The following is a 103,099-nucleotide window of genomic DNA, read 5'->3' as shown; positions in this document are numbered from 1 at the left end:
CTCGAGAAAAAGGAGTGATATATACATGGAGCTATGGACCTCATTCAGAGTCTGTCGTTGCGGCCGCACGGTCGTAAGGTAAAAGGGGCCGGATATGCAAATTAAGTGCTCGCAAGTTGCATCGTTAAGATGGGATCGTTAGCTGGACGAGCGAGGGGAGGATGCGGCTGTAAGACTAAAAATACGCCCCCTTCTCGTTCGCATTACACGTCATCTCCGGGCATATAAGGATTAATCGAGACCATCGGAGCTGCTCGTAGAGCTTAAGGTGGACCATACCCTCTCTTAAGCACTACGATCTAGTCAGTGTAAAAACCTCCCATGTCACATGTGCCATGACACTACTTAGTTAATTATGCATTCCCATAAAACGCCGTTTGCATAGTCAGGCACGCCTGCGTTCGGATCTCCACTCCCCCGTTCACAAGCAACTTCCCCTGTTATCACCTACAAACGGTTCATTCTGTCACTCAAACTAACGACCTGGCTGTGTTCAAGGAGAGAGCAATTTCTGATCGTAATAGCTAGTTTGCGCACGCGCAATGCACATTTTACGCATGCGCAGTTTAGCGAACATCGGTGGCATACATCCGAGCGGCCGCAATGACCGACTCTGAATGAGGTCCTATGTTCTAATATACTGCATTTAGTTATTGGAGAAATCTGTTATTGGTCCATAGACTGATTATCTGGGAAGGTTCCTTACATACAATTGGATTCTGATTCCTAAACAGAACTTTCAAACTTCTTATTTGCTTTCCTTCCTCCTTGTGTTTTCTGAGAATAAAAGAGACACATTTTGCCCTTATTGTGCTAGCACAGAGACACAGGGACTGATTCAGAGGTAGACAGTATTGCAAAGCCGCACAGAAGTGCCTGTACAATGCCATCCAACAAAATGAAATGTAGCAGGAGATGTCTGTATGAAATAGACACCTCCTTGCTGCATTTGCGATCCGAGTGCGGCGTTCATAGACGCTGCCTTTGATCACCATTGCGATCAATGGTCGCGATGGTTGCTCCATTTGCCAGGCTACAGAAACTGAAGCATATCTCAGCCTGATCGGTGCCTGGTCACTTGCGAGGCCAGGAATCTGCGTCCAACGAGGCAGACCCTGGCCTCTTCCCTTCCGGAAAACGGCAACATGCCCCCTTTTCCGGAAATGGTGGGCTGCCATGTCCCCGCTACACTCCCAAATGCCGTACCATGTCAATCATGTTGCAGCTAGGGTGGATTGTGAGCAAGATCGCAGGACCCCTTTTGCACATGCACAGAACTGGTACTGCACCGACACCTAACCATTAGAGATCTACGCTAACCATCGGGTTAGCATGCATCTATGAATCAGGCCACAATACACAGCTGCCTGCAATATCTAGTACAGTGATATCTGACAGCTGCCTGCAATATCCAGTACAGTAATATCTGACAGCTGCCGGAAATATCCAGTACAGTGATATCTGACAGCTGCCGGAAATATCCAGTACAGTGATATCTGACAGCTGCCTGCAATATCCAGTACAGTGATATCTGACAGCTGCCGGAAATATCCAGTACAGTGATATCTGACAGCTGCCGGAAATATTGAGAGCAGCAATATACTACAGCTACTAAACGCTTTATATGTATGTTTATTTTGACTTTTGATGTTTATGTGAGACAACAGTGTCCATCCTCCTTGTATATATGGGATGATTTGACCCTCTTACCTGTATATGATATAATTGTGCTCTACATTTTAATTATAAACTGAATAAAAGTTATATTTTATTTGACAATTTACAAGTGAGCCTCCAAAAAGAGTTCCTGATGAAGTCCAAAGCAAAATAGATGGACAAAACGTGTTGAGGCTGTTCTTTCCCGTTGGACCTGGCTTCTCCTCTGGCCGTTTTTGGGGTCCATATTAATACAGATAAGCTCTTATTGCACTTTCTGAATGTGCATCTTTTTAATGTACGGCTAATACTTATTGATTTTATTGTGTGTAATAATGTTTTAAAACATATCACACTGTATGTCACCACTTTGTTTTTTTGAGCTATTTATAATGAGTGCAGAGTGTGCGGTGCACACGGGCCTCTGGGTCCAGCGGGGAATGCACGCGGTGAAAGAGTACTCTGGCTGCGGCATTATACCTCAGCTAGTTTGACTCCGGTGCTGGTTTTAAAAATACGGGGGCCCCCATGCCATTTTTCCCCCGTATTTTTAAAACCAGGACTGTTATTTATTTTATTTTTTTTATAACAACCCTTTAATTCATTGTTTAGTACACACAGGCAGCCTGCACGTATCTCACTGATATATGTGCAGGCTGCTTCTTCAGGAGTGTTGGGCTAGGGAAACACAGGGATGAAACATGTGTAGGAACGATAGCATACACCATCGGAAAACATAATCCTGACAAACAGGAGAGCTTAGCAAATTCCCGAATTTCTTAAAGAAAAAAAAAAAGTGTCTGATCATTCCTGCCCGTGTTTAAATTACGGGCAAAACACAGAGCTTAGTAAATGTACTCACTGATGTGAATCATCCTGGATAAAGGACACACTTAAGGCATGCTATTCTAATTTATATGGTACGTCTCATTTAATTACTACGCTAGAAGGTGCTGAATACAAGTTCTATTTTTATTGGCAAAATGAGCCCCCAAAAAGAGTTTGTTTTTTGCTCTCTTGCAAAAAAACTCTTTCTTGTATACACTATACTCCTACATATAAGTAATTGAAAGATGCATATTTTGTCTAATTCATTCAATTTCGAAAAAAGTAAATTGTGAGTAGAATAACAAAAGAGGACAGTTTAAAGTGCTCAAAACATGTTTGTCAATGTGTACATTCTCTTTTTATACATACGACTTTTCTCTTTTAGTGATGGACCGGAAGATGTTTTCCTGTTTACAGTGGGTTTTATTCATGCTGTTAAAAATACATACAGGTAATTTGTACTTCATATTTTTAAAGTGATATGAATGTGTTTTAATTAGTTATATTTGCTAGGCCACTCTCTAGAGCCTGATCATTGTGCGTTTTTTTTTACTTTCTTGTATCAACACAGTTACTAAAGAACACAAAGTTTCCCTCTCAAACAACATTTATTTCTCAGATTTGTTATTATATATACTGTAGCGCGCACATATTACACAGCGCTTTACAGAGAATATTTAGTCATCAACCAATTAACCCTACCAAAAGATTTTCTAAAGATCCACCAAGTGGCATTTCAGCATCTTACAACACTTTAAAGTGGGCGTCTCAGTACTTGCACATTCAGGTGCACGTTTGTACACCAGGGAAGAGCTACTAGCGGCATTTGCATAAAGTCGCAGAACGGCGAACGGCAATAGACAGACACCACTGCGTCCCACTCAGAATCAGCGTCATTATGTCTTAATAGTTTGGAATAAATAAGCGCTTTAGTTTTTCTATAAAATTGCACTTTTATATCAGGAGGCATTTATAAATAGTGGTGCACTGAAAAAGGGGCTTAAGCTGAGTACACACTACACAATATAGTTAACTATTTGGCCGTTTCCGATGCATCGGAATGACATATCGTCAATATTGTGCAGTGTGTATGCACTACATCGTGTAGTGTGCGCTCCCGTGGGGTCGTCGGATGCATCATCTGATCTTTTGTACATGCAGTAAAATCAGGCGATGCGGCTGACTATCCCATGCAGCGCTATGCGGCGGGGGGCAGCATATCGGGCGGTCGGACACCCGATCGCCCAGTGTGTATGGACTGCTCGATTTGTCGGCCCTTCGGAGCTGGGGTTTTGGGTTGCATCACTGTGTACCCAGCTTTATTGTATTTTCTATTACATCTTTCAAAATAAATTCCGAAGGTAAGTACTGGGGTTAGGGGGAGTGTAAGGGTTGGGGACTAGGGGGCGAGTTAGGATTAGGCTGCTTGGGAGGGGAGGTTAGGTTTAGGGTGTGGGGAGGGAGGGTTAGATTTAGGCACTAGGGGGGAGGTTAGGTTTAGGCACCGAGAAGAGAAGAGAAGGGTAGGGTTAGGTTTTAGGTTAAGAGTGCTTATCTTTAGGCATCGGCACTGTAACCTGGTCGGGATTGTGACAGTCAGGATCCCGAGTGCCAGCATCCCGTACCCAACTCCAGCTTACTTCCTTTAGGTGTCACTGTTGAATTTGAAAAAAAAAATATTGAAAAACCATGCAAGTTTTGTTAATACATAAGAATAAAATGATGTCTTGATTAGAGAAGGTAGCAGAAATTAACCAGCATACAGAATAAAGTATGTAGATTGGCTATTGTGACTACAGAAGCAGCTTTCAGGTTTTGAGCACCATTGACTGTTTAGGTGCTCAGTAGAACTAGTTGGCTAATGCACAGTTAGAAGTAAATCAGGTGGTTGTTGCTCCAGAGAAAATGTGAATATTCACCCGTATGCAACAGCATCTGCCCATAAGTGGAAAACTGGTTTGCTACTAGTCTTAATCAACAGTGCACGCGTACACCTTCAGTACCTGTGTGTTCGCTGGTTGACCCCGGGCCTCAAAGTATTGGTTGTTTAGTGCATTGTCACAGAAGTAACGACAATAGATGATTCAAATATCTGACCTGCTTGTAACGCTCCAAGTTATCGGACAAGAGATGCAAGTTGGACCGGATTAATAATGGGGCGGGTGGAGCTGCAGCTCCAAGCCCACCATGAAAATAGGCCCTCAGGAGACACTGCAGCGCAGACAGTGTTGACAGGAAATAAAAAAAATACCTCTAAACCAGGGATGGGGAACCTCAGGCCCCCCGGAATTGTTTGACATGGCCCTCTGAGCTTTTTTCCATTAGCCTCATCTGGCTAGCAGTGTGCCTAGAATGGCATCCTGCAGCCAGAATCTATGCAGCAGTGCCACCTGGAGTGTCCTTAGGACGCTTCAGATGGTCACAACGGTGCCCTTACAGCTCCCCAGAGCATCCTCAGGATGCTCCCGGCATTGCTGTAATCACCAGCAATTGTGGCCCTGCCCCGTGTGATGTCACACGGAGGGTCGTGGCCTGCACCAGGCCTGCGAATACTGTTATTTATATCAAAATGGCCCTCGGCAGAAAAAAGGATTCCCACCCCTGCTCTAAACACTGCAGTGGATCCTACAACACTATCTGCAGTCTGCAGTGAAAGGATCCAAAGTACGACTATCACCTCCCCTCACAGTCCCCACATCGATCGGCTGCCCGAACCACCGCCCCCACACCTGTCTGAAGCTCCGCCCCTTGGTCATCCGATTAGCCTCTAGTCTACATGCTGACCGTAGCTCCGCCCCCAGGTCATGCTAATGTTCCCCTTCGGCCACCGGCAGTCCCCAGGGTCACCAGAAGCTCCGGTCCTGGGGTTATCTGTAGCCCGCCCATTCTCCACCCCCACTCGCCTCCCAAGGCAACTGAGTTGACAGCTGAGCCAGAAGTTATGATACAAGTTAGCACTGCATTTGGAGCACAGAGACTGAGCCATCTTGCACAGGAGGAGGAGAAACCTGCATGCCAAAGTACCTTCCCACAGGTCAGTGGGAAGGTACTTTGTCTGCCCCCTATTTACAGTGTGCGTGTGTATATGTGTATATATATATATATATATATATATATAATGTGTGTGTATATGTATATGTGTTCCAAACGGCAGCACTCCATGCAGGGGCTGGCTGGCAACTTTCAGCCTGGGGGGCAACACAGGCAAGTGGCCCAGGCTTTCTCCCCCCCCCAAAAAAAATCAACCTGTGAAAATATTTTTTATATATAATTTCAACGACCAGCACTCCACCAAAACATGTGTAAAGGAACTACATTGCCTTGGTGCCCTCCCCGAGGATGTAGTCTCACGGTGCAATATCGGCAAACAATAGGTCATCTTAATACCAACGATTGAATCTCCTTTATTTATTAATTTATTATTTAGGGTCCCTGAGGAAGATCTCCATTAAAGGAGATCGAAATGTTGGCATTAAGATGACCTAGTGTAACTTTATTGTATGGATTGGAGTTCTGTGAGTGCTGCCATCTGTTTGCTTATATAAAAGCAAAGCATATAAATACCCGTCCACTACCACTTTGGCTGTCCTTTTAAAAAAAAAAAAAAAAAATAGTTTCAATAGTCTAGTAAGTTGATCCTCCACAACACGTCAGGAATTATAGCACTCAGGAGCTCATTCAGACCCTCTCGCTATGATGCGAATGCTTGTAGATGACCGATCACATTGCGTATGCGCGAACCACAGCAAGAGATCAGGAAGCGTACTCTCGCCCAGCATAGACAGCCCAGTGGGTGGTGACAGGGGCAGGCCACTAGAAACGGGGGGGGGGAGGTGCGAACGCAGGCATGCCTGAGTGTCCCAACGTCGTTACAGAGGCGTGCATAAATTACAGGCAGTGTCATTGTATACGTCACCTGGTTGAAATTAGAGATGAGCGGTTCGGATTCTGTGGAATCCGAACCGCTTCGAACATTGGGGATCCGAGTCCACCCGAACCCTGTTCGGGTGTTCACTGCCTGACTCAGATCCCCGTTCGGGGCCGAACGGCGGCCGCCTGATGTCGGATTCTCACTAGAGAATCCGACATCAGGTCTCCTCGCGTGTAGGGCAGAGCGCTGCCCTACACAGATACAAACACACAGCCGCCAGCGGCAGCTGTGTGTTTGTTACAGCAGCCAATGAGAGTTACACAGACTCTCATTGGCTGCTGCACGGAGGGAGCCGGCTGGAGCTCACACATGAGCTCCGTCTTCCGGCTCCCTCCTCAGCGTGTGACAGAGCGGACGGCGCGGGAGCGGGGATACAGGTAAGTTTTTATTTTTTAATTTGTGCAAGGGCCGGGGGCGCTACTGGGGGGTGCCCATACTACTGGGGGGGGTCTGCACTACTGGGGGGGGGTCTGCTACTGGGGGGGGCTATACTACTGGGGGGGCCATACTACAGAGGGGCCTGCTACTGGGGGGGGCTATACTACTCGGGGGGGTCTGCTACTGGGGGGGCCATACTACTGAGGGGCCTGCTACTGGGGGGGGGCCATACTACTGGGGGGCTTACTACTACTGGGGGGGGGCCTGCTACTGGGGCAGCCTACTACAGGAGGGGCCCATACTACAGGGGGGGCTACTACTGGGGCAGCCTACTACTGGGGGGGGCCTGCTACTGGGGCAGCCTACTACTGGGGGGGCCATACTACTGGGGGGGCATACTACTGGGTGGCATGCTAATGGGGGGCATACTACTGGGGGGGCCTGCTAATGGGGGGCATACTACTGGGTGGCATGCTAATGGGGGGCATACTACTGGGGGGGCCTGCTAATGGGGGGCATACTACTGGGGGGCATTCTACTGGGGGCACTGCATAGTGGACCCTACTACTAAGGGGACTGCATAGGGGGCACCACTGCTGGGGGACATTGTGTAAGGGACACCGCTACTGTGGGCATTGTGTAAAAGGGTCACTACTGTGGGCATTGTGTAAAAGGGGCACCACTGTGTGTCGTAACATAAATAAGAGACACTACTTTATGGTGTAATGTGAATCAGGCCCTATGTGTGGTGTAATGCGAATAAGATTGTGCACTGTGACTCCTAGGGCCGTAGCCCACTTTGTAAACAAGTACTGTGACTCTGCTGGCCGTACCCCACTGGATGGGTGCACTACTTTTCATTTCTGCCACTGCTGTATGGCAATGTGTCATAGATGTGCTTTATACTGTGGTGTCTGTGTCGTTGTGCCGCTGCTTTGTCGCTTAGTAACCAGTCAGCTCACTGCAACCTTTGGCCAATAATGTTGAAAACAATATTATAAGCTGTGATATGGTCTAAATTTACTGGAAATTAATGTTATTGAGGTTAATAATACTCTAGGAAGAAAAAAAAGAACAATTTATGTGATTTTAGCTTTTTTTGTCAATTTTTGTAAAAAAATCCAAATCCAAAGCCAGTCACCGCAGTTTGGCAAATCCAAATCCAAAGCCGGACGACGAATTAGAACCAAATCCAAATCCGGCAAAAATGGTCCGGCGCACATCCCTAGTTGAAATACACACTGAAGTGATCGCAATGCTGGCGGCAGGGTATGGTCAACCTTAATCGCTGCGATCGCATCCGATGGTGCTCGATGTACCAATGGTTTCAAGCACTTCCAGGAGATGACGTGTGCAAGTGGGCGTCTTATGAATGGTTGGTGGGTGTCTGCATACACACAGTGATCGCACGCCAAGACATAGTGGGCATGCGAATGTCTTGACGTGCGATGACCTGCCTTGCTGGGCGTGCGCTGGATTTGCATACGCATCGAGCGAGCGTTCGCATCTAGCGAGAGGGTCTGAATGAGCTCCTCAGATCCTTAATTGTGGACCGCAGCTCCCCTATTTGGACCCGGGATTCACAAGACATAAAGTATCTGTAAATATGAAAAAGAAGAAAAGGGGGCGCTCTATCGTGCATGAAGCAATTTTATTCATAGGGCATAAAAAATGTCTCCAAGTATCGAGATAATATGCTTGTACCAGATTAATTAACACTGTGGGCTGGATACCACATGACATTTCCTGCACCCCACACTGGCAATGCTCCACCTTGGCTGTTTTTCTCCCGGGAGAAGCACACTGCACCGTAAGTCAGCTCACCAGCCACGACACGTTGGGACACTAGGACTCCACGCCACGAAGAAGACACCAAGGGCTGTACACACTGCATCGGTCAGACCACACCCTAATGCTTATTTCACACTGACGAAGGGGGGGTCCTGAGGTGTCGGGAGGGGGCTGCCCTAATGATGGTGGGAGGGTAATAAGTGGTGGCTGCAGTGTTCCCAGTTAGGGAGACAGTGAGCTAGATGTGGGGGTAAAAACTGGGGGGGGAGTGATATATGAGGGTGACACTGGGCTGGATGGGGGACAGTGTGATGAGAGAGGCACTAGGCTGTAGAAGGGGAATGGGAATGACTGGAATGGCTGGAGTGTTCTAGATGAGAAGGGGGCAGTGGGCTGGTTGGGAAGGGGAGGAGACACTGGGATGGTTAGGTGGCATACACTGGCATTTGGGAGATCAGTTATAGATGGTAAGGGACACTGGGCTGGACAAGGGGAAGACAGTAGGGTCAGTGAGATGGGGTATTACTGGGCTGAAAGCACTAACCTGGACTTGCTGCTGTTCCACTAGACAGCATGTCTGGTCCTAAAAACCCTCTCCAGCACCGCACACGCTGTCTGCTGCCTCCTGTGCAGCCCCGTCTTAGTCTCCATCTCGCTGCTGTGGTTGCTGCTGGGATTAGGAAGGGGACGCTGCCTCACTTTATGTCCAGTGTCTGTGGAACTTTTCTGGACCGTAGGTGAGGGGGAGGGGGTCCGCGATGGGGGGGGGGTCAGGCCGGCTTGGCTGGAAGATAGATAATAGACTTTGTTATGCCGCGCCAGCCCAGGAGTGCATCCAGCCAGCCACAGTCAGAGGTAGAGCTGTGAGGAGTCACTGAAGACGGGGCCTCCCTCCAGCTCTCTCTCTTTCTAGTTGTCATCACTGAGGGTCGGCTCACGATAAGCACTGCCCGGGGCACATGTTTAAGAAAAATAAAATAAAACAAAACTGTCCGGCTCGCCAGAATCTGCCCTTGGCCAGGAGACATGCAGAGGATGCTCCCCGGCTGCTCAGTTTGTTACACGAGCTTCAAAAACGGCCGCTTTACACAAACTGAGTGGCCGGGAACAGGGCCGCCATCAGGGGGGGACTGCCGGAACTATAGTCCCGGGCCCGGACTGAAAGGGTAGCAGCGGAAGCAGTGTAGTGGACATGTGCCGGCGGTATTTTCAATTTGGAGCTTTCCGCTAGCTGATCGGAGCTCGAGGACCGGCAGCCAATCAGGAGTGGCTGCAGCTGCAGCTCCTGTTTGGCTGCCGGTCTGCAAGCTCTGATTGGCTTGCGACCAGTGCTATATTCAAAATGTGTTGCCTGCCCCCCGGGTCCCTCTCTCTCTGTCCGGGTAAATGTACGCGGCATGGCTGGAGCAGGAGGAGCAGGGAGAGGCTGTGCAAGGAAGACAGCAGCCGGGGAGAGAGGGAGCAGCAGCTGTGGGCGGAGATGCTATTTACAGCCGCCGCGTGTGGTGCAGAGGAAGGACGGCAGGAGCAGGAGAGGCTGGAGACTGATCAGGTACATAGACTCCAGCTCTCACACCCTGCTCTCACTCTCACACCCTCCCCCTGCTATCACACCCTCAACCTGCTCTCACACACTCACCCTCACCCTGCTCTCACACTCACACCCTGCTTTCACACCCTCAACCTGCTCTCACACACTCACCCTCACCCTGCTCTCACACTCATACCCTGCTCTCACACTCACACCCTCACCCTGCTCTCACACTCACACCCTGCTCTCACACCCTCACCCTGCTCTCACAGCCTCACCCTGTTCTCACACTCACTCACCCTGCTCTCACACTCACCCTGCTCTCACACTCACACCCTCACCCTGCTCTCACACCCTCACCCTGCTCTCACACTAACACCCTCACCCTGCTCTCACACTCACACCCTGCTCTCACACCCTCACCCTGCTCTCACACTCACACCCTCACCCTGCTCTCACACTCACACCCTCACACTACTCTCACACCCTCACCCTGCTCTCACACTCACACCCTCACCCTGCTCTCACACTCACACCCTCACCCTGCTCTCACACTCACACCTTCACCCTGCTCTCACACTCACACCCTCACCCTGCTCTCACACTCACACCCTGCTCTCACACCCTCACCCAGCTCTCGCACCCTCACCCTGCTCTCACACTCACACCCTCACCCTGCTCTCACACTCACCCTGCTCTCACACTCACACCCTCACACCCTCACCCTGCTCTCACACTCACACCCTCACCCTGCTCTCACACCCTCACCCTGCTCTCGCTCTCACACGCTCACCCTGCTCTCACACGTTCACCCTGCTCTCACACTCACACGCTCACCCTGCTCTCACACCGTCACCCTGCTCTCACACTCACACCCTCACACTGCTCTCACACCCTCTACCTGCTCTCACACACTCACCCGCACCCTGCTTTCACACTCACACCCTGCTCTCACACTCACACCCTCAACCTGTTCTCGCTCTCACACCCTCACCCTGCTCTCACACCCTCACCCTGCTCTCACACCTTTACCCTCACCATCATGCTGTTCACCCACATTATCCACAGTGACGCCCACCTCTGACAAACTGCCCCCCCCCACCTAAGGGGAGGGGCCCTGCTTATTTTGTCAGTCCCGGGCCTCATCAATACTGATGGCAGCCCTGGCCGGGAAGCATCCACAGCATGTCTCCCCGGTGCCAGTGTGTATGGAGCATAAGGCAACTGGCGGCCCCATAAAACTGAAATCATACCGGCCCGGGGGGCAGATGGCACCCTGCCGCCCGGCCCAGTCCGCCACTGACTCCATGGATTTAAAGCAACTTAACAAGTCCTTAAAGAATCATGCAACATTTCAGGTTTATTTAAAATCTTTTGTCAAGCCAAGTAAACAAAGTAAGTCTTACCTTAAATACTTTAAACACCCAAGTGTGCAGAGCGCCGGGCGGGCATCCCTCCCACTCTGTCGGCGTGCGGCATAATATCACATGCCCCGCGTCCGACGATGGGTTAGGTGGGCGCCTGTTGCCATAACAAAAAGTGCATATAACAACCACCACCATAAGTAACCAAAACTAATCATCTATATGATAGCACAGGTTTGCCTTAGCGCAATTGTATAACCGTTATGTGTTTACAAAGTAGCCTAATTTCTCTCTTTAACAAATGGAGTCTAGAATATAATTTACTAGAGAAACGCAGCCCATTGCCATTGGTATATTTTCACATAGCAGACAAAATTATTACAGTGATGTCTGCATATACAAAACAGGAATTGACTAAAAACAAAAGAACAAAGGTACACTAAATCTTACAAAAAGCAAGATAGGTTCAGCTGTTCGTTAAGGCCCAATGGTGACACCGTATTTAAACGATGTATCCAGGATGCTTCTAGTCTCAATAAGTTTTTGGCATCACCCCACACTGATTGAGGTACTGTATATGATCTATTAATTTATATCTAAGGGTAGCTAGGCTATGTTTAGCCAATACAAAATGTTTAGCGACCGGCTGGTCACTCTCTCTACCCTCTAAGGCCAGGCTAATGGAGGACCTGTGTTGTGCCGCACATTCTTTAAATGTACATGTGGTCTTACCCACATAGGCCAGACCACAGGGACACTTAATGAGATAGATAATAAACCTGCTGGTACATGATAATACGTGTTTAATCAGAATTTTCGTACCCAAATGTGGGTGTGTAGAATATGGGCCTGTCTCGAGATAACGGCACGTAGTACATCCCGTGCAATGATAGGATCCTGGTTTCTTTGAGAGAAAATGTATCGACTGACTCTGCTTGTTAGTAACATCATTTTTAACTAACCAGTCCTTTACATTTCTGCCTCTTTTAAAACAAGTAAGCAGGCGTGTTTCTAAAAGTAAAACAAAACAGAAATCTATAACCAATGGCGCTGAAAAGTGGAACACCCGCGCGTGGATTCCCCATTAATTGAATCCCAACCTACGCGATAATTAGCTGCGGAGTAAACCCTGCGGTTAATTGGATATGCCCCTAAGAATGCTTGATGTTGTTGATAGGTGTCTACACGCAGCTGTTTATGGTTGCAAACCAAAAGGAAACACAAAAAACCGTAAACAACTGTGTTGTGTACAGGTTGAGTCTCCCATATCCAAATATTCCGAAATCCGGAATAATTTTGGCATGACAGAGATAATGAAACCTTTGATTTATGATGGTTCAATGTACACAAACTTTGTATAAGGCACAAATTATTAAAAACAATTGTATAAAATTACCTGCAGGCTATGTGAATAAGGTGTATATGAAACATAAATGAATGATGTGTGTATATTGGGGTCCCATTCCCAAGATATTTCATTATGATATGCAAATATTCCAAAATATGGAATATTCCGTTATCCAAAATACCCCTGGTCCCAAGCATTTTGGATATGGGAGACTCAACCTGTTCCACTTATAGTCTACATTAAAAATAAAAATGAAAAATAAAATGCAATACAAAAATTGTGCCAGAAATAAAAAATATTCATGTTAAATAATAAATCATGAAAGATACTTGAATAAAAATACAAATTTAATAATATGAAACATACATCATTGGCCAATGCAACAAATGTACATATACATATCAGAAAATGTGTCTAAAAACACTAAACATCAAAAAAGAGCCAATAAATACTGTAAGAAATGATAACTAGTGACATAAATCTGGATCACCATATACACCTAGCAGCTGTGGTTATAGGTGCTAAATGTATGGGTAGAGATTGTTATGGCTCCATGCATACAAGGCTGAAATCTGTTAAAGTTCCACAATAGAAAGTAAGGTGACTTTCAAAGAAATTGTCTTATCCGGGTAGATGATATAACAAATTTAAAGCATAATTCCCAGACTGTGTCCTGCTGACCACTGATGCCCACTGTCCAGAAATGTGTTTTTAGGAATTTAGAACAATTTTCAACTAGCAATTTCAGTGCAGGTTTTATGGAGTTAATGTCCCACAGTGAGTGTAATATGTGCAATGTCCAACGCACCTCATACTCCATCTGTCTCATAGCCAGGTCTGCGATTCATACCTCATAATAGAGACAACTTAACAGTCTGCAAACTCTGTCCGTCTCGTAACAAAAGGACATGCACTTTTCTTGTGCTGATTTGCGGTAGATGACGCACTATTGTTCAGTCGCCAGATGACAGTGTGGCGGTCTGTCGGCTCCGTCCGTCTTGTGGCAAAGGAACATGCACTTTCATCGTGTTAGACTGTGGTTGGTGACACACTAATGCTCAGCCACCAAATGGCGTCCTCTGTGCTGCCGTCTACGCTATTTTGCAGCGATGGACTAGCAGGTCTGTGTTGTTCCGTGAATCAAGCAAGGAGCAATCTCTACACAATGCTGCGGCAGATGACGCAATGGACAAACTTTTGGATGGTGTCTGCTGTGCTGCTGCCTGCGGTGTCTCGCAGCAGTGAGTTGGCAGATAGAGATGTCTCTGTGGGTCAGGCTCTGTCCAGCCCTGCTCCGTGCAGTTAGCCAAATGGCAGACTTTGACTCCTCCACTGCGTGCGCCCTTGTAGAGATAAGTGTCGCAAGACCAGGACTTGTGGTGGTGACAAAAAAAAAGGCACTAGTTAGAGTCCCTGTGTTTCTTTCAGTGAAGGGATCAGATTGAATTAATGGCCAAAATCTTTTAGACGTTTGATTCACTACCTTTCTGGTATTCGAAAATTGCGTGATTAATGGGAAAAAAATTTTTGAAAACCTATTTTTCTTCATTAGACTATCATTCCGAGTGATGCCAGAACTTTTTTCTTGCTCCTTCCAAGTCTCTGGCTGAATACCCACTAGCCAGGAATTTGTTAAATATCAGATCCATCTGGATCTTAGTATCCTCCTCACTGCTTGCAGTGCTCCTCAGTCTAAGGAACTGTGAGAAGGGAAGACACTTCTTTAATGCTGGTGGATGACAGCTGGAGGCATGTAACAAAGTATTTCTATCTGAATTCTTCGTGTATAGGTCAGTCATCAGCCCTACATTAGTTTTACATATCTTCACATCTAAATAATTTACAGATAAAGGATCACATAAAAAGGTAAATTTGATGGTTTCATCCATCTGATTGATCTCATTCTTAACTTGATGAAACTCATTAATTTCACCCGCCCATAGGACAAAACTGTCATCTATGTAGCAGGTGAAAAAAAGTATTTTGGATGAAAAACTAGGGTTAGACAAAAACAATCGATTGTCCACCTGAAACATATAAGTATTTGCAAAGGCAGGGGCCATGTTTGAGCCCATGGCACATCCCTGCCTCTGCAAATAAAAGGATCCATCAATATAAAAAAAGTTCCAAGTAAAAGTTTTCTCCAATAAGATTAGAAAAAATCCAGATCTGGGCTATCATAGAGGGGATTGTCTAGTAGTAAAGCATGTACTGCCTCCAAGCCTTTGTCATGAGGTATCTTAGTGTACAGGCTAACTACGTATATACAGCAATATTCCTCTGGTAAGTCCGTCAAATTCTGTAACTTAAGAAAATCGGTTGTATCCTTTAAGAACATGTCCTCTATTTGAACAATTGGCTGTAAATAATAATCCAGGTACTTTGCAATGGTAGAAAAAAATAGAGATACGTGCCGAGATTGTTGGTCGAGCCTTATGAATCATGGGCAATGAGTATAACAGGGGCACCAATGGAAAATCTAAACTCAATGCCTTTTTAGTGGTTAGATCTATGATAGAGTCCTCACAGGCTTATAGTAGGATCAGATCGATCTTGGCTTTGTACTCATCCGTTGGATCTCTTGGTAATTTTTCATAGACCGTCACATCACCCAACTGGCTGTAAAGTTCTTGTTTATATTTATCTTTATCCTGTAGAACTTTAGCTCCTCCTTTATCCACCGGGTAGCTGACCACCGAGTCATGTTCACTAAGATTTTTCAAAGCAGCATATTCATCTTTCGATAAATTTGGACGAGACCAATTAGTTGTTTTTGAAGCCTTAATGACTTCATGATCCAGTATTCTGGTATACTTTTTAATAGAGATGTTGAATGATGGGGGCTCAAATGTTGAAGGAGCTTTCACTGGATGATAAATAGAGCCAGAATTAATAGTAGATGGAGTGTTGTCAAAATATTCCTTCAATCTGAGGCTTCCATTGTGTCTCCACGTATCCTTTTTCCATTCAAACTCATTAAAATTATGAGTTGGAACAAAGGATAAGCCTTTGTTCAATAGTGTGGTTTCTGCCTCAGTCAGTGTATGATAGGAAAGGTTAATCACTAGGTCTTCAGTTTGTTTGTGCGTTTTGCTCTGCCTCTGACCACCTCGCCGTGTACTCATTCTCTTTCTTCCGCTCCATATGCGTGGGTAACAACTCCCTAAGGGGGCTTGTAAAAAGAGGGGCCAGGTATACAATCACTGTCACTTGCCGACTGACTGTTGTTAGATGAGTCATCTGGTAATGGCTGAGTTTCTTTGCCCCGTCTATACCTAAAGTTTCTAGGTCTATTCAGTGGCTGCTTGCCTGTAGCCCAGGAATATACCATTTGTTCTTGGTAGTCTCAATTGACAATGGATAATTTGTTCTTTTTAAAACTAATCAATTCCTTTTTATATGTTTCAACGTTGGTATTGAGTTTATCTTGCCAATTCACGGAGACGTCTTTTGATAATGTTCTTTGTAGAGGTTTCCAATTCACTGATCTTTTTTTCTGATATCAGTCAACTCACGTGTCGACTCTTCCACTACAAATAGGATGAGATCAAAGGAGCATTTGTTGAGTACTGCTACCCAACGGCGGCAGAACTCAACATTATTTCTCCCTATAGTTGGAACATTTTTTATGCGGAAACTCCTGGGGATCTTACGATCTCTGTGATAGTCAGACAAAGTAATGCCATGAAAATAAAAGTCCAACTCCCTTTTCTTTAATTTTTGCAGGGAATTATATATTTCTTCAGGAGTATCTGTCCCTGTCGCATCCTTGAACATGTTTTTGATTAGTACTGAGTCTGCATCTGAGTCAGAGAAACTCAGTATCTCTCCTAAGGGTAAGGAATTTGGAATAAATCCTCCTGAGTCAATATTTCCTGTACTTTGAGACATGTTCACCTTATTATCAACTGTTAGTCTCACAAGAATGCAAAATACCAATAATATTGAATAAAGGGAGAAACCGCCTAATCAAGGTCTTGTAATATTAGAAATGACTGATTTAGAAAAAATGAGGAAATATCATACCATACACATAGTCCAATACTTTAGAATATTGGACCTCATTCAGAGTTGGTCGTTGCGGCCGCACGGTCGTAGGGGAAAGGGGCCGGATATGCAAATTAAGCGACCACAAGTTGCGGTCCTAAGATGAGATCGTTAGCTGAACGACCGAGAGTAAGAAGCGTCCATAAGACTAAATAACACCCCCTTCTCGATCACAACACACGTCATCTCCTGGGATATAAGAATTAATCGCGAGCATCGGGAACTATCGGAGCTGGTCGTAGAGCTTAAGGTTGACCATACCCTCTCTTAAGCACTACGATCAAGTCAGTGTAAAAACCTCCCATGTCACATGTGCCATGACGCTACTTTGTTAATTATGCACTCCCATTAAACGCCGTTTGCATAATTAGGCACGCCTGTGTTCGGATCTCAACTCCCCCGTTTTCAAGCACCTTCCCCTGTTACAAACGGTTCATTCTGTCACTCAAACTAACGACCTGACTGTGTTCAAGGAGAGAGAAATTTCTGATCGTAAGAGCTAGTTTGCGCACGCGCATTGCAAACTTTACGCATGCGCAGTTTAGCGAACATCGGTGGCGTATGATCGCGCAGCCGCAACGACCGACTCTGAATGAGGTCCATATTCTTTTCTCCAAGAGAAGAGGCAAATCAAGTCCAAATATGCATAGGCAAACGCAGGGGGGGTTTCCATCTGCCTGGAAACCCCCCTCCCCAGCCCACACCATTACCACAATACAAATCGTAATATAATAGAATTTTACTAGTGCTGCATGTTCTTGGAATGGTGCCCACATCTAAAATAAAAACATTCAGCTCAGGCAGGATGGACCTAGTGCCACACCTAATGGCTTACTGTGATCGCTGGTTCTGTATATGCTGGAATTATGACACACAATACACTTTGTATGACACATATAATGGGTACTGTGATCGCTGGTCCTGTATCTGCTGGAATTATGACACACAATACACTTTGTATGACGCATATTAAAGCTGGTTAACTGCTAATTATGCCCTCTTCATGGACTGGCCACACTCACTCTAAAATCGAGCATTTGCAAACCCCCCTCTAGAAATCCTGCGTTTGCCACTGATATGAGCATCAGATTGGAAAAATGCTACAATGTTTATAAAGTGAACAATATGCTGCAGAGGTATTTCAGTTAAAGTGCATTGAATTTAAAAAGGTCACCATATGAAAAACTGAAAAAAATGAAACAAGTAAAAAATCAAACCGACACCAACGCTATGACGCTCAGATATCTGAAACGCAGGGTGCCTTGTCAAGTAACCTTGATGGATCACTCATTGTAGTAGATTTCGAGACAGAGAGTGCCGGTCCCGACATCTACTAATATATATATATATATATATATATATATAATATATGTGTGTGTGTGTGTGTGTATTTGTGTATAAGTACCATATAATGTGTGTGTGTGTATGTATATATATATATATATATATATATGTAATTATTGAATTCTTCAAGCGCCAGTGATTGTGATTTACTGTGAGAAATTTCCAGATAAATAAAAAATAATAGAATAAATAAATAAATAATCTCCTAAGGGCACCAGTAATACACAAGAAAGGTACCTCAAAAAGATGTGTGTTTAACATACAGGTTCAAAAACACAAAACATGCACTCCCCAACCGGTACGTGGTGTCAGCTCAATCCAATAGAAATAACAGGGTGGTAAGCCCCTGGAATATGTATAAAAAACACAGAACTGGATCAGAGCGCCTAAAAAGTGCCTCAGAGTATAATAGTGTGTACAAAGTGCAAGTGCTTTTTAAAATACACATACATATATAGCAGGTAAATGTAAAAAAAGGGGTTTATACAAATATAAACGTGCCACGTGACTAATTTTAAGAAGACTGGATAATGCAAGTGGATAAATGACCATATAAAATTAATTTATTAATACTACATAGATGTAGGATACAAACATCATACAGACATATTTAAAAAACACATAACGAAATCAGACAATAAAATAATAAAAACATGAATAAGAACAATCGCAAAAAAGTGTTATAGAATCATAAATATCTTATCTGATTCCTTGAGAGGAAAATATCAATGTAGTACAGGCCCCCAACGCGTTTCGTCTCTAAATTGACTTCTTCAAGGGGATAATTTGCCTTAGAACTGTCCAGGTATTTATACCCTATTATGGGGGTGAAAGTCCCGCATTTTTTTGGTACAGCGTAATGTCACTTCCTGTGACTCACTTCCTGTTTATTCGGAGTAGAGGTATAGGGATAAAGCTTATTAAAAATGAGGTTACTTGGATAGTGTTAACTATAAAACATTATTGCAGTTGATATGGGCAGCGATAAAGTATTAAAAAACGCTGCCTTGTTTTCGCGATACACGGATATTCCTTCCGTCACTTCCGGTGGAGTAGGTCATACTGTTTCAGCCCGTAGTTATTCACGTGACCGTTAGACGTCACTTCCGGTCCGGCTGGTGTCGAGCGAGTCAATCAGCTGTTTCCGCCCCACGTCAGTGCCCATGTATCCAAAGGTGCGGCTCTTCCGGTTACAGCTAGGCGTGCATTGCCGGATGTAGATCTCATTTTTATTGCACTCCTGGCAGGCCCATACTCCTCCATTGCGCATGTGTGGTATTTTGCAGCCATCTTTTTGGTGGGTACTGGAGACAGAATTCTACGATCTTTTAGCCAAGTTTTCTTCAAGAACTTATATTGTGCCATTGCCAATTTATAGATTTTCATCCATTAAAAGGAAACTGCAGAAAAATATCAATAGTAAAATAAAGTATTAACACATCAATTGTGCTGTTTGTGTTTTTAATTGTATCCTATGGGAAATGTTTTCCCCACTGGATGTCGCTAAACATTTCTAATTTGAATATCAGATTATAAGATAAATAATGCAAATCAAGGGAACATGGTGTCCTACCAGACAGTTTGTGATTTACTAAGAAAACACCTAGGAAATGTTTATGGTAATCTATTCATATGAAAAAATAAAATGAATGATGATAGATAAGTAAGAATTATAAATGCGAATAAATACGAATAAATAATGAATATAAAATGTTGGTAATGAGGGATGGTTGGATAGGTTGAACATGGATGTAAGTATGCCACAATTTTTGAGAAACATATATTTATTTTTCAGGCATTATTGCCCAAAAAACACATAATAATTTTAAAAGTAACTCATAATTATCTAGCACCATTGTACATTCCTATGTGCTCCAAATTTGTTCTATGTATTTCCGTGATCAAATAACGGTATATTCATGGAGGTACTGAATGAAAGTCTACATGGTATAGAGAATCATGGACATAGGCGGAACGGTCATGATGGAATATATTTTCTGAGGCAGGCAGGATCTCACTTAATTGGAGTACTGACAAAGTGGAAGGTACATCTACTGTAAGCATTCTTTTTTATTTGTCCATTGAATATTTCATTCTAGGTGAAGCACTCTTCTTCAAGTCTTGGTCTCAGGATGGTATCTTCAAAGCCTGGCTGGTTATCCCCTAAGGGCATGGAAGATGTGAGGTGTCAGTACTTAGGATGGAAGAGATCTACAGCACCTGATATTCTCTGTTGGTCTCCCAACTAGATACTTGTCAGGCTCACACTTTATAGCTTCCAAGATCAGACGAGATTGGGCATATTCAGTGTGATATGGCTGTAGATCAAAATACCATTTTACCCCTCAGACTCGCTCACGTCATTCAAGTAGTTTATATGAAGGGGGCAATCTCATAGTTGTCGTTGAAGCCTTGAGGGTATAGCGTGTCTAGCTCAAAAATCCAGAACATCTGTCTTCTGGATAATTTGTTGGCGAGATCTCCTCCTCTCTCTCCTATGGTGACATGTTCTAGAGCTTTGAAAGTCATCTCTTCAGGATTAGAGGCGTGATGTTCCCTATAATGCACAAGAAAAAAAGATTAAAGCCTCTCTTAATAAACATTGGCATATACTTAAAATGGACCCCATTTTAAAAGATTCCCTACCCCCAAAACCACCCATTGTTTTTAAAAAAGCCAGGAATTTAAAAGATATCCTAGCTCCCAGTATGCTACACAACAATACAAGTCAACAAGTTAATGTATTTTCTAAATACCCTGGGTGCTACAAGTGTGGAAGATGCAACATATGCAGGTACTTACATCCCCAAAGGAAGATCTTTAAGAACTGTAATGATTCCAAGGAATATAAAATTAAACAACATATTAACTGCAATTCCACATCTATTATTTATCTACTAGAGTGCACATGTGGTCTCAAGTATGTGGGAAAAACCAAAAGAATACTCAAACTGAGAATCCAAGAGCATGTGCGCAACATAAAGAATAAAGTGGAAGGACATATGATATACAAGCATTTCACGGAACATCACGCCTCTAATACTGAAGAGATGACTTTCAAAGCTCTAGAACATGTCGCCATAGGAGAGAGAGGAGGAGATCTCTCCAACAAATTATCCAGAAGAGGAATGTTCTGGATTTTTGAGCTAGACACGCTATACCCTCAAGGCTTCAATGACAACTATGAGATTGCCCCCTTCATATAAGCTACTTGAATGACGTGAGCGAGTCTGAGGTGTACTTTGGTAAAATGGTATTTTGATCTACAGCCATATCACACTGAATATGCCCAATCTCGTCTGATCTTGGAAGCTATAAAGTGTGAGCCTGACAAGTATCTAGTTGGGAGAACAACAGAGAATATCAGGTGCTGTAGATCTCTTCCATCCTAAGTACTGAGACCTCATGTCTTCCATGCCCTTAGGGGATAACCAGCCAGGCTTTGAAGATACCATCCTGAGACCAAGACTTGAAGAAGAGTGCTTCACCTAGAATTAAATATTCAATGGACAAATAAAAAAGAATGCTAACAGTAGATGTACCTTCCACCTTGTCAGTACTCCAATTAAGTTAGATCCTGCCTGCCTCAGAAAATATATTCCATCATGACCGTTCCACCTATGTCCATGATTCTCTATACCATGTAGACTTTCATTCAGTACCTCCATGAATATACCGTTATTTGATCACGTAAATACATAGAACAAATTTGGAGCACATAGGAATGTACAATGTTGCTAGATAATTATGAGTTACTTTCAAAATTATTATGTGTTTTTTGGGCAATAATGCCTGAAAAATAAATATATGTTTCTCAAAAATTGTGGCATACTTACATCCATGTTCAACCTATCCAACCATCCCTCATTACCAACATTTTATATTAATTATTTATTCGTATTTATTCGCATTTATAATTCTTATCTATCATCATTCATTTTATTTTTTCGTATGAATAGATTACCATAAACATTTCCTAGGTTTTTTCTTAGTAAATCACAAACTGTCTGGTAGGACACCATGTTCCCTTGATTTGCATTATTTATCTTATAATCTGATATTCAAATTAGAAATGTTTAGCGACATCCAGTGGGGAAAACATTTCCCATAGGATACAATTAAAAACACAAACAGCACAATTGATGTGTTAATACTTTATTTTACTATTGATATTTTTCTGCAGTTTCCTTTTAATGTATGAAAATCTATAAATTGGCAATGGCACAATACAAGTTCTTGAAGAAAACTTGGCTAAAAGATCATGGTATTCTGTCTCCAGTACCCACCAAAAAGATGGCTGCAAAATACCACACATGTGCAATGGAGGAGTATGGGCCTGCCAGGAGTGCAATAAAAACGAGATCTACATCCGGCAATGCACGCCTAGCCGTAACCGGAAGAGCCGCACCTTTGGATACATGGGTACTGGCGTGGGGCGGAAACAGCTGATTGACTCGCTCGACACCAGCCGGACCGGAAGTGACGTCTAGCGGTCACGTGAATAACTACGGGCTGAAACAGTATGACCTACTCCACCGGAAGTGACGGAAGGAATATCCATGTATCGCGAAAACAAGGCAGCGTTTTTTAATACTTTATCGCTGCCCATATCAACTGCAATAATGTTTTATAGTTAACACTATCCCAGTAACCTCATTTATAATAAGCTTTATCCCTATACCTCTACTCCGAATAAACAGGAAGTGAGTCACAGGAAGTGACAACATGCTGTATCGAAAAAATGCGGGACTTTCACCCCCATAATTAGGTATAAATACCTGGACAGTTCTAAGGCAAATTATCCCCTTGAAGAAGTCAATTTAGAGACGAAACGCGTTGGGAGCCTGTACTACTTTGATATTTTCCTCTCAAGGAATCAGATAAGATATTTATGATTCTATAACACTTTTTTGCGATTGTTCTTATTCATGTTTTTATTATTTTATTGTCTGATTTCGTTATGTGTTTTTTAAATATGTCTGTATGATGTTTGTATCCTACATCTATGTAGTATTAATAAATTAATTTTATATGGTCATTTATCCACTTGCATTATCCAGTCTTCTTAAAATTAGTCACGTGGCACGTTTATATTTGTATAAACCCCTTTTTTACATTTACCTGCTATATATGTATGTGTATTTTAAAAAGCACTTGCACTTTGTACACACTATTATACTCTGAGGCACTTTCTAGGCGCTCTGATCCAGTTCTGTGTTTTATATATATATATACATATATATATATATAATATATATATATATATATACAAAATGCAAAAAGCCGGCACTCCACTGCTATATAATGTTATACTTGCTTCCGGTGAACAGAGAACTATGAAAGAAACATGCTGGGCGGCACTCAGGACGGCTGTAATAATGACACAAATACCGCTAGATATGAATCGACGTTTCAATGTTCAACACATTTGTGTATCCTGAAGAAAATGTGTTCAACATTGAAACGTCGATTCATATCTAGCGGTGTTTGTGTCATTATTACAGCCGTCCTGAGTGCCGCCCAGCATGTTTCTTCTATCTATATATATATATATACACACACATACACACACACATATATATATATATAGCTGCAGCAGCTGGATCAGTGAATGGTGATGATGATCAATAATCACCACCATTCAGTAGTGTTGCAGGTCAGACTACAACTGTGTTGGCCTCCTGCCTCAGCTCTGCTTCACTATAATGCAGCCACAAGCTCCGTGTGTCGGCGGCAGAAGTGAAGGATGGAGGAGTTAGGTGGGCGCGGGGCTGTGCTGTATTATAGATGTAGATCTGCAAGCTGCTTGCTTATCTGACTTATTCCATTTCAGGGGCTGTAGTGTGTGGCTGTGATGTCCTCTTGTGGTCATTGGAGTTCTCTGTATTGGATGCTTAATGTATTATATGGCGAGCACTGATGCTCTATTATATGGCACTCACTGCGACGCTCTCTGTATTATATGGCGGCCACTGTAATGCTTTCCGTATTATATGGTGGAGACTGCAATGTTCTCTGCATTATATGGCGGTCACTGTAATGCTCTCTGTATTATACAGTGGTCACAGCAATGATCTTTGCATTATTTGGTGGTCACTGTGATGTTCTCTGTATTATATGGTGGTCACTGTAATGCTCTCTGTATTATACGGTGGTCACTGCGATGTTCTTTGTATTATCTGGTAGTCACTGTGATGTCCTCTGTATTATGTGGCAGTCACTGTATTGCCCTCTATATTATATGGAGGTCACTGTAACACACTCTGTTATATATACATATATAAAGAACAAAATAGTGTTTCTGTGAAGCGCCTGGCTTCTCCAATTTAATATAGCTCACTTTCCACTTGGAAAGTGAGCTATATTAGATTGGGGAAACCAAAATCTTTTTATTTCTGACCGTTATTCAACAGGAGAATCAGGATTTCATATGTTATATATTTATTCAGATCTTTATTTCACAGATAACATTGTATCCCTAAGTGTGGACACCAACTGCAGAGGGATTACAGTCCAGTACTGGGAGATGCTGTGTATATGTGTGTGTGTGTATATATATATATACACACACACACACACACACACACACACACACACACACACACACGTGGTTGTTAAGATCTATATAGACGGTTATATATATTTTTTCCGTAGCCTGTCCTGATCAATTTTATTATATATTTATCTTATTTTTCAGATTTTATACATTTATTGAGTGTGATATTTTGATGTACTAAATTTACACTGTCCATTAAGCGCTCTTTTTGAATTAGTTAATTTCATTATTGTTTTTTTTTTAGTACCATTGAGTATTTATTTACTAAACATGATTTAGTGATTAAGCATCTGAGTCCATAACCACTCCTGCATCGTGCCAGAGACACTCCCATAGCCTACCCATAACCTACCCATAAGACGGAAGATCTGTGTGTATCTGTTTAGCCACTACCCAGTAACCGCCCAAAACATTGCAGAGTCAGTACGGCTCAATTGGCCCTGCGTCTCTGTGCGCACACATACCATGGAACACATGAGCTGTGAGACTTTTTCAGGATTAAAACACAGTCATAAAAGAATCCCCAACTTACGTGAATATCAACTTGCGTCTGACTCGGATCATATATCCGCAATGTGTGTATTTAATATCTTATTGATTTTGTGTTTTGTTTCCATTCCTAGCTTCAGGATCTTCAATCGGTGGTAAAATATTCCCAAGTGTACAGTATGTTAAAAAAGGAACAAATATCACGATTTTCTGTAAGCTGAACAACAGCAACTTGACAAGTTATTCGTTTTGGAGTTTGAAACCAGACATAACTTCTGTACAGTATGATAGGATGAATGAGACTGTCATCCGTATAACCATTCACAATCTGATGACCCCATCTGTTAGAGTGACATGTTGTCTCTACGCACCTAATGAACAGAATCTGGATTCAATTACCATTAAGACTGGATGTAAGTACTGATGAAATAAGGCCATATTTCCATACAATAAGCTATTGTCACTGTACCTGTTACTATGCCCATCCAGGTACTTTTGTTGGCTCTTCTTACAATGGCTCTGTTTGAAGATTGTTGTGATGGGCTAGATGTTAAACTATTCCTGTTATGCAGCAAGTCATAGAGTTATTATTGAGTGTTTGATGACGTGGAGTCCTTCATTTCCATCTCCTTTCCCTTTGTAACTCTCTCACATGATGTAGGTGACAGGAAAACAGTGTTCCCCTGATATTACCAAAGGAAAGTATGTTTTATGTGATTTATGAATGATCTCCCACTGCTGCACACACAGGGCCTGATTCAGAGACGGACGCTCTGAACGAGCGCTTGCTCTGAATCAGGGCGTTTTCTTTTTTTTTTGTGCGGCCTCCTGGCCGCTCACATAGCTGTGGGTGACCACCCACAGCTGTTGCGAGCGGCCAGGATGATGGTCGCGATGGTCAAGACCATTGCGGCCATCGGGGCTTGCGACGAGATCCTTGCGGTAGGGTCTCGTGGCCGCAAGCCCCAGAGAGCTTCTGGCTCTAATAGAGCCGGAAGCTCTCCCACTGACATCACTGGTGATGTCAGTGGGGCCGCGCACAAATGGCAGGCGTTCGCATGGGAACGCCTCCGTTTGTGAAGCCACCCCCGCGCCACGCCTACAAAACAGGTCGAGCTGTCAATCAACATCGACAGCCACCCCTTTTGTGGTGAGCCATGGAGCAATAGAATTTCTCTCTCGCTCCGGGGCTTGCGCATGCGCAGTGCGGCCGCCGCGCGTGCGCAGAGCACACCATCGACCCGCTTGCGAGCGGGTCTGAGTCAGGCCCACAATCCACCTCAACCCAACCCCATACTCCTACCTCCTATGAGCAGGATCTTGCTGATTAATGAGTGGAGGCTAAGTTGAGATTGATGCCATAAGGCATGCCACTTTGTAATTGAACGCATTAATCAAGATTTAAAAGTGTTGTTTCATCCGAGAACATGTATGCTAGAGACTGATCACCGATACCTAAAGTACAAGCACGTGCTAAAATAATATTCTTATGCAGGTTAAATTGACTCCCGACCAGTCACCGAGTCTGACTATAACAGCAGTGAACCCCAAATGCATTTTGAAGCTCCTTTTTTATTATCTTGGTGCGGATTATGCTACTTTCCTGCACTTGACCCCCATTCTGTAAGGAACACCCTGATCCATCCACCTACTCCCACTGGAAGAATGAAATGTTATTCCCCGCTACCTTGATGTGATAAGCCATAAGAATATAAATGGATATTGCAAATATAAGGGTCTGGTCAAGAAAAGCTGAAATTGTACTGCAGAGTCACCGACTTGCATCTTTGTAATCGAGGGAGACAGACCCTGGGTCCCTACTATTATATATCTATTTCATACTCCACTTGTCACCTCAAAAATGATATTTCCGGTCATGGAATTATAATTTTCGTTTTTGACAGTATATTATCTAACTTGCCTTCTATTTTAGGTGACAATGTTTGACACATCATTCTAAAATTGTACACAATGCAGATGATTCCATGTATGGGAGTCATATATACCACTTACGGTTTAAGAAGCACCTATGTCTGCTCAAATACAGTGTCTATTGAAATTTAGGAATGCTATGAACTAATATTCTTTTGATATTTATGTTTGTGACACTCATCTTTTTCACAACTGGTTTCATATTATTGAGAGGAGTTTCTTGTGTAAGAGTCCTTTTCAGACTAACATTTCCTCTGTGGAACATTGATATTCTGTACCTCTAAGTAAATTAGCCGTGCTGAGGAGCATTGCCTTAGACTGGATACCGATTATATTGATTCATATACTTGCTGCCATGTTATACATTGAATCTTAGTATTCCCTCTATATCTGTAATTTATTAAGGGATTTCTAAACTGTATTAATACAAATCTTGAAGGGATTCATCATCTTTAATATTCGCCTTCATCCAGATCGTACTTTTGGTTTTCCCTCTTTTTTTGGGTAACCATTATTAATGCCTATGTTTATATGTTGTTTTCAATACCCCTTGTTTGTGTGAAAACTTATTTTACTCTACTACTATTAAAAGTTACATTTTAAATATTTTAATATACAAACATTGAGTGCCCCCAAAAAGAGTCCTCTTTTCTCCATACCTGCATATCTTTGTAATCGACCCCTAATTTGTGCTTCAGAGTTCTATGATTTAATATATTTACAGATCCACCAGAAATTCCTCAAAATATATCCTGCATTTACTACCACAGACAAAATATCACTTGTTCCTGGAAGTCAGGAAATGCCGCACTAATTCCCACAGCTTTCACAGTGACTACAGAAACGTAAGTGTGTTCTCTCTCTTTACCATAACGTGCAGCTGGAATTGCAGGGCTTCTCTACAGGTATTTATTTTCTCATTGGCAGACCAGATAGTGAACTACTCTGCAATACAAGCAACAATTACTGCTCCTTCTTCTACGACAAGGATATATTTCGTCATGAATATCAGATAGAAGTGAAGGCTGAGAATGCACTTGACAGCGCTGCCAGCCAGCCGATATCAGTGAACACCAGCAGATTAGGTAATGCATCAGAATTCTTATTTTTGTAATATTTTCAGAAACTATACACCCCCCCTCCCCCACTATATACACATGCAAAGGAACTGTCACAAATTGGGGTCTTAGCATCCCTTTCAGACTCATTTCAGTTTCCAAGACATCCCAGGAGTCTGGGTGCTCACCTGGTCAGCTAGACCAATGGCTTTTGACCACCTCCTATTTAAACCAGTTCCTGTGAGCAACCTTTTGCCTGAACAACGTGTTCCTACCCTGGATATTTCAAGCACACTTGCCTACTTTTGAAAAAGCATTTCAGGGAGATTGTGAGCACAGCTATGAGCATGGCAGTAAAGTGGGCGTGTACTGGTACATCTGAGAGGCGTGTCATAATAACATTGACTTACATTCAAATGTAAATAAGCCCCGAAAGCAGTCGGTAAGATCTATTTGCTGAGGAAAACACACTGCTACTGTAGATGTGTTGTATTTCAGATAAGACTCATGGGCTCAGGAGTGCAGCATAACCATTTACTTACAATAACATCAGTAACTGAACTGAGCACAAACAGGAACTCCCTCCCAGCATGCATAGCCCCAAGGAAAGTCTCATCCTGCTGGGTCCTTGCAGGATACATATCTACATCCCTCCCTTCATAAAGATGATAGAGAATAACGAATGGAGAGAGAATGGGTGTGGAAGATTGTGACATAATCCCGGAATCGGAAATTGGGCCTGCATACGCGTCCTGACTTGGTGGTATACATGTTCGGAATGGGAGCCTGGTCATTGCAAGGGATATCTGTTGGTGCCATTGAGTCAGATGGCGGTTCATTATCAATTGAGGAAGCCACAGGTTCTGACAACCCCGGGCTTGGTGTGATGTGAGAGGGGTTTGTGCCGTCCATTGTTACATTGGTCGCCAGTAATAGTCTCTTCAGGTACACTCAGGAGGTGGCGACGATTACACTCATACACAGCTCCATCTGCTTGAACAACATAGCTGTTGGGCCAGTGCTTCCTTTAGATCAGTAGCAAGTTAGTCATATCCTCGAGCGGTCTGTAGTCGAACAGCTTGTCCTGGGACTGAGGGAGAGCGTGTGCTGTACGGTCATAACTCCTTTTATTATACATACGCTTAGCAGCCAGTGCTGCCTGCACTTGTGTCTGTAACTGTTGTTTGGTAATTGGGATTTGGGTTCTGGTGCGACGTGATAACAACTGCTGGGCAGGGGATGGTAATCCAACTCACGGTATGTTATGTAGGTTAAGGAAGGCCAGACAAACGTCGGTCTGGTCTCGTGTGCATTTCTCTAACAGATGCTTGGCGGAAATAACAGCTCTTTCTGCGAATCCATAGGATTGGGGATATAGTGGACTGCTGGTGATGTGTGTGAAATCCCAAGTACAAACAAACAGCTTGAACTCATTGCTCATGAACTGTGTGGCATTGTCTGTAATGAGTTTCTGTGGTATTCCATGTGTGGCAAAGTGCTGGTGCTGGTAACAGTGGTTAAGTGATCGATTTCAAACCATCCTGAGTAAGAGTCTATAAGAACTAGGTACTCCTTACCCCTCTGTACAAAAACATCAGCAGCAGTGACAGACCAGGGAAGATCTGATATGTCATGCGGATGCAGTGGCTCTTTAGGTTGGTGTACATGAAGGGCCGCTAACAGAGATCTCCTTCTCTAGATCATGAAACATGGTAGACCAATAGAGCAGTTCCCTGGCCCTGCGCTTCATGGCCTCCAGACCAGGGTGGCCTTGGTGCAGTTGCTTGGTGTAGTACTTTTGCAATGTGTAGGGTATAACAAATCTCTGACCTCGCAAAACAATCCCATCTGATAGTGATAACTCATCTCACATGGCAAAGAATGGGCGTAATGACTTGGGGTAGCTCCCTGGAAGACTGTGGCCAGCCTCGCAGGATAACCTGAGAGAGGCGGTGATATAACTCATCCGCCAAAGATTCTGTACGCAGCTCCTCCATTCGGGCAGAGGACAGGAATTGCACAGTCATTACATCATAGTCATCATCAACCTGAGGTGGAGCAGGATGGGGTAGGAACGCTCTGGAGAGGGCATCAGCCACGAACATTTCTTTGCCACTCTTGTAGACGACGTCTAGGTGGTACCTCTGTAATTTGAGCATCATCTTTTGAATACGGGCAGATCCATTGTGCAGGGACTTTTGCAGGATGGTAATGAGCGGTTGGTGGTCAGTTTCGACGGTGACCGGCCGCCAGTAGATGAAATCATGGAATTTGTGGCAAGCAAACACCAACAGCTCTTTTTTGATCTGTGCGTAACGTGATTCTGTGTCCGTCAGAGACCTGGAATGAAAAGCAATTGGGCAATTGTTCTGGAGGCAAACTGCACCCAGCCCGTGTTGTGAGGCGTCAGCTGAGATCACCACCGGTAAGTGTACATTGAAGTATTGCAGAATAGGAGGGCTGGTGAGTATACATTTATGTTTTGACACCGCGGCCTGGTGGTGTTCCAACCAACACCACTGTATCTTGGTGCAAAAGATGCCACAGGGGTGCAGTGATCTCACTGTAAGTGGGGATGAATTTTGACAGGTAGTTAGTCATCCCTAAGAAGCGTTGGAGGCTAAGTTTGTCCACAGGCAAAGGTATGTGCTGGATGGCTGCCGTTTTGTGAGGGTCGGGTTTAACACCATGGTTAGTTAGGAGGTGACCCACGTATGGGGCTTCAGCCACTCTGAATCTGCGCTTATCTGGGTTTAGCTTTAAGTCGATAGCATGTACTCTGTCCAATACCTGGCGTAGAAGCTCGTCATGCTCTTGCATAGTACGGCCCCAGACAAGGATATCATCGACTATAATCTCACAGGGGTATACAGCAAACAGTTGCACACCATTGGAACACTTCACTGCCAGTAGTCAATCCATATGGCATGCGTAGAAAGACATATCTCCCAGCTGGTGTCATAAAAGCAGTGAGGAGTGACGATTCTTTGTCTAATGGGATTTGCCAAAACCCACATTTGGCATATAATGTGCTGAAGACCTTGGCTTCTGGCATGTCTGCAATGACTTGTTCTACTGTTCTCAATGAGTGGCGGGGTCGTAGCAGCGCTTTATTGAGGTGTACAGGGTCTATGCAAATCCTGACAGTCCCATCTTTTTTTATAGCAGCAACCATTGCAGATACCCACTGAGTCGCCTCTTCAATAGGGGCTATGACACCAAGCACAGTCATGCGCTCTAACTCAGCTAGGACCTTATCCTTCATGGCGATTGGAACCCTCCGGGGTGCACACACTGTAGGGATGACAGATTCATCTAAACGCATGTGGTATATGACGGGTAGTTTGCCGCTGGTGTCGCATGTAAATAAATCCTTGAAGTCGTGGAACTCTGGGGTGTCTTGTTGTATCATGTGTACTTCAGGCCCCAAATGTATCAACCCAAGGCGCACGCTGTCAGGCAGTCCAAGCAATGGCCTAACGTCACTATCTACTATGTGGAATAGCAATGGTGCACCCGTATATTCGATGGTGGTGGTGCCCACAGTCTTGATAATATGACCCCCATATGCAACTAAGTTTACAGTGTCTGTGTGATCTATTGTTGCCTGCGGGCTGGTTTTGTGTAGCAGAGTTTTGGATATCACGTTGCATTTGGCACCAGTGTAAATTTTAATCTTCAATGTATCACCACTCTCTTTATCACATAAGTTAGTGAAAATCTCTCCTTGGTTTGCAATTAGATTGACACTTTCACAATATATTGTCTCATCGGTATGCGTTGTTGACTCCGTGCCCACGTGGTTGACTTTATGCATCTGTCTGTCTACCTGTGTTACTTGTGGTTCACTGTGTGTCACGGTTTGTCTGGATCTGCAACACTTTGCAAAGTGGTTAAGCTTATTGCAGTGGTTGCAGCGTTTGTTAAAGGCAGGACACATCTCCCGCGCAAATGCATGGCGTCCCCCACAGTTGTAGCATGGCCTGTATTGCATTTGTGTGCGCTGTACACTGCATATTTCAGCCTCCCTCCGTAACTCTTTTGTGCCCTGTTCTGATGGCTCGTGCAGCATGTAGATGTGAATGGCGGAGTCTAAGGTCAGATCCTTTTCTCGTAGTAAGTGTGCACGTACTGTATCACTACGGGTACCACATACGATACGGTCTATGATCAGCTCATCAGTTATTGCTCCAAAGTTACATTTGCTTGCCAATAGTTTCAGGGTAGACACCTATGACTGTATATTTTCCCCAGTGTTCTGGTTCGTGGAGTTGAATGTGTGCCTGTCCATTATGAAATTTTTTACAGGCATACAAATCTCATCAAACTTTGCAATTAATACATCTGGGTCTTCTTTGTTTTCCCCCTCTGCATATGTGAATGTGTCTGCTTTAGTGACTGCCTCTGCACCAGCCAGATTAAGCAATGTGTATGCTTGTACCTGCTTTGATTTTTCGGACAGTCCAGCCATGCAGTACACAGCCCATTCTCTCCTGAACTGCACCCGTCTGTCAGTGATAGTTTCATCAAACACAAGGGGGTTGATGCGGCAGAGTCCTTGAGCCATGGTATCCCGCTTAAGTCACCATGTAGATGTGTTGTATTTCAGATAAGACTCATGGAGTCAGGAGTTCAGCATAACCATTTACTTACAATAACATCAGTTACTGAACTGAGCACAAACAAGAACTCCCTCCCAGCATGCATAGCCCCAAGGAAAGTCTCATCCTGCTGGGTCCTAGCAGGATACATATCTACAGCTACTTTTTAAGAAAATGCATGTAGCCATGGGGATCATTGTGCCTCATAACCAATGTGGGGAAATGATACTAATGATCCCATTTCAATGTTTATATCTGGTATGTGTGTGTATATATGTGTATATGTATATATAATATATTCTTCATATTGGGGGTAAGGAGCAATCTGGGAGTTTGATAGACTCTACAAGAGTCAGGGAGATTGCTACTATTTCATGGAGAGTTGGCAAGTATGGTTCCAGGCTTACTCCTGTATCCTGTGTTCGTGTCCTCTGTGACTCTATCTGCTACTTTGTGGGTTCTCACTATTTACCATCTACGCTGAGTATTGTTCGCCTGCCGGCATCGCAGCTTTCATTCTGCATACAGACCTGTGTTTCATCTGCCACTGTGTTCCATTACCTGTCAGTGCCGCAGCGTCCACGCTGCATACAGAGCTGTGTTTCATCTGCCGCTGTGTTCCATTTGTAATATCCTGCTATGATAGGTATTATGTCTGAAACTGTGCAGAACACGTGTATGTCATTACACAGACGGGCCGCAATTCCCAGCAGTCTCTGCAGCTCAGGAGGAGGTCACATGAGCAGTTCCAGGTGGTCAGGCAAGTGACAGTTGGAGGTGAGCAGCGGTTGGTCAGAGCTAAGCTGTGAGGAGGGGCGCTGAGGGCGGCCATTCCAGGAAGTCCTGAGGTAACTGTCAAGGAGAATGGGGTAGTTCTGTGGTGATGACTGAGCAGACAGTCTCCCCTCCTCAAATGGTGGTCCCTCCTCCCCTGAAGGCAGGCAGTGGGTGACCGGACCAGATCCCCTGGAGAAGTGATTACAAGACCCTGTCTGCAGCCCATCCATGTCCTGTGAAGGGAGCGCAGGATCTGCATGAGAGAGTGGAATAGGTAACTGCAGCACACAGACACCATAGACTGCTTACGTCAGGTTGCAGCCTCCTACATCACAGAGGTCGCTGATTGACAGATCCCCTCTAGACCTTTTAGAAGGATGTAGCTATGGGACTGGTGGCTGCGTTCCCCACCATTATCCTTCTCTGTCAAATCGCAGGGGCTTTAACATTTCATCTGTTCCCTTACTAACAAACCCGGGAGAAATAGCCAGCGATACACCGTATGTGCACCAACGGGTGAGACTTGGCCAAAAGATATAAACTCACTTAAAGGGATTATTAAGGTGTTGTAGTTGTGTTTTAGAAATGTTAATGTAGAGTAATAAGATATATACACTGCCAAGTACAATAGTGTTTATGTGAAACCTTTAGATAAGAATTGATTTGAGGAATATTGTAATGTTTTATGTCACAATCAGTGGCGTAAGTTCATCCCAGACACCTGGAGGCAAGTTATAATTTAGTGCCCCCCCGTCACAGCTGCTGACACTCTAATGTAGCAATTCACATGCAGACAGGTTATAGATAGACAAAGGCAGCAGCTGATGGTCTGACATGGAGCTCTCCACTAGTGTATAGTGGCTTCTCAGGTGCCAGGAAGGGGTGCCATGTATTGGGCGCCCGTGGCGGTACACTCCGGGTATATAATTACAGCCCTAAGTGGGGTGAATATTTTGTGGATAATGGAGGAGGTGCCCCTTCAGAGCTGGAGCCCGGCGACAGGCGCCTCCATTGTCTCCCATAGTTCTGCCCTTGGTAAAAATATGTTCATGTGATTTGTTGCAAAAGGAATTTTATTATGAATGATACAGTGTCTACACTTGCATGAAAACTCTAAACGATTCCACCAAAACAGCATAAAAGGTGCATACAGACGTAACGATTTTTTTAACGATTTGTCGTTAACTTAAATCGTTCAAAAAAATTGTTACATTTTTCAGCCCAAACGATGAATGACCAATGACCAAGCGCACTCCCGCTGGTCGTTGAGCCTTGCCGTTCATCGTCCGAACATCCCGTCCAACCTGACGATATTGTCTGGTTGGACATGTTCGGGGACAAGGGAGGCCGCCCATTCTTGCCTAATCAATGCTTGGAGAATTTGTGGGTTTTTGTTTGTCCACTCGCCTCTTGAGGATTGACCACAAGTTCTCAATGGGATTAAGGTCTGGGGAGTTTCCTGGCCATGGACCCAAAACTTCGATGGTTTGTTACCCGAGCCACTTAGTTATCACTTTTGCCTTATGGCAAGGTGCTCCATCATGCTGGAAAAGGCATTGTTCGTCACCAAACGGTTCTTGGATGGTTGGGAGAAGTTGCTCTTGGAGGATGTTTTGGTACCCATTCTTTATTCACGGCTGTGTTCTTAGGCAAAATTGTGAGTGAGCCCACTCCCTTGGCAGAGAAGCAACCCCACACATGAATGGTCTCAGGATGTTTTCCTGTTGGCATGACACAGGACTGATTGTAGCGCTCACCTTTCCTTCTCCAGACAAGGTTTATCCAGATGCCCCATACAATCTGAAAGGGGATTCATCAAGAGAAAATTACTTTACCCCAGTCCTCAGCAGTCCAATCCCTGTACCTTTTGCAGAATATCAGTCTGTCCTTGATGTTTTTCCTGGAGAGAAGTGGCTTCTTTGCTGCCCTTCTTGACACCAAGCGATCCTCCAAAAGTCTTCGCCTCACTGTGCGTGAAGATGTACTCACACTTGCCTGCTGTCATTCCCGAGCAAGCTCTGCACTGGTGGTGCCCTGATCCCATAGCTGATTCAACTTTAGGAAATGGTCCTGGTGCTTGCTGGATGTTCTTGGGCACCCTGAAGCCTTCTTCACAACTATTGAACCTCTCTCCTTGAAGTTCTTGATAAATGGTTGATTTAGATGCAATCTTACTAGCAGCAATATCCTTGCCTTTGAAGCCCTTTTTGTGCAAGCAATGATGACTGCACGTGTTTCCTTGCAGGTAACCATGGTTAACAGAGGAAGGACAATGATTTCAAGCTCCACCCTCCTTTTAAAGCTTCCAGTCTGTTGTTCTAACTCAATCAGCATGACAGAGTGATCTCCAGCCTTGTCCTCGTCAGCACTCTCACCTGTGCTAACAAGAGAATCACTGACATGATTTCAGATGGTCCTTTTGTGGCAGGACTGAAATGCAGTGGAAATGTTGTTTTTGGCATTAAGGGCCTGATTCAGAGCCGCTCGAAAGTGGCCGCTCATTCGCTCCGAGCGATGTTTGTCCAACTGCGCATGCGTACGGATCGTTATACGCATGCGTGAACCAGTCAGTGCGGTCAAAATTCATGTGCTCTCAAAATAGCGAATGCCTGATAATTTGAGTGGCAGGAGTAGGCGTATGTGGGTGGTAACGGGGGAAGGTGCTTGAAAACGGGGAGTGGAGATCCGAACGCAGGCGTGCTTAAAGGTCAAAACGGGCGTTTTATGGGTGTGCATAATTAAAACAGCAGCGTCATTGACCACGTCACTGGGTTATTTTATAGCCAGAACTGCTCGCAAAATTGTGGTAGCAAAAACCAACCCCAAGATAGCGAGCAGTTCATACCCTGGTCGATGTACTCGATTAATCTAATAAATAGCGGACATGACGTAGGATGCGAGCGGCCAGGGGGCGTATTGTTTTAAAAAACGACCGCAAGTTTTGTTCGCTCGTTCAGACCTAGAGGCGTGAACAGACCACAAAGAGCAAACGGTTGATTTGAATAGCCACCCCTATTTTCTGGACGAGCGAGCGCTAATTGCGTCCGGCTCTGAATCAGGCCCTAAGTTCATTGTCTTGGCAAAGAGGGACTTTGCAATTCATCTGATCACTCTTCATGACATTCTGGAGTATATGCAAATTGCCATAATAAAAACTGAAGCAGTAGACTTTGTGAAAACCAATACTTGTGTCATTCTCAAAACTTTTGGCCATGGCTGTACATAAGGGGTACTACATAAGGGGCACAACCACTTTGGGCACTGCATAAGGGGCACTACCACTGTGGACACTGCATAAGGGGCACTACCACTGTGGGCACTGCATAAGGGGCACCACCACTGTGGGCGCTGCATAAGGGGCACCACCACTGAGGGAATTGAATAAGGGGCACTACTGCCATGGGCAGGGGCAGCTTAAGAGAGGAGGGGGCCCATGTGCACTCCCCGTGCGGGGCTCCCTTCTCTCTCCCCGGTGGCCGGTAGCCGACTGACACGGCTGGCCAGCCACCGGAGCATTAGTAGACTCCAGGCACTAGAGTGTGCCTGGAGTCTACTGCGCATGCGCAGGACGCCGGATAGATGGCCGGCAGCGGCCATTTTCCCGTGTTCTGAGCAGCGCTGACACCCGACAAGGGACCACGGACAGGTGAGTTTAAAATAATATGGGTGCAAGGTGTGAACATTCCTATTGATGTGAGATATAATGTGAGCATCGTTATTTCAGCTTCAGTACATGTAAAAGGTTGTGGCTATCTATCCAAGCTCAAAGTGAGCAGAACTTCTTCCTTCATTGCATGAGAACACTGGGAGCAGATACACTGTGTTTTGATTTAAGGACACTGGTGTCATTTATACAGCTCACCTTGGTTGTGTGCAACTTTATTTGATCATTTTACTTATACATATATAGTCTTTGTTTTCCTGCTTCACAACATTGAGAAAATCGCATGTGGAAGAAACGACAGGAACATGGAATAATAACAACACAGTTGGACAGAATTGGCGCAAAGGACTATTACCTCCATAAGCCGTATTCATTTTGAGCGGACACGCAATACTTTTCCGCCTCCCGGACTTTTCGCCTACTTTGCCTGTTTTGCAAGTGGAAAAGTATCGTGCGGGTCCCCGCGTATCCCCGTAATCAATTTGAAAGTACGCAAAAAAAGGACCCGGCGAAACTGAAACAAGCTGAAAGTCATGTCAGATTTGGGGAAATCAGCCCGAGACCCCCCAAAAGATGCTCTGACATGGGGATTCACTATCATACCCCCCTATTTGGCTTGCTGAAGGTATTTGGTGTTTTTAAACGGGTCAATAGCTGCTAAATAGCGTTTCTGTATAAGTGGTGAAAAATAGTATTCAGAGGTTTTTTTTGCAGAGAATAACTTATCCCAGCAAATTTGGGGTACTTGTAAATGGGGGCCAGCATATTTTAAAGTTGCTAAAGTAAAGTTTAAAAAATCGTGAAAAATCCACCTGCGGCAAGCACCTGATGCAGTTTACCTTTGGGGGACTGTCTGAAGGTTGCACGGGGGTTGCACCCCAAAACCCCAATTCTGCACTTTTTTCCACCTGCTATTCATAGGTGAAACTTTTTCGCCTATTACATTGCATGGTCTTTAAATTCCTACCTCTCGTGTGACAAGGCATCAGTCTAGAGCCATATAATGCAGGCAATTTCCTATCAGAATTTATAATGGGCCACCAGTTCTTTGCTTTACTGTTAATCCTTTGACTGCTAGTTGTATACCTATTCACCCATGTTATTATTTGTGTAGGATTATTTCTAGCAGCTATTTTAGATGTTAATGTGGCCTCCATCGGAATACCCAAAACCTTGTTTTAATCTTCTCTAATTCATTTCTCTTATATCCACGGGCCACAAATTTTGCAAGCATCACCTGTATAGCAGGCTCAACCTGTGTGGGATCAGATATGACCCGCCGTGCTCTCAAGAACTGGGAATAGGGCAAGCCCCTACGTAAGTGACATGATGAAAGCTGTTGTGTCTCAGCAATGTATTTCTATCGGTGTTTTTAGAACACAATGTGGTAACTATTTTGTAATTTTTTATTGAAATATCCACATCCAAAAATTGGATCTTTTCCTTACTTATGTTATAGGTCAATTTAACAACACTTGAGGAAATATTATGCTGATCTAATAGAGCTCGAAGTTCCATTTCTGTACCCTGCCAAAATATAAGCAAATCATCTATATATCTTTAGTTCAGTACAATCTCCTTCAACAATCTGCCTGCACTATATAATAGACTGTGTTCAACTTCATGCATAAAGGCGTTGGCGTACGATGGGGCCACATTGGACCCTATCGCACACCATGCCCTCTGCAAATAGTATTTACTATCGAAGAGGAAATAATTCCTCTCCAATGTCATTCGTAAAAATTGTACAAAAAAAATCCCCCTGTGGGCCTATATAATGAGAATTATTAGTGAAAAGATTTTTCACAGCCTGCATCATGAGGGATACAGGTGTAGAGTAGGGATGTGCAGGCTCGGATAGGTTCGAGTTTGCACGTGGAGTTCGGATTTTTCCCTCCAAAAAAACGGAACTCAGAAAGAGGCAAAACGTCATCTTGCATGGATGAACATCATCATTCCTGGACTTTTGTCCAGGAATGATGATGTTCGTCCATGCAAGATGACGTTTTGCCTCTTTCTGAGTTCCGTTTTTTTGGAGGGAAAAATCTGAACTCCACGTGCAAACTCGAACCTATCCGAGCCTGCACATCCCTAGTGTAGAGGCTGGTCACATCCGCACTACACAAAAACAGATTTGTTGGTAACACCCCCAGGGCTTCCAATGCCACCAAAAGGGTCGTGGTATCCTTCAAGTAGGAAGATGTTTGCTGAATACATGGATTCAATAAGGTGTCCAAGTATACTGAAACTGGCTGATATAGGGACCCCCATGCAGATATAATTGGACATCACGGGGGGTCCACTAAGCGCTTGTGGATTTTTGGTAATGTATAGTATAATGGGACCAAAGGATAGGGTACAGTCAAAACCTTCTGTAATTCCTGAGTGATTATTTGTTGCTGGACCGCATCCTCTAAAACAGTGGTCGGGAAACAGGGGTAAATTACCCCATTTGGGGTAAAACTGAAATTCCTGGGGGTAATGGACGGACAGCCGGGCATGCATATGAAACATTGCATGCCCGGCTGGCCGTCCATTACCCCTAGGAATAGAGGTTACTGGCGCCGGGTGCAGCGGCGCACCCGCTGCACCCAGCGTCAGTGACCTCCAGCCCGGCGCCGAAGGGAGGCTCTAAGCCGGACATCCGCTGAGATGTTATTACCAGCCGGCGCCCGGCTCCTTCCCTGCAGCGCCGCGCTAGCTGGAGGCTGGAGTTCTCTTCTGAACTCCAGCTTCCGGCTCTCTCCATGCGCCCTATGGGAGAGACGTCATGACGTCTCGCCCATAGTTCCGAGGAGCAGCCAGGCGGACAGGACAGCGGCAGATGCAGGAGTGGGGATTAAGGTAAGTGGTTTTTTTTTTGTACAACCGGCACTGCAGGGGCATAACTATGGGGGCACTGCTACAGGGCCATAACTATGGGGGCACTGCTACAGGGCCATAACTATGGGGGCACTGCTACAGGGCCATAACTATGGGGGCACTGCTACAGGGCCATAACTATGGGGGCACTGCTACAGAGGCATAACTATGGGAGCACTGCTACAGGGACATAACTATGGGGGCACTGCTACAGGGGCATAACTATGGGGGCACTGCTACAGGCAGAGGAGTAGCTAGGAGCCTGGAGCACGAGAATGTTGCGGTGCCCCCCCTCCCCCCCATGCACACACCCCAGTACTGAATTGGGGGCGTGGCCAACATGTGGGCATATGAGCATTTGGAAGGAAAAAAAAATTAAAAATTTCCGACAGAGCCCATTCTGTTGTATTATTCATGAATACAACACATAAATATAGTGAGGTGTTGTAGTCTGATTGAATATTATATATATATATATATATATATATATATATATATACACACATTGTCACATATAAAATACCACTAATAATAGGCGAGTAAATCACGGCACGGCAGTTCAGAAATTTATTTTCAACGTTTCAGGGTGAAACATCCCCCGTCCTCAAGAAATTGCTGTTTCCTGAGGACGGGATGTTTCACCCCGAATCGTTTAAAATAAATCTTTGAATCATGTTCAGAATTCCTGAAGTGCTGTGCTGTGATTTACTCACCTATTATTAGGGGTCAGGGCCGTAGCTAGGGTAGTGCAACCGGTGCCATCGCACAGGGCACCACAGGTCAGGGGGCGCTGTTTGGGCCTGTCAAATTTCTGTTTATTATAATTCTTGCTTGTAGCTTCCTCTTATTTCATCCCCAGCATCTCCTGGCCTCCCCTATCTCTTCCCTGGTCCTTCCCCATGAAGCCATGGCCCTTTTTTGGTGCATTATATCCCTTTGAAAAATGAGGGGGCGCCAATGCTTTTTCTGGCACAGGGCACCAAAAAGTCTATTTACGGCTCTGTTAGGTGTATTTCACATGGGCCTGTACACTTTATGGCAAAGGCACTCAGGTAGATGAACTTGGATTAATACAAGTGCATTTGCTCTGTGTGTGTATCTATATATATATATATATATATATACACATACACAAAGCGGGCGGCATTCAGAGGGTGCCAGGAGAGATGACATCACCTAGTTGTTTGTCACCTAGGTAACCAGATGCCGTCCATCTTGTGAGAGACATCGGCAGTAAGCGCGCTGCCCTGAGGATGTCATCACTTCTGGCGGGGGCGTCTGATCAATCTGCATGTGGGTATTTATTGTTCTTTTTTGTACTTACTTGTTATGGTCCCTGAGGAAAATCTCAAATAAAAGAGACTGAAACGGCGGTGAAATTATGAAGTGGTGTTGAATCTTTTCTTTCAAGTCCTCTGAGTGGCGCCCGCTTTGTGGATATATTGCGGTGTGAGTATTGGTCTGCTGGGGAAAGGCACCAAGGCAGGATGAATTAAGATACTTTTGGAGTGCCGGTCTATACGCTACTATATATATATATATATATGTATATATATATATATATATATATACACATGGTAAATCCATCCACATGACGCACATATGCACACATAGATATACAGTATATCTAACTATACAATATATATATATATGTGTGTGTGTGTGTGTGTAAATATATGTACATGTATGTGCATAAATATATATATATATATACATACACACGTGTGCATATATATATAATGTATAGTTAGATATACTGTATATCTGTGTGCATATGTGTGTGTGTGTGTATATATATATATATATATATGTAATATAAAATATATATATATATATATATTATACATAGCAGGAGCACCCAGCATGCACCTCTTCTTTCTTTTTCTTTTTTTATTTATTGTGGACACCGTCACATCCAGAATCTATGGCCCCTGTGTGCAGTAACCGGCCGGCGGCTCTGGGCTTAAACTCTGCCCCTAGAGTTAAGCCCCGCCTCCCAATGATGTCAGATGTCAGTCTCCAGGAAGGTAGAAAAAGGGCTGGATAGGTGAAGAGGCAGTGACACGGCTAGCGTGTCACTGCAAGTGGGCGCGGCTTTGCGGCAATCGTGTGCTCTGCCGTCTGTAGTAAATTACACAGGTCAGGTCTCTGAAGTCTGCTAGAGTCAGACTTAACTTAAAAGTTAAGTCAGCGCCGCCGCCCTCTGACATTTTCGGCTCCCGCAGCTTGTGCTCCACTGGAACCGCCCTCCCTACGCCCCTGGCTACAGGGGCATAACTATGGGGGCACTGCTACAGGACCATAACTATGGGGGCACTGCTACAGGGGCATAACTATGGGGGCACTGCTACAGGGGCATAACTATGGGGGCACTGCTACAGGGGCAGAACTATGGGGGCACTGCTACAGGGGCAGAACTGTGGCACTGCTACAGGAGCATTGTATGGGGGCACTACTATAGGATTTCCTTCCTTTCAAATCAAGGGGGTAACTTCGGCGTATCTAAATATATTTTGGGGTAAAAGGTAAAAAAGTTTCCCGACCCCTGCTCTAAAAGCTGATCTAATTCACATTTATAAGAAGCAGTAGGGGCTCTTTGAAGCAGTTCATATGTAGACACGTCCTGCAATTGTCTCAAACACATTTCTATAATAATAAAAATCCTGCACCACCACAGCTCCCCCTTTGTCTGTTGAACTAATAATAATGTATTTCCTTTGGGTCAGGCCATGTAGAGCATCCCTCTCCTCTATGGATAAATTTCCTCTAGTGTAGCATCTAGAATCCTGATGACTACATTCATCCTCCAAAAGTCGGGTATAAGTCTTAATTGCAGCATTTTGTGTCACTGGGTCAAAGCTAGAGCGTGACTGTAACTTTTATAACTGCAAGGGTCTTTGTGAATCAATCCCTGTTTGTGGGGCAAACTTGCCAAAGTGATCTTTTAGCCGTAATGTGCGATTAAATCGGTACATGTCTACCTTCCATTGAAATGAGTCAATACTTTCAGTAGGGACAAATGACAACCCTTTTGATAATATGTGTTGTTCCAGTTCTGATAAAGGGCATGATGAGAGATTTATTACAACATCTTCTACCTGCGAGGCGGCCTTTTGTTGAGATTGCCTCTGGTTCTGCATCGCCCTCCTTGTTGGCTTATAATGGGACTGTACACGGTGAAACACGTTTGTAGGCCTAAAGGGAGTGTATTGTCAGTCGAGGTAAATGGAAGTGATTCGGTTTCACTAGTACTAGTGCCTCCTACCTCCTTGTATCTATAACGCTCTCGTCTTTGTCGCTGAGAAGAAAACCGGTCATTATGTACATGGGCATTGCTTAACCAAGGATACACCCTCCTCTGCTCATAATCGAACTGGACCTTATGTAATTTGTTTTTCTTAAAGGTGATGAGATATTTTATATTGTTCAATTTGTACATTGAGCTTATCTCCCCAGTTGTTTTTGGGGTCCTGGGTTAAGGTGGTTTTATGATCCTTCTCAAACACCCCCAGTTTTTCATTAATAGAATTCGGCTCCCTTGTGGATTCTTCGATTACTAGTAATAGAAGATCCATGGAGCACTTATTCAAAATTGCAATCCATCTTTGACAAAATGCTACATTATATGTTGTTCTTATAGTATGTCTGAAAGACTAATTCCATGATAAACAAAATCACACTCTTTCTGTTTTAATTTCAGCCATTGACCATAAAGAAGCTCTGCTGTGGGTGCTGGAACATCATCATCTAATCTCAGTGCATATAAAATATTCTCAGCCTCTGTATCAGAATAACTAAATTGTTCACTAAAATTGAAATATATACATACACACATACAAATGAGGGCTGATTGAAAAGTAATGAGACTGCCTCTGTTTTTCTGTCCCATAGGTAGACAGGGCAGCGCTATGCTGGTTATTGTGAATCTCATACATCGGTGTGTCTGAACAAGTGGTTGGGACTGCTGTAGTCTTCTTTGTTTGGTCACAGCGAGTGGAAGATCTTCGTACGTTTCGTCATGGTGGAAGAGGAAGACGTGTCTGTGAGATTACGTCAGAGATGTGTGATTGAATTTTATGTTAAACTTGGAAAAAGCGGAAATTAAACTCATGAAATGTTACAGCAAATATACGGTGGAGAAACCATTAGCCGCCATGCTGCAGTATTTCACTGGATGAAGCACTTCAAAGAGGGTACTATGCGAGTGACTGACGAAGCGCGTTCTGGGAGACCATCCACCACCGTTACAGATGCCAACATTGCCAAAGCTGCGGAGATGTTGCACAATGACAGAAGGTAGCTTTACACAAACTTTCGGCTTCACTTGGCATCTCATTCCAACGGGTTCAGCATATTGTGACAAAGGAACTGAAAATGCATCGCGTGTGCCAGGTGGGTACCCAGAAATCTCACGGAAGAGCAGATGCGACGACGAGTTGAATCTTGCAAGAACACTTTTCGAATGTCGGAGGGGATGCCCGATTCCCTGACATTGATTGTGGCGTGTGGTGAATCATGGATTTGTCATTATGATCCAGAATCCAAACAGTGCAGTGTATGGGAAACACGTGAATTCGCCTCTGCCCAAAAAATTCTGTGTGATCCCTTCGGCGTGTAAAGTCATGCTGCTGCTGTTCTTTGATACGCACGGTATAATCCTACAGCACTGGGTTCCCCATGGACAGAGAATTAATGGTGACTACTATGCAAACGTCCTGAAAACCCATTTGCGTGGAGCTATGAGGAAGAAAAGACCACATTTGCTGAAGAAAGTGTTTTTCCTCCAAGACGATGCCCGACCACATGTGGCTGCTGTAGCAATGTCAACACTGAATGAAATTGATGGGACAGCACTGGAACACCCTCCATATAGCCGGGACTTAGCGCCCTGTGATCTCTGGGCCTTTCCAACCCTGAAAAAACGACTACGCAGAAAAAAAAAGTCTTTGAATTGTTGATATGCTGCAAGAAAAAAAATGTATTGAATGTGAAGGACCTTGAAAAAGAAAACTGTTCAGATCCTGTGGAGTCATCTAAATCTGAATAAAACATCAGTCTCATTACTTTCCAATCAGCCGATGGATGGAATAGATTAGATAGATAGATAAATAGATAGGATATGTAATGCTCGGATCAAAAATATTCTGCTTGACAAAACAATTATGCTCAGGAAGATAGTGTTAGGTTTCATTCTCTTCCAAATTTTAATTTACATTAGAAGTCCTCCATGAATTCAATAATGGCCCCTGATGTAGGGCTCATATGTTGCTTTTACCTTGCAAAAGCCTGACCAAGCTGTTCTGCCATAACATTAGAGCTAGTGAACCATCTGTCAGTTTTTTTTCAGGTCGCTCTATGGGTAAAAAAAAAAAATCACCATTACTTTTCCTGTGTCTACTTTTCATTTGCTAGTTCACAAATGCACACAGTACACACAAACTACCTCACTGCTATGGTTACTGGACATTAGTTTGTCTGCTAGATGTCCATTGTACCTGCTGGCATGGTGCTGCTGGCCAACTGATGTCCCTGCTGAGTGCTGACACGGTGCTGCTGGCCGCCTAATGTGCCTGCTGAGTGCTGACAGTGCTGCTGGCCGCCTTATGTCCCTGCTGAGTGCTGACACTGGGCTACTAGATGACTAATGTCCCTGCTGAGTGCTGACACATTGCTGCTGACTGGAGCAGACATTTAGGGAGCATGGAGGGCAATATGGAGTTACACTAGAAGTGGTAAGAGAACGATTCATACTAGGGTTGAGAATCGATGTTTCCAACACATCGATGCTTGTTGGCCGATGTAAACTACTTTTGCTATCGTTGGCAGAGAACCAATGGTTCCCCGGCACCTGCTTAGTCCCACCCCCATTTTTCATTGGCCCGCGAGGGGGATTAAACCATCGACTGTTCACCATAGATGGTTTGTGTGCCATCGATGGTAATCACCGATGGGCCCAATGATGGTAACCATAGATGGCCATCCCTAATTCATACATGAGGGGAAATGTACTTAGCCTTGTAAAGAGAAAGTACCAACCAATAAGCTAATAACTGTCATTTTTCAAACCTTTCAAGCCTGCAAAATGACAGGAGCTGATTGGTTGCTACTTATCTCTCTCCAGGACTTAGTGCATCTCCCCCATTGACATAACAGAAATGATGTGTGAGATCAATCAATAAACTGACTCTGCAAGACAAAGAATGCTACATATGACAGCATTAGTGCCCCGTTTCACACTTGCAAATGTTGGAAGGTATCTAAATGTTTCTCATACTTTCCAATAGTCCCTACATGTGTAACTAGCTATGGCATCATATTAGTGATTTCAGGGGCTTCTTTAGAGAGGAGGAGGCCCGTGTGCATCCCCCGACACGGGCCCCTCCTCTCACTCTGGTGGCCGGCAGCCGACTGACGCGGCCATTGTGCCTTATAACCAATGCAGGGAAATGGCACAGATTCTGATTTCTTTTTTTTTTCCCCAAGTAAATTTATATAACAGCTACATAATGGCGGTAAGGTGCACTCAGGGAGATTGCTACGATTTCAGGGAGTGTCCCTGACAATCAAGGAGATTTGGCAAAGTATGGGGTATATACTGGCTGCTTTTGCATGTAGCTCACAAATACTGGACAGCTTTATTTTTACACTGCAATTTAGATGTCAGTTTGGACACACTCTTCCAAAATCTAATTCTCTGCACATTTTAAGTCTGCCCCATCTGCAGTGCTGCATGGTTTTACCAAATACACAGTTACTTGCTCTTTCTAAAGCTGGGTACACACCTTACAGATATATCTGCAGATGATGTTTGTTCTTACACACTGAATAACCATCATCTGGCCACGATTCCCGCTGGCTGGGGCCGTGTCGCGCCCCCCTCCCCGCGGCCTCTCTTGCAAGTGTACGGGCGGTCAGCTGACCGCCATACACACAGCACGATACCCCAATATATCTCTAAATCTCACCACCCATTATGTTAATAACTTCACTTTTATTACACCTCCTCCCATCTAGATGGTAACTTTTCTATTATTGCTGTTCAGAGGATGAATGTATCTTACCCTAGGACATTTACAAGTATCTACTATGTGTTTTAATTTACAGTAACTTTATTTTAGATCTCTTGCATTATAGACTGAAATGAGAAAATATTATAATAATGGTCAGGGAAATGAATGGAAAATCTGTTTGATTTATTTAGTTAAAATGGACCCCCCTGAAGTTCTCTCTTTGAAAACCCTACCAGTTGCGGCTCCATCATTTGTATTGTCATGGAGAAGACCTACTCTGGCACCGGATGGATTAGATGTGAAATGTAGCCTACGGTACAGAGAGCTAATGGCTGCTGAATGGGTCAGTATGTATATGTAATTACTAATATTGTATACGTGGGTTGGGAACGGGATGTCGGCGCTCGGGATCCTGGCAGTCAGAATCCCGATGCCTGCATCCCGACAGGGTTAGGATACCGACACCTGTCAGTAAGTATCCTACCCCTAACCCTCCTTCCCAGCACCCTAATCCTACCCCCCCTTGTGCCTAAACCTAACCCCCCCCTTGTGCCTAAACCTAACCCTCCCCCCCTTGTGCCTAAACCTAACCCCCCCTTGTGCCTAAACCTAACCCTCCCCACCTTGTGCCTAAACCTAACCCTCCCCCCCCTTGTGCCTAAACCTAACTCTCCCCCCCTGTGCCTAAACCTAACTCTCCCCCCCTTGTGCCTAAACCTAACCCTCCCCCTCTTGTGCCTAATTCTAACCCTCCCCCTCTTGTGCCTAATTCTAACCCTCCCCCTCTTGTGCCTAAACCTAACCCTCCCCCTCTTGTGCCTAAACCTAACCCCAATAATTACCGTCGGGATGCCGGCCCTGGGATTCTGATTGGTGTTGGTATTCCGGCTCCCGACAGCCGGAATTTCAACTACATCCCGTATAGATGGAGCGCCAGCCAGGTGGATGCTTTAAACATACCAAAGTGCTATCTTGAATGTCCGCATTTGGCCTCCTTTAACTCCGAATAATACTAACAAATGCAATTGCATGACTTTTTAGTAGGGATGTGCAGGCTCGGATAGGTTCGAGTTTGCACGTTGAGTTCGGATTTTTCCCTCCAAAAAAACGGAACTCAGAACGAGGCAAAACGTCATCTTACATGGACGAACATCATCATTCCTGGTCTTTTGTCCAGGAATGATGATGTTCGTCCATGTAAGATGACGTTTTGCCTCGTTCTGAGTTCCGTTTTTTTGGAGGGAAAAATCCGAACTCCACGTGCAAACTCGAACCTATCCGAGCCTGCACATCCCTACTTTTTAGTAATCTCAGTATTGTAATTCCAGAACTATTGTCTTAGTATTAATATGGAAAGAGTGGAAGAGATGAGTTATAATCTCACAGGACTCAACGCTGTCACAGAGTATGCCATGTCACTGAGATGTATCGGAAACAGTGGCCAAATTCTATGGAGTGAGTGGGGTGAAGAGATAAAAGGAAGAACAGCAGAGCAAGGTAGGTTGGCTTGAACACATGAGAGGTTATTAAAAATCATTATCAGCTTATTATAGGAATGGATATACGGCTGGCAACTCATGATGCACCTGTAGACAAGGGTTCCTGTCAGATAATTTATATTACTTTCTTGAAACTATGTGGGAAAAACTGCTGTGGGATAATTGGAATGAGCTAATGAGCTTCAGCTAACACTCATACAACCAATATGGCGTATGTACCATGGCTGTGCAGCCTAATGAGACCCATACTACCACAATCAATTGAACCATTCATCATTTTGTCAATGATTTTGTAATATAATCTGCAATGTATGGGGTTCAGCAATAACCGATTACGACGTAACAATGACTGTAATCGGCGAATCAGAATTCGCAACATATTGGATTTTGCCGACCATTCGTGGCTCTAGATTGGCAGTATATGGTAACAATCAGTTATTTCGATGACACAGCAATCCATATGACTAGTAAAATGTTTTGAGGCAAATTGGAACGACAAATTGTCCACATTGTCCAGTGTGTATGCACTATTGTGCGCTCCCGTGCGTCGTTCATTTTATCTTCAGTTCTGCCTGCAGTGCAGGCCAATCTAAAGATTCAGTGGCCGTCACCATGCTTCTGGATGCGGTTGGTATAATCAATAGGCGGCAGATCTGAAGATACGCCGAATGACGCACGGGAGCACGCAATAGTGCGTACACACTGGACGATGTGTCATTCCGATTCGCCTCAAAACGACAGATCGTCCAACATATCGTCTGGTGTCTACCCAGCTTTAACTTTGCTTTGAGTGGAATTAATATTGTTTCTTTGTGTTTTCAGCACCTTCTCACGCTGTTGAACTATGGAGAGTGATCAGTTCATCAAACAGCAACAGATTGGTACATGTGAAATGGAAGGTATTGTGCTGTGAAGCAATGAGATGTCCTAATGAAATGCATAGGTTGGAATGCCTGAGTGTCACATTTGCGCTCCCTGCTGGCCTTCTCTGGAATAGCTGTTGTTGCTCTAACCTAGCGTGGTTGGCTGACCAGATAAATCTAGGCTTCCTCTCACAGGGCCTGATTTTGAGTTGATGTCGAACGCAGTTTTTTCTGTGCATGCGTTTCAGTAACACTACTTTTATTTCCCAATTGACACAGTCACAGTAGTGATTTCAGATGCATGCACGCAGAAGTGTATTGAAAATGTATTGGGAGTTACTGGGCAGTGACAGGGAGGTGGGTATTCAGACGCATGGTGATGGTCAGTCTTATGGAAGTGGTTGCGTACACAGACATTTACTTACATTGGAGGCCATACTCAGGTGGAAAAAATCTGCACCTACCATAGGGCTGATGCAAGTTTCGATGATACGACAATGGTGGTGTCAAAAGACACAACAGGCAGTATTTGAGCATCTAAAGATGCTAGGAGTGGGCGTCTCAGTCCTGGCACATGCAGACTCACGGCTGTACACCAGGGAAGGACTTGTAGTGGCATGCATAAAGTTGCAGAAGCAATACCAGCAAAAGAATCTCACATGGGCGCAGCCGCGTCAGATTCAGAAACCATCCCACAGTGTGATAACCCTCGTTCCTCAGCACAACCCTGTAAGTGGGGCAGTCAGTCATTTCTGTCTGTGCAGGGAGAGGCTAAAATAATAATAAAAAAATATTACAATTTCGCCGTGCTGTGATTCATTGCAAATAGAATTCAGACGATTTGGGAGTGAATATGGATACAGAATAATCACCATGTGGTAAAATACGATGGAGTTCTGTGGGAAAGCTCTTTTAAGATAAAGTAATGCCACTACTTGCCATTTCTATATGGTAAATGCTGTATATTACTGAACTGCACAGATGGTGTAATAGTTGGCATTACTGCCTCACAGCACTGAGGTCGTGGGTTCGATTCCCACCACGGCCCTAACTGTGCGGAGTTGGGTTTCCTCCGGGTGCTCCGGTTTCCTCCCACACTCCAAAAATATACTGGTAGGTTAATTGGCTCCCAACACAAATTAACCCTAGTGTGTATGTGTGTGAGCATGTGTAGGGAATACAGATTGTAAGCTCCACTGGGGCAGGGACTGATGTGAATGGCCAAATATTCTCTGTAAAGCGCTGCGGAATATGTGTGCGCTATATAACTAACGGGTAATTAATAAATAAATGAAAACTGAAAATTCTACATGGAATTAGTATTTATCATGCTCCATTTTAGTTCTCTGCAGGAGGTTGCTGCCTCTCTAACTAAAGCTGGCCACACATCTAAAGATTATCTGTCCAACCAGCCAACTGGAATTTTTATGAAATACCGCCGGCCGCATGGCCGACGGTTCGATTCCTGGCAGCGGCAGCCCGACATCAGCAGAGATCCCGGCAGCGGTAGCCCAACAGAGCTGGAAATCCCGATCGTGGATAGTTAAGTATTGTCTAAACTAACCTAACCCCCCTAACCCTAACCCTCCTTAGGGGTGCCTAACCCTAACCTCCCCCCAAGTGCCTAACCCTAATCCCCCCTTCCCAGCTGCCTAAACCTAAGTCCCCCGGGGGGGTGCCTAACCCTAAGTCCCCCCCCTGGGTGCCTAACCCTAACCCTCCCTCCCCCTAGCCTAACCCTAACCCTCCCGGGGGGGTGCCTAACCCTAAGTCCCCCCCGGGAGCCCTAAACCTAACCCTCCCCACCGCGGCTGTCCGCTCGCGGCGCCCGGCATCACTACGTTCGGGATGCCGTGCGCCGGTCTCCCGGCGTCGGGGAAATGCCGGGCGTCTACATCTAGACGCCCGGCATTTCACCCTTGCCGGGATATGACAGTCGGGAAGCCGGCTGCCGGTATTTAGGCAGTCGGCTTCCCGATTGCATACCAGCCAACTAGTTGGTTGGTTGGAATGAAAATCTGGTAACGTATGGGAGTAACTGATGATCAGCAATTTGCTCTTAAATGTCAGAAAACAGATGAAAATGGTCGTCAGACAAGTTTGTTAAATGTTTGATCTAAACGATTTGTTCAAACAACGGTTTTTGTCCATTTTCCGGCATTTGGGAGCAAATTGCTGATTGTCATTTGCTTTCATACCTTACCAGATTTTCATTCCAACCAATCAACTAGTTTGCTGGTTGGACAGATTATCTGTAAATGTGTGGCCAGCTTAAGGGGTTGATGTGTCAAACATTTGAAGAGAGCTAAAGTGGATGGAGATAAAGTACCAACCAATCACCTTCTAACTGTCATTTTTCAAACACAGTCTGTACAGTACAATGGCAGTTAGAAACTGATTGGTTGGTACAATGACAGTTAGAAGCTGATTGGTTGGTACAATGACAGTTAGAAGCTGATTGGTTGGTACAATGACAGTTAGGAGCTGATTGGTTGATAGGCAGAGTTTCAGTAACCGTTTTGCTCAATTGCTTGGGAGAAGCACACTATGTGGATTGGTTTGTTCATACAATGGGCAGGGCCAGCAACAGAAATCCCAGAACCCGGTACACTCATGTTTTTGGGGCCCTATTCCTCCCCAGAAGTACAGGCTGGACCCCCATCGGCTCATCCACCCTGTGTCTCTCCAGCCTCGTCCCCCTATCTGTCTCTCCACCACCAGCCTCATCACCCTTTATGTCTCTCAATCTCCAGCCTCATTCTTCCTCTTTGCAGCGCACCCCTCACCCCTGTGTTTCTCCGGCACGAACACCTGCATCTCGTCACTGTGCCTCTGTAGCTGCCGGCTCCAAGCTTGACACAAGGCACAAAGCTGCCTGAAATGTTGCTATATGCCTAAATAAACACTTTTGGTGTTTGGAATCTGATCTTGGAGAGCCGATTTCTTTTTTTTAAACATAAATAAATAATAATACATTATATATATATATATATATAAATATATGTATGTGTGTGCGTGTATATATATATATATATATTTCTATATATATATATATATAATGTAATTAGTTATACAATCTACGGTGCCCGCAGGACCTGGAAAATAAGACTGATGACTTTTATCAAGAACCGTTCTTGATAAAGGTCGTCTTGACTGAAACGTCAAACGTGGACCGTCTGGAGTCTTACTTTCCAGGTCCTGTGAGTGCCGCAGATTGCTTTAACATATATTTTGGTTTCTTCAACCCCCTGAGGACACCGGGGCAAGTGTAACTCATACTGTGGAGTGCCGGCGTTACTAATATTATATATATATATATATATATATATATATATATATATATTTATTATATATAAATTTTAGACAAAAAACCTTACGGTTTTACATGTACCATTAAATCTCCTTAGACATGATCTGAAATTTCACAAAACCTATTTGTTTTTCTGCCACCAAACTTTAAAAAACAATGGGCGCTGAGTGGGATGTGGGAGCCACATAACTGCTCAAACCTCAGTTGCATAGACTCGTGTGTGTATTCCAATGAGCACACAATTCTGTGATTTAGCAGCTCCACCATTTTGTGACTGACAGCAATCTCATTCTGTGAGAGTGCCAAATCTGCAGTTAACCACAGGGTGTGATGGCATACCATGTCTGTATTGCGCAAGGAACACGTCCATTAAGGCGTCAGCCTTAATGATCATAATTTCATTGCTTTTTGAAGTTTGAGTGGCAGAAAATCAATAGGTTTTGTGAAATTTCAGATCATGTCTAAGTAGCCTTAATGGGACATGTCAAACTGTAAGGTTTTTTGTCTATGGAATTTCATAGCTTTTTTAAAATGTATTAACTATCAGGGTTTGGATGAGCTAACCGGGCTACCTGCAGGGGAGAAGGGCAACAAAATGATACACTAACGCAGGTGGAAGAGGGGACAGAACACAGGAGGTTGGTTTGGAAGGGGCAGAGTGTGAGATGGCTGTAGGCGTGTGGGGTAGCGGCAGCAGCGGTGGTGCAGACCAGTGGCAGCGGTGCAGTGCAAAGGGGGCATCAGTGGGCGACAGAGGGCTTACTGGTAGTGCGTATGCACCTGAGAAAATCAAATCAATAAGTCACAGATGCACGAATGCAGCATTGAGATCCATCTACACATCTGTTAAAAATTGAATGTGTAAAAAAAAAAGAAGGCATAGCCCCACCCCCTAGAGGCCAACCAGCATCGGGCTTTGGAGCCCCAGTACTGGTTGTGCTAAGTACAGGGGATAAACGCCGTGGGGGTCCCCCATATTAAGCACAACCAGCACCAGGCTTTTCAGAACCAGTCCTACTTGCCAAAATACGGGGGACACATGATGTAGGGGGTCCCCCGTATTTAGTGCAACCAGCAGAGGGCTCTGAGCCGGTCCTGGATTTGGAATTACAGGGTGGAAAAATGCCTAGGGTCCCCCTGTATTTACCAGAGCTAGCACCAGACTCCTCCTAGTGGGGGGGGGGGCGTTAATGCCACAACCAGGGGAGCCCTTTCACTGGGTGCCCCAGCTGCAGCATCACCCCTGACCGCTAGTCAGCCCAGGCCGGGGAACCCTGGGGAGTTGGGGACCCCCCAATAAAGGGGTCCCCCTCCTCAGGGCACCCCAGGCCTAGGCTGATAGCCCGGGGCTATCCCCAGCACCCCTGGGCGGTGGGTGCCGGATTGATTATGTAAAGTGTGGTGCATATGAAAATATAAATATTGTCTTTTGCAGTAGTACTACAGGTAGCACTACAGGTCCCAGCAGGCATCCCCGCATACTGGTACTTGGAGAACCACAAGTACCAGCAGGCGGGGCATTAGTACCCCTGCAAAAGAAATATTGAAATAAAACACAGACACCATTTTTTTAAGTATTTTATTATGCTGCACCTTCACCTGTGGGGCGCAAGCCATTAAGCTCTTTTACATGGCTGCCGCTCCCCCAGGACTTTTACGGCATCTTCACCTGGAGCGCGGCTTGCATTAAGCTCTTTTGCGTGGCCGCCGCCCATCCAGGGCTTCTGCGGTGTCTTCTCTCTTCAGCTGGTCTCTCCAGCTCACCGGCCGTCGACTGAATGGACAGGGCCTCTCGCTGGCTATATTTAGCCAGCCGAGGGGGCGGGGCGATGACGTCGCGAGCCATAATTGGCTCGTGGCGGCCATCTTTGAATTTCAAAACTTCAATGGGCATTTGAAAACTCATTTGAAAAGGGCACGCTTGGTTCTCACCATTGAAGTCAATGGTGAGAACAGCTCATTGGCTGAGAGGCGGAAGACTCGCCTCTCTCAGCCAATGAGCGCTCCGCACCGGGATTTCTGTACTGAAATCCCAGGCGGAGCTGTCATTCGGGCAGTATTATGTGTGAGGGTCCGCGTATCTCGTTTTTTTTTTTTCGCCAAGACCCTGGATTGTGTGAAGAGGACCTGATCTACGCATAGGAGGAGGTGAGTATGGAATTTTTATTACAGGTACTTCCCATTGGATTATCTACTGGAGAAGAGGACAGATTGGCTTCATGGATACTAGGTGAGTATGTGAGATAGTGTGTGCATGTGTGAGTACATGTGTGTGTATATGTATGTTTTAATAAAATTGTACTTCTCTATGGTGTGTTGTGTTTTTTTTTTTATATTGCTTTTGCTGTGGAACTAAAAGTACCAGCAAGCCCGTAATGCCCCGCATGCTGATACTTGTGGTTCTCCAAATACCAGCATGCGGGGGAGGCTTGCTGGGAACTGTAGTTCCACAGCAAAAGACAATATTTATATTTTCATATGCACCACACTTTACAGGGGTGCTGGGAATAGCCCTGGGCTATCAGCCTGGGCCTGGGGTGCCCTGAGGAGGGGGACGCCTTTATTGGGGGGGTCCTCAACTCCACAGGGATCCCTGGCTGGGCTGACTAGCGGTCAGGGGTGATGCTGCGGCTGGGGGGCCTGGTGAAAGAGCTCCCCTGGCTGTGGCTTCACCCCCCTGCTAGAAGGAGTCTGGTGCTGGTTCTGGCAAATACAGGGGGACCCTACACATTTTTTTCCCCCTGTATTTCCAGAACCAAGACTGTCTCAGAGTCCTGTGCTGGTTGCGCTAAATACGGGGGACCTCTACGTCATTTGTCCCCCGTATTTTGGCAACCAGGACTGGTTCTGAGAAGCCTGGTGCTGGTTCTGCTTAATGCGGAGGACCCCTACGTTGTTTGTCCCCTGTATTTAGCAAAATCAGTACTGGGGCTCCAAAGCCCGGTGCTGGTTGTTTTCTGGGGGGCGGGGCCACAAATTTTTTTTTTAATTAAACACAGAAGCAGGCATCATGGATCTACCAGATCCGAGCCTGCATACTGTGTCCTGTTACCTCCCCTGGGTCCTAACTCCTGCACTACCGCTGCCCGCACTGGTACCGCTAAAGCCCGCTACTGTCCCCGGGTTCTGGCCGCAGCTGACACCCGTTACCCCCCGCGCCTTTCTGCTGGCTCCCGCTGCAGCTAACGCCAGCTTCTTTCCCCTGAGCCCACCACCGCTAAAGCTCACAAATGACAGCCATCTTGGTGCACCCAAGTGAAGCCACAGTTATTACACCTGCTGGAGGCTCCTACTGCAGCTGCGCAACAAGTTGAAAAGTCCTATCTCTACAATGGCGCATTCTTGAGGTAATAGTTTAAAAACTGTAACTTTATAATTTACCTGAACCGCAAAAACACGTACCCTGGCACAATAGCTACCTAAAAAAACAAACCCCAAGTCTAAATTCCACCCCTACCCTGAGTTATGCCTTCCCAAAAATCCCCCATAGACTATAGCAGAAAAGGGTTCCTAATTGAGAATGTCAGAAAAGAGTGACAGTTGGAGCTTTAGATTACTCCTTGTCCTAACTTTTTATGTTTTTGCCCTGAAATTTGGCATGCAGGACCGGGCGACAGTTCTACCCGCCCCTACCAAATTTCAACTTGGTACCTCCTATAGCTTTTGAGGTGTAGCCCCTTAAACACCCTGCCCCCCCCTATGGAGAAATCCGTTTTTTTAGATGCAGCCTTAATATAAGGGGACGACTGTGCCCTTATAATATATATATCTCAAACAGTGGCGTAACTAACGGGGGGGGGGGTTGTCGAGTGGGGCATGTGCCCTGGGTGCCGTCTAGGTCAGTGCGGTGCGCGGTACTACACAGTAAAACAAGCACACCACCGCCGTCGGGTTGTACATTCACTGACAGTGAGTGTACTACCCGGCGGCGGTGTGTTTGTTTTAGCAGCCAATAAGAGTCAGACAGATTTTTATTGGCTGCTGCACCCAGGGCTGGCGCTGGGTGTCATGCTTGTGTTTGTTTGTGGAACCTGGGTCAGATAGATGTCTGTTTGAGAAGTGGGAGGTGTGTAAGCAAAGCTGGCAGGCCTGAGGAGACCTCTTGACATGTGAAGTAGATGCGTCCCTGACTGAGAACCGAACCCGGGTCTCGGCAGAGAGATGCCGGATCGTACCCACTAGACCACCAGGGATATCTGTGTTGTTGATGGTATGATGTGTGTAGCAGAGAAGGTGTAGTAGTAGATTAACCAGGCTGAAATGTGTTGTTACTTGATAATAAAAAATTACTTTTCTTACTTGGTTCTGTAGTCCAGAACACTTGAGTGGCAGATCTTGGCAGAAGTATCTACCAGACTTGGACTGGGTTTCCTCTGTAGTCTGGGAGCACTCTAATGATGACAGGGCTGGACACAGGCCATGATTCAGAGCCGGACGCTCTTTCAGAGTGCTTGCTCTGAATCAGGGCGTTTTTTTGGAGCCGGCCTCCTGGCTGCTCACTAAACTGTGGGTGACCACCCACAGCTTTTGCGAGTGGCCAGGTGATGGTCGTGATGGTCACGACCATTGGGCTTGCGACGAGACCCTTGTGGTAGGGTCTCGTTCCCGCAAGCCCCAGTAAGCTTCCGGCTCTAAAAGAGCCGGAAGCCCACTACTGACATCACTAGTGATGTCAGTAGGGCCGCCCACAAACGGCAGGCATTCCTTTGACAACGCCTCCGTTTGGCCAGCCACCCCCCCTTCCCCGCCTACAAAACGGGGCGAGCTGTCGATCAATATCGACAGCTGCCCCGTTTTGTTGTGAGCCCTGGATCGAGTGATTTCTCGCTCGCTCCGGGGCTTGCGCACGCCCCAACATCGACCCACTTGCAGACCGAAAACCAGAATGAATGGTAGCTGTAGAATAGTCAGGAACGGAACCAGGGAAGCAGGAACAGCTGATATCACCGGAGCACACAGGTGTAAGCTTTAAACAGTTTTAGCACGGAACCAGCACACTGGAGAGGGCTGGAATAACTTGTACAACTTGAGAGGCTGATTACACAGGTGTAGAATTGTAAAGCAAGTTAGTGCAGCAAATATAATCAGAACTGCACCAGCAGGATAACAAATGAATGTAACTGGAGCACAGTTGCACTTCACTCAGTAAGAACTAAACTAGACATTGCACTGGGAATGACTGAGAGCCAGAGACTGGAATATATACCTCGGGGTCAGCCAGGATTGGATGAGCAGTGTCATATGATATTGGCTGGCTCAGGCTGACTAGTGATTGGCCAGTTCGCGATCAGGTGATCGGGATAGCAGTACTCCAGGGCTGGCTGGATGTGTGCTAGGCCGAAAACAATGAAGCCTGAGTCTCACAGGGATGACAGTGGAAGCATGAACTGACCTCAGGTAGCAATCTTGCCGGCCACGGGAGCAGTAAGTGACCCAGCAGCAGGGGTAACAAGCTTGGGTTGTGACACTGGGCTGGAGCTCACTCATGAGTGCCACCTTCCGGCTCCCGCAGTGGGTGAAGGGAGAGATGTCTTGACGTCTCTCCTATAGAGCGGGAGGAGCGGATCGCAGCGGACACAGGAGCGGGGATTCGGGTAAGTATAGTATTGTGTTCTGTGTGTCTGTGTTTTATACGTATGGGGTGCTACTAATGGGGGCATTGCATAAGGGCACTACTACTGGGGGCATTGCATAATTGGCGCTACTACTGGGGGCACTGCATAAGGGGCACTACTAAAGGGGGCATTGCATAAGAGGCACTACTACAGGGGACATAAAGGGAACTACTGCAGACAGCACTGCATAAAGGGCCCTACTACTGGGGGCACTTCATAAGGGGCACTACTACAGGGGGCATTGCATAAGGGGCACTACTACAGGGGGCATTGCATAAGGGACACTACTACAGGGGACATTGCATAAGGGGAACTGCTACTGGGGGTGTTGCATAAGGGGCACTGCTACTGGGGACATTGCATAAGGGACACTATTACAGTGGGCATTGCATAAGGGGCACTGCTTCTGGGGGCATTGCATAAGGGGCTCTACCACAGTGGGCATTGCATAAGGGGCACTACTACTGGGGCATTGAATAAGGGGCACTACTACAGGGGTATCATGTTGACACGCCCCCATGTTTCAGTGGCCACGCTCCTTGTTGCATGAAGTCTCGCCCACTTTTTTGGCAAAAAATTGGGGGTGGGAACTCCATTTTTCATTTTGCCCTGGGCGCCAAAGACCCTATCTACGCCTCTGTATATAAATAATATATGCTGTAATTTAGTTAATGTTAACGTAATGTAATATTAATATGACTACCAGTCCCATTCAGATTATTTGCATTTTCTACAGGAAAGACCCAATATAAACTCATCTGTAATAATACTGGGCTACTTTGTTCAGTGGTACCCGGAGGACTTGACTGTTCCTGCGGAGAATAAAACCACAGACCAGAATGAGATGTTGCTGAATATATCCAATAAGGCCTACATAATATCTGTTGCGTATTACAATTATGTCGGATGGTCCCCTAAAGCCACACTGAGAATTCCAGCCAATAATGAAAGTGGTATGTAGCAAGAAGAGCTATTCATTGACAATAGTGCACTTTAGTTGATGTTTTAGTTAAAAGTCTATATTGGCTCCATTTAAAAAATGGCATACATGTGCTTTTTCTTACTAAACTTTGGGCCTGACTTAAAGACGGATGCAAAGGCATTTACGCACGCAATCTTGTGATTATTTGCCATTGCACATACGTATAAGCCACACTGCGTGCTCAGGGTGGTGACAGGGGTGTGGTGAGAAAAACGCAGGCGTGTCTGCTGGTTTGAACGCTGTTTTATGGGAGTGCATAAATTAGCCACTGCGAGTGCATATGCAGCTCTGCATGTTAGGGGAGCTACCAAGGCTGTGGTAGGTCAGACCTGTCGCAAGGGTAAGATGGCCGCCGATGTGCGGCGATGTTACCGATATTTCCGCAGGTAAGCGTCATCGCATGCAGTGGGCGTCTTTATGCTCAGGTGATCTTTGCTAACATTAGCTGCTTTACATACAAAATTGTAGCTGCGATCGCATTAACATCCATCTTTGAATCAGGCCCTTTGTCTTGTTATTTTCGGAAATTTTCTACCAGCTGTAGTGACTGTAGTGAACTTGGAGGGGGACACCATGTTGGTGGAGTTGGGGTCCTACTATCCTCTGGTTGCTCCTATCAACTCATACCCCCAGAAGCATCGCTTTCATTCTCTACATTTGAGCTTCATGCTATTCACCTCTTCCAACCTGTTCACCTTCTTGTAGCTGTCATGTATCATCCACCTGGGTCTAGCTCCAAATTCCTTGGCAACTTTCCTTCCTGGATCCCTGCTTCCTCTCTTCAGACCTTCCCTCTCTCATCTTAGGTGACTTTAATATCCCTATTGATGCCCACACTGACCCCTCTGCCTCTAAATTCTTTATCTTCGCTTTATATCTTGGACTGTCTGAATGGACCACCTCCCATGTGATCCTCATGTGGGCTTCACAGTTGTGATGATGACCATCATCTTCTCTCTTTTAACTTATCTCTCACTCCTTCTCCACCTCTGCCTCCCAAGGCTACCATCACTAAGCGTAGCCTTGAGGCTATTGAAACTGTATCCTTATCTGCTCTACTCGACTTACTTCTCTCCCTCACTGTCTCTGTCCCCTGCCCTGAACAAGCTGTTTCCCTATATAAGGTCCCTTAGTTTGGCTCTTGACTCTGTTGCTTTGACTGTCACTACTCACCTTCGCAGATCCACAACTCACCCTTGGCATTTTAAGGTACCAGATACCTGCAAATGTGCTCACGACCACTGAGCGACAGTGGAAAAATGACGCTCCAATGCAGACTTCCTCCAGTTCAAATTAATGCTGTCCACCTAAAATTCTGCCCTTTCTCATTCTAAACAGTCTTATTTCAAGACCCTTATCTCCTCCCAGTCCTCCAACCTCCATTTTCAACTCCCTCCTCTGCCTCACACCCACTTTCTGCCCTTGACTTTGCCATCAACTTCACATCTAAAATTGAATCCATACGCTCGGACATCACATCCCACCAGACCCTCACCACTCCATCCCCTTCTTCCCCAGCCTGCCTATCCCCATCCTCCCCATTTATTTTGCCAACTCTGACTTCATTCTCCCCAGTATCTGGAGATGAAGTCATGGCCCTAACCTTGTCCTCCCCATGACCCTATCCCTTCCCATCTCCTACGCTCCATTTCTCCTGATGCCTATTTCCATATTGCCCCGCTCTTCAATCTCTCCCTCTCATCAGGAACGGTCTGCTCTGAATGCCTTTGTCTTCACCTTTTCTATTTACCGCCTCCATCTCTCTTCTCCCCTTTGCCTCCAAACTCATTGATTGGATTGTTTACAACCACCTTAACACCTTTTCGTTCCTCCCACTCCCAGCTCAAACTATTTCAGTCTGGCTTTTGTCCTCTCCTCTCCACAGAAACTGCCCTCACTAAAGTCAGCAATGACCTCCTTGTGCCAAATCCAAATTGGCCCCTGCCCTAACAAATAGCAAATGATTTAATATAGTGATGTTGTGCTGAAGGCAACATTTGTTGTAGGATGTTTTTAGTATTATTATTATTATTTTTATTATTATTATTATTATTATTATTATTATTATTATTTTGTGTAATGGAATCCTCACTAGAACAATGTGAGAAATATGGGGTATTTAAGGCAAAGCTTCATGGGAAAAAATATTTAAAGAGAAAGAGAAAGATCGAAAACGCAGCAGATGGCATATTGTCGTACGATGCTGTCATGTAAATGCCATTTTACTTAAGACCCTTTCACTTTTGGAAAGGCTCATTTGACATAAAGGGATGAAATAGTGGTTGCGACTGGTTAATGTTACAGCTATTACAGTTGCTATCTACTCATTGTATTTTCCAGCTGAGAATCTGATTGATGATGTTCAGATATCAAGAAGGAATGAAGACCTGTCCGTGTCCTGGAATGTTAGCAGTCCTAGAATCCAGAGATGTGTGGTAGAGTGGTGTGTAGATTTGGAAACAAGGCCTTGTATTATACACTTTCAGTATGTGGAAAATGCTTCAGAATGGACAGGAGGAAAAGGTACAGTACCAGCTTCCCATTGTTCTATATTTATCATTTTATGGAAAATGAATGAAACATGCGCAGCTTGGAACTTTAGGAAAAGATTCATTATAGAGATTAATCCACGAGGGCTCAAAAAACAAAATCATTAACTCAGTCTAATGTGCATTTAGCAACTTTATGGTAAATGTCTTTCCAAGCTTAGCAGAAAATAAAACACATTGGTCACTCTTATCTATTGTCTATAGCTCTCTGATGTGTTTCTGAAAACAATAAAGGAGGCTTTCCACAGTAGACTTTATGGGATATATTTACTAAAGTGTAAGTTTTTAGAAGTGAAATTGTTGCCCATAGCAGCCAATCAGATTCTACATAACATTTATCTAGCACCTTCTAGAAGATAATAGCTAGAATCTGACTGGTTGCTATGGGCAATAACTCCACTTCTAAAAATCTGCACTTTAGTAAATATACCCCCTATGTGCCAGGAATATAAATTCTGAATGATAAAAGTAAAATTCCATTTTATGGTTTCTCAATATTTGTATCCAGAGAAACGAGGGCAAGATATGGGCAAACGTGGTGATACGGGTGGTAGCCAAACAATAACTGCAATTAGTAGATTTATTCAAAGAAAGGATTGTAATCCAAATGGGTGACCAAGAAAATTCCAAAATGTTTGGGGGGGTAGTATTGAAAATTTTCCTCTCTATTATTAAGAATATCTGAGAGTCATTTTAGTGTCTATGTTTGCCCCTCCCCAGATCATTGGGAAGTGGAAGAAAACATGTTTTTAGCATTAACACTAGATTAACTCTAGGGGGTATATTTACTAAAGTGCGAGTTTTTAGAAGTGGAGATGTTGCCCATAGCAACCAATCAGATTCTAGCTATTATCTTCTAGGATGTGCTAAATAATTGTTAAGTAGAATCTGATTGGTTGTTATGGGCAAAATCTCCACTTCAGTAAATATACCCTTAAAGTTGTTACCCATGGTGAAGGTAGCCAATTTGTATTGGCTTAACCAACATGTATAATAATGGGAAGTAGTCGGCATCCCGGCATGCGGGATTCCGACGGTCTTAATACCGGCACCAAAATCCTGACAGGTCGGGAACCCAGCACCAGTATCCCGACCGTCTGCACCCCGAAAATAAGTATTGCGGTGCAGGGGGAGGGTAGCGTTAGCTAGCGGGGTTAGGCACTAGGGGGAGGGTTAGGGTTAGGCACTGGGGAGGGACGGTTAGGATTAGGGTGCTCGGAGGTTAAGTTTAGGCACTAGGGGGGGAAGTTAGGTTTAGGGTGTGGGGAGGGGAATAGAAAAGTACTCACCGTTAGGTTCTATGGGTGTAGGGATCTTGGCTGTCGGGATGCCGCTCTCGGTTTTCTGACCAGCGGCATCCTGACAGCTGGGATATCATACCCAGCCCCATAATAATACAGCCTATGGGGGGGGGGGAATTTAATTGTACGTGATGGACTCGATGTGCTGTTCCAGAATGGCACATTGCAGCTGCCAGCATCACAAGTTTTCCTTGGCACCTCGTAGAGGTGGCCGATATGTGCACAGCAGGGGCAGAACTATGGGAGACAATGGAGGCACCTGCCGCCAGGCGCCAGCACTGAAGGGGCACCTTCTCCATTAGTATAACAATGGGGGGGATGTCCGCGCTATTATGACAGGGAGAGATTGAATGTCTATAGGGTATATCACGAGGGCTGCCACAGATCAATGTGATCCCTTCCAAGATCACAGGAATAGCAATTTACGTATGTGGATATGATCTTGTAGGGCGCACCTGGTGATCTATACATACTAGAACGTTGAGTCTGTTTGTTAGAGATGTGATATGTGTGCTGTAAAGGATACAGGTGTAAAATGGATAGATGATTATACCATGTAAATAAGTATAATAGGCAAAATATTTAATATCGACAATACAGAATGTGACAGGTATGGACAACATGTAACACTATGAAAAGATAAGAATATTTGCAAACAGTATATAAAGTTCATTAAGTCACGATGTGTGGAACTCCTGAACAGCGTGTGACAGCAATTACTGTTTCTCTTACAAAAAACTTTTTTGATATGCGCAGAATTCAGTAAATACAATGTCTCTATAGGAAATTCTGATGGATGATTTTGCACTGGTATGGGGGGAGCTCCTGTATCTCCCTTTGTCAATGTCAGTGCTCCATGATGCAGTTTGCAATGGTAAAAAAATATATTTTGAGTAAGTCCAGTTTGGAAGTGAAACTATGTTGCCAGGTGGTCAATGGCAAAGCCTGATTGCTTATATGAATGTAGTTAATATTAGACGGTGAAATCTGTAACTTTAAGGTGCGCGCACCTCCTACCTTGTCCTGGTCAGCCCTGCTTGCAGGTTTGCAGATTTCAACTTGGCTAGATGTACGTGCCACCTCGTATGTGTTCTTTTTGTAAAGTTAGCATAAAAAGATTCGTGCTGACAGACTTCTTACTTGTGTGGTCCCAGTGGCACCGGCGGTGTGAGCGGCAGGTCCGGATCCCCCTGGTAGAGCTCTTACCACTGGTCCGTGTTTACTGTTGCTACTGTGATGTTAGCTGGCGCTGTTGAGCGTGAGAGTCTATGATCAGCTAAGACGTCTGATCGATGTCCCTACGCGTTTCTCCCAGGTGGGCTTCGTAAGTGACAATGATTGTCTTGCTGTTTGCATAATGCTTCCTTTAAGGATAGCTTAATTGCACCTCAATTAAAGCATCGTTGTGTCTTTTATTAAATAAAAGAGATCAGATGTGCTGTCTCTGAATGTGTCTCTTATTGGCAGTAGTAATTGTAATTCTAAAAATGATGGGCTTTTTTAAGGAAAAAAAGAGCCACTTTCAAAAAATCGGTGGATTTTTCACACAGAATACAATAATATGAAAATGGATGACCTAACCAACAAGAATTAAAAACAGAGGATTTAATTTTGAAAAGACAAAATAGTCTGAAGGTTCCTTTGTCCATACAATCTGCCGTGACACTCCATATTCATTATGGTTCCTGCAGGATATTCCCATATGATATACACACGAGACCAAGGTATCGCCAAACTCAACAGTACACCTATTCTGTAGAACCTATAAATTTTGATGAACAAATACAATGATTGTCATTTACCACTTCAATTGTCCCTTGTCCAAACTCTTATCCAGTGTCATTAGCCATATGCAATGGTTAATATGTTCTATTTAAACAACTTTGTCAATTCTTGTTTTATTCTATTTATTTTTTGCTTAGCATATTTTAAATTTTTTCAACTACACCTATTCTGATGTCTATATCTCTTTCAAGTCACGTAACTTAGGGAATCTCCCTTTTTTTTCCTTAAAAAAGCCCATAATTTTTAGAATTGCAATTACTACTGCCAATAAGAGACACATTCAGAGACAGCACATCTGATCTCTTTTATTTAATAAAAGACACAACGATGCTCTAATTGAGGTGCAATTAAGGTATCCTTTAAGGGAGCATTATGCAAACAGCAAGACAATCACTGTCACTGACGAAGCCCATCTGGGAGAAACGCGTAGGTCTCATCGATAAAACGTCTTCACTGACCACAGACTCTCACGCTCAACAGCGCCAGCTAACATCACAGTAGCAACAGGGAACACGGACCAGTGGTAAGAGCTCTACCAGGGGGATCTGGACCTGCCGCTCACACCATCGGCGCCACTGGGACCACACACTTAAGAAGTCTGTCAGCACGGATCTTTTTATGCTAACTTTACAAAAAGAACACATACGAGGTGGCACGTACATCTAGCCGAGTTGAAATCTGCAAACCTGAAAGCAGGGCTGACCAGGACAAGGTAGGAGGTGCGCGCACCTTAAAGTTACAGATTTCACCGTCTAATATTAACTACATCACCACTGTTAATTCATATAAGCAATCGAGCTTTGCCATTGACCACCTGGCAACATAGTTTCACTTCCAAACTGTACTTACTCAAAATATATATTTTTACCATTGCAAACTGCATCATGGAGCACTGACATTGACAAAGGGAGATGCAGGAGCGGACCTACTCCCCCCATACCAGTGCAAAATCATATATCAGAATTTCCTAAAGAGACATTGTATTTACAGAATTCTGCGCATATCAAAAAAGTTTTTTGTAAGAGAAACAGTAATTGCTGTCACACGCTGTTCAGGAGTTCCACACATCGTGACTTAATGAACTTTATATACTAATGTTTGCAAATATTCTTATCTTTTTATAGTGTTACATGTTGTCCATACCTGTCACATTCTGTATTGTCGATATTAAATATTTTGCCTATTATACCTATTTACATGGTATACTCATCTATCCATTCTACACCTGTATCCTTTACAGCGCACATATCACATCTCTCTAACATACAGACTCAACGTTCTAGTATATATATAGATCACCAGGTGCGCCCTACAAGATCATATCCACATACATAATGTGCACCTTCTCCATTGGCCACAATATATCCACCCCACTTAGAGCTGTAAACATGTACCCGGAGTGTACCGTCACGGCTGACCGATACATGTCACCTCTTCCTGGCACCTGAGAAGCTACCATAACCAGGGCTGCCGAGAGAAATCCTGGGCCCCGTTACAGTAACTTCCCAGGCCCCCCCCCATGGAGGGGGTGTGGTCACAGCATGTTAGGGGCAGGGCTGCACACACATATTATCATACAATATCATACCTCCTAACATTGAATGAACTGCACTCGAGATATCCCGAAAGGGGCGTGGCCTAAATGTAAAGGGACGTGGCCTAGCGGCACGTCCTTTTTGCATCACTGCTGACTGCGATCCCTCAGGCCCCGCCTGCCGCTGCCGCATGGAGCCATTCTGCCTTCTGGTGATGAAAGCCTCGCGAGATGATGATGTCATCATCTCATGAGTGCTCCGCAGCGGTGCGGCTGCAGCCTGTAAGTAGTGACACACTGTCTGCGTAATTGACACACAGACAGTATGCGATCATGCGGAGACAGAGACCCATCCAACCACTCCCCCTGCCATGCCCCGGGTAATCTGCACCTGCTCCCCCTCTCTTGGCGCCCCTGCGTGTGAGTGCCGCCTGGTCTTTTGTCATGGACACATGCATGCTGTACCTTACTTAAGTAAGGCACCCCGGAATTTACATCATGGATCCAAGACTGCCCCTCTACATGATATTAATATATATATATGTATATATATATATATATATATATATATATATATATATATATGTGTGTGTGTATATATATATATATATATATATATATATATATACTGTATACACACACACATCTATATATATATACAGTGGTACAGTGGAGCAAAAAAGTATTTGGGCAGCCACCTATTGTGCAAGTTGTTGCACTTTAAAAGATGAGAGAGGTCTGTAATTTCCATCATAGGTACACTTCAACTGTGAGAGACAGTCAGATCAAAAAAATCCGGAAATCACATTGTATAATTTTGAAAAATTTATTTGTATATTCTTACGGAAAAAAAATATTTGGACAAACAAAAAGTTTAACTCAATACTTTGTAAAGTAACCTCAGTTGGCAATTACAGAAGTCAAATGTTTCCTGTAATTCTTGACCAGGTTTGCACACACTGCAGCAGGTATTTTGGCCCACTCTTCAATGCAGACCTTCTCCAGATGTGTCATGTTTTGGGGCTGTCGCCGGGCAACACGAACTTTCAACTCCGAACTTTCTATTGGGTTGAGGTCTGGACACTGGCTAGGCTAATCCAGTACCTTGAAATGCTTCTTACGGAGCCACTCCTTAGTTGCCCGGGCGGTGTGTTTGGGTTCATTGTCATGCTGGAAGACCCAGCCACGTTGCATCTTCAATGCTCTTACTGAGGGAAGGAGGTTTTTCCCCAAAATGTCACGATACATGGCCCCATTCATCCTCTCTGTAATACGGATCAGTCATCCTGTCCACTTTGCAGAAAGGCATCCCCAAAGCATGATGTTTCCACCCCCATGCTTCACAGTGGGTATGGTGTTTTTGGGATGCCACTCATCATTATTCTCCCTCCAAACACGGCGTGTGGAGTTTATACCAAAAAGTTCTATTTTGGTCTCATCTGACCACATGACATTCTCCCAATCCTCCTCTGGATCATCCAGATGGTCACTGGCAAACTTTAGACGGGCCTGGACATATGCTGGCTTAAGCAAGGGGACATTTCAGGCGCTGCAACATTTGAATCCATGACGACGTAGTGTGTTACTAATGGTAACCTTTGTGACTGTTGTCCCAGCTCTATTGAGGTCATTGACCAGGTCCCCCCGTGTAGTTCTGGGCTGATCCCTTTCCGTTCTCAAGATCATTGATACCCCATGAGTGGAGATCTTGAATGGAGCCCCTGGTCGAGGGAAGATTGTCAGTGATCTTGTATTTCTTCCATTTTTTAATAATTGCGCCAACAGCTGATCTCTTCTCACCAAGCTGCTTGCCTATTGTTGAGTAGGTCATCCCAGCCTTGTGCAGGTCTACAATGTTGTCCATGGTGTCCTTAGACAGCTCTCTGGTCTTGGCCATGGTGGAGAGGTTGCAGTCTGACTGTTTGAGAGTGTGGACAGGTGTCTTTTATACAGTTAACCAGTTCAAACAGGTGCCATTAATACAGGTAACGAGTGGAGGATAGATGAGCTTCCTAAACAAGAAGTAACAGGTCTGTGAAAGCCAGAATTCTTGCTGGTTGGTAGGTGTCCAAATATTTATTTTCCGAAAGAATATACAAATAAATTGATTAAAAATCATACAATGTGATTTCCGGAATGTTTTGTTCTAATTCTGTCTCTCACAGTTAAAGTGTACCTATGATGGAAATTACAGACCTCTCTCATCTTTTAAAGTGCAACTACTTGCACAATGGGTTGCTGGCCAAATACTTTTTGCCCCACTGTGTGTATGTGTATATATATATATACATACATACATACATACACATATATATATAATGGTAAACTGCCTCCCGGCGCCCGCCGGGTATATAATAGTAAAGTACAATAAAAAAGTGGGTTGGGGGAAAAAAAAAAAGTACAACAGTTTGCTGCGGGCGGCCCGGGCCCAGGTAATCCGTACCCGCCCCCCCCCCCTCTCGGCACCCCTGACCATAACCATATACTAGGGCTCCGACCTAACATGAGTTGGTTTCCCCCCCCATCAAGAGTATCAGAAGGGATCCCCACCCCACATCAGGTGGCTTTCGGCTCCATCAGGAGGACTCTGAGCCTCATGCTAATTGCACTATACAGGTCACTATCTTTTCTGTGACTAACACATTGCTGTATATACCAGAAAAAGGGGACGGGGGACAGGGGTATCCTCCAAATTTACTTTAGTAAATAGGCTTAATAGAAAAAAATTCACACATTCTATATTGGTGTTTTCTGTATGGATAGATAGATATGCACCATGGCCAGACATTGCAGAGGGAATTGGTATGAAATACCGCCGGCCGCGGCAGCCCGACAGGAGTAGAGTGCGACGCAGCGGAAGCCCGACAGCGCTGGAAATCCCGATCGTGGATAGGTAAGTACTTATTAACCTAACCTAACCCTAACCCTCCTTAGGGGTGCCTAACCCTAACTTCCCCCCTCTAAATGCCTAACCCTAACCACCCCCTTCCCCGCTGCCTAAACCTAAGTCCCCCGGGGGGGTGCCTAACCCTAAGTTCCCCCCCGGGGGTGCCTAACCCCAACCCTCCCTCCCCCTAGCCTAACCCTCCCGGGGGGGTGCCTAACCCTAAGTCCCCCCCCGCGGCTGTCCGCTTGCGGCGCCCGGCATCCCTACGATCGAGATGCCGGGCGCCGGTCTCCCGGCGTCGGGGAAATGCGGGCGTCTACATCTAGACGCCCGGTATTTCACCCTTGCCGGGAAATGGCAGTCGGGAAGCCGGCTGCCGGTATTTAGGCAGTCAGCTTCCCGATTGCCTCCCTTGCAGAGATGCCCGGCGTCACATCGCATTGAGTTGAATTCCCCCCTTATATACTATAAATTAGTGATATCACTGAAGCCTGAGCCTTTTGTGCTTCGTGCGATGATCATCTAATTAGTTCCTAGGGGCAAATTTACTAAGAATCGTGTCCAGCCCGTGTCTGTCAGATTCTAATCACGATTTTTTGGTAAATTCCTGTATTGTATTCCTGTCCAGGGAAAGTACTGCCGTGTTCAGACGATGGTGTATTCATTTCTAGTTGTATTTTTGGGCGCATTTTAACTTCAAAATCAGTCGCAATCACCTCTAAATATACAGAAAACACCTCTTTTTTTTTTTCTAAGTAAATTCCTGTTTCAAAAAATAGCAATTTACCCCCGTTATTGCAATCTCGGACCAACACGATTCTTAGTAAATTTACCCCCTAGTGCAGTGGTTCCCAAACTTTTTTTAATCACGGCGCCCTTTAGTATCAGCATTTTTCCACGGCACCCCTGGGCCAAAAGTTTCTTATTGAGAAATTCAGCAAAAAATTTAGTAAGTCAAATTGTGCTTAAATTGCACTCTTAGGCTCAGTTATGTGGTAGGTGACAGGGCTGCGCTTCTTTTTGTACACATTTTTTGATTGGCAGCCAGTAGCACTGGTTTTACCTATCACACTGACTAAAAATAATTTTATTTGGTACTGGACCACCAACCCGAGGCACCCATGCAAGTACCCTGAGGCACCCCAGGGTGTCATGGCACTCAGTTTGGGAACCACTTCCCTAGTGTACTGATCAGAATTAATTTTGGTTCAGCCCTGGAAATGGCTGCCCCTGGTGTGTGTCATAGGTGGCATGACTCTGCCAGTTGTGTGTGAAAAACACCTTCCTAATTCTGAGCATTGTGTGAAGTGAGCAGAGTTTCCTTTATGACCTGCTTAGTTAAAAAGAAATTATACACTGTATATTCTTTACTTCATTTACATCTTTAGAACATGTGTGACAGAATCGTTCACTGTTCATAATTTGTCAGTCGTCTTAATTCTTGTTCAGAATTTTTGCAAAGACAAACCTATCTCTGCTGATTATTATGCAGCAAGTGGGGGTACACTTCTCTTTTGATAACCGTAAGTTTTAGTTTTAATACGTTTTAATGCGACTCTTTCATCCTCATCATTTATTTGTAAGGTGCCAAAAATTCCTCATTGCTGCAGAGCCAGTATATAAATTACACAAATACAAATCAAACATAGTGGATCATGTATCAAACCTTGGAGATAAAGTACCTACCAATGAGATTCTAACTGCCATTTTACATACTGTGGGGGAAATGTATCAAACACAGCCTGTAAATGACAGCTAGAAGCTGATTGGTTGGTACTTTATCTCTCTCCACTTTATCTCTCTCCAAAGTTTCATACATGTCCCCCAGAATAGCAAATCATACTCAAATGCATCATCCAAACACAGATATAAATAGCACATATACAGTGCATCCAGAAATTATTCACAACGCTTCACTCTTTCCACATTTTGTTATGTTACAGCCTTATTCCAACATGGAATAAATTAATTTTTGTCCTCAAAATTCTACACACAATACCCCATAATGACAACGTGTAAAAAGTTTTTATTTTTTTATATTTGCTAATTTAATAAAAAAAATAAACTAAGAAATCACATGTACATACAGTTAGGTGCATAAATATTGGAACATTGACAGAATTTTCATATTTTGGCCTCTATTCACCACCACAATGGCTTTGAAATGAAACAAACAAGATGTGCTTTAACTGCAGACTTTCAGATTTAATTTGAGGGTAATTACATCCAAATCAGGTGAACGGTGAAGGAATTACAACGGTTTCTATATGTGCCTCCCACTTTTTAAGGGGCCAAAAGTAATGGGACAAACAATCCTAAATCAAACTTTCACTTTTTAATACTTTGTTGCAAATCCTTTGCAGGCAATTGCCGAAGCTGGTTTAGTGGCTGAGACAGAATCAGTGTAAAATTAGCTTGGAGCGACGCCATCTTGCGAATGGCAACCAGACTCCATCTTAAAAATAAGAATCTGCAAGACGCCATTTTGCGACCAACACCATTTTAAGTTACAACTCACGAGCTAAGTACAGATGGCATTGTTTTTGATAATCTTTTTAGAAGCCATGACAGGCCCATTCTGGGGACAACCTTGCATAGAGAAATACCAAAACAAACACAGTATCAGTTAGCAACTAGAAAAACAGCTTCCTGAGAAAAGGAATTAGAAAAGAACAATACACCAGAAACTGTGGGTGTTTTTGCATGTAAATGGAGAGACTCCACATGTGGACAGGTGTAGCTGTGGCAATTGTAATATGGCCCATTACATCCAAATCAGGTGAACTGTGTAGGAATTACATCGGTTTCTATATGTGCCTCCCACTTTTTAAGGGGCCAAAAGTAATGGGACTGTCAACTCAAAAGATATTTCATGGACAGGTGTGGACTATTCCCTTGTTATTTCATTATCAATTAAGCAGGTAAAAGGTCTGGAGTTGATTCTAGGTGTGACATTTGAATTTGGAGTCAGTTGCTGTCGACTCTCAATATGAGATCCAAAGAGCTGTCACTATCAGTGAAGCAAGCCATCATTAGGCTGAAAAATCAAAACAAACCCATCAGAGAGATAGCAAATACATTAGGTGTGGCCAAATCAACTGTTTGGATCATTCTTAAAAAGAAAGAACGCACCGGAGAGCTCAACAACACCAAAAGACCCGGAAGACCACGGAAACAACTGTGGTGGATGACAGAAGAATTATTTCCCTGGTGAAGAAAAACCCCTTCACAACAGTTGGCCAAATCAAGAACACTCTCCAGGAGGTAGGTGTATATGTGTCAAAGTCAACAATCAAGAGAAGACTTCACAAGAGTGAATATAGAGGGTTCACCACAAGATGTAAACCATTGGTGAGCCACAAAAACAGGAAGACCAGATTAGAGTTTGCCAGACAACATCTAAAAAAGCCATTACAGTTCTGGAACAACATCCTATGGACAGATTAGACAAAGATCAACTTGTACCAGAGTGATGGGAAGAGAAGAGTATGGAGAAGGAGAGGAACTGCTCATGATCCAAAACAGACCACCTCATCAGTGAAGCATGGTGGTGGTAGTGTCATGGCGTGGGCATGTATGGCTGCCAATGGAACTGGTTCCCTTGTATTTATTGATGATGTGACTGCTGACAAAAGCAGCAGAATGAATTCTGAAGTGTTTCGGGCAATATTATATGCTCATATTCAGTCAAATGCTTCAGAACTCATTGGACGGCGCTTCACAGTGCAGATGGACAATGATCCGAAGCATACTGCAAAAGCAACCAAAGAGTTTTTTAAGGCTAAAAAGTGGAATTTTATGCAATGGCCAAGTCAATCCCCTGACCTGAATCCGATTGAGCATGCATTTCACTTGATGAAGACAAAACTGAAGGGAAAATGCCCCAAGAACAAGCAGGAACTGAAGACATTTGCAGTAGAGGCCTGGCAGAGCATCACCAGGGATGAAACCCAGCATCTGGTGATGTCTATGCGCTCCAGACTTCAGGCTGTAATTGTAAGGATACTGGATTTCAACCTCTATACGCACCTACCTATACCTTCTAAAACCTCCATATAAACCTCTAAAATTGACTCTATTTGCATACGCAGTCATACAGTAAAATAAAGACTTTAGACCTTGAACATGTGTTTCCAAAGCACAAAGTATTATTCAAGTAAAGTACAGTCAGTTACACGCTGTGATCTAAGTACAATTTAGCGCAAAGAATTCTACAGACCTAAGATACAGTTATACATACGCACACGCTCTGGACCAGATACCGGCATCAGCAAGAAACCTCCGTCAATCAGCAATCAGCAAGAAGACTCCAGACTGGGGTCACAACACACACATTTATACCCTTACAGAAACAGACAACACAATAGAGAGGTTTGTTGCTGATCCCATTGGTTCCCATTGCGGGTGCATCTGTTACAGGATATTTAACAGGTTGATTCAAATGGACACAGGTCAGCCTCCGACAGCCTATTGTCTCCTCTATCCCCCCTGCATGCAAATCTAAGCTGTTAGTTTCACAAAATACATTTTGATGCTTTAAGTCTCTACGGTCCATAAGTTGAGAATGCATGTTGTGATCTTCACACCGATGATACCAGAAAGCTGTTGAGAAAGTGCAGATCAGTATAATACCAAACACGGCTTACTTATCATGTATTAAACCTTAGATACCAAAATAGTCTTTATTTCACAGCATTTGTAATGAATAAAACTTGGATCTTATACTTTAAAGCTATGGAACCTTTTGTGTGAGTGTGCATTATGTAAGTATTAGGGGTTTGGGAAAAGACCATAGTTAGGTTTATATGATTTGGGGCAGATGTGCACGCATGCAGCTAATGGAGCATACACACGGTCAGATTTGTCAGATGAACGATTTGAACGATTTTACCAAAGTTTTGAACGATTGAACGATTTTTTACTGCATTAAAATGAATGGAATCGTCCAAGTCTGACTGCAAACACATCAGATGTCAAATATTGTTATCTGACAAACGGGAACGCGCATTGTTCATCGTCCATCGTTCAGGCATGTCAGATATGTCAGATCTTCCTTCAGATATGAACGACTGAACGATTTTTAAATCGTTATCGTTCACATCTGAAGGAAAAATCTGACCGCGTGTATGCACCATAATAAACAGCGTTTGCAAGCAGGATATTGTGCATTCGCTAATGTGCGTCATGTGATTCTATTTATGATGGATTTAATAAATATATATATATATATACACATACATACGTACATATATCTAATTTCTTACTAACATTTTCAAACTGCAATGCAAATGTGTTATGGGTGCCAGCCTGTCTGAAAAAGAGCAGATTTAATTCAAGTGTCTGGGCCATATTACAATTGCCACAGCTACACCTGTTCACATGTGGAGTCTCTCCATTTACATGCAAAAACACCCACAGTTTCTGGTGTATTGTTCTTTTCTAATTCCTTTTCTCAGGAAGCTGTTTTTCTAGTTGCTAACTGATACTGTGTTTGTTTTGGTATTTCTCTATGCAAGGTTGTCCCCAGAATGGGCCTGTCATGGCTTCTAAAAAGATTATCAAAAACATTGCCATCTGTACTTAGCTCGTGAGTTGTAACTTAAAATGGCGCTGGTCGCAAAATGGCGTCTTGCAGATTCTTATTTTTAAGATGGAGTCTGGTTGCCATTCGCAAGATGGCGTCGCTCCAAGCTAATTTTACACTGATTCTGTCTCAGCCACTAAACCAGCTTCGACAATTGCCTGCAAAGGATTTGCAACAAAGTATTAAAAAGTGAAAGTTTGATTTAGGATTGTTTGTCCCATTACTTTTGGCCACTTAAAAAGTGGGAGGCACATATAGAAACCGTTGTAATTCCTTCACCGTTCACCTGATTTGGATGTAATTACCCTCAAATTAAATCTGAAAGTCTGCAGTTAAAGCACATCTTGTTTGTTTCATTTCAAAGCCATTGTGGTGGTGAATAGAGGCCAAAATATGAAAATTCTGTCAATGTCCAAATATTTATGCACCTGACTGTAAGTATTCACAACCTTTGCTCAATACTTTGTTGATGCACCTTTGGCAGCAATTACAGCATCAAGTCTTTTTGAATATGATGCCACAAGCTTGGCACACTTTGCTTTGGGCAGTTTCGCCCATTCCTCTTTGCAGCACCTCTCAAGCTCCATCAGGTTGGATGGTAAGCGTCGGTGCACAGCCATTTTCAGATCTCTCCAGAGATGTTCAATTGGATTCAAGTCTGGGCTCTGGCTGGGCCACTCAAGGACATTCACAGTTGTCCTGAAGCCACTCCTTTGATATCTTGGCTGTGTGCTTAGGGTCGTTGTCCTGCTGAAAGATGAACTGTCGCCCCAGTCTGAGGTCAAGAGCGCTCTGGAGCAGGTTTTCATCCAGGATGTCTCTGTACATTGCTGCATTCATCTTTTCCTCTATCCTGACTAGTCTACCCAGTTCCTGCCGCTGAAAAACATCCCCACAGCATAATGCTGCCCCCACCATGCTTCACTGTAGGGATGGTATTGGCCTGGTGATGAGCAGTGCCTAGTTTCCTCCAAACATAATGCCTGGCATTCACGCCAAAGATTTCAATCTTTGTCTCTCATGGTCTGAGAGTCCTTCAGGTGCATTTTGGCAAACTCCAGGCGGGCTGCCATGTGCTTTTTACTAAGGAGTGGCTTCCGTCTGGCCACTCTACCATACAGGTCTGATTGGTGGATTGCTGCAGAGATGGTTGTCCTTCTGGAAGGTTCTCTTCTCTCCACAGAGGAATGCTGTAGCTCTGACAGAGTGACTGTTGGGTTCTTGGTCAGCTCCCTGACTAGGGCCCTTCTCCCCGATCGCTCAGTTTAGATGGCCAGTCAACTCTAGGAAGAGTCCTGGTGGTTCCAAACTTCATCCATTTATGGATGATGGAGGCCACTGTGCTCATTGGGACCTTCAAAGCAGCAGATATTTTTCTGTACCCTTCCCCAGATTTGTGCCTCGAGACAATCTTGTCTCAGAGGTCTACAAGACAATTCCTTGGACCATGCTTAGTTTGTGCTCTGACATACACTGTCAAGTGTCGGACCTTATATAGACAGGTGTATGCCATTCAAAATCATGTCTAAACAACTGAATTTACCACAGGTGGACTCCAATTAAGCTATAGGAACATCTCAAGGTTCAGTGGAAACAGGATGCACCTGAGCTAAATTTTGAGCTTCATGGCAAAGGCTGTGAATACTTATGTACATATGATATCTTAGTGATTTTTTTTTTTATTACATTTGCAAAAATCTCAAAAAAAACTTTTTACACATTGTCATTATGGGGTATTGTGTGTAGAATTTTGAGGACAAAAATGAATTTATCCCATTTTGGAATAAGGCTGTAACATAACAAAATGTGGAAAAAGTGAAGCATTGTGAATACTTTCCGGATGCACTGTACATGTATAATATCCATGAAAATAAACACCGAAATCTCAGCTACAAGTTAAACATGACAAGTAGATTTAAGATAGACATAACAGATATGGTAGAGGGGCACTGTTTACTGTCTGGAGAATGATTGATTTAAAAAAAAAAAAAAAAAGGCTGCTCCCATACCTAAAATCATACTGTGTGTATACACAATGTTATGCCAATGTGCTCAGTGTTTTTATTGCATTATTTGAGCAATATCTGTACAATTGTTTCTTGTATTGCCTTTCTTCCACAGGAACCTTTGAACCCTATAAATGTTACAGAGTTTCAATTTACCCTATATTAGCGGAAAGGGTGGAAGCTCCTTATACAAAGTATTTTTATTACAAGGAAGGAGGTATGACCATATTTTATTAGTCTGACATTATTCCAGCTGTAATATGTGTACTATACACAGGGTGACCTGTACAATTCTAGGCCAATTAATGTATTATATGTCCTGTATTAATTACAGCTCCCCTTCGAGGACCTATTGCCAAAATAGAGAACGTGGGCAAAACTGTGGCAACAATAATATGGGAAACAATCAGTCAGGATGAAGCAAATGGAGTTTTAACTACATTTAGTATTGTTTATAAATCTATTAATGATCAGTTACATGAGTCTGGTAAGTAGATTTATTTATCCAAAAACTATGAGTTTGCTTACAAGACCTCCTGGGTGTCTAATAAGCGATGTGTGATTGTCTACATATTTGTTGCCTGAACTTTTTGCATTTCAATATTTTTTTTTTCCAATTTCTTTAGTTTTGTTTATGCAAATATCAAATATAATAGACTTTACTGGGCGGGGATTATAGAAACAATGGACCTCATTCAGAGTTGGATGCAAAAATAATGGCTAAATGCATCTGGGGGTATACTGTATTTACAAAGGTTCAATTTTGTTTTCTGTTCAATTTGTCATTTGATTTTGGTTCAGTTTTTATTAGGATTTACTAAAGCCCAACTCGATTGTCAAATCAAACAGGAAAATTTATTTCATGTGAAATCGATTTGAAGGATCCCTTCATTTACTAACGTTCGTTTTGCAAATCGACTGAAAAACGAACACCAAATCGAAATGCAAATTCTCAAATGAATAGAAGAGCTTCATTCTTCTATTTTGCATGAGCAGTTCAATTTGACACAGATGCCTGCATACATCTGTGAGATGCATGAATGTATCTTTCCGTAAAAAGCTTGTAAAGTGTTTATTTAAAAAAAAAAATTATGTGGGGTGTCCACCTAAAAGTACAACCAGCCCCGGACTTTTCACAGCCAGTCCGGGTTGTGTAAATACAGGGGGAAAATTGCGCAACCAGCACAAGGCTCTGGTCCTGTCCTGATTCTGGAATTACAGGGGGAAAAGAGCGTAGGGTTTCCCTGTCATTTCCACAACCAGCACTGGACCCTTTCTAGTGGGGGATAATGTCATAGCCATGGAAACCCTATCCCCGGGTTCACCGGCCAAACTTTACCCCTGGCCGCTAGTCAGCCCAGGCCGGGGATCCCTGGACCCCCCAATAAAGGGGTCCCCCTCCCCAGGGCACCCCAGGCCTAGGCTGATACCTGGGGCTATCCCCGGCACCCGTGGGTGCCAGGTTGATAGTGTAAAAGTGTAGTGTAAAAAAAACAATAAAGGAGACTTTCCACAGTAGACTTTATGGGTATATTTACTAAAGTGTGTTTTTAAAAGTGGATTTTTTGCCCATAGCAACCAATCAGGTTCTACGTATAATATATCTAGCACCTTCTAGAAGATAATAGCTAGAATCTACACTAATAGCTAGAACTACACTTCTAAAAATCTGAACTTTAGAAAATGTACCCCTAAAATTGTTACCCATGGTGAAGGTAACCAATTTGTATTGGCTTAACCAACATGCATAATAATACAGCTTATGAGGAGGGGGAATTTAATGGACGCGATGGACTGGTGGACACGATGTGCTGTTCCAGTACAGCACATTGCGACTGCCAGCATCACAAGTTTTCCTTGGCACCTCATAGAGGTGTAAGAGAAATCTTTTGAAGTTGGCACTACCATAACTGGCCGATATGTGCACAGCCTGGCATTGCAGCGATGCTCGGCATCACGCTGAGTTGAATTTCCCCCTTATTCCCTATGAATTAATGATATCACTGAAGCCTGAGCCTTTTGTGCTTCATGCGATGGTGATGTAATTAGTTTCTAGGGGTAAATTTACTAAGAATTGTGTCCAGCCCGTGTCTGTCAGTTTATTTTTTTAAAAATAAATTTGGGAATTTACCAAGCTCTTGTGTTTGTCAGGATTGCGTTTCCCGATGGTGTATGTGATTGTTCCACCTCCCCTGAGATCCCCGACTTGTGCTGACTAGCGTTGGGTTTTAAAGCTTTAGCCCGGGGAGATCCGGTGAGAGGGTCCCCTGGCTGTCACATTACACCCCAGCTAGATTTGAGTCCGGTGCTGGTTTTAAAAATAGGGGTAACCCCATGCATCCCCCCACCCAATTTTTAAAACCAGGGCTGGCTCTAGGAGCCCAGTGCTGGTTCCTAAAATACGGGGGAACCCTACACGTTTTTCCCCCCGTATTTTTAAAACCAGGACTGGTTCAGGAGCCCAGGGGGAGTTGTGCCCCCCTCCCTCCCCCTCAAAGCATATCAATTTTATTTTTAACATTAACTATTTATTGAACACCAAAAGGCAGAAACATACACAGATCATACTGATCTGTGTATGGTTCTGCTAGACACCCTGCTCAGGAGGGGGTCTACTAGTAAGCTTTATTTTTATACTGCGTTTGGTTTTATTACACCCGTGATTCTAATCACGATTTTTTGGTAAATTATTGTATTGTATTCCTGTCTAGGGAAAGTACTGACGTGTTCAGACGATGGTGTATTCACTTCTAGTTGTATTTTCGGGTGCATTTTAACTTCAAAATCAGCCGTGATCACTTCTAAAGATACAGAAAATAGCCCTTTTTAAAGTAAATTCCTGTGTTTGGAAAAATTTCAATTTACCCCTGCTATTGCATAGTGGGCGGTGGGTGCCGGGTTGATAGTGTAAAAGTGTAGTGTAAAAATAGAAGTGTAAACATTGTCTTTACCAGTAGAACTGCAGGTCCCAGCAAGCCTCCCCCGCATGCTGGTACTTGGAGAACCACAAGTACCAGCATGCGAGGCATTAATGGCCCGCTGGTACCTGTACCTGTTGTTCACCTGTAAAGAAATGTTAAAAGAAAGACAAGACACACACACCGTCACAGTATAGCTTTAATACACACTCACACATTCTCACCTACATTACCTGGACCGGTCCCCTTCACTCTGTAGGTATCCTTAGTCTTCACAAAATAAAACAACGTAAATACCGACCTATGAACTAGGTACCATCCTTGAAGTATGGTACTTCCTGAATGACGGGCTCAGACGCGACACTTCCCTCTGAAGTGCTGTGATTGAGCGTTCATTGGCTGAGAGAGGTCAGCCTCCACCTCTCTCAGCCAATGAACGGTTCCCACCATTTGTGCAGAACACGCTGTGGCCTACCAAAGGCCTGGCAATCTTTCACTTAAGGAAGTGGTGTATTCTGTGCATTATGGTTTCCTATCTTCATCTATGGGCGCTGCACTGTAGGAAAGACATTTTTAGTACATAATAGAAAGTATTAATTTGAATTAATTAGTGACTAAACAGGTTTGTCACTGACACTTCCAGTGAGTAGAGGCATGTAGGGTGTTCAGAGGAGCCTGTAGGGGAGTTTTGGAGTATATAAATTAAAACTATTCGTGCCAGTGATAACAACTGAAGATTAGGAATAATGCATTGCATGTTTCTTTCTTTCGCTAATTCTAGTTGTTACAGTGGATAGTCATGTCTATAGATACACGCTACAATTGCTGCCAAATACTCTATACACTGCTTACATTGTAGCAAGTACCCTGGCTGGGAATACAAGTGGAGCATCTGTTGAGTTCCACACAAGGAAATATAGTAAGTCATTTCCAAATATTTGTATCTAGTGTGGTACAGGATAAGTATATTATATGCTGTTTAAATCACAACAGTACAACTTAATATGTGTACCTTGATTCAAAGTAGTTTAGTACCACCACCTTTGGTGCCTGTTGAAGTTAAATTCCTGTAGGTGATTCTCAAGCCGCATACACACTAGACTATTTTTATGAACAATATGGACGATAACAATATCGTTCAACAATATATCATTCAGTGTGTATGCAGTGACCGACCAACGATGCGTGCACCCGCAGGTCGTTTACGACGTCTTTTGTCGTCCGTACATGCAGGCAAATCTGACGATATCGTCAAGAATGGCCTGTTCAGAGATGTGGCAGGATGACTACACTGAAATATATCTTTAAAGAGAGATTTCCGTGTGTACACCCAATATCATTTGTCCTGCACTACAGAAAGTTCAAGGGAAATCTTTCACCATTATCGTTCTTACAGCTCATCGTCTAGTGTGTATGAGCCTTCAGGTTTTTTGTTCCTGCATCCAGTAATGGAAGCACCAAATGGAAAATACAAACTCTGTGAATCACACAGCTGAACTCCTATTTGGTGCACTCTTATAGCAAAATTTTATAATTTAAAACATAACTTTTAATAATTATCTATCTATCTATCTATAATAAAAATGTAGGTTTTTTTGTTGGAAGAAAACACTGGCGCAACCCAATATAAAGCAGCCAATACACGTAACCAGCTGTCCTCACCAAGAACAGCTAAAGAGGAAATACACAATGCAAAAAAATTTTTTTTGGTCACATATATCCGGCACTAATCAGTTGTTTCATATCACTCAAATGTAACACAATAAAATTCTTTACAGTCTTTCTTATTTCATATGTATATCGTATATTGGATTTCAGTCCAAAAATCTGTTGCTTGTTGAAATAATTTCACTCCCAACGATATATAGAAAAGAGGGGAAAAAAAGAAAAAAAAAACTATATAGTGTAGTGATTTTTCAAACTTTAATAACATATACACTTACAAACAGACATAAAATTCAGACTTTCTGCTATCATATATAGCTAAGTCTCACTTGTTCTGAGACCATTTAAAATTAATAAAGAAGACAGTATATAATGCAGGTACTGCCACATTCACAGTTTTTTTTTAAAATGTATCCAAAAATGCTGTCCACGGTCACAGGATTTTACCAGCAGATAGATCCCAGCTGTGACCGTGGACAGCATTCAGAGGCTTAAAGGGAGCTGGGCTGCATATCCGGATATTCTCCCATCTATACTCTGCATTATATACTGTCTTCTTTATTAATTTTAAATGGTCTCAGAACAAGTGAGACTTAGCTATATATGATAGCAGAAAGTCTGAATTTTATGTCTGTTTGTAAGTGTATATGTTATTAAAGTTTGAAAAATCACTACACTATATAGTTTTTTTTTTTCTTTTTTTCCCCTCTTTTCTATATATCGTTGGGAGTGAAATTATTTCAACAAGCAACAGATTTTTGGACTGAAATCCAATATACGATATACATATGAAATAAGAAAGACTGTAAAGAATTTTATTGTGTTACATTTGAGTGATATGAAACAACTGATTAGCGCCGGATATATGTGACCAAAAAATTTTTTTTTGCATTGTATAATAAAAATGTGTTAATATACAAATATCCAATGGAAAATACCAGAAACAATTTAGGCTCGCTACTTGAGACGAAAATATATGATAATCTTTGAACACCTATTTATAAATATCATGAAGAAAGGACTATAAGGGGTAGATGTACTAAGCTTGAGACATTATGAAGTAGAGAGAGATAAAGTACCAACCAATCAGCTCCTAACTGTCAATTTTCAAACAAAGGGGCCCCATTTATGAATGCGATACAACCTTTAGCACTCCCTAAAGGGGTTATGTACTCCTTTCAATATTTAACAAACAGCAGTAATCTAAGATCACCGCTTTTGTCACTCTATCGCTCTCGCCAGTGATACTGTCCTCATTGCCTGCAATGGGGACCTGGCAGCAGCTTTTCCGGCTTCAGCGAAGCCTCCCAGGCACTGCCGAGTCCTCGCCGTGGGAAAGTGTCATGCGCATAGACTGCCAGCAAATGAGCAGAAGACGCCACTGAGGAGGGGGATTGTCACTGGACTGTAGTACTAAACGAAATATGCTGCTAGTAATAAGGTATGTTCATAAATGGGACCCACAGCCAGTGCCAGATTAAGGTCCACATGGGCCTGGAGCTGAAATTTAGGAAGGGCCTATTGTGTGCCGCTGCAGGGGGTGTGACAAGCGCTGTGGCGAAACCCATACAAAAGAAAATGGGGGACATTTAAACTACACACAGATCGGCCATAACTCATAATTCATGGCCTCTGTTACAATGAATATCACAGTGACAGCCATATAATACAGAGCATCACAGTGACCACCATATAATACAGAGCATCACAGTGACCACCATATAATACAGAGAATTACAGTAGACCACCAGAGCATTGCGATGAGTGCCATATAATACAGTGCATCATTGCCCATCATATAATACACTAAGGGGCATATCCAATTAGCCGTGGGGTATCACCCGTGGCTAATTATCGCGTTGGTCGGGATTCAGTTAGCGGGGATTCCACACGCCGGTGTCCCCTAGATCTGTTGCGTGAGTCCCCGCTGTCAAACTTTACCTCGCACCTCATGTAGGTGCGAGGTAAAATCCGTGTGAAGCCGGCTTATTCGGCCTCGTGCGAGAGGGTATAACACACTGATTCCGCAGTTCTCGCAGGGAAAAAGCTATTTAATTGAATAGCTAATCCCAGAGTCGCGGGACTTTTGCCCGGCAATTAAACGCGGATGAAACCCCGTGGCTAATTGGATATGCCCCTAAGCGTCCAAGCGACCACCATACACTACAAAGAACATTGCCATGAGTGCCATATAATACAGAGAGCACCAACGACCACCACAAAATACAGAGGACATCATAGCCATACACTATGGTCCCTGAAATGGGATAAATCAGATTGCTGCATTATACAGATCTGCCAGCAGCTAGCTAAGCCCTGTCTCCGCCTAACTCTTCCATCCTTCACTCCCGCCTCCCTCCATACTATTTGTACCACAGCCAGTGTGTCACAACAGACACATTGGGCCTGCGGCTGTGCTGTAGTGGAGCAGAGCTGATTTAGGAGGCTGACACAGCTGCGGTACACGGTCTGCGACACCTCTGAAGGGTGATGATTATTGATCATTACCACCCTTCACTGATCTTTGTGTGGAGATATATATATATATATATATATATATATATATATATAATATAACAGCCGGGATATCATATCCAACACATATATAGTGTTGGGTATGATATCCCGGCTGTCTGCATACCGCTGGTCAGAATACCGACAGCCAGAATCCCGACACCCATAAAAGCTAACAGTGAGTAGTTTTCTATCCCTAACCCACCGTCCCCGATGCCTAAACCTAACCTCCCCCTCCCCGCACCATAAACCTAACACCCCCTCCCCAGTGCCTAAACCTAACCCCCTCCCCTAGTGTCTAAACCTAACCTCCCCCTCCCCGCACCCTAAACCTAACACCCCCTCCCCAGTGCCTAAACCCAACATCCTACCCTAGTGCCTAAACCTAACCTCCCCCTCCCCGCACCCTAATCCTAACCCTCCCTCCCCGGGGCCTAACCCTAACCACCTCTTCTAGTGCCTAAACCTAACCTCCCCCTCCCCGGACCCTAATCCTAACCCTCCCTCCCCGGGGCCTAACCCTAACCTCCTCCTCTAGTGCCTGAACCTAACCTCCCCTTCCCCGCATCCTAAACCTAACACCCCCTCCCCAGTGCCTAAACCTAACCTCCTACCCTAGTGCCTAAACCTAACCTCCCCCTCCCTGCACCCTAATCCTAACCCTCCCTGGTGCCTAAACCTAACCTCCTCCTCTAGTGCCTAAACCTAACCTCCCCCTCCCCGCACCCTAATTCTAACCCTCCCTCTCCAGTGCCTAAACCTAACCTCCTCCTCTAGTGCCTAAACCTAACCTCCCCCTCCTCGCACCCTAATCCTAACCCTCCCTCCCCGGGGCCTAACCCTAACCCTCCCCCTAGTGCCTAACCCTCCCACTGCACACAAATACTTACCTTTGGGATGCCGACGGTCGGGATACTGGTGCCGGGATCCCAACCTATTGGGATTTCGGTGCCAGTATTAAGACCGTCGGCATCCCTCACGCCGGGATGCCGACTATATCCCCATATACTGTGTATGTATGTATGTATATATATATATATATATATATATATATCCACAAACTGCCGGCACTCAATAATAAATAAACAGTCCTCCGGTGCACAGAGAGTGCCAGTTCTTCTTTGGATACGGTGTGTAAGGAGAACACGCGGTCACAAACTGATGACCCTTAACATCACCTGATCGCGGAGTAAGATGACGCGTACTACCGGAAGTGGGGCAGAATTTGCCGATTTCAAAGAACACTCCAAACAGGAAGTGGGGCATAACGAGTGATAATTCAAAACTCGGGACTTATGTGTATAATAGACTTACTTTCATTTTTTACACTCCATTCTATTCTCCCCGATCTATGTATTCTCACATTCGTTACATAAATATTATCAGTATTTTCCTGATTGTAATACCGATCAGAGAAACCGGAAGTGACATCACAGGAAGTGTGATTAAGTCCACGACCACATGCAGCTAATTGTGGTTGATTATTTTGGGGGTATAAGTATAGCCACAGTCAGATGTTTGTCTCCATTCCCTTGAAGAAGTCCGTTATTGACGAAACGCGTTGGGATCCTGCACCCCACCTGACCATACCCTCCATATATATGAAATAAGATAAGCTTTTCAATTTTTAACAACTGTATTTTATATTTATTTCTAGAATATTTTTTTAGTGTCATTATGTCTTTCTATTCATGTTTTTATGTTGATTGTATTTATTAAATTGGTATTTTTATAAATACTTGTTTATGGTCTAGAATGATTTGATAGACGTATATATTGCTCATTTTGCACATTCATTTAGTGATTGTTTGCACATTTATTGCACTTTAAAGCACTTTAAGGCGCTCTGACCTAACCACATTGTTCTCACATATATATATATATATATATATATATATATATATATATATGCACAGACACATATACATATACATACATGGATAGGTAGATAAAAAATCAGGAGGCATTCAAGTCGTTTTCAAATAAATTGAAAATGGTCCTTTATTAGGTTTACAACAATTTGAGAGTCACTCTGTTGTTACGGACAAGCAATGCATACATATACACACACATACATACATACACACACATATATACAGTGTGTTTATGTGTATATATATATATATATATATATATATATATATATATAATATATATATATATATATATATATATAAATATATAAAATATAGTCCTGCATCAGACCGGCACTCCACGTAATATGATTAGCTTTGCCGGGTGCCCCCACAAATCAGATGGATACACTGCATATGGTGCGGCACTCACGGACGGAGACAGAGCAATAAGTGGTGAACACACGTAATAAATTACGGACAAGCAATGCATACATATACACACACATACATACATGCATATACACACATATACAGTGTGTGTGTATGTGTGTATATATATATATATATATATATATATATAAATCACTGACAGATTGTCCGGCACTCAAAACTATAACGCAACTTGCCTGGGTGCACATGCAGAGAAGGTGATGCATACAGTGGGAACGGCAGGCACTCAGCAGGACCAAATAGCTTCACAATAATAGAGCCAGACGGAGCCGGTATCTAAGTCAACGTTTCAGCAGTCACGCTGCTTTTATCAAGACATACATAATACAAAAGACAAATACATACATATATAGACTCACCCAGTGTCCATCACCAACACGGGAACCCCAGCTGCCGCGCCGCGCGATGACGTCACCACCTGGGACACACCAGCGCTCGTGCATGCTGAGGGGGCGTGGTTGCACCCGTGCCATCACCATGGCTACAAGACAATAACAATACACATAGTATGAAACAGAGAGTGTGCGAAATCACACCAAAATGCCTAAATAGAGCGATCTTCAACAAGATAATGTAAATAACATCAAGGCGGTCTTTAAGTACAGTGATATAAATGTAAATATAAATGACATCAGGGGGTGGTGCATTTGTCACACAACAGAGTCTGAAAAAAACAGACTGATACTATCAAACATGAATGATACAAAATACATTTATCACATGAGATGATGTAAGGTTATATATATATGCACACACACACACTAATACATACAGTACACATACACACACATATAATATATATATATATATATATATACATACATACATACATACACAACTACACACATACATAGGTGCCAGACTTTACACACCAACCTGTGGGAAGGTACTTTGTGTATGCATGCTGGTTTTTTCCTTATGGCTGGTGGTGGCAGCAGCTCGGCCTCTGCGCTCCACCCGCAGGGCTGACTTTTCTCATCATGTCTGTGCCCAGAACTCTGTTGCCGAGGGAGGCAGGTAGGGGCACTGGGGGATGACATGGGGACCAGATCTTCTAGGGAACACACAGGGACGCTTTAGCACTACATGGGGGCGGGGCTTCATCAGCATGGGGGCGGGGCTTCGGATTGCATGCAGAGACTATTTGGCTGGCCATGGGACGGAGTTTCAGACGGTCTGGGGTGGAGCTTCGATGTGGAAGGCCGATGTGGGGAGGGGGGACGGTGAATGATCGGTGCTCCGGATACTTTAAGTGCAGTGCAGACAGTCTTGACAGGTAATTTTTTTTTTTCCTGTCTGCACTGCAGAGGATGCTGTGGGCCTATTTTCAAGGTGAGCCTGGAGCTGTAGCTCCACCCGCCCCATTATTAATCCGGCCCTGCCCACAGTCTGTAAAATGACAGGTAGGAGCTGATTGGTTGGTACTTTATCTCTCTCCACTTTATCTCTATCCAAGGCTTAGTACATGTACTCCTTATAGTCACAAAATGTCAGTTGTAATTTTCAGTGGATGCAGCTTAATGTATTATCAAACATCAATATATACTGCATCATATTTAACAAAAAAATACTCAAAAAGATGGAGAACTAGCCAAGAGCTTGACATTGACAGAGAAATTATACATTAACAATGATGGAAACACTGATATAAAATGTGCAGACCACACTAGGGACCTCATTCAGAGTCGGTCGTAAGGGAAAAGGGGCCGGATATGCAAATGAAGCGCTCACTAGTTGCGTCATTAAGATGGGATCATTAGCTGGACGAGCGAGGGGAGGATGAGGCCGTAAGACTAAAAACCCGCCCCCTTCTCGTTCGCAATACACGTCATCTCCGGCCATATAAGGATTAACCGAGACCATCGGGAACCATCGGAGCTGGTCGTAGAGCTTAAGGTTGACCATATCCTCTCTTAAGCACTACGAGTCAGTGTAATAACCACCCATGTCACATGTGCCATGACACTACTTAGTTAATTATGCACTCCCATAAAACACTGTTTGCATAGTCAGGCACGCCTGCGTTCGGATCTACACTCCCCCGTTCACAAGCACCTTCCCCTGTTACCACCCACAAACGCCTCATCCTGTCACTCAAACTAACGACCTGGCCAAGTTGAAGGAGAGAAAAATTTCCGATCGCAACAGCTAGTTTGCACACGCGCATTGCGAAACTTACACATGCGCTGTTTTGTGAAAATCGCTGGGTACGACCGAGCGGCCTCTTACGGCCGACTCTTAATGAGGTCCTAATTTCTTGGAGAGTGAGTCCAATATGGCTGCCAACCCCTAGTACAGTTACTGGCAGTCACTAAACTTACTATTAGATTTCAGAATTTACCATACCAAAGACTTTGGATCCAAACAGGGTTACAAATTCCCATTGTAAGTCACTGTTAGGGGCGTATTTATAATGGGTGCGCCGCATACCCTGCACCCATACTTTTTATACTTTCCTCTCAAGTCCCACGTTGGCCAGAGTAGCGCTACTCAAAATGCCTGGAAAATGGCCACCGCAGTAATTTAGGCGCTTTGCGAATGTGCAGTAGGGAAATTGGTGGGAAAATGGCTGCTGCGCCATTATCCCGGTGTCCTGCTCATACGCAGTAGACTCTGGGCACAGACTACAGACTAGTCTACTGCTGCTGTCAGTTTGCTGTCGGCGACCGGGGAGAGAAGAGGTGGCCCCGGACGGGGAATGTATACGGGCCCCCTCCTCTCTTAATGCGCCCCTAGTCACTGTACTGTTTTCCTCTAGATGTTACTCCTTTAAATTTCTCATATAGGGGCCTATGTATGAAGCTGTTTTTTTGTTCATAAAATGATGAAGAAAACTGCAGTTTCTGCACAATTTTATGAATTGTTTCTATGTACTACTGGCACAATGCAGGAGATTTCACAGATATCTCCAACAAAGTTCTAACTGGCACCGCAGATCGCAGTCCTCATTATTGGGGACTATGGGCCTGATTCAGAGCCACTCGTAAGCGGCCGCTCGTTTGCTCCGAGCGATGTTCGCACAACTGCGCATGCGTATGGGTTGTAATACGCATGCGCGAACCATTCATTGCGGTCGGAAATTGTGTGCTCGCAAAATAGCGAGTGCCTGCTAATTTGAGTGACGGGATGAGGCGTTTGTGGGTGGTAACAGGGGAAGGTGCTTGAAAACGGGGAGTGGAGATCCGAACGCAGGCGTGCCAAACGGTCAAAACGGGCGTTTTAAGGGTGTGCATAATTAACAAAGCAGCGTCATCGACCACGTCACTTGGTTGTCTTTTAGCCTGAACTGCTCGCATGATTGCGGTAGGAAAATCCAACCACAAGCACTGCGAGCAGTTCATATGCCTTTCGATGTACTCGATTAATCTAATAAATAGCGTAGATGACGTAGGATGCGAGCGGTCAGGGGGGCGTTTTAAAAAAAATAGCGAGCGCATCTTTTGTTCGCTCGTTCAGACATAGAGGCGTCAACAGACCGCAAAGAGCGAGCGCTCTATTTAAATATCCGGACCCTTTTTCTGAACGAGCGAGCGCAAATAGCGTCCGGCACTGAATCAGGCCCTATGATCTGACCTCTTTGTACCAAACTCCAGAAGGCAAAGTTTTTCAGAGTTTGGGTCCAGTAGTTTACATCATATTCAGATGGTGTAAACTGCTTTAAGCCTATGGAGGCTTAGGATAGGAAAGAGATCATTCTTTATTTTCTTTCTTTCTTTCTTTCTCTGTCTTTCTTTCTTTCTTTCTCTGTCTTTCTTTCTTTCTTTCTTTCTCTGTCTTTCTTTCTTTCTTTCTTTCTCTGTCTTTCTTTCTCTGTCTTTCTTTCTTTCTCTGTCTTTCTCTCTCTTTCTCTTTCTCTCTCTCTCTCTCTCTCTCTCTCTCCCTCCCCCTCCCTCTCTCTCTCTCTCTCTCTCTCTCCCTCCCCCTCTCTCTCTACCTCCCCCTCCAGTTGGCTCTAGAGGCTGTCACTGTGTGCATGCGCATTTGTCTGTTGTACCCAGCGACTGCCGGAAGTTTACCTTTTGGCGGCCATTGGTGGGCGTTTCTGACACAGTCGCATCAGATATGTCCGTGTCAGGGAAAGCCCAACTTGGCATGGTCGCATCTGATGCGACCACGCCAGGCAAGTGGTTAGTTATACACAAAAAAGTTTCTTTTAGCTGTGCTTTCCAGACAGCCCCTGGAAAACCCTGTGTTCCACCCAGTTACAGTAGTGCAGCATCATTTATTCTGAACTTTTAAAAAATTAATAATTAACTATGTTGTCTATGTTTTATAGTAATAAGGACAGCATAAGGCAAGTGCAATCTGACTGAGCCAGTTTAAACCCCATGGTTGTGGGAGCAGTATACCTTTAAGAGTTATGATGTTGGTGTCAGTCATTAGTGTTAGCCTATAGGGTGCCTTGGGGGTTTGGCCTTGCTGGTATATTAGGTCTGTTATCCAAAGATTTGGATAACTCTTTGTTTCTGGAAATCCCACCCTCCCTCTCTGTTTGTGGTGTGTTGTTTGCTGGATGTGTTGTGGCGAAAGAACGGTAACGTGCTTCTACTTATACAAATTAGATGGGTGCGCTCTCCTTGATCAATGATAGGCCAAACACGTCCCTTCCGGGAAATGACATAGCCCGTCCGGGCGTGCTTAATGCTGGAGAGTTGAACACCAACGGTGACGTGTTTGGTCTGCGTGTGTTTTGTGTGTCCGTTCTTTGTTGTCTGCCACCATACTAACTTTAAGCTCACAATCAATTTCGATTGGCAACTTCTAATTAGATAGCCCAAATTCAATATTATATTAATTATTAATTAATTATTAATAATCTAATGTCAAATAAATCTGACCTTTAATTTTAAATCCAACTCCTGTTGTCCGTGTGTTTATTGTTAGATAAGTTTTTAGTTGTGTTAAGTCTAAAAGGTATAGTGTACAGCTCAACCATAAGGAGTTCAAAGCAACTTATCTGAACTCTGTGGTAAAGCAAATAAAAAGGAGCAACTTTGCACCTGGACAGATCAGGTTACAATGCAATGGGGGTGCCAATAAATTTATTTTTTGGATGCAGGATAAATACTGACTTTTGCATGTAGCCCACAAGCTCTATATTTACGCTGGAATTTATAGTTAAACTAACTCTAAATCTGCCCCACCTGCAGCGGAACACAGTTATGCCAAGGAGCAAATCTGCTACTTTTTGTTTTTTAATTTGTTTTCACTTTCCTCCCAACTCTGAACCAGCCTCTCTGTTTAAAATGATTAATACATGATTATGTCCCATCAGGTCCTCTAAGCTCTTTTTAAATATCTATATTTCTTTACTTATTTTAAATAAAGACATTCAGGATATTGGCGCATTGACTGGAACAATAGGAATATGTGTGATGCTTCTAGTGGTCGCTGGAATTACATATGTGCAAAAGAAAGAAAAGTAAGTACTTTGGTTTTATTGCGGGCACCGGATCGCTGCGTGTGTGGGCACCGTCTGATATGTCGGCTGTTGGATAGTGGATCGCATCGCTGGGTACACATTGTACAGTGTGTACCCAGCTTCACAATACACTAGGTACCTTACTAGTATTAGGAGTATACAGACATATCACAATGTTTCGCAATCTTCAAAATCCTTCTCCCTTAGATCATAAGTAAATATCACCAGGGTTCCCAGCATATTGTGTATTATGCAAGAAATAAAGTAGCACATAGTGACATATTGTAGGATACTTTTTTGAAATGATTTAATAGTTACACTTACAAAGGTTAAGATGTATCAAATCAAATACACAAACAAAGGTGCAACCATCAAGCCCCATACCAGTCAGAGTAGTTAAACAGGCACCTCACAATAGATCATAGGATTCCTGGGACCCAGGTAGAGTGGAGGCCTGTTTCCTGATTAGGAGCCCCATTTATCAAGGATCGCTTTTGCAATGCGATCAGGGCATGCCAGTAACGCCCCTGATCGCATTGCAAAATGCGATCCTATCGGCTGGATGGATTATCCAGGACATGCAGGGAGACGGGCTCTGAATGGGGGGTATTTATCATAGCTTGGAGCGAGATAAAATTGTGAGATATAAAGTACAAACCAATCAGCTCCTGTCATTTCACAAACACAGATAAGTTAGAGGCTGATTGGTTAGTACTTTATCTCTCACAATTTTAGCTCTCTCTCTTCTTTGATAAGTACCCCCAAAAAATTTTTAGTGATTAGGCTGCTGAGTTTGAGAGCACTGATTCTAGTTACCATTCACAGACATTGTAATTTAACTAATACAAGTGAAATTTTGTGTGTGTATGTATGTGTATATATATATATATATATATATATATATATATATATATTACATACACCCACAAGGTGTGGCTATTAAATAATGAGACTGATACTATCATTTATATTTGTTTATATTAGGTACATTTTGACTCCGTTCCCATTCTATGTACTCTACTCCTGCATCCACACAAAGCTGCATTCTTATTGTGCATTGGTCAGAGCCGTGCTGTAGCTCATTATCTGTCAGCTGTCTCAACAGCTCCGTCGTTTTCTTCTTTACCTCAGTAACTGATGCAAAACTGGTTCCTTTGAGTACAGATTTGACTTTAGGGAAAAGAATAAAGTCACACGGTGCTAGATCTGGCGAGTATGGAGGGTGTTCTAGCACTGCAATCTGTTTCTCGGCCAAAGACTGCTTCACAGTGATAGCTCTGTGGGCTGGTGCGTTGTCCTGATGGAAGATGAAACCATATTTCCACAACTCTGACCTTTTTCTTCTGATTCCTTCCCACAAAGTTGCTAGAACACTTTTGTAGTAATGTTGATTCATCATTCTGATGCTGAGTCGGTGGGCAATTAAAACAATTTTTTTTAATTTTTTCCACATTTTTATTTGTTTTTTATGTGCACGGCCTTCCGGTATGTTCATCATCTTCGTCATCCTCAGGACCGTCGCTAAATCTTTTCTGCCACTCAAACACACGTGCACGTGACATACAATCTGCCCTGTAAGCCTCGGTTAGCATATGGAAGGATTTGGTGGGCGTTTTGTTTAATTTAACTAAAACTTTTACGTTAATGCGTTGCTCTACTTTGAACTAAGTACTTTTATGACACACAGGAACAACACAATTTCTTTGAACACAGCAAACTATCTGTGCGAGAGGGGTGACACAACAGAAAAGCTGATTCATATAAACAGACAAAGTAATAAATAGGAGACATATGCAACAGTTATTTACAAGGGCACTAGATACACTTGTATCATACTTCAAGTTTCTTCTCTTGGTCCCAAATACACTAAATGCCAAATTAATAATAATTAAATAGATCTGTGGGAGCCAAATAACAAAACATATTGATAAGAAGTATAGATCAATTTGTATCATAATTATTGAATAAAAGCTAAGTTTTATACCAATATTTTCTGATGGGTAATCTTAATATTTAAAATCAAATGTGCTGACTGACTGACTCATCAACGCCCAGCCCAAACCCCAGGACCTAGAAACATGAAAATCGGGGTGTATATTCCTTCCGTGACGTAAGTTCCCACTCAGAAGGGATTTTTTTTTTAAATTAGACTCCTAAGGTGGTGAAAAGGGCTAAAATGTTTCCTCCCCTGTGCAATGTCCTGACTGTCTCATTGTGACTGTAGCACAGTTCATATTCAAACACCAACTGTCACCCCAAGTGCTGCCAAACATCACTGGCAGTTGGTGTGGCGCCCCTATTTGAATAGTGTGAGTTAAGGTGCCCACACACATACCTACTATACTCACATTCCGACGATGTGTCCGATTTCCCTTGAAACTCTCCCGGCAGCTCTGCACACGATATGCTGTCCAATCTTCATCCGATCTCCTGCAGCCAGATTTTTTCACAGTGCATTTGAGTCTAGATAGTCAGATCTGCCCTACAACACGGCAGATCTGAAGATGCGATGTGTAACCTGCGCATATCGCATCGTGATCGTGAGTGGGGACTCACGATTTGGTCATTTTTCACCCGATCTGTCATTCCGACGTGTCGGAATCGGCCAGATCGGGGAAAAAAATCGCTGTGTGTGTGGCCAGCTTAAGGAATGTGTTACTACAGAGGTGAGAGAGGAAAATGTGTTACACAGGTGAGGGAGGGGAATGTATTACTACACAGGTGAGGGAGGGAATGTCAAATGTATTACTACAGGGTGAATTAAGGTAATGTGTTACAAAACGGATGAGGGAGGGGCATAAGTTACTATAGGTGTGAGGGAGGGGAATATCAAAGATTTTCTGTTGTCATTTGCAGCTCCTGATCATATGGAGACTGTAATGCAGTGAGCTATCAATATTAATATAGCCAATACACTCCAATACATCCTTCTACCATTACCTTCCCGTGAAGGTGAAGGTCCCTGGGCCTCTGCCTCTTCTGTGGGTAGAAAGGTCAATACACACATTTCTGCCTTAAATTGGAAACAGAGCCTACGGGTCTATTTATGACACCGCGGCTTCCGTAAGCCGCTGAGTTTGGCCTCGGCACTAATAATTACAAAACACGCTGGGCTTTGCACCTAATATTACTGCCCTATTAAATTTCACAACCAAAACTACCAGCAAGCAGTTGCTTTGAAAACCAGCCGCTTAGTAAATATACCCCGAGGTGTCTACAATAAGGTCCACATGAGTTTCCTTACACGCAGAACACGTTATTAGCATCTGTCAAGTTACGTTTTGGGGAATTGTTTGTTGATAATATTGCTTTCATTGACAGCGGGTCTGCAGGACATTTTATGGATATGATTCTACCTCTTGAGTCAGATATCAAACTATATAGCTTGGATGTTAGTCCACTCTATGGGGTTCTTTTGGTTTTTATACTCCTAGACAGACATTAATGTTGGTTTATTCCAAATATATTTCTTAATTTCCTGTAGAGCTAAGATTGCCATGGTAATGTAAATATTATCATGAGACAAACTGGAAAGAGTAATGCAGCATACACACGGTCAGATGTGTCAGATGAACGATTTGACCAACGATTTGAACTATAAACGATTTTTGACTGCATTAAAATGAATGGAATCGTCCAAATCTGACTGCAAACACATCAGATGTCAGATATCAATATCTGACCATCAGGAACATTCATTGTTCAGACATTTCAGATATGTCAGGTTTTCCTTCAGATATGAACGATTGAACGATTTTTTAAATCGTTATCGTTCAGATCTGAAGAAAAATCTGACCGTGTGTGTGCACCATAATATGGGTGAGGATTGTAAGAATATATGTTTATTTCAGCTTATCTGGTTGTCTTCTACATGTATACAGAATATTCTTGCTCACTATGCTGCATTTAATGACACATTTTGTAAAAAAATAAATATATGGATAGGTTGCCTCCGCTTTGACACTTAGGGGTAAATTTACTAAGCTCCATGTCCTGCCCACGTCTGTCCATTTTTAAACACTAGTGGGAACGATCAGATTCAGGAGGTTTTTTTTTAAATAAAAATTGCACTTCTTCCAGTATGACATAACACTTCTTTCCAATTGGACAAACCAGTCATTGCTTGTAACATAACATTTTATGGTAAAGAGATATATATTTATCATGTAGGAGGACTTTTCCAGTGACTAGTAAATTCACCCTTTAGTAAAGGTTTAGAATGTAAAGTACGAGTTTACAAAATTGGAGGTTTTGCCCATTGCAGCCAATCAGATTCTTGCTATCATTAATCTGGTGCAATCTATATAATGATAGCTACTGTATAATTTGATTGACTGATGGGGGCAACACCTCTACTCTTGTAAATCCACTTTAGTAAATGTACCCCTCAATGTTGTTGCACAAAGGTAACAAGATTGTAATTCATCAGCTATTACATTAAACAGAATTAAATAAAATTAACAGCTTGAACATTTAAGATTATTTATACTAATATCACCCAAATTTTATTTTAAAATTGTTTTGCAATTAATTTTTTACTGTGAGCCACGTGGATCACAGCCAGCGCCGTAACTACATTGGTGCAGGCCACGCCCCTCCACTTGATGTCACATGGAGGGGGTGGGGCCACGATCCCCAGTAATTACAGCATTGCCTGGAGCATCCTCAGGATGCTCCCGGGTGCTGTAAGGGACACTCCTGTCAGTGGCGGGCTGGGCCGGGGGGCAGGGTGCCATGTGCCCCCCGGGCCGCAGCGTCATGCAGGCCAGTGCAGTCTGTGTCACTGTGACACAGACTGCACCGCGTGTGTAGCGCTGACCGGACGGAGTTCGGTCAGCGCTACACTGACAAACACACAGCCGCCGGCTCCGCCAGCTGTGTGTTTGTTGTAAGCAGCAGCCAATGAGAGTCTGTCAGACTCTCATTAGCTGCTGCTGCTGCGCCCACTGCGGGAGCCGTTCCATCTTCCGGCTCCCGCAGTGGGCAATGGGAGAGACGTCATGATGTCATATGACGTCTCTCCCATAATGCAGAGCGGCCCGGCCCGGGAGTACAGACGGAGGAGCAGATGGCGGCGGCGGGAGCGGGGATTCAGGTAAGTGTTTTTTTTATTTTGTTTTTTATATTATGTGTGTCTACTGGGGGGACTACAAAGGGGGGACTACTACTACTGGGGGCATTACAAGGGGGAGGGGACTACTACTACTGGGGGCACTATAAGGGGACCACTACTACTACTGGGGGCACTACAAGGGGGAGGACTACTACTACTGGGGACACTAAAAGGGGGAGGACTACTACTACTGGGGACACTACAAGGGGGGGACTACTACTGGGGGCACTACAGGGGGGGACTACTACTACTGGGGGCACTGCAAGGGGGGACTACTACTAATGGGGGCACTACAAAGGGGGTACTACTACTGGGGGCACTGCAAAGGGGTGGACTACTATTACTGGGGGCACTACAACGGGGAGGGGACTACTACTACTGGGGACTACTACTACTGGGGGCACTATAAGGGGACTACTACTACTGGGGGTACTACAAGGGGGGTGGGGGACTACTACTACTGGGGACACTACAAGGGGGGTGGGGGACTACTTCTAGGGGGGGGCACTACAAGGGGGAGGGGACTACTACTACTGGGGACTACTACTACTGGGGGCACTATAAGGGGACTACTACTACTGGGGGCACTACAAGGGGGGTGGGGGACTACTACTACTGGGAACTACTACTACTACTGGGGACACTACAAGGGGGGGACTACTACTGGGGGGACTACTACTACTGGGGGCACTACAAGGGGGGGACTACTACTAATGGGGGCACTACAAAGGGGGGGACTACTACTACTGGGGGCACTGCAAAGGGGGGGGACTACTACTACTGGGGGCACTACAAAGGGGGGGACTACTACTACTGGGGGCACTACAAGGGGGGGGACTACTACTGGGGGCACTACTGGAGGCCTGCATAAGGGTGTTCTCTCCTGTGGCACACGGGGGGCACTGCATATGGGCACTACGACAGGGGGCTACCCTAATCTTTATTTTTACCTTACATTAATCCCATATGGACCCGCCTCCTTCCTGGAACACTTGAAGGGGGGGGCGCCGTAGCACGCATATTCTTCGGACACCCTGGCTACACGCTACTCCTCTACCAGGGCCGCCTGCATGCCTTTGCCCTCCAGGCTAAACGTTGCCAGCCAGCCTCTGGCTCCAGTTGGCACTGCTGCGGAGATTCTGGCAGCAGGGTGCTGTTACAGGCACCCTGCTAGCCAGATGCCTCTGCGGTCTATGTAGCCGCACCGCTTGCACACCCCTAGTTACGGCCCTGGTCACAGCCAATCAGTGGCCTCAAACACGGACGAGCAGGTAACATGATGAGCAGAATACGACATGCAGGATACAGGTTGCACAGCATGTAGAGCCATAAATTGTATAAGTCAATGAGACAATTAACCAGGTATAGAGCCCAGGGAAAGGCACAAATTAGCGTAATCAGGTAGGCAATTGAGAAGATATCATTAAGTTAAGTTTTATTTATATTTTTCTTTTAGATTCATTATTTTAGTTTTGTCTTTAAGTCTGATTCAACTTTAGCTACATTCTTTGTCTCTATAGACGGGATGTAGTCTGGAATCTGACGGTCTAAATGCCGGCTACCAGCTTCCAGACTTCTTTATCCCGACTAGGGACGAATGACAGGCGTCTAAATCTAGACGCCTGTCATTTGCCGACGTCTGGAGACCGGCGCCCGGCATCCCGATTGAGTGGATGCCAGGCGCAGCAGCGGGCAGCCCCAATTAGGTTTAGGGCTCCCGGGGGGGACTTAGGGTTAGGCACCCCCCCAGGAGGTTAGGGTTAGGCTAGGGGGACGGAGGGTTAGGGTTAGGCACCCCCGGGGGAGGTTAGGGTTAGGCATCCCCTCCAGGGGACTTAGGTTTAGGCAGCGGGGAAGGGGGGGTTAGGTTTAGGCACTTAGAGGGGAGGGGTTAGGGGGGTTAGGTTAGGTTAGTAAATACTTAACTTTAGGACGCTCTGGATTTCCTCCTTTGTCGGACAGCCACTGTCGGGAACTGAACTGCCAGCCATGCGGCCGGCGGTAATACATATCACACCCCTATAGACACAGAAGAGATTGCTAAACTACAATATGACTTCTTTGATTGTACAGGCAGAGAGAGGACTAAATATATAATGGTAATTCTACAAACATGATGGCCAACATTAAACACTTTCATCTAATCCTCTCATCTGTACCAACACAGCAGATGAAAGTCATACTAACAAAGTTTATAGATCATTTCTGATATTTTACAGCATGAGAAATCTCTTCTGGCCGAATATCCCCGACCCAGCACAGAGCAGTATTGCAGAATGGCCATCACACTGGTCCCAGGTAATGTACAGTATGGGCACTTGGTTTGTCAAATGTATAGTAGTGGGCCACTTGCCTTTAGGACAGACTATTCATTTCAGTGAGGGTGTCCAAGGACTACAGCTTGGAGGCTTGAACATTGTCTCGGACTAATGGCAATATGCATAAAACGTTAGCCATAAAATGGTCATTTACAGTAGTAGTGGGGGACACTAATTAGGATTTCCGAATGGATGTATATGAACATACTATAAAGATGGTGTGTGCTGTAGCGTATGATGTAAAGATGGTGGCCACTCACTGTAACATAAGATATAATTTATATTATATGTTACAGTGAATGACCACCATCTATATATCATACGCTGCAGCGACCACCATTTATTATATTAAGATGGCGGGTGCTGCAGCGTATGATATATAGATGGTTGTCGCTATAGCACAGGGGTGGGGAACCTATTTTTCAGCAGAGGGCCATTTTGATATATATAACATTATTGGAGGGGCCGTTGCAGGCCACGCCCCCTCATGACGCATGGGGACGGGGCCACAATCGCCAGTGATTACAGCAATGGCTGGAGCATCCTGAGGATTCTCTGGGGGGCTGTAAGGGCAGCATTGTGACCTTCTAAAGCCTCCTAAGGATGCTCTAGGCGGCACTGCTGCATGGATTCTGCCTGCAGGGTGCCATTATAGGATAGATGAGGTTAGCAGAAAATAGCTCAAAGGGCCAGACCAAATGAATCCGGGGGCCTTATACGGCCCCCGGGCCTGAGGTTCCCCATCCCTGCTATAGCATACGCTACTGTGGCGGGGTGATGCTGCTGCCTTTTTCAAGAACAATTTCATTCTATCTGTGCACATACAGTAGTTCAAAATGAGCAGCAAATTGGACAGGTGAGGTCACCAGGGTTATCTTAAGATCAGTGCTTTATTTCAGCAGGAACTCAGGGCCTGATTCAGAGGCGGACGCTATTTGCGCTCGCTCGTTCAGAAAAAGGGGCTGGATATTTAAATAGAGCGCTCGCTCTTTGCGGTCTGTTGACGCCTCTATGTCTGAACGAGCGAACGAAACATGCGCTCGCTATTTGTTAAAAAACGCCCCCTGGCCGCTCGCATCCTACGTCATCTCCGCTATTTATTAGATTAATCGAGTACATCGAAAGGCGTATGAACTGCTCGCAGTGCTTGTGGTAGCATTATCCTACCGCAATCATGCGAGCAGTTCAGGCTAAAAGACAATCAAGTGTCGTGGTCGATGACGCTGCTTTGTTAATTATGCACACCCTTAAAACGCCCGTTTTGACCGTTTGGCACGCCTGCGTTCGGATCTCCACTCCCCGTTTTCAAGCACCTTCCCCTGTTACCACCCACAAACGCCTCATTCTGTCACTCAGATTAGCCGGCATTCGCTATTTTGCGAGCACACAATTTCTGACCGCAATGACTGGTTCGAGCATGCGTATTGCAACCCATATGCCTGCGCAGTTGTGCGAACATCGCTTGGAGCGAACGAGCGGCCGCTTACGAGCGGCTCTGATTTAGGCCCTCAGTTCCTGAACCTCTCATTAACTATGATGTAATGCCCTGGGCCAAAATTTATTTTCCATAAGATAAGTTTCTGTATATGTGTGTGTGTGTGTATATATATATATATATATATATATATATATATATATAATATACATACACAGTCAGGTGCATGAATATACAAAAAAGGTGTGCTTTAGCTGCAGATGTTCAGATTTAATTTGAGGGCAATTACATCCAAATCAGATGAACAGTGTAGGAATTACAACGGTTTATATATGTGCCTCCCACTTGTTTCATTTCAAAGCCATTGTGGTGGTGAATAGAGGCCAAAATATGACAATTCTGTCAATGTCCCAATATTTATGCACCTGACTGTATATATATATATATATATATACATATATATATATATATATATATATATATAAAAAGCACTAATCCATGGCACTCACCATTCCTAGATATGGCTGTAGTTTAGAATAGAATAGAAACCACCGTCAAACCGCCGCTTAGTAAATATTGCCCCATGACTAAAGAGGATTTCATCCCGGGAGCCCTGCTGGAGAAACAGCGTTCCTACATGCTAACTCCACCTGCTTCTGGTACCTAACCAGAGTGCTGTAGGCTGCACAGTGTCAGTCTATGAGGGTTTCATTGTTAGCAAATGGATAGTGTTTTCCCCAACATGGTTTCTCTGTTGCTATATCGGTCCTTTAATAACCTGTACACAACTTTATTCTTTCCCTACAGACCTCTCTTATTCAAGATTCAGTGAAGTCAGACGGTGTCTTCCATTCAGGAGACCTTCAGGTTCTACATGCAGTGTACAAAAATGAAAGCGTTTCCCTTATAGATGAAGAAAAGCGAAAGCTTCTATTTGCTGACATGTCAAAAGGCTCCTCGTCATCTATGACCCAGGAAGAATCCTCCCAAGTGCACTATGCAACAACGGAGAGCTGCCAGCAGCATCTAGCTGGCACAGCACAATTATATTCTGGCTCTGTAAGCAGCAGCAGCAGGAGCTCGCTGATCTCTTTATTTGGTGACCTAGATGCTGGGATCCAGGAGATGCCATGTACCTTTGTACTAGCAAATGTCAGTGGAGCAGAGATTGCTGCAGTCAATCCGTACTTGAAAAACTCTGTGAGGATGAGGGAAACTATACCTGTTGCTAATTATGAATAGTGATACAGGGTCTGATTCAGTAAGGATCGCCATTGCGATTGCAATAGCGATTACGCACGCAGTCTCACTGTGAAGATATGCCAATGATTGCAATCGCAATGCCATCGCAGCCTACCATAAGGATGCCTCCTTTACCTTACACACATCCTAAATACTTAGCAAGACTGTGAAACCATCGGTAACATCGAGTACAATCGTAACCTCACGCACACTTGCACAAGGTCTGACTTTACTCAGCAATTGCTAACCTCATCGCACGGTATCAGTAAAAGCCCAAGCTGTGTATGGCATTGCAGTGGCTAATTTATGCAGCCCCTGGAACGGCGTTCGAATGCACTGGCACATCTGCGTTTCGCCGACCACCCCTCCCGTCACCACCCCCAAACGCTACTTCCTGTCAATCACTCTGCGATGGGTCTGTATGCAAATTGCGAGCACAGTCCTGATCACAGTAGAGTCTTCGCACACTGCGATGCATACGCAAAGCACAACAATCGGCCGATTGTGTGCGGAATCACAGCTGCGATTGGCAGTGAATCAGGCTCACAGAGCGGAGAGTTAGAACTTTAGACAATTTACATTCCAAGTAAAATGCTTATTGTTTATCTGAGCATGAGTAATGAGCCATTGCTTTATGGATATAGCCAATGCCACTCAGAGGAGAAGTGGAGGTCTTGACCAAAACAACCAATCAGATTCTACAGATGTGTCTTTTTACATCTTAGCTGCATAAGCGGCAAATGTGCCTGCAAATCGTGGCATAGACCATGCAATCCTATAGGATCACGGGTGCGACCGTCGTGCCTGCGTCCGCTAGCGGGCACTTATTCACGGCATGTGTACTGCGGTGTGCCGCAGTGCCAGCCAAGATGGAAAAGGACACGTCTGCAGCTATCATTTATCTGCTATATTGTATAAACTAACAGCTGGAATCTGGTTGCTATGGGTAACACCTCTACTTGCCCTCTTTAGAAGGTTTGATAGATCTGCCCCTTAGTCCTAACTTCAGTACCACCACCAGTCTAACACTGTCACTAATCTGTAGCCTAACCCAAATCCCCCTCCCCTAGTGAGGGTAACAGAC

General features: G+C 44.1%; 1 protein-coding gene and 1 pseudogene across 1 annotated transcript; one reads left to right on the top strand and one right to left on the bottom strand.

Moving 5' to 3' along the window:
* Positions 1-20,426: 20,426 nt before the first annotated feature.
* On the bottom strand, positions 20,427-20,544 carry LOC148527005 (5S ribosomal RNA; annotated as a pseudogene).
* A 1,892-nt stretch (positions 20,545-22,436) lies between these two features.
* On the top strand, positions 22,437-102,015 carry IL31RA (interleukin 31 receptor A). Its single transcript, XM_088469449.1, has 15 exons — positions 22,437-22,590; positions 25,398-25,676; positions 27,920-28,040; positions 28,123-28,280; positions 47,359-47,510; positions 48,496-48,664; positions 49,489-49,565; positions 59,191-59,407; positions 61,777-61,959; positions 77,198-77,299; positions 77,417-77,569; positions 80,782-80,919; positions 91,814-91,907; positions 99,240-99,318; positions 101,581-102,015. Exons 1-15 carry the CDS (start codon positions 22,437-22,439, stop codon positions 102,013-102,015), a joined length of 2,511 nt encoding a protein of 836 aa, XP_088325575.1.
* Positions 102,016-103,099: the final 1,084 nt, after the last annotated feature.

Source organism: Taudactylus pleione, unplaced genomic scaffold (assembly GCF_031769625.1).
Source record: "Taudactylus pleione unplaced genomic scaffold, aTauple2 ptg000092l, whole genome shotgun sequence".
NCBI classification, from domain to species: domain Eukaryota; kingdom Metazoa; phylum Chordata; class Amphibia; order Anura; family Myobatrachidae; genus Taudactylus; species Taudactylus pleione.
The sequence above is the reverse complement of the archived record's forward strand: the minus strand, read 5'-3'. Positions and strand labels throughout refer to the sequence as shown.

Coding starts and splice junctions, on each gene's coding strand:
- IL31RA (XM_088469449.1), top strand. CDS start 22,437: ATGGCACAATACAAGTTCTTGAAGAAAACTTGGCTAAAAGATCATGGT. Junction 28,041..28,122: donor TTCACAGTGACTACAGAAAC/GTAAGTGTGTTC, acceptor TCTCATTGGCAG/ACCAGATAGTGAACTACTCT. Junction 77,570..80,781: donor TGATCAGTTACATGAGTCTG/GTAAGTAGATTT, acceptor CGCTAATTCTAG/TTGTTACAGTGGATAGTCAT.